At 44.1% G+C, this 144,179-nt stretch overlaps 3 protein-coding genes across 5 annotated transcripts in view; 2 read left to right on the top strand and 1 right to left on the bottom strand.

The window, feature by feature from the left end:
• LOC138769051 (sarcoplasmic reticulum histidine-rich calcium-binding protein-like) overlaps nucleotides 1-16,603 on the top strand; it is a 22,716-nt gene extending 6,113 nt beyond the window's left edge. Inside the window, exons 2-6 of the mRNA XM_069947220.1 lie at nucleotides 7,833-7,945; nucleotides 9,919-9,987; nucleotides 10,243-10,297; nucleotides 13,629-13,665; nucleotides 15,973-16,603. Of these exons, the coding sequence (XP_069803321.1) occupies nucleotides 7,833-7,945; nucleotides 9,919-9,987; nucleotides 10,243-10,297; nucleotides 13,629-13,665; nucleotides 15,973-15,997 (299 nt within the window). The 3' untranslated portion in view covers nucleotides 15,998-16,603. The remainder of the gene's footprint in view (nucleotides 1-7,832; nucleotides 7,946-9,918; nucleotides 9,988-10,242; nucleotides 10,298-13,628; nucleotides 13,666-15,972) is intronic.
• Nucleotides 16,604-46,244: 29,641 nt separating this feature from the next.
• Nucleotides 46,245-52,742, top strand: LOC138769259 (G1/S-specific cyclin-D1-like). The gene is made up of 5 exons (XM_069947605.1): nucleotides 46,245-46,490; nucleotides 49,398-49,613; nucleotides 50,270-50,429; nucleotides 50,518-50,666; nucleotides 52,154-52,742. The coding sequence occupies exons 1-5, from the start codon at nucleotides 46,293-46,295 to the stop codon at nucleotides 52,301-52,303; spliced, it is 873 nt and encodes a 290-aa protein (XP_069803706.1). The 5' UTR covers nucleotides 46,245-46,292; the 3' UTR covers nucleotides 52,304-52,742.
• An 11,329-nt stretch (nucleotides 52,743-64,071) lies between these two features.
• On the bottom strand, nucleotides 64,072-121,586 carry PPFIA3 (PTPRF interacting protein alpha 3). Of its 3 annotated transcripts, none has more exons than XM_069948837.1 (27): nucleotides 121,489-121,586; nucleotides 112,423-112,587; nucleotides 109,557-109,631; nucleotides 109,389-109,469; nucleotides 107,675-107,896; nucleotides 107,437-107,583; nucleotides 105,878-106,012; nucleotides 104,030-104,113; nucleotides 103,548-103,679; nucleotides 101,704-101,766; nucleotides 98,715-98,794; nucleotides 93,984-94,131; nucleotides 90,402-90,622; nucleotides 90,075-90,297; nucleotides 88,856-89,013; nucleotides 86,104-86,261; nucleotides 84,689-84,782; nucleotides 82,080-82,161; nucleotides 81,678-81,878; nucleotides 81,267-81,329; nucleotides 79,192-79,367; nucleotides 78,068-78,165; nucleotides 77,272-77,447; nucleotides 75,073-75,141; nucleotides 72,188-72,359; nucleotides 70,589-70,662; nucleotides 64,072-68,549 (listed from the first exon to the last, which is right to left on the bottom strand). In XM_069948837.1, exons 2-26 carry the CDS (start codon nucleotides 112,531-112,533, stop codon nucleotides 70,604-70,606), a joined length of 3,228 nt encoding a protein of 1,075 aa, XP_069804938.1. In that variant the 5' UTR covers nucleotides 112,534-112,587; nucleotides 121,489-121,586; the 3' UTR covers nucleotides 64,072-68,549; nucleotides 70,589-70,603. The 3 variants fall into 3 exon arrangements, with proteins under 3 accessions (XP_069804938.1, XP_069804939.1, XP_069804940.1); XM_069948838.1 differs by having other exon boundaries at nucleotides 90,402-90,601; XM_069948839.1 differs by lacking the exon at nucleotides 101,704-101,766.
• Between the last annotated feature and the right edge of the window lie 22,593 nt (nucleotides 121,587-144,179).

Genomic DNA, 144,179 nt, shown 5'->3' with positions numbered 1-144,179 from the left:
CAAGGGTGATTGCTCCATCTTAAAAAAAAAAAAAAAAAAAAGTATTTCCATCATATCAGCATATAGGGGACCACTCATAATTCCCCAATAGATGCCCCAGATACCAAGTGCCATTTATTCTACTGATGTTTCCTTGTGTGGCAGGGGGTATTTGGATCCCCTTGGGTACCAAGGTCCAGATAGGACTGCTATGTGCACACCCTATAGCTACACCTTTGGTTACTAATGGATTGTAGGGAGAAATTAGCTTGAGTCTCAAGAGGAATGTGGTCGATGAGGGGGTCATCCACCATTCTTGTACAAGGCACTGCATGACAGGACTAATTTAAAGGGTCACTGTCGCTTCACAAACCTTTTAACATGTCATAGAGACATGTCAAAAGTTTTGATCGGTCTGGGTCTGAGTGTTCAGAGAGATAGAGGCGGGAGAAGATGCTCTGCAGCCCGTCTTTCCCCGTCTCTTTGTCACGTGATCAGTCGGACTTAGAATAGAGCTCTATGGAGCCCGACTGATCACGTGACACAGAGCCGGGAGAGAACGCACTGCAGCGTGTTTTCTCCCGCCTCTATCTCCCGATCGGTACAGGTACAGGTGGGACTAAGCTGTAATACCACACACAACCTGTGGACAGATGTGGTGCTGTTTCTAAAAGAAAGCTGGCATGAATTCCTTTACAACCCAAGTCCAGACCAGAGCTTCCTTTTACTAACAAGGTTCACCTGAGACTCAAACAATGATGGCAGTGCGCTACCTAATATGCAAAAGTTACATTTGCATGCAAACAAAGCACAATAGTCACTTCAGAAATAGGATATGACAATGGGCTTGTTTATGCCAAAGTGCAAGTGAAAATGCTCAGGACACAATACTGTGGCCCCTATACACTGCTGCGCTATCACATCTCACCACCCAGTCTCTCAATGGTGCGAGATTTCATTGAACAATACACGGATGTAAGTAACACGGGTTCAGGGTGTGTCAGGTCTGGTTTTAATGGTTTACTATAGGGGTCACATTTTTTTGTCATTTCCATTTGTCTGGGGCCACTGTAGCTATTTGTCAACTTTCCTAATAATTTCACACGTAAGTAGTTAATTTCTGCCACAAAATGTTTTTCTGTATCGCTAAAGTGAAGTACAGTGGTGCCTTGGATTACGAGCATAATTCATTCCGGGACCGTGCTTGTAATCCAAATCCACTCTTAAACCGAAGCAAATTTTCCCATAAGAAATCACTGATATGCAGACAATTGGTTCCACGCCCCAAAAATTATATTTTTTTTTATTCTGAATGTAAAACAAATGAAACAAACATTTAGAAACAGCCGAACATATGATATTATAAGTTATTGTACAGTATAGCAATCAGCATGTGGAGTATAATGTATAGTCAGTGCATAAACCTGAAGAGACAGCAGAAGTTTGTAGATACAGGATGGAGCTGCAGATCCCCATAATGCAGTAGTGTAGTACAACAGGCTAGAATAGAGAAGCAGGGCTGCTGTCAGAGCTCTGTGTGGTCACATGACAGCAATGGGGAAGGGGTGTGTGTTCAGCATGGACCAATCAGGAAGTGAGAATCACACAGCTTTGCAGGAGGACAGTGACAGAAACTTCTCTATACAGCAGTGTGTATAGCTGAGTGTAAGTGCAGGAAGATTATAGCAGGAATGGAGGGTATGGGAAAGACAAGGATCAACAGAGACTACAGGGAGCATGATGGGCACCATATAGCGGCACTCTCTATCCAGGGAGAGAGGGGTTACAGCTATGTGGTTACCTCCACAGTCCTGTCCCCTGATGCAAGCCTCAGCCTGAAGTGGATCTGCTATGATTTGGAAGGGAGACTTCCTGGGTCAGTACAGTCAGGGCCGCCGATAGGGCAGTACAAGTGGTACTGCCGTATGGGGCCCGGACCCTAAGAGACATGGGGGGGGGATCCGCCGGCCGCCGCCCCCCGTCCGCTACGCTAGGGGGGCCAGCACGGCCCCCCTTGCCACTTGTTTTTGAGCATCCAGAGAAGCTGCGGGCGCGCAGCTTCTTCGGATGCACTGAGCGCTTCGATGTTTCGCCCGCACAGTGAGCAGGTGGAACATTAAAGCGATCAGAATACAGGAGCAGGACCTGGCAGCGTCCTCCTCCTTTATTCCCTCGGAGAGGTCACGTCCCGGCCTCCCATAGGCTGCTGGTATGAAGTGCCGGCAGCCTATGGGAGGCCGGGACGTGACCTCTCCGGCAGGCGTGATCATGTGACGTCATCACGCCTGCCGGAAGTCCCGTCCCTGCGGCTCGCAAGATGGAGCCCGAAGAGGAGGAAGAGCTGCTGCCTGCAGCCACAGCGCGGATTAGGTGAGTAGGATGTTTGTTTTTTTAGGGGCACCTCTGGGGGCATTATTAGTGTATGGGGGCACCTCTGGGGGCATTATTAGCTCATGGGGGCACCTCTGGGGGCATTATTAGCTCATGGGGGGCACCTCTAGGGGCATTATTAGTGTATGGGGGCACCTCTGGGGGCATTATTAGTGTATGGGGGCACCTCTGGGGGCATTATTAGTGTATGGGGGCACCTCTGGGGGCATTATTAGTGTATGGGGGCACCTCTGGGGGCATTATTAGTGTATGGGGGTACCTCTGGGGGCATTATTAGTGTATGGGGGCACCTCTGGGGGCATTATTAGCTCATGGGGGCACCTCTGGGGGCATTATTAGTGTATGGGGGCACCTCTGGGGGCATTATTAGCTCATGGGGGGCACCTCTGGGGGCATTATTAGTGTATGGGGGCACCTCTGGGGGCATTATTAGTATATAGGGGCACCTCTGGGGGCATTATTAGTGTATGGGGGTACCTCTGGGGGCATTATTAGTGTATGGGGCACCTCTGGGGGCATTATTAGTGTATGGGGCACCTCTGGGGGCATTATTAACTCATGGGGGCATCTCTGGGGGCATTATTAGTGTATGGGGGTACCTCTGGGGGCATTATTAGTTCATGGGGGCCACCTCTAGGGGCATTATTAGCTCATGGGGGCACAGCAGGGAATCCTACATACAGGGGGCACAGCAGGGGATCCTACATACAGGGGGCAACCCACATTCCTACTCGCTTTACTGCACATAACACCAAACAGCGCAGTTACTTTGGGAGCCGACAGGATGTCTGCCCCTTTACGAAAGCTTAGCTGCCCACCCGCCCCTGCTGATCTTTTACATCACCTTCATCCCCACCCCCTGCGACAAGCTAACCACCTGCCCGACTTAAACTAAAATGACAGCAGCGGGAAAGACAGAATCTGAATCATAATATTCATTCCACCTCATGACAGACGTGGCCCTGGTAACACCAGAGCGTTGACATTACCCCATATGAGCTGCCCATGGCAATGAGAGATCCTCCAGGCTCCTGCCATATGATAATAAGGGGAGTCATGTGTTAAGTGGTGACATCCAGGCCTTCTAGACAATTCTAGCATATCGACAAGTATGTCTGCTAGATATGGGTTTTCACCTTTGGGACCTGCACCTTTCTGAAGATCAAGGGTCCCTTCTGTCCTTCTTGCAGCCTAAAATAACCAGGCCTACTGTGTCATGCAGTCTGCGTAACTCATATAGACTTTTATGGGAGTTACGGAAAACCGCCCAGCCATGCTGTATACATAGCTGCACTTTTTTCTTTTTTTACCAGACTCCCAATAAAATAAGAGAAAGTAATATAAACTGCATAAAAAATTCTATACAAGATACCCGACCAGAGGTTTTGTTATCAGGGTCAGGAAGCCAAATGCCTATCAAATATTTAGGGCATAAATGTTGAGATGGGATACCCCTTTAAGCTGCAATGTTATGTTATTACAGACATATGGGAAGACTTAAGATTTTTAAATAGAAGTAAATTATAAATCTATAAAACTTTCTGAAAGCAGTTGATTTGAAAGAAAAAAAAATCGCTGATGTTCCCCTTTAACTACTTGTAATTGATAAAAACTTTTGGTACATCACAGAGACATATCAAAACTGATCCCAAGAACGAGCCAAGGGAAGCAGGGGCGTAGCTAGGATTCACAGGGCCACATAGCCAACATTTTTAAGGGGCCCCTCTCCCCTACGCACAACACAAAGCACGGTATATATCTGCTTTACTGTTGGTGCACTGATAACCCCTGACCTCTGCACAGAGCTCTCTACACATTTTCATTTCCTACTTGATTGCCAGCTGGAAAACAGAGGTCAGAGATTATCAGTGCAGTGAAGCAGAGATCTCTGTCTTAGGCTTGTTAATCCTTTTCTTGTGTTGCAGCATGTAAGTAAACATTGGGTCACTTACACACTGCAGTGCATAAGGGGTTAGGCAGAAGGACACACGCGCTTACCTTCTCCCCCAGGCCCCCCTCCTGCACGGGCCCCATAGCAACTGCCTACTCTGCGTCTATGGTAGCTACGCCACTGAAGGGAAGTTCGCGTTAAGCGCATTTAGTACCAACTCTGTATAACGTGACCTGAACAGACTTCCAATGCAAGTCTATGCGGTCAACCAGGTAGGTCTTGTAAACATGGAGTTGGGAGCAGAGTGTTCTGCAGCAAACACCCTTCCTTGCTTGTTGTGCTGATCATTGGAGGGCATTGTGATAGGGATTGTATGGGGCAAAGAAATACTGAGAAATTCTACTACTAAACTTTCTTAAAGTTCTACTAGATAAAAGAGTCGCCGACTTGTCCCTTTCTTGTGGCAGCCGTCCTGATGGTGAGGTGATTGACGGAGGTCTGGCATCTGGGATCCCCAGAGATCAGAGCGTTCGCTGCCCAACAACACAGCAGGGAAAACATAGCTTTACATGGTCTCTGCCAAAGTCATCATGTGACAAACGTGCCAAACACCCTCAGACCAAGTGGTTAAAGGGCCTTATAGACGGCCTTATAGACATAAATGTCCTGAATATATAACACTTTTAGGAGGGCCATAGACTAAGAGTAATTTTCAGATATAGGGGATCTTTATCAATATGTCTCATAGTAAGAATCAAATTGTTGCCCATAGCAACCAATCCCAGCTCAGCTTTCATTTTGTAAAGCAATATGAGACATGAAAGCTGAGCTGAGATTGGTTGCTATGGGCAACAGAGAGAATCATACTATAGAGGCCCCCCATAATAACTTATGGCTGAATGATCATCCGGCTATCAGTTATCTCTCCCACCCTCCGGCTGTCCTCCCCCACACACAAGAACATTTGGCAAGGCCATTCCTGCGTTCCTGTATTTTCTATGGGGAGGGGTAAGCCGCAATAAGAAGGTTCCACTGCGGCTTATCTTTCTCTGAACAAAGCCCCTATCTACCAACATCATGTGTCGGTGGTTGTTCTAGAAGGCCTCTCACACCTTAAACCGGTGGCCGAATCGATCGTGAGTGGTGGGCTCGGCCGACATAAGTCTAAAGGCCCTATTCCACGGAACGATTATCGGTTGATAAACGTCCCATGGAATAGGAGGCAACGATCAGCCGGCATGTCGGCTGATCGTTGAAGTCGTTTGTCTTTCAACATGTTGCCGTCTGCTGCCATTGCTCTGTGGAATAGGAGGGCGGCAGCAGACCGCCGCTATATCCTATGGACTACCCGGACGATCAGCGATCCCCCGGGCAGCCCCCCCCACAGCTCCACCGGCCCTCCTCAGACTCACCCGCTCGCTGCTGCCGTGTGTAATAGCGGCGGCAGTGAGCGGGGAACGAGGAGCAAACGAGCACTAATAGCGCTTGTTTGCTCCTCACTGTCGGCCCGTGTAATTGGGCCTTCATTTTAAATTTCCCCCACACACCTTACATCCTTCCAGGACACTGTTAACATGGGAAGCAAATGCTACCAAGTTGGTTCAAAGCTCCCCCTCAGAGAGCGCATCTGTCCCTGCTCTCTGTGTGCATGACTATGACAGACCCATAGACTTTAATTGGCAGTCCACGTGGCATACAATACACTCCTTTCCGCTCCTTCTACAGAATCCTGACCAATCCAATTGACTGAAGTCAAGCAAGCAAAAGGGAACAGCGGGCGGGTCAAACAAAGGCCGATATTCATACAGAGTGTTAACATGGCCTTAGGATATGTTCACACACAATATCTCTGTCAGTCTTTTGGTCAGTGTTTCCATTATCTTTCCCTTATAATTCTGGTTCTGGTTCCTTTAAGATGAAGGTGGCACTGTGCACAGCTTCGGGGGTGTCATTACCCGGCTATAGTTTGATCTGATGTTCGTCATATCGCTCATCTGAATAAAGCCTCTCAGAGTTGCTATATTTAGGGACACGATGCAATGTGCCATTGAGCTATTATGACAGGTTTCCAAGCTGGCTGCTATTAGAGACTGGAATATTTACGGGAATATTCCGCATACATTGTGTTTCGGAACAATTGGCCTGCTCCCCCCTTTTTGACCACTGTAAACATAGCTTCTGCAGGACGGCTCCAGGCAATGCATAGCATATATAAAAATGTGACCCCCCCCCCCCCCCCCCCCCCCCCCTTTAAAGTGTAGATTGACACTAGAACATTCCTAACCACACAGCGCAGGAGGTCCTGGTGCCCATATCTCATTTTCATGACTCATTACATTTCTGCTATGTTATATAACACTGAGGCGTCCCTGTGCGGGTCACCTATAACATGGACAAGGCCAGCATGGAACAGGGAATAGCATAAAACATGGGCTGCCTCTATGGCATGTATACCCTTGGCTCCGCTGCAATACAATACTGTGACTCTTGGCAATAGTCAAGATAGGAAAGATGCAGTGGCGTATGATAAAGTAAAGTATAGTGCTGTGTCGTTGGAATTTGGCATTTACGGGGCTAAAGAGTTAAAGTTGTAAATAATTTTGTATATTTTTTGCAAAACAATACAAGCAAGTGTAGTATCTGCCTGGTTTTGTTATATTAAAAGGGGTACTCGGGAGAAAATAAATTGTTTTTAAATCAACTGGTCTCAGAAAGTTACACAGATTTATCAGTACTTATCAGCTGATGTATGTTCTGCAGGAAGTGCAGTCTGACACAGTGCTCTCCGCTGACACCTTTGTCCATGGCACCGTCCAGAGCAGGAGAAGTTTTCTATAGGGATTTGCTGCAGATCTGGACAGTTCTTGACATGAACAGAGGTAGCAGCACTGTGTTAGATTAGAAAGAATACACCACTTCCTGCAGGACATACAGCAGCTGATAAGTACTGGAAGACTTGAGATTTTTAAATAGTAAATAAATTACAAATCTATATAACTTTCTGACACCAGTTGATATAAAAACAATTTTTCTTTCTCTGGAGTACACCTTTAAATAACAAACGCCCTGCAGCGCCACCACAGGGAAAATAAAGCACTGCACGATGCCTATTGACAACCCTATTAGGGTCTTGTTTCAAGTTGTTTAAAACTCGCTCCCTTTCCTAGTTCTATCATGATCTGGAATAACTAGGTGCCCACCAATAAGTCCACAGAGGTAGTGAGAGATCCAGCTTTTCTAATACCCTGAATGGCTCATCTGCCTAGAGTGCAGTATTGTAGCAGTAGATGTATCACTGTTGACACAGAGTACAGCTTAGCTGGACGGCCCCCTACAGCTTCTGTAATGATGGCCAGAACAAGAAGAGGTATATGGTAACTCAGGAAACCCTGAATAAGTTTTATTAAAGGGTTTGTATAGTTTAGAACGGAAAAATGCAGGTTGTAAGCAGCACTCCTAGTGAGAAGATTTGGTCCCTTTAAGAAGTTTACTCTGTTACTGTAGAATCCATGTTTAGGAGCCAGGTATCTTTGCCATACAGTTGCCAATAAATTTACTTTTGCCTTTAAAGATGACGACGATGATGATGATGATGACGACGACGACGACGATGATGACGACAATGATGATGATGATGAAGAGTACAAAGCAGGATCACTGTGCCGCTATTGTGCTTTCTGCAAGGTAACTTATGTTTGTGCACTCTTATATTGAGAGCGTCCTGCTCCTTTATGGTCTACGAAGAAACAACTATGATATAGATATAGCAGAGGGCTCTTAAAGGGGCACTCAGCGCAAAATAAAAATCTTTTACATCAACTGGTATCAAAAAGTTATATAGATTTGTAATTCACTTCTATATACTTATCAGCTGCTGAATGTCCTGCAGGAGTATTCTTTCCAGTCTGACATGGTGCTTTCTGCTGCCACCTCTGTCCATGTCAGGAATTGTCCAGAACAGGAGAGGTTTTCTATGGGGATTTGCTACTGCTCTGGATAGTTCTTGACATAGACAGAGGTGGCAGCAGAGAGCACTGTGTCAGGCTGGAAAGAATACACCACTTCCTGCAGGACATAAAGCAGCTGATAAGTACTGTAAGGTTTAAGATTTTTAAATAGAAGTAAATCTATACAACTTTCTCACACCAGGTGATTTGAAAGGAAAAAAACAAAACAACATTTTGCTGGAGTACCCCTTTAATATTACTAGTATTATGTGTATGTGAGTCTATGACCTACAATCTGAGCCTACTGCTGCCAAACAGGAAGTGATGTCAGAGAAGTGGGTTGTCTGTTTAACACCTTTTGCCACACCGCCCAGTAATATGCAGCAGTAGTTGATGGTGGTTTCACCTATAGCACACAGAAAATCTTGGAAAGTTACATTTAACCCCTAGACGACCCAGGACATACCTGTACACGCTCTGCTGGTTAAGTCTGCCACAGGCAGGCTTAATCAGCAGAGAGCCTATCACACTGATCAATGCTTTACCTATGGCATAGCAATGATCAGTGTGTATGATCCAACAATTGTATGTACAAGTCCCCCAAGGGTACTTAAAATGTGTAAAAAAAAAAAGTAAAAATGTATAAACACCCCAAAGCCCCTCCCCCAATAAGTTTCATACACCCCCCTTTCCCATTATATAAATAAAACATATAAAAATAAATAAACATATAATATACTGTAGCGTGCGTAATTGTTTGATCTATTAATATCTAACAATCGTCAACGCATACGGCGAACGGCGTAAACGAAAAGAGGGAAAAAAGTGCCAGGATTACCGATTTTTTTGTTACATTATATATAAAAAATTTTTATAAAAAGTGATCAAAATGTCCGATCTTCCCAAAATGGTATTAATAAAAACTAGAGATCATGGCAGAAAAAATGACCCCCCATACAGCTGTGTAGGTGAAAAAAAAAACGTTATAAGCGTCACAATAGGCCCATTTTATTAATAATTAATTGAAAAAAAAAGGATTTCATTAAAAAAAAAAAAATATATATATATATAACATTAAAGAATCTGTGTAAACCTGCATATGGTTGTGTTCGGACTGACCTATAGAGTAATAGTATCATGTCGCTTTTACCATATAGTGCATTTCGTAGACACAGGAACCCCCCAAACGTTACCATATTGCATTCTTTTTTTTACGATTTCACCAATTTATATCTTCATAAATAATATTTTTGGGGTTCCATCATACATGTTATGGCAGAATGAAAGACGCCATTACACAGTACAACTATTCCTGTAAAAAACAAGCCCCCACATGGCCCTGTAGATAGAAAACGGAAAGTCCTAGAGCTCTTAGAAGGAGAGGAGGAAAAAACAAAAACACAAAAATGAAAATTTACGCGGCCCACTGGGTCATTTTGGGCCTGGTCCTCAAAGGGTTAAAGAACCAGTGTGAAAATATGAACAGCCCTAGTCTGTGAACATGGCGTGATTTCAAGCACATGCCAATTTAGGGGTAATTGTTGTCCCTGCAAAAAATGTACTATTTGTAAAATTTTCATATTATAAAGGGGATTTCCTTAATATATAGGGGTGATAATGATAAAATAATGTTTGCTTTGCATAATTTGTCTCCCTTACTGCCTATGCCGTGTCAATGTAATGAAATATTTTTCTCCCCTTTACCACCAGCACTGCGGAGATTGTGATAAATGTCCCTGTGAAGAAAAGGATAAGAGCGAGCACTGTAAAAACTGCGAGGTGAGTCCGCTCACTTATCTGGAAGTACATTGATGTAAGCAGTTACTAAGCTATGCATACAGGCCACACTTATATACTGGTTACATGTTATAAAAAACACTTTGCATATATGTGTGGGAACTGCTGTGGAATAGTTGGGACACTACAGAGCATGCAAAGCCTATTGCACCATCTAGTGGTAAATGTTAGTATGGCAGGCTGATTTTGATTATGTGTTGCGTACTGAAGATTTAATTTTTTTTTTTACTTGTGCAGTATTGCCAGTTTTGCTACGTGTGCCCAGTTATATGTGAGACAGCCTGCAAGCCGGGTAAGTAACCCACAGGCCAAGACGTGATAATGGATATAGAACATCTATTTTTCTACTCCAGCTGTTCAGTCTCTATCCTTTCTTGCAAGAGCATAGCTAGGATTCATGGGGTCCCATAGCAAGAAACTGTACAGGGCCCCATGTATCCTGTATGGCCACTGCAATGCATGTACTTACATGACCCGGCGGCCAGCGCAGTCCTGTGTTCCGTTTTCCTAGACCCCAGGTGCCCAATTGATGTCACTAGCGTGCCGGGTAGCTGGGAGAACAGAGGGTCAAGAGGGGCTTCAGCTGCCAGGTCATGTGAGTATGTGCATCGCGGGGGGGTGGACTGTTGTGGCTGGAGGTGCAATGCTGCCTCCGGCCTCAAGAGGGCGGGGGTCCATGGCAGTGGGTGCTGTGAGCCGTAGCCACCATGGAGCCAGACCACATTTCGCCGGGGGGGGCCTGCTGCACGGGCTCCATAGCAGTCGCATGGTCTGCTTACTATGGCACTGCTTTCTTCATATTAACTGTCTAAGGCTGGGATCACATTGCAATTTTGCAGTCCATTTAAAAGGACAACTCCCTCAATTTAGTAGATGAGGCAGGCTTCAATTTCTTTAAAAAACATAACGTCACGGCTCCCTATCTATACCTGCAGGGTCCAGCAGGGGGAGCAGTATATGTAGACATTACATGTAAAAAATGACAGGGCCATTCCTGTACTTCCTGCACAAAATTCAGCTCCCCCCCCCAGCTTGCCCCCCAACTCCCGCCCTGACAGAAGTCCGTAGTGCAACCGTCCCCCATAGCCCCCCAAACACCCTCCTCCCCAGCCACCTGATCCCATCAGAAGTCCTGTGCAGTGTAATGTACAGCCCCTCAATCTCCCCTCCCAGCTCGCCCCCCGCCCTAATAGGAGTCTGTAGTGCTATCCCCCCAAACACTCCCGGCTGCCCGAACACATAAGAAATAACAGCCCCTGTCCCATGCAGCGGACTGAACACTCCTCAGTCGCGGTCCCTGCTGCCCCTCTCCCACTGCAGTTCACCCAGCTAAACTTTGTGCAGAAAGCACAGGAATTGTCCTATTATTTTTTACATGCAATGTCTACATATACTGCACCCCCTGCTGGACACTTCAGATATATAGACTCGGGTCGTGAAGTCGTATTTTTTTACAGAAATTGAAGCCAGCCTAATAAATTGAGGGAAATAGGACTATATATGCATTTCCCATAATTAATGTACCTTAGGAATTTGTCTAACTTTGCTTGTGAAATAACATATTAAAAAATAGATTTTGGCCAGCGTTCTCCTTTAAAGGATCCATTCTTAAATGTATGCTTAGTAAAAATAGGTCCATTTCAATCGACTTTCTTTTATAAAGGAAATCAATGAAAAAATGGATCCAAATAGAAGCAAACAATTGCATTTGCTTTTTTCTATAAAACAGATATGTTAAGCGGACTGCAAAAAAACTGTGTGAACCCAGCCTTAGGGCCCTATTCCACAGAACGATAATCGGCCCTATCCGGACGATTATCGTTCTGTGTAATAAACACAATGATCAGCCGATGACAGCGATCATCAGCTGATCGTTGATATAGGTAATTGTTGGGCACTGACCACGCATCGCTACATGTAATAGCGGTTGATCAGACTTGTGCATGCTCGCATTGCACCCATCTCTGATTGTCCCAAACCACGTTTTATCCAGGAGTTTTAAGACGTCAGATCACCCCTTTAACCCAGGATCATCTCAGCCCTTTCATTTGCCTTAGTGTGAACATCTCATCTAGGTGCTACAGTGCAGATCTCTCGCATAAAATGGAAATAACGTTTTATCCTTAGCCTTTGGTAGCTCAGTGAATGGCTAATATCAATATTCTTGACATGAAAATGAATACTCTGGAGACGTGGCTTATGAATTGGCAGAAATTACCACTTTTCTGCTTAACAGACGTCCTTTTAATTAGGCCTGTGTAATGACGGGAGTCACATCCCGGGGAAAGAGGAAAGCGAAATCCATTAAAGCAATTGTCTCCTTCACCTCCCGTCATCAGCAAAATCCCACTGTCACTTTATAAATGTGCTTTCATCTCACAGGCTGGCCATGGGCTGATGTGTGTGAGCAGTGTGCCTGTAGATGGCGCTAACAGCTGTGTAATAAAATGATAACTGTGGTACATATACTGGTATAAGCAAGTGATATTTACACAGGGAATATATATATATATATATATATATATAATACATTATTATTATATTCTAATAAATTTATTTATTATTGATTTTTGTTTATATATCATAATATTCTCAATTTTTAGAAAGACATTTCCATCTATTAAGAACATAATTGCATTTGGCTTAGTGTATATTATTATTATTATTATTATTATTATTATTATTATTATTTAGTGTATATTAATTAAAGAGATTTTTCAGAAATGTGATATCATATCGATGGCCAACAAAACCAACATTATCTCCACCTTGGTGTTCAAAACCTGACAGCCGAGCCGATCTACTGCCTTGAGCTGCAGCTCTTCATACACACAGTGAAAGAATCCATCCTCTATTACACAGGGAGATGTGTAGCTGACAGCCGATGTTTTTTTGACAACCCAATAAGTCGACAGATTAGTGTTTGCTCATTCGTCGTTTAATCACTGGTGTTATTATATCAGGCGATATTGTCCTGTTTCGCTGATAGTCGTTCTCTCTAATATCGACTCATCTCCCATTGATGTGAATGGGCGCTAAGCTGCAGTAAGACCTTCACTTTAGGATGCTGAATGCTGTCTGTACATTGATAAAATGGTAGGTCTATGAGGCATTCTGTCTCCAACGTTTGCAAAACTACAACTCCTAGGGTAGTCAGGGCAGCCCTGGGAGTTGTAGTTGGGGAACAATGCCTGTAGGGGACAATACACCATGGTATAGCATCCAGCATCAAAGGGGTTATCCAGTGCTACAAAAACATGGCCACTTTCTTTTAGAGACAACATGACTCTTGTCTCCAGTTCAGGTGCGGTTTCCAATTAAGCTCCATTCACTTCAATGGAACTGAGCAGCAACACCCCGCCCAAGCTGGAGACAAGAGTAGTGTTATCTCTGGAAGAAAGTGGCCATGTTTTTGTAGCGCTGGATAACCCCTTTAAGTATGACAATATCAAAATGCAGTCATTGGTGGTTCAGAACAGACCCACAAAATTGTATGAAGTGTATGGAGAGATCTATATTATGGTCATGTGTATGATACTTGTTATATCTTAAATATACCTGTTATATCTATTTACCTGTTATATTGCGTCATATGTAACACGTATGAATGTTTTGCTTTCCAGGGAGCTACATAGATGAACTCTCAGGAGCTCTGTATCAGTAAGTGACTCTTTTATTCATATTCATTTACAAATACAAATCAAATGGTTCTATGAATTTACATCTTATTAAGAATATCTAACAAGAATATATTAAGTCCTGGTTATGCAGGTATTGCATATGTAATGGGCAAAGCTCTCCATGTTATACCTAGTATAGGACCTGAGTGGGCAGAGCATATGGGGATGAGACAGATGCTGTACACGTCTATATAGAAAGCAGCATAGAGGCTGACCCCTAGTGGTGGCATGAGGCAGCTGACATTTTAGTGTTTATGTGAAGAAAGGAACCATGTTCTGTACTAACAATCTCCAAGCTCCTGAGACTTGTAATTCCACACCATGGCAAGATTCTGGAAGTTTCCAATGACACAGTCTTTAGGTTGTAGCAGATACTGATTATAAGAAGTGATAGGTAGTTAGCAGTCTATGAGTGGGGGTGTTAGCCATACACTCCTCTATAGCCTTGATAAGGGAGACACAGTCCTGGTAAAAATAGCTAAGGGTGACTCATGGATGACGAAAAGCAACGTCTAATGGCAGGATGGCGATCTAGAGAAGACATGAAGCTCTGGTCCTGGCCAGGAGTCTCATTGTTGCCAACACTTGAAATTTTTTTCCAGGGACACTTTAGCGTTAAAAGGGGGTATGGCTTATTGTGGGTGTGGTCTCGGTGGGGTGTGGTTTATAATGCGTGTGGGTTAAAAATTCTCCAGTTGCAATTTACAGTCAGAACACAAAAGGAGCATTACACACCCCAGTATAAGGTCCCCAGTATATTACACAGCCCAGTATTAGGTCCCCAGTACATTACACACCCCAGTATTAGGTCCCCAGTATATTACACATCATACTACTTCACCCTTCATCCTCCTGCCCTTCCATCATCATACTACTTCCACCTTCATCCTCCCGCCCTTCCATCATCATAGTACTACCCCTCTCATCCTCCTGCTCTTCCATCATCATAGTAATATCCCCTCTCATCCTCCTGCCCTTCCATCATCATAGTACTACCCCTCTCATCTTCCTGCCCTTCCATCATCATAGTACTACCCCTCTCATCTTCCTGCCACTCCATCATCATACTACTTCCCCCTTCATCCTCCTGCCCTTCCATCATCATAGTACTACCCCTCTCATATTCCTGCCCTTCCATCACCATAGTACTACCCCTCATCCTCCTGCCCTTCCATCATCATAGTATTACCCCTCATCCTCCTGCTCTTCCATCATCACCACCTACCTACCACCTTCAGCATCCTCTTGTCCCTTCATCTGTATTTGAAACAAAAAAAAAGCTATACTTAACTCACGAGTATGGTTCCTCTAGTTCCCCAGGGACTCCTCTCCCTGCTCTGCATGAGTGACATCACTCACGCAGGAAGGGAGAGGGGCTTCCCGTGGCGGACATACCCAGTACATGGTTTTGCCGAGGCTGTCTCCTCAGAATTGGGACAGTCCCGGCAAAAAAGTGTGCTTGGGGTACCAGACAAGCAAAGGGGATCATGTGACAGCTTTTCCCCTCTGCCTTGAAGCACTCTTTCTCAGAGGTAGAAAGCATAGATCACTCCTCGAAAAAGGAGGAGGTGGGTTAATTCTTATTTTCTTAACTGCTGTGATAGTTTAGCCTTTTAAAAGAGTCCATGAAATCTGTATGCACTACCAGGCAGGATGACACAGAAGGCTTTGGGCCTAGCTGTCTGGAGATCTGAGCTAGACACATGAGCAGTCCAAAGACAAGCACCTAACTTACTTACTCTAACTAACGGTGGGTTTACACAGAGAGATTTATCTGACAGATTTTTGAAGCCAAAGCCAGGAACAGACTATGAACAGGGAACAGGTCATAAAGGAAAGATTGAGATATCTCCTCTTTCCAAATCCATTCCCGGCTTTGGCTTCCAAAATCTGTCAGATAAATCTCTTTGTGTAAACACACCATAGCTGAAAAGCCTGTGAGGCTGGACCTACCGCAAATTCTAGCACATTCTGCCATTAGAGTACATGAGGCCTGACCTCACAAGCAATATACAGTTTCAACACTAGGTGGCAGCAGAGTACAAATACATAGCACATTGTATTGACCTGAGAAAAGGTTTAGGAAGCATTAGCCATAAACAACTCAGTACAAAGATATTTAATGACATAGTGGCATTACTGCAACCATTTAACCCTTTAATGGAGGCAGCACTGGGACACCACACAGCCGCTGTAGAGCCACAGGCAGGGGAACACTGCTCTATACTAAGAAATCATGTACAGTATTGCCTCCTATGGTCTTACTATTGTGTCTTTAATCCTACAGGTCTGTCGCTAACATATTTGAATAGAATGAAACTTTTTCAGCTTCCAAGCACCATGGAATAGAAAGCTGAAGTCTGGACTTTTCTTCATTGGGTAACATTTCTATAACACAAGGACATTTGAAGCCACGGTTAAAAGATGATGTGGTGGTAGTCACTGGCATTCGGGATTGTCATGTCCAGGGGTCTTTGTGGGACTCTTCTGAATGCCAGGAAGATGGCCAGTGAGCCACCCACCAGCATCGGATTCCATTGCCCCAGTAATGATTTCTACCTCCGGAACACCATCCTGAGACATAGCCTTCAACATGGCTCCTTCTGGGGGAGTCAGAGAAGATGCCTGTCCAAGAAGGACTCTTTTCTAAGAAGGTCACCATAATGCAGACTAGTGGTGTTGACGTCTTCAGGTCTCATTCAAGGAAATAATAGGTTTTATTACCTGAGATGGGTCAAAATAATGGTAATTCACCTCAAAATTCAAGACTTCATAATGTAGTTGCCTGCCGTGGGTCAAACATTATCCCTCCTTTTCCTAATGGAAGAATGACAGATAAAGGAACATGTATTTATTTATTTTATGTGAAGTGTTACAAGTCTCAAATCCAACAATAAATGTATTTCTGGTCTCTTAAACATTTCTCAGTATTTCTTTACATCTTAGCAAAAAAAACTGTTTTCTCCAATTGAAATTAAAGTTGAACTTAAAAAAACCCTTGTGCTTTATTGGCATGGTATGGATTTTGATGCTGTCTGGAGAGCAGGAGAGGTTTTCTATGGGGATTTACTACTGCTCTGGACAGTTCCTGACATGGACAGAAGTGGCAGTAGAGAGCACTGTGTCAGACCGGAGAGAATACACCACTTCCTGCAGGACATGCAGCAGCTGAAAATACTGAAACACTTGAGATTTTTTAATAGAAGTAAATTAGAAATCCCTAGCACTTGTTGGGACCAGTTGATACATTACCTTGAATTGATTGTCGGTTTGCTCAGAGCTTCCTGCTTATTCGGTGTTACATGATTATTTCTTTCTTTAGGGATAGGAGCAAAGGCCTTGTTTTCTTCACTGGTTTAAAGGACAACTCCGGCCAAAACGTATTTTTTAGTATGTTATTTCTTATGGAAAGTTAGACAACTGCTTGACACTCCATAGGAATTACAACTGATTCGTGATGTCACGTTTTTTTACAGAATCTAAAGCCTGCCTGATAGGAATTTGTCTAACATATTAAAAAATACTTCTAGAAACTTCTCCTTTAATGTATGCCCTTCACAGTGTTGTGCTCCGTTACCGGTGGTGGTTGCAATTTGTATGATTTTCCATACAGATTCCTCAGCCTTATGGAGCTCTGTTTATTTATTGCCCTACCAAATATATAGTGCTGTGCCTGGTAAATGAAAGGGGTGCCATGCTCATTGACCTCATGTCAGCTAATCAATGCAGGTATAGGGAGTCAGACCGTTATCGACCTTATATTAATTGCCTTTCTCAAGATCACCCCTTTGCAGGTTAGGTCATACCTAGCTGATTGGTGGGGTCACAACTGCCAAGACCCCACTAATCACAAGACTGAAGGTCCCTTTTACCCTTAATCGATGGAGCGGCAGAGCACTGTACTCAGCTATGCCTGGAAGTCCCATAGAGATTGAATGGGGAAGTGGCTGGGCATGCATGCTGCAGCTCCATTTACCTGCAGAAGAAGGGACCCCCACTCTTGTAATTAGTAGAAGACCCAGCACTCAGACCCCACCGACCATTTAGTTATCAATAGAGATTAGAAAACTTCAAGTTAGGGTACTATTATACAGGAAGATAATCGGACGAATTGGCCCTATCCGGCCGATTATCGTTTCATGTAATAAAGACAACAATCAGCCGATGATCGTTGTCATCGGCTGATCGTTAATATAGGTTCTGACCTATAATTGTCGGGCGCCGACCGCGCACCGCTACGTGTAATAGCGGTGCGCGACCGGCGCTGACTGGCCAGTGATTGGCTGAGCAGCCTGTCAGCTGAGACAGGCCTCTCTGAAGCTGGAGCGCGCGGGACCCAGGGAGAAGCACAGAGCAAGAGGAGCCCTGCAGCCTGGACAGGTAATGTATAGAGTTTAAACAAGGGCTGCAAGGACATCGGTAATAATATCCCTGCAGCCCTTGTTAAACGATTATCAGGCCGTGTAATAGGCCCAGTTAACGAGCGCCGATCTAGCAGATCGGCGCTCATTTGCAGTTAATATCAGACCTTCATTGGCCCGTCTAATAGTAACCTTAGTCCAAACCTGATCTCTCAGCATTTGATTACCGGTGGCATTTCATTACTGCTGCCTTGAAAACAAGCCTAAAGCTTATGGCTGTATCTATATGTTCCTGGAGGCCCTAGGGCTGCATCCAACTTCTTCAGACACCGGTAATCAAATATAACTTTCTGAAACCAGTTAATTTGAAAGAAAAATATTTTCGCTGGATAACCCCTTTAAAGGGGAACTCAAACTTTTTAAATCAACTAGTACCAGAGTGTTTTATAGAGTTGTAATTTACAAATCCATATAACTTTCTGATACCAGTTGATTTGAATAAAATAATTTTTCACCAAATTTCCCCTTTTAAAAACGTATAATCTTGAGATAATCATTTTTAAAGGGATTATCCAGGTTTACAAACCCCACAGCTACTTTCTAGCAGCGCCACCCTTGTCCCCAGGTTGTGTGTGGTATTGCAATTTAGCTCCATTCACTTTATTGGAACTGAGCTGCGATATCACACCCAAACTGATAAAAGTATAGGAGCTATTTCTGGGAGAAAGCAACCCTTTAAGGATATACCATCAATATGAGAGTCTATGAAATTCCCTTTAAATGACCAAATAAAATACTACACAGCATATTCTCAGTTTTTATAATTGTTTAGTCAGCCTGACTATCCTTTATTATATAGTTCTTCTATATTATACTTTTTACATATCTTGTACATATATGTATTATCTAGCACTTTGGATACCGAGAATCAACAAGTGTATGTTTTTGCTGCGCAGTCCTCATCTCCTCCTCATTGTCCTAGTTAGAATAATAGGGCCAGTCGTCCCTTCTATTAGTTTGCTTCCCATTTCTTCGGTCATTATTTCAGGCCATTGAACTTGGCACGCAGGCCGGTGTGGAACAGCAGAGCCGGGTATAATGAGGCGGCCGGTCTCATGTGCTGCTCTGAACAGACTTTTGTTTCCAATTCTTCCAGGTCCTGGCTGTGTGTGGAGGGGTCCGTCAGGCCGTCCCCCCGTACAATGAGGCAGCATGAGGGGCAGCAGTTTATGCAGCAGCTGGAGTGTGAAGGCTATTGAGGGCTGGAGGGTGGAAGCGTGTGTCTGAGGAGCAGGCGTGTGCGCTGGACAGGGGTGCAATAAGCATGAAATTCCAGGCCACTGTTTAACATTCTATACAACAGCACGGCCATTAGATCAGCCACTTCTAGAAGTTTACTCAGCGAGAAAGCAAAGCGCGTGCAAGGACAACAAGCAAACTCTTGTGAGGCACGAGCCGCTGTTTGTTTAGTTTTTCTACGGTTAGGGCACATGAACACTGGCATTCATTACTCTGTTCTCAACTACGCTCTAGAAGTGCCACTTCTGCTTAGGGCTCAAGCATACAAGCAGGAGCCATATAGGTGGCCTATAGCAAAGGTATCAAATACATATTGGAGGCGGGATCCCGCCTTTGCCACTGACTGGCTGAGCGGACTTGAAACGTCCCTGCAGAGACCAGGAAGCGGCCCAGCAGTGCCAGGCATGTTTCAACTGATCACAATGTTCTGACCTGCTTAAAGGGAATCTGTCAGCTCCCGGGCCCTACCTTAGGTGCTAACAGTGTGCTGTAGCTGGCAGTCCCCTAGTGAGCATGGTGCCTTTTGGTAATTTTCCATGCAGTGGATTATGCACAATCTCAGGTCCCCTACTGTAATGAAGAGTCAAAGAGGAGTTGTTTGTGCCGCACTCTGGCACACCTCACTACTCCTTCATGAGTAATCAATGCCGCCCGGCCTCCTGCTTGCTCAGCTGTCAGCCAGTGTCTCTGATTGCAGATCAGTCCTCTGTAGGCAGTTTATTTCTGAAAGAAACACTCAGATATAGTTGAATCTCTGTGCCCGAAATGTGAAGGAGCTGTGGTCTAGGGGTAAAGCACCTGTCTAGAGACCTGCCAGCAGTTCATTCTATGATTCAAATCCCCTGATGAACATGAATTAGAGGTCTTTATTTACTTATTTATTTTTCTCATTATTGTATCATTTTAAGGCTATGTTCACACACAGTTACATAGTTAGTAAGAACCAAAAAAGACACTTGTCCATTAAAGGGGTTATCCACCTAAGAGCGAAAAAATGAAAAACTAGTTGTCGTTACTCACAAAGCCCCCCTGAGTATTTTGAGCCATCGCCTGTCTTTCTAGCTGCTGCCATTCCTGAGTTACAAGTTTTTCTAAAAGCCGAGCTATAACCAAGATAGGAAACTACATTTCCCATCATGCATCTCCCTGATTGGTCCATTTGGATACTCGCCCCCTTAGCTTTCTTTCCTGCCCACTGCTGTCATTACTGTTGCACAGTAGCAAAGGACAGTTTTTTCACTGATTTTGCATCACATCACCCCAATAGGTATTCCATACTAGCTTATGATGTAACAAGTGCATAGTGTAGCTCTGTGCTGCATAATGGGCGTCTGTTTACCGGGGGGTGGGGGTGTAGTGTAGGTTTAGATCTCTGCATGCTTAGTGTGAATTAAAACATTCTAATTCAATCCAGACTCTAAGAACATCCATAACACTTACAATATGTAGAGCTGTGATAAAAGACAGGTACATATGCTGGCATTCACTGACAGCAAGCAGAGATAGAACTATGACTTGCCATATTACAGAAACCTAGTCTCAGGGACACATGTAAGTCTATGGAAGCAGCACAGGTGCATGGAGATGATGCAGATTATGTTTCCTGGGGGTAGGGTTTCCAAGTCAATAGACAGCTAAGCCGGTCCCCAGAGAAGAGATCACATGTCCTGTGACTACAAAGGGAGGGGGGAAGAGGGAGCTGAGCGTTGTCTGAGTGGACCAAGAGTAGAGGATTTTAGACAACAAGGGTCAATAAGAATGAGAAAAAAACAGGGAAAGGGTGCAAGATAGGTTATGTATGTATAATAGATAAACAACGTCAAAAATAGAGAAAAGGCGGCCGCTTTTGAAATTTAAAATAACATCCGTTTTTCCACGATTTAACTGACTGCAATGACAATGCATTGAACTCAATGGAAAGACGGACGTCCAATGCGCACAATGTATTGAATAACGGATGTTATTACCGTTGAAGTCAAAATAATATTTTTGCAAACAGCGTTGTTTTTACTATTAAATTCAATGAACTTTTCAACTAAGCCACAGCCAAAGGACAATTAGTAACCCAAACTAGAATAATGTACAAACACCAGTCATTGCACTAAGGGGAGGCCGGGCTGCTAAATGACGTCCATTATTTTAAACCCAAAATGACGGACATAATTTTAAATGGAGCTGAAAGAACATTGTGTGAACATAGCCATAGGGTGGTATTCTTGCAGAAGAATGAATTTATTTTCCAATTGCACAAGATAAAATCCAGCAAAACATCTAAGTGCAGTGACCCCACCTGGTGATCAAGAGCGCGCATGCGCTTGAAACGCGTCCTGTGGGGTCACTGCACTTAGGTGTTTTGCTGGATTTTATCTTGTGCAATTGGAAAATAAATTCATTCTTCTGCAAGTGCTGGACTACCCATCGTTTCTTCTTCAGTACAGCATCACGCATCAGCCAGATGTGAGTCCGGGGCACCAGAGAGTGACATAGATCGGTGAGCTGACATTACCTTCTTATATGCGCTTCTTCAGACCTGAAGAAGCGTGCATATGTGCGAACCAGCTGTTACCTTGCTTCTCATTAGGTGCTTCGCATTCAGCTGATAAGCCCAGTATGTCCTGTGTATTTTAAATACTGCACGAATAAAGAAGATCACATCCAGGAGTGAGTACTGTGGACATACATTACATTACTTAGACCTTATTCTCACTTCTAGAAGCTACGGACAGGTAAGCCCTATACTGGACTCTTTCCCCGCTCAGCATGATCCTGAGTTATATCCTTTATTACACTCCAGAGCTGCACTCACCGTTTTGCAGGCTGCAAAAAAAAAAAAATCTCCTGAATTACCTTGCTGAACTGATGTCTCTATAGATCTTGGTCTGGTTGGTTGAATTTTATAAAGTGTTGTCTACCTACCTGGCATTGTACCCTAATAAGATGTGTGTGTGGGGGGGGGGCTATTGTCACTGTTTTATTCCTGGAAAGACCCTTTAAAGGGAACCAATCAGACTGAATATGTCCATAATGTTAAGGAAACATGCTGGTACACCCGTGGATTGCGTTCCACGTCGGTGGCGCAGCGACGTCTTTACCACGCCACGCATGCACAGTACGGCAGGAGAAAAAGCTGATGTTCTGCGCTCGCGTGGCGTGCTAAATTCGTCGCAGCGCCGCCGACGTGAACGCAGTCCCCCGGGTGACGTCGGCAGAGCCAGCTCCTTCAATCACGCCCCTCTTGCCGTGATTACAGCATTCACAGCCGCCCAGGACCAGGACTACAGCCGCCCACACCATGGCTACATACGCCCACCGTGACTACTTACACCTTATTACCATACAGCGCGGGACTTCAAAAATGTAAGATTGCGGCATAACCAAGGAAGGCACGGAGGGTACAGGGGGATGTTTGGGAAGCGTGCTGAGTGATGTACCAGCACGTTTCCTTAACATTAGGGGCATATTCGGTCTTGTATTGGTTACATCAATACATTAAATGTATAGTATTGTGGTATCTCTGCCATTTCTTGCCATGTCCAACCCTGAGTAAGATTGCACAATGCAATGAAAAATGTGTCAGTGGGAATGCAGTGATGGTCTATGTTATCAGCTTTTAATAAGTCTTTAAAGCAAATGGACCATCAGGTACATGGGTTTAGGTTTTTTACATTAACAGATCAGGGCAAGCACAGGGGTCTATTCCCGAGCAACGGCACAAAGCACTGGAGGTGAGCCTGCCCTCCCCCAGTGTGACGAAGCCTCCTCCCCTCTGTGATACCGTTCCATTGATTCTAATGGAGTTGCGTCACAGAGGAGAGGGGGTTTCATGACACTGGGGGCCGGCAGGCTCACCTCCAGTGCTTTGTGCCGGTGCTCGGGACTAGCCTATGTGCAGGAAATGAGCAGCAGTTTAAAAAAAAAAAAAAAAAAAGACCGCACCACCGGCATCCCCACTCTGGTGCCGATCCATAAACATAAAAAACCTGCTGGTCCATTCGCTTTATTTGGCGTGAGACACCAGAGAGGTGTCAGAGAAGATCATCCCCACCGGTACTGCAGTACTGGCCGAATGATCTTCACTGCTGCTGAATTCGGATGCGTGTGCATCCATGCGCGCCCGCATCCGAATTTGCGGCTGCGCACAATGAAGCACGCAGCTGGAGCCGCACGCTCCACTGTGTGCACTGACAGGGTTTTCTGCGGCCGCTATTCAGTGTATAGCGGCCGCAGAAAACTGACATGTTAGGGATGCCGGATGGAGTGTACACTTAGGGGGAGATTTATCAAACATGGTGTAAAGTGAAACTGGCTCAGTTGCCCCTAGCAACCAATCAGATTCCACCTTTCATTTTCCAAAGAGTATGTGAGGAATGAAAGGTGGAATCTGATTGGTTGCTAGGGGCAACTGAGCCACTTCTTCCTTACACCATGTTTGATAAATCTCCCCTATGTGTATACACTCCGGCCGGGATTCTATAGAAGGCAGAACTATGTAAGTACCGTAGTAATCATGGCTGTGATTATTATTACAAAACTTACGTAGTATGAACATAGCCTAACTAAAAACCCCTCAGTAAACTGTACTCAAAGTTTTAAAAAAGTTGCAAAACTGTTCACGCCCTTCCTCCATGTAGTGGAAACTTTGACAATTTGATCTCTTTTTTTCCTTCATCCTTCGACACGTTTTTTATTGTTATACTTATTAGGCGGAACACAATGGATCTAAGCTCGACCAACAGACTTACAAGTCAAGAATTATCCATAAAGCCAAATCCTACATAAAGACCTGAGGGTTTAGCCAAACAACTCAAGTTCCTCAAGTCCCTTACCCTTGTCTCGGGAAGATGTTTGTCTAAATAGGCTGAATTAAAGTCTTTAGTGCATTTCTCCAGTGACCAGAAAAGCCGTGTGTCTTTCAGTGAAAGAATGAAACATTAACCAGCCCCCCCTCTGACCCGCTCCCCTCACACCCACCCTCAGACACAGGGCGCTCGCACATCACACGCCCCACTGGCTGTGAACAGCAAACCCTGTTGTAAAGAGGGTTGTAATGAGGACTGAACAATATTGCCACCTGCTGTTTCTGGAGTAGACCCATAATGTGCCACACCAGCAAGGGTGAATAGGTCAGTACCAAAATCCAGCTGCCTACCATCCGCAGGGAAATAACAATTAGTTCACAAGTAAAAGTTCACATGCCGCCTGCTTTACAAAACAAGGAAACACTTTCGGGATGGCATGGGAAACCTGGAGGTGTCTTGATGGGTGGGATAGATGTGGATATAACACTCCAATAGTTTTTGTGTTTGTTTGAAATTCAAAGGTTTCGGGCAGAGATGGATTTGGTCGGGGTCATTGTGTTGTCTTTTGAAACTTCAGAAAGACTATTGAGCTTTTACTTAAAGGGGTTTTCCAGGATTAAATAAAAATGGCTGCTGTCTTCCAAAAATAGCAGAACACCTCCCTACAGGTTGTCTGTGCGATTACAATTCAAGGGATATGCTCTGTTGTACTAGACAAAAGCCCTTTAAGGAATCCCTTTAAGAAACGCTGTAAGGCTATGTTCACACAACGTAAAGAGACCGGCCGTTCCATGACCCGAACGGGTCACGGAACGGCCAGTCTCTGCCCAGATCATCCCGACCGGTACTTAGGTTCCGTCCGGATGATCTTTCCGGCCGCAGTGTTCTGATGCGGGGCGCATCAGCGCGAGCCCGCATCAGAACTCCCCATAGGACACAATGAAGCAAGCAGCCGGAGCCGCTCACTTCATAGTGTGCACTGACAGGTCTTTCTGCCGCCACAATTCACTGAATTGTGGCCGCAGAAAACTGACCTGTCATTTATTTGCGGGTCCACATGAAATCCCGGCCGGAGCGTATACAATGTGTATACGCTCCAGCCGAGATCCCATTGCAGATAAGGCAATGTTCCAACAACGGCCGTACTTTTACGTAGTGTGAACATAGCCTAAGAGCGGACCACTATAATATTACACAAAACTTCAATAAGGCAACTAAAATAGGTAAAAAAAGGAGGGAGCTGAAAAAAAAGGATTTTCTTTTTGCTTTTTGTAGGATAATAAAAGAAGTATATCATGTCAAGAATCAAGCACATAGTAAACTGTAATACTGTTATGTGACACTTATTTAAAGGGAACTTTTTGCATTGTCCATGCTGGATGTTATAGAGTAGAAAGTTCCAGGATAACTTGTCTAATATTCATGGAAATCACTGCTTATTTTGGGCTAAGAAGTCAAGTGGATGGTCTGCCTCAGTAATTGACAGCTATCTGTATAAGTGTGTATAGAGAGAGCTGTCAATCACTGAGTAGCACCGCCCACTTGACTACTCGGCACAGAATGAGCAGAAACTTAGCGGGGAAAAAAAAGCTCTGGCTAGCGTCTTCAGAAGTCCCTCACTTCCGGGTTTCAGTGAAGCAAATGGGAGAGAAAAAGCTGCAGATACCCATGCACACTGGCAGCCTTTTCATTGGCTGGTGCAAATCACATGGCTTCCAGCAGGCTCAGCCAATCAGGGTTTAGTGATGCACTCTAGCCAATGAAAAGGCTGCGGAAGTGTACCAACAGACTTTTCCTCTGCCATTCACTTTACTAGAAGACGCAGAGGAGGAAGAAGACCAGGCCCTCCCCCAGCTCTGACTACATCGACACAATATGGCGCCCGGGAGAAGAGGACGTGGTCGACGGTTATGGTCCTGTAGCTGGTAGGGAGGTTCAGAAAGAAATCATGGGGTCAAAAGGGGGCCGATTGCTGCGCCCACCTAATTTAGCCATCTAGCCAGGTGGTCTAGTGGAGGGATCCCCCGTAAAGTATACATACCAAATCACTGACGACCCCGTTCTCTTCTCCCGGGCACCATCTTGGGTCGATGTTGTCACAGCAGGGGGCGGTCCTGGTCTTCTTCCTCTTCGCTGTATTCCACAGCATTGAATGGGAGAGGAAAAGGCTGCTGGTGCACATGCGCACCAGCAGCCTATTCGTTGGCTGGAGCACATCACATGGCTTCCAGCTTGCTCAGCCGTGATTGACTGAGCTTGCTGGAAGCCATGTGATGCGCTCCAGCCAACGAAAAGGCTGCCGGTGCGCATGCGCACCGGCAGCCTTTTCTCTCCCATTCACTGCACCCGGAAGTGAGGAAATTCAAACGGTGATCGTGGGATCCCATCAGTGGGATGGTAAGTATATTTTCTGTGTATGTCTATGTTTTTGTTGTTTTTTTGGGGTGGGGTGGGGCGCCGCAGTACTCCTTTAAGGGTAGTTTGACAAGTACCGGATTCCCTGTAGATTTCACACTGCGAGTATGTAACGCCGGCCCCTTTAACTCCCCACCGCCCCAGCATACGATATCTGCTCCACACCGCGGCTGCATGTGACGCTCCTGTCAGTCCCGCTCAGCCAATCAATGACTGTGTCGGGTAAAAGCTGGAAGGGGGGAGCGGGGAGCTGGGGAGGGGCTATACTCGTTGTTGTTTTAACATGTTGAAAGACATCTTGCATGTCGGCTGATCGATGTCTTCTATTACAATAAGTGATTACCGGCCATGACGGTCGGTATTGGTCGAATACGGCTGATATTCAATTTGTGTAGTAGGGCCTTAAGACAGACAGTAAGTGTCAGTCAGTCAGTGTTTATCTGACACTGACTGACACTGACTGAAAGACTTTGACTGACAATGACTGACAGAGACGCTGACTGACTGACACTGACACACACAGACACTAACAGACACAACACTTCTCAGTCTTCTCCCTTTTCCTCTCTGTTTAACTGCTCTCCACATTGTAAGGTTGAGGACCTTCCGGTCATGTGACTAGGTCCTTCACCCTTTTCTCTCTCTGTGCAGGTTCTGCTCCATCTCCTTTTAGGGTGCGTTCACATTTGCAGGATCTGCAGCAGATTTGATGCTGTGTTCAGTTATTTAAGTGAAATCTGCTGCAGAAAATCAGCTGCAGATCCTGTAGGTGTGAACGCACCATTAATGTTCAGCCCCTCATCCTGCATTACATTGAGCAGCCTGAACATTAGAACACCAGGCCCCCTCTAGAGGCGCTGTGGGCCCCTGCACTTGCCCAGGTAAGCCCTGTGCTGATGCCGGCCCTGCTGCTTTACATTATATCACAGTGTTATATATCTTCAGTGTTGTCCCATAAAAATATATAATAAAATATATACAAATATGTGAGGTTTGTACTGACTTTTTGGATATCTCCATTCTGCTTTACTGATTTCACTTTGGGGAGTCAGGGCAGTGGTGGCCCGGACCACATTGAGAACTAGTGTGGATGTTGTGCTCCGAGGATAACACACCCAGGTAACTCGTAAATCTCATAGAACTATGTTGACAGAAAAATGTTAAAGTTATTTCTGTAGTATCAAAACAATGAAAAAGAAAAGTATCAACATGAATAAATACCAACGTGTGTGATCCTTTTAGAGTTCTATCGACATTAATGTAACACTACGACATAGTAATATATACTGTTATAATATGAAGTAATCATATATATTATGGTATATGTTATGTTATAGGTGTGTTATAACAGATATAACAATCATAAAGGCACAAGTACATATACACATAAGTGTGAAAGACACAAACGTGTTATTTCCTGAGCCTGATGAAGAAGGGCACAGCCTGAAACATTGCTCCGCTGTACAAGCACAATGGTTTATGCCCAAGACAACAATCAATAAGTCATCCCACAGCACAGTGTAATGTTCCGCAGCAGATCCGCAGCAGATTTCATTTAAATAACTGAAGACAGCATCAAATCTGCACCATCAAATCTGCTGCAGATCTGCTGCGGATCCTGTAGGTGTGAACGCACCCTGATGCAGATATGATGCTGTTTTCTGACAAAGATTTTGATAAGCACTGGCGTAGTTACCATGGAGGCAAATCACACAGCTCCTATGGGGCCTGTCACCCCCAGCTGCCCCTCAGCCCAAGTCACCCCTCACCCTCCCCAGTCACACCCAGCTGCCTCTCTGCCCCAGTCACCCCCATCTGCTCCTCGGCCCAATGACCCCCACCAGCCCCAGTCACCCACAGCTGTCCTCCTGCCCCAGCCACCCCCACAGCTGCCCCAGTTCTAATTTCAGGGTGGGTGCTCTTACAGGATTCATGGGGCCCCATGCATTTTTTTGCTATGGGGCCCCATGAATCCTAGCTACACCCCTGTTGACAAGGATTTCCTTGTCAAATCTCCATGAAAAGTGACCTCTTAATTTACTCTGTGTGTGTTGTTACGAATAAAACATTTAAAATCACGGGATATATAATATCTTTTCAAATTACTTCTATAATTTTTTTTCCTGTTTTCTATATAAAATACAATGCTATTCAGCCACTAGGTGTCTCACTTCATGAAAAACTGAAGTCGAGGCTTCATCACTAAAGCCATTCGGTCCTTAGTGAGGCCTGGTTCACACTACATTTTTGTAATCCGTTTTTATCATCCAAAGGATGAAAAACGGATGCATTTGTGTGCATCGGTTTTGATCCGTTTTTCTATTGACTTCCATTATAAAAATAAAAACGCATCAGTTTTTTATAACTTACACAAAAATAAGGTCAGCTACATTTTTGTGTACGTTAAAAATGCAGTTTAATCTGTTTCTTTTATAATGGAAGTCAATGGAAAAACGGATCAAAAAGGATGCACACAAATGCAAACGGACAGCCTAACAGCAAAAAAAAAAAGCCAAATGCAGGAAGTGATGTCAGTTGGCCCAGTAAAGATGAATGCTGATTGGCCAGCAGCCGTGCACTGCTACAGATGAGTAAATTAACCGATAAAAAGACCACCCACTGGCTCAGAGTAAAACCCAAAAGCATGAGCAGTGCAATGGGACTCTAAACAAACATTAAAGGGTATCTATCATTTAAACAAACTTCTGATGTGTTGTGGTGTGCCACCGGATGATGTTGTGCTGATGGTTGTGATACAGCTCAGCCAGTGGTGGTACTGTGGTGACGCCAGTGCTGGTTCAGCGCACAGGTGTGGTGATATACCTGCTTTTAGGTTAGGGCTGGCTATATCCCCTTGAAATGGTTGTCTTTGATGGGTCCCTTGAGCTCCTGTCGCGGTGGTCCAGAGTGGGGAGATGACCCACCCGGACTGTTGGTACCGCCACCCACAGAAAGAGGAAAGTGACACAAGGTGTATAGCGGGTGTGTATAGGTGCTGGTGCAAATGATGACTGAGTCACAGTAAAATAAATAAAGTAGCTTTACTAACAGTCTCTTGTAATACAGAATACTCTGGCAGTAAAGAACTTCTTTTGGTACAGACTGAGTTTTACTCGATCTGTGCTGGGAGATACTTCAAGTGCTGGTATAAAATAGAGGTAGGTATAACAGTACTGGTATAGCTGAGTGTTAATTAGTGAAGAGAAGAGAAGTTTGTTGTGAGGGTCCCAACCCAGGGTAGTAGTGTGCTCTGCCAGAACTTTGGAAAGAAGAATACTTAAGAGATACTTTAGAGATACTTGTGCCTTGTTTTGACTACACTGTCACTGACCACCTTCTGCCCTGCAGTTTCGGGGTACCCGTGCTATCAGGGCGAAAAAAGCCCCAGCCTTGGTTACCTGGGAGTAGCTAAGTGTCCGAAGTTATCCGGTGTCACCTACGCTGCAAGATGGAGTACGTAGACCTTTGTTACTGTACCTTTGCTCTATCCGGGTCAGTTCCTCTGTACTAGGATACCGCCCTGCACTGTTTAGAGAGGTTCACATTGTGGGCTGGGTTGTTCCCTGACTTATCCTCCTTTTGGGGTCTAACATGGTATAGATAGTTATACAATCAGAAGTGAAAGCGTCTGGTTGCTCCATACACGTGTGTCTTTACTCCACTAACACTAGATCCCACTGTCACAGCTGGACTGTCCCGGACAGGGGTCCTGGCCCTGGCTAACTATTTCCTACAAGGGTGTGTAAGAGCCCCTGTGAGTGGTAGAAAAGAGAGTGTGCAAAGAATGAAGCATAGGGATAGGTGGAAGGGAAAGAAGTATCTCCATTGGACCACAAGATCACACAAAAAAAACCCAGTAACTCTGTGGTCGCTACAGCTGTGCAATATATACAGGCTCACATACAAAATACTGACATCTGGTAGTGAAACCAACAAATATCTTTATCACCACATAACCTTTGAGTGAAGGGCTTTTGTGACAGGTGCTATATAAGGAACACCTGTGATGGGACACCACATACTCCCACACTTTAAAAAAGCCATCCATGGTGTAACACCTGGAGAAAAAGATTTGCACAAGAAGTTAAGGCACAGCAAAGGTTATATTAGGGCAAATATAAAATAGACATAAAAGTGCACAGATAACTTTCTTTTGTGTTTTTTTTCTGCAACAGGCAATGGTGGAAGCATCATTATGCAATAGTAGGTAAACAACTGGAGACTCTGGATGCATCTGTCCGTATGCACCCTTAATGGTGCTATGATGCATCAGTCCTTCTTGCACATCAGCAACACAAGTGGGTGTGAGGCTTGTTCTTCACAAGAAAGGGGAAGTAAGGGAAGGGAACACGCCTAGGCCAGGCACAAGGACTTGAACAGGGGATGTTGCCAACTGGGGACACAGCACACAAACTAGGCAGCCAACATGGCTCAACTGGAACTCAGCAGAGCGTCCTTAGTTTGAGTGTCAGGGGCACTCTTTCTTGCAGGCTGGAGGTGCAGCCAGCGATTTCTTTCTGGGTTGTGCCCGGAAAAAGTCGCCTGGGTCCACTCCTCTTACAGCAGAGGCAGGTTTCGCACACAGTTGAAGCAGTGGTGGTCACTGGAGTTGAAGTGGAGATCACAGCAACATTATAAGTGACCTGGGGTTGTACCTGGGAGACTGTACGAACCTCTGTAAGAGCAGCAGATCCACCCGAGGTAGCTGTTGCCACGTGACAATCTTCTCTGGTGGTGGTGTAGCTCTGGGACCTGCAGGAGTGAACTCAAATACCTTCTCTTCCACGGCTTTCCGCCGGTGATACTCTTCCCAGCTTTCAATCCAGTCTTCTGATGCAGTTGGCTTAAAAGGTTCCTGTATGTAATTACGAGGCCTTGTCACGGCTGCAGCCCATCTTTCTCGATCCTTGATATAAGGGGTATACACATGTGCCTTTACTCCACTAACACTAGATCACACTGTCACAGCTGGACTGTCCCGGACAGGGGTCCTGGCTGAGCCAGGTCCTGGCTGACTTCAGCAGTGATGCCAGTTCTGTGTGAGTCCTCCTCCCCAGAGAATCAGAGGAAAAACTGACTCTACACTTTCTCCCACCAAGAGACTACTTCCTACAAGGTTGTGTAAGAGCCCCTGAAGCCCCTTTTGCGACAGGTGCCATATAAGGAACACCTGTGGTGGGACACCACAGTGTCATAGCGACATGTAAGAGGTTTGTATCGGTCGGTGTCCGGGTGCTAAGACCCCCACCAATCATTAGAACAAAGAGGCAGATGCACGCAACAGTGCACACTATGCCTGTTCATCTCCGTCTCACTGCTAAAGTTGCAGTCGATAGAATTATAATAGAGCCCTATAGAACCGGAAGTTCCATAGGGCTCCATTATAATTCCATCCACTGCTACTTTAGCAGTGAGACAGAGATTAAGAGGCAGAGCATGCGCTGCTGCACACATCCGCCTCTTCGTTCTACCGATCGGCTGGGGTCTCAGCACCCAGACCCCGACCGACACAAACCTCTGATGTGTCACTATGACACGTCAGAAGATTGTTTGAATTAGAGGTGCCCTTTAAAGAAGAAAAAAAAGACAGCATACATAATGCAACTAATAACTATATATTTGCTGGTATTTTTTGTTTTTTATGTCATGAAAAGTTAACTTTTTTTTATTTTATATATATAATTTTTATTACCACTGTGACATGTGACAGGTACACTTTAAAGTGCAACATTTCAGAAAACTTTTGACATGTGATAAGAGACATGGTCAAAGCTTTGATCTGTGAGGGTCTTAGCAGCCAGAAAGTCACCAATGAAAACATTGGACAAATCAAACTTTTTCTGATATAATAGTACTATTTTAAGGCGGAGAGCTGATTCCTATTTATGGGGTTCTAAAAGACTTTTATTTAAGAGCTGTCATGTTTTCTTCTTTTCTTATTTCTTTTCTGCTTTTCTTATTACCCTGGAAAGTTGTTCAGGTTGGAAAACTATTTTCTATAAGTGTAAAAACAGACCTTCCCAAAATACATGAAATATCTTATTAGTCCTCGGTATCATTTACAGAAGTGAGTACCTGTTACCATTGGGACCAGTCACATTATAAGAGGCTGAGTGGGTGTAATGGCCAATGAGCAATATGGTTGTAAGTACCATCTGGGGAGCAATGACTATAAACAGCCCATTATTAGCGCTGAATGTAATGGTCTTTCTTCCTCCATTAGTGATTCTCGTGACTTCAAGTGGTAGAAAAGAGAAGAAGAACAAAACAGTGAAAACTTGACAATGAAAAATGATAATTGTCAGGAGATGAACAATGATACCACCTGCTGCATTTGTTTCTTGCCCTCGTCTGCCTCGGGGATCCTTGCCCATCACAACTTTCGATGGCGCACCATACACAACAGATGCCCGCACGCCAGAAAAATTACACAAAGGGTTACTGACTGGTTTGTTTTTGTTTTCCATCTTACAAAGTCTGTAGTATGGGGGACACGAAGAGTGAGGTGGCCCCCCTTCCCCAATCCACATATACATGTTGCTCTTTTATTCATTTGCATTCAGGCAAGGATGAAAACTTGGGCCCCTAGTAACAGCGCTCCATGGGTCTCCTTACTTCAAGTTCACTAGCCTGAAATAATGAGTGAATGGAAGGGGGCCGAACGAAGCCCGGGCGAAGCTGAGCTCCTCAGTATTCATGGCTGGTGGACTTCTCCACCCTCCCTCTCTGGCCTTAACCCATCTCCAGTCTTCTATAGTCAAACACAATGACAGTTTAAGTAAAGGGCCCTTTGACTAAAGTGCGCTCATGAATACCAGTAACCAATAAGACTGGGCCAAACAATGAGGGCACTGAGCTGTGTCCAACTGTGATGGGTTGACTAGGTCATACGTCTCTGGAGTTTGTGGTACTCCCAGGCATATGTTCATAGAGGAATGTGAGGCAGTGAACCGTATGTTCCACAGGTTGTGAGGGTTTAACTGCTTTATAATGGGGGCTGACTTCTGTCCTTATGGGGCTCTAACTTGTTTAAGACTTTTTGCTTTTGTTTGTGAGGGATATTTATTTGCTGGGTATTAGGATCCAAGTCATGGCAATGATTTGGGATTAAAAATGGTGATCGTTTGGTGATCATTCTCCTCTATGGAGCTACTAATCCATGTAGGCTTCCCTCAGACACATATAATAGTTTTTTGGGGGGCTGGAAAAATGCAAGTTTTTCCTGCTTTTTGGCATTTTTACTGATGATTTCCCATTTTATTAGTGTATTAGTATAGGCATTTTTATTTCTGGTGTTTGATCTTTTGTGTTTTTATTTTTCATTGTGTCATGTGATTCCATGAAGAAATAAGGCTGGGGGGAACAACAAATATTAACAAATATTCAAAAATTTGTGTATAAAAAGAACCTCAGAATATTCACAAAAATTTTTGCAAAAAAAAATGTACCTGCTATTGACCGGACAGAGGCCTGCACCTGTTTTTGCAATTTTATAAAAACTTGTGCAAATGATAAATTGGGGTGCAGATTGTGGATTATGCAAATATTGGGCAGATTAAAAATGTTTGCATCTAAAAAATATTTGCTTGTTGAATACTGGTTCATAGATAAAACTTAGTCTTATATTCACCAAAAAATAGGCCTTGATAAATGTCCCCCATGGTGTTCTTTTCTGGTAGTTGTTTCCTCTCTATAGAAGTTGATGGGAGGAGAAACGCCACTATTTCTTGCAAAAAATGCCAAACACAGAGCCTGCTACGATTCTACAAAACTGCCAAAGAGCAGAGAAATGACAAAATACCCTGAAAGATGCCAACCCAAAAAAATGCCACTGTGATGTCACCACATAACCTTCACGCTGTATATAGTGTGATCCACTTCCTGGAAATGGGCAGTCGGCTGTCTGTGTAGAGGAGAGAGTAATTGCAGAAGGGATTTAGCGAAAGGAAGGGAGAAGGGAGAGAAAGAGAGATATAGGGAGAGAGAGGATAGGAGAGTCCATTGTGGGTAGGTGTCTGTGGGTGCTGTGGGTGATGTTATCTCAGTCTGTGGATGATGTGGGAGAAGTGAAGCTAGCGTCCACTGAATCCAGTCTGTGGGTGCTGAGGGTGAAGTTAACCCACTGATATCCCAGTGTGTGGGAGAAGTGAAGCCAGTGCCAGTGAACCCAGTCTGATCCACCAACATCTACTGCCGTCCAAGGCAAAAATTTAATAGTTGACTGGCTGATTGACATTTTTAATAATTTTACATCTTATAATTTTTGGCACTGTCACAGGAACAGCAATGGTTTGGCTGTTTTATTGTGATTCATTAGCATTACATTCGCAAATATTCTCACAAATATCTGCAAATATTGCTAAACTAATTTTTGACTGTTTCACTCATCTTCACTCCTAAGTGACAAACAATCCCCCAAACAGCTGACCAAAGTCTAATATGTGTGGGGACCTTAAGCAGAAAAAAAGAGATAACAGATGCAGAAGATAAAAAATGATTAGTTGTAAAATGCCCTCTTTTTTAAGCAGAATAATTGGGGTAGAGCCTCTGGGTGGCAGGCAGCAAGACTGGCATCACTGTGTTGGTTTACAGCCAAGACACATCAGAACTAATAACCACAGCTGATGTCGGCCATCAGTAACTATTCATTCAGGATTGCTTGACTGGAGAAACTTCTAATTTTACAACTTTGGTATTGTGAGAGCGGCAGGGATTTGCAGATGTAGGAGTTGGGGGGGGGGGGGGGGATATAGTGTCAGGTATACTTTCTCTGTATACTTTTTTGTGTTTTTGTGTGTTTGCAACTTCAACCATAGCAACGTGCTCCTGCCTAGTGTGAATGGTGTTCCAGATGGGGGAGTTGCTGCCTCTACTTGCTCGTGTACTTTACCTATCCCACCCAGGTGGTGTAATTACTTGTGCCGGTATAAGACAGATCTTGCATGCCCAGAGCATAGGTGTATTTCATGTCATGGAGAGGCCATAGTACAGTATAGGACTGTGCCGAGCATGAGGCCACCATAACGTGGTGGGGTAGTTTACGCCATTTTCAAATGGTAACCAAGAGCCTCATTATTTTTGTGGAAGTTTTTTCTAGCAGTTGAGGGGCTGCTTTTAACTATTTTCATGTCTGTAGTGGGTCTGTATCTTGCCATTGCGGTGAGCTGTTGCATTTTTTTTGTGTTTTTGTGTGTTTGCAACTTTAGCCATAGCAACGTTCTCCTGCCTAGTGTGAATGGTGTTCTAGGAGAGTTGACCAAATTTGTCTTTTTTTTTTCCTATACTTTCCCTGTGCCAGACCTATTGACTGACATTAATGGCCTATAAAGATCAATATCAGATCAGTGTGCGTCCAACTTCCCAAACCCCCATCTATAAGCTGCCTAATGTGGCCACCGCATCAGATACAGCACTATTCATTTTGTAGCTGCAAGGACTGGTACTGCCGCTCAGTGCAATTCAAACAAAGGGGACTGGGTTATGTGTAATACCAGACATGGCCACACTAAAATGTATGGAGCTGTGCTTGGTAATGAAGAGTCAGCTCTTTTCAACAGGGCAAAACCTAACACTGGACAGGGGAAGGCTGTACCACTAAAACCTGAGGACTGTGGATCCATTTTTTATGTTTCTAGGATGTCATCTTAAGTATAATAAAATCTTTGGTAAACTTCAACCATCGGCTGCACTATCCTGCGTCCCTTGAGGAGAGCTGATCCGATAAAGAACCCTTCAGAGAGAAGTCACCTGTCAGAGGAGACTCTAGGATTTAGACTTGGAAATGGATGACCGCACATGGGGGAGATTTCATAAAGAGGGTAGTAGTAGAATTTCAGTGAAAACACAAGAAATATAAGTGGGTGGTCATGATCATTTGTGATACCGCTTGCGGCTGTTTGGAAAGTGTTAGACATTTGGTTGGGTTCAAAATATTTTACACCGAGAGGACTAAAGCGCACAAGAAAAGAGCGCCAAGTGTTGTTCTTAGATAGAATAGATGAGGTCAGGTCAATAGACAAAGAGTGGAAAATAACTCAGTAATGAATTGGCCCCGAGCAGCGACAGAGAAAACACTTTGGCAGACATTCTCCTATTTAAGCAATGACAAGATTGTGTTTATGTCCTCGCTGTGCACGAGAAGGAGTCAACAACACTTAAGACCAAAGATTTATCGTGTATTCCAAGAAAAATTCTAAAGACACTGATAATAAATTTCATCTAGTCCTTCCTGGTATTGCACAGAACATATAAGGTATATGGTGAGAGGACATCATCCACGGCTTTTTAGTCATTCACTCCAATAGTCTTTTTCGGTAGACTGGGGTCAGGCCAAAGTTTCTATCATATGCCAATAAGGGTTAATGAACAGTTTTTGCCGCTACAAAGTACCTGCCATATATACCACCAACAGTGCCAGCAACAAACGTCTTCCACAGTGTCTGCCACAGAAGCCACCATAGCGCCAGATGGCCCCTTTAGTGCCAGCCACATATCTGACACTGGAGTGTAATTAAGGGATAGTGATTTCTGACAGCTTTAAAGGGAATCTGCCACTAGGTTTATGCTGCCTTAAATGAGGGCAACATAAACTAGAGACAGAAATACTGAAGAGAACCATTTACCCCGCCCTCCAGCTCCTGAATGACAGCTTACTACCTATACACAGCATGGAAAGATAACTGCCAATCATCAGCTGGTGGGTGGAGTTTGCTGGTGCTCATGAACATCCAGGACTGGTGAGCACACACACATTGGAGAGGACCATTTATTGTCCATGATATTCAGCTGGATCAGCTGCACAGAGGAATGCAAGTGATACATCATTAGGCTATGTTCACACTACGTAAAAGTATGGCCGTTGTTACCGATGGCAACAATAGACATACTTTTGCCGCGGTGGAACAATGCCTTACTTTCAATGGGATCCTGGCCGGAGCGTATACACATCGTACACGCTCCGGACAGGATCCCATACCGGGCCGCAAATAACTGACATGTTAGTTTTCTGCGGCCGGAATTCAGTGAATTCTGGTTGCAGAAAGACCTGTCAGTTCACACAGTGAAACGAGCGGCTCCGGCCACTTGCTTCACTGTGCGCTATGGGAAGCTCTGATGCGGGCGCGCGGTGATGTGCCCGCATCAGAGCTCTGCGGCTGGGAAGATTATCCGGCTGGGTCACTGAACGGCCGGTCTCTTACGTAGTGTGAACATAGCCTTATGCTCAGCTTCGCTGTCACTAGTTTATGCTACCCTTAGCCAGGGCTGCCTAAGCCTACCGACAGAGTCTTTTTAAAGCTAACTGTGTGCTGGGCTGTATATATAGAGGTATAACCAACAGGAAGAGAGAGATTATGATCCCACTGTATTGAGCTGAAGACACAAAAACTATGAACTTTTCTCTCTATCTGCCTCCTACCCTCCCCCCCCCCCCCCCCCCCCCCCCCCCCCGAGACAGCTGATGTAAACAAGGCAGGCTTTATCTGCAACATTGTATCTGCTTTGTAATGCTGGGAGGGTTATTCTAAGGTCAAGTTGCCGATGAGCTCACTCATTTATCCTCACTCATTTATCCTCCCAGCATTACAAAGAAGCAACAATATTGCAGATAAAGCCAGACAGGGACTTGTTTACATCAGCTGTCTCAGAAGGAAGGTGGAGGAGGGGGAGAGGGAGTGAAAAGCTCACAAACAGATTTTTGTATCTTCAGCAGAAAGCAGCAACTCAGAACTGGAGGAAGGAAACTGAATAGATAATAACAAGAATAGAAGGAATGCTTTGTCTCCCCATGGGCAGCAACATATCAAAGTAATGTTTCAGTGGAATACCCCTTTAACTCCTCCCCAAACAAATGCCACTAGTCTGTACCAAAAAAAAAAAAAAACACTCACCTGTCCTCCGGTCAAGTGATGGCCAGGTCCTCTTCATCCTCCTGCAGTCTCTGTCGGGGCGTGCAGCTCTTCTCCTACAGGTGGTACATGATGAAATTATGGGGTGCTCAATCAAGCTCGATGCTCAACCGAATACCTCATGGTGCTCTAGTAAAGGTGGCCGTATACCTTCAACAACTGACAGCTGATGGGTTGCCTGTCCATTATATCTCAGTAAAATAGTGCATTTTTTGTTCTGATTTTGTATATTTCGTCCCTGGAAGGAATGTGTAAATGGAATATACAAAAATTAGCACAAAAGAATGCTGTACGTGGACCAGGCACCCTCCACTCTGTCCAGTAGGGGATACCTGGTTAAATGATTGACCCTCCATTGATTTTAATGGGGTCCAGTTAAGCAATTGAGTATTTTTGTGTCCACTGAACACTAATGAACGGACACCCGTGCTGAATGTTCATGCGTATTCAGTGGACGGGAGAGAGAACTGTTGGCCACATGATAAGTCAGCTAAGAGTAATGGAAGGTGTATAGGTATCTTTAGCCTTCCGTATAGGGCCTGGCGGACCACAGAAGAGATACAGTAGTAGCTGATGGATGGGGTGTCTACATGTCTCATCACTTGTCCAGATGCCTGAGAGCAGTCATGGGAATCCTTTTTATTAAGCGTTCTCAGGGAACATAATACACCACAGAGGCTCCCGTACCTCCTCACCACCTCCACATCCAGCACTAAGCCAGTGCACCCCCTGCACCACATAGGGGGACACCAGCATTATTGTAGGTGGAGGGGCTGATAGAGATTTGACATCAGGGCCTTAGAGAAGTGAATCCACCATTACTCTAACCCTTGTCTTATGCAATAAATCTGCCTTAGACATCGCCTTATGTTATCCCTCTGTTATCTATCTGTTTTACTATTCATTTCCAAATGGGCAATTAGGCAGCAATTCTGAAGTCCGCCCTCCATTGTTTACACCCTGCAATAACACATCCATTGAATAGAGCCAAAGGACCAACACAAAAACCCCACTGTGAACCCTGTGGAGACAATGTATCCGAGAGGGGCAAGGGCAGGACACTAGAACAAAGCAGAGAGAAAGCCCTATGTGGTGTCCCTTCTTCTAGCTGTCACCGGCAGCACGTCACACCGACCCTCACCACGTTCTCCCATCATTTTTGTAATTCTTTCTTCATAAAAAAAACAAAAACCCTCTGCTACAGGGAAGGAAGAAAAGAACTCCCGTGTATTCTTGGTTCCATTGGACCAGCTGACACCAGAATAGTCTGCATTCCCCGGACTCTAACAGATCTCCATGTGAAATGTACAGGAATTTCCTATATAACAGATGTCATATGTGTGAGGGACATTGCTTCCCCTGAGGGATTAAAGTGCACATCTAGAGGTTTTGTATCAGTGTCAGAAGGGCAGATCTATCAGGTTAGCTAAGTCTAATTAGTATTGGATAGATAGATAGATAGATAGATAGATAGATGGATAGATAGATAGATAGATCATAGATAGATAGATAGATAGATAGATAGGAGATAGATAGATAGATAGATACGAGATAGATAGATAGATAGATAGATAGATAGATAGATAGATAGATAGATAGGAGATAGATAGATAGATAGATAGATAGGAGATAGATAGATAGATAGATAGATAGATAGATAGATAGATAGATAGATAGGAGATAGATGGATAGATAGGAGATAGATAGATAGATAGATAGATAGATAGATAGATAGATAGGAGATAGATAGATAGATAGATAGATAGATAGGAGATAGATAGATAGATAGATAGATAAGAGATAGATAGATAGATAGATAGATAGATAGATAGATAGGAGATAGATAGATAGATAGATAGATAGATAAGAGATAGATAGATAGATAGATAGATAGATAGATAGATAATAGATAGATAGAAGATAGATAGATAGATAGATAGATAGGAGATAGATAGATAGATAGATAGATAGGAGATAGATAGAAACAGGAGAAAGCCGCACATCCAAAATTGCATGAGGCGGGTGCTGCACGGAGTCAGTCCCCTGGCTTGGGGATCCCCAAAAGTATGTCCAGATATTCCTCAGCACGCCAGCATAGGTGGTGAAAAGGTGATTTATTCTATAAAGTACAACATATACAAAAGATGCGACGTTTCGACCTCCTCACGAGGTCATTATCAAGCATAGTGGGAGTGTCCAAGTGATGTCATTTTATAGCCAACAGCTTAGCATAATCAATGACGTCATAAATACATTTGCATATATAAACAAAATAAAGTATGGTACAAAACAGGATAAAGTGCGGATAAAAGATGGCTAAACCAAATTCATATAAGTCTCCAAAGAGCTAAGATAAGTGTACATATATGTGATCTTTGTGCTGTGAAAAAGTGCACTGTGCATAAACTTGATAATACAAAATCATATAGTCCATGAAGGGTTAAGAGGAGGTCTGGGGCACTCACCGCAGCTGGTGTAGCATGTGCAGAAGTATCACGAGGAGCATAGCTAATGGAGTACGGCGTCTCAACTCAGCGTGGTGCAGAGAGAACTGCGCATGCGCTGGCAAAGAGCAACATCAGGTCCTCATCAGTCCAGTTTGGAGCTCGAGTCCGTATACCAACGTGGGACCCCGGCTCTCCTTTCGCTCCGATGCCCGGCTCTTTCTTACTATGGACTACCATGGCCACCTCAGTTACCATAGTGATGATAAACAATCTCTCAGTTACGCATTCCTTCACCGAGGGGCGGCCCTACGCCAGCGCATGCGCAGTTCCACCTGCATCACGCTCAACTGGGACGCCGACGGTAAACAACTTCTCACTACGTATCATCACACTGGGGGGCGGCCCTTTGCCAGCGCATGCGCAGTTCTTTCTGCACCACGCTGAGTTGAGCTATGCTCCTCGTGATACTTCTGCACATGCTACACCAGCTGCGGTGAGTGCACCAGACCTCCTCTTAACCCTTCATGGACTATATGATTTTGTATTATCAAGTTTATGCACAGTGCACTTTTTCACAGCACAAAGATCACATATATGTACACTTATCTTAGCTCTTTGGAGACTTATATGAATTTGGTTTAGCCATCTTTTATCCGCACTTTATCCTGTTTTGTACCATACTTTATTTTGTTTATATATGCAAATGTATTTATGACGTCTTTGATTATGCTAAGCTGTTGGCTATAAAATGACATCACTTGGACACTCCCACTATGCTTGATAATGACCTCGTGAGGAGGTCGAAACGTCGCATCTTTTGTATCTTTTGTACTTTATAGAATAAATCGCCTTTTCACCACCTATGCTGGCGTGCTGAGGAATATCTGGACATAGATAGATAGATAGATAGATAGATAGATAGATAGATAGACAGACAATGGATGGATGGATAGATAGATAGATAGATAGATAGATAGATAGATGGGAGATAGGAGATAGATAATAGATAGATAGATAGATAGATAGATAGATAGATAGATAGATAGATAGATAGATAGATTAGGAGATAGATAATAGATAGATAATAGATAGATAGATAGATAGACAATGGATGGATGGATAGATAGATAGATAGATAGATAGATAGATAGATAGATAGATAGATAGAAGATAGATAATAGATAGATAGATAGATAGATAGATAGATAGATAGATAGACAATGGATGGATGGATAGATAGATAGATAGATAGAATATAGATAATAGATAGAAGATAGATAATAGATAGATAATAGATAGATAATAGATAGATAGATAGGTAGATAGGTAGATAGATAGGAGATAGATAGATAGATAGATAGATAGATAGATAGATAATGGATAGATAGATAGATAGATAGATAGATAGATAGATAGATAGATAGGAGATAGATAGATAGATAGATAGACAATGGATGGATGATAGATAGATAGATAGATAGATAGATAGATAGATAGATAGATAGATAGATAGATGGGAGATAGGAGATAGATAATAGATAGATAGATAGATAGATAGATAGATAGATAGATAGATAGATAGATAGATAGAAGATAGATAATAGATAGAAGATAGATAATAGATAGATAGATAGATAGATAGATAGAAGATAGATAATAGATAGAAGATAGATAATAGATAGATAGATAGATAGAATATAGATAATAGATAGAAGATAGATAATAGATAGATAATAGATAGATAGGTAGATAGATAGGAGATAGATAGATAGATAGATAGATAGATAGATAGATAGATAGATAGATGGGAGATAGGAGATAGATAATAGATAGATAGATAGATAGATAGATAGATAGATAGATAGATAGATAGATAGAAGATAGATAATAGATAGAAGATAGATAATAGATAGATAGAAGATAGATAGATAGATAGATAGATAGGAGATAGATAGATAGATAGATAGATAGATAGATAGATAGACGATGGATGGATGGATAGATAGATAGATAGATAGATAGATAGATAGAATATAGATAATAGATAGAAGATAGATAATAGATAGATAATAGATAGATAGATAGATAGATAGATAGATAGGAGATAGATAGATAGATAGATAGATAGATAGATAGATAGATAGATAGAATATAGATAATAGATAGAAGATAGATAATAGATAGATAATAGATAGATAGATAGGTAGATAGATAGATAGATAATGGAGGGATGGATGAATAGATAGACAATGGATGGAAAGATACATAGATACATAGATAACCAATCTATTTTCTATCTATCTATCTATCTATCTATCTATCTATCTATCTATATGTAAGTTATTTCAGCAGCACTAACAGTGGTGTAAACGGGTGCCTCTTGTAGCCTTAACCACGGACTTCCTTCTATATTCAAAGTAGATTCAATGGCACTCCGAGATGAATTGCAAAATTCAGTGTTTATTCCAGTGTCCAAAAAGTTGTAACAGCACAGCAATATTTGCCTATTGCCTATTGCTGTGCTGTTACAACTTTTTGGACACTGGAATAAACACTGAATTTTGCAATTCATTTCGGAGTGCCATTGAATCTACTTTGAATATCTATCTATCTATCTATCTATCTATCTCCTATCTATCTATCTATCTATCTATCTATCTATCTATCTATCTCCTATCTATCTATATCCTATCTATCTATCTATCTATCTATCTATCTATCTATCTATCTATCTAATGTATTTTAATACATTATGGTAATAAAATACTAAACATGTCACTTATGATACTCCAGGGAATAGACGTCTCTCTGCCTATAAATAAGTGTCACTTGTTAGGAGCGGTCTAGACAAGATGTCAGTAAGCTGCTGAGAAGCCCTTTCTGTCTCTTACTGGCAGGGATGTCACATGCAGGAATTTGGCGTTTCTGTGTAAACCAATCATCTGTCAGGGATGGGTTCTCTATCCCCTTGTCTAGTATTGGTGTAGAGGCTGATGGATTTGGTTGCTGGGGATGTGCACCAGGCTGGATTTTGGGAGGCAGGGGCTGATCACTACTGCTGGGCCTGTGTTCCCTGGAAGCCTTGCATGTCAGACAGAAAACATGAGCCTTATACAGAACATTTGCTGCTGTTCGTGCTTGAGCCCACTTTCCAAATTAGTTTTCCTCTTGTCCTTAATAAACTGAGAACGAGAACCTTACCATCAGATCATTGGGGTGTAGTTCTATCCATGTCCCCAGGACCAAGAACCTGCTAGAGATGAAACCAGCAATAAATCTGCTCTATTCTGATGGGTGATTCACCTCCCCATTCTCAAAATCCCATGGGGCCTCTGAAGTCAGACCCTCCACAATGCGACAATTTTCCCCTATCCTGAGATAAATGTGTTGGGGCTGGAATATCCCATTAAAAAATTTTTGTACAGATGATAGGCTTGTTCTGCTGTGTGATTTGTCTGCCAAGTATGAACTGACACAGGCATCAGATTTAGTTGCATCTGCTGCAACTAAAAGTCAGTTCCTTTCGTCTCAAGGTGATTGTGTTGGAAACAAGCAGAAGCCCCGTTCCGATCAATAGTGTTTTTATAAATATCAGCGTTTGGAGGGAATGATATATCTTTTGAAAATTCGTTCGAATGCGATCATTTTAAGATTGCTTAAGCCTATCTCACACATAGGCTGTTTTTTTCTGCATTTTTCTAGGAAAATTCCATGAAATCACCCAAATTAAAGCCTTATTCACACGTCCCGTAATTCACAGATCCGTATTTCCGTATCCGAGTTAGTGCACATTGATGTCTATTGGGCTATTCACACTATTAGTAGATGAAACGGAAGAAAATCAATCCTGAAAAAAAAAGGACATGTCCTAGTGCGGACCCAGATTTTTTTACGGATCCTCTCATTGAAATCAATCGTTTACGGATTGCAACATGTACGGATGACTCATAGGTCACAAGGTTCTGTTTCTAAGCAACCACAGGCTGACAAGCGATCATGTGACTTATTTTAGGGGTTGGGCTAACTGGAGCTATTTTTTTTTAACCTACTCAACTTTATTAACTTGTATAAAGCAGTCAGTAGTGAAAAGGGATTTACGGAAATACGGATGCAATACGGATGTACTACGGATGTCCAATCCGTAATTTTTAGCGGGTTGTTTCAGGAGTGTGAATAAGGCCTAAGGCTGGGTTCACACTACGTTTTTGCAATCCCTTTTTTCATCCGTTTTTGCAAAAAAAAAGGCTGAAAAACGAACGCATTAGCGTGCATCCGTTTTGATCCGTATTTCCCTTGACTTCCATTATTATAAAAAAAAACAAACCTGAAGCAAATGGATCCATTTATTTTTAACGGACACAAAAACGTAGTCAACCTCATTTTTGTGTTCATTAAAAAAAGCAGATCCACCTTGATCTGTTTTTTTTTTTTTTTTTTTAATAATGTAAGTCAATGGAAAAATAAACACAAATAAATCCATTTTTTCTCATGAAGAAAAAAAAAACGGATGAAAAAAACGGATAGGAAAAATGTAGCGTGAACCCTAAGGGTAGATATTCCAAAAGTGGGAAAGTAAAATGATACATAGGAAAATAAAAGGATACCTATATATATATATATATATATATATATATATATATATATATATATATATATATATACCTTACTGATTTGGCGCCACTTTCCTGCCATGAATCCTTCTTTGCAGTAATGAGAAAGCATCTGTGTGATGTCACACCAGTCGATTGTGACAACCACTTACTAACACATGATGTCAAATCATGGCCATGTCCTTTCACCATCATATATACTATAAACAAGTAGGACCAGAATCAGCAGACAATAAGTATGGCACTCACAGATGGTTCTCAGGGATTGGGGGGTCCCCATGACTGCACCCCTCTGATCACAGTACTATAACTACAGCTTGGAAACATTCTCAGGCTCTCCCTCTCTCCCTCTCTCTCTTTCCCACTGCTGAACGTTTTTTTGTATCTTTCAATTTTTAAAACGTTTACTATAAACATAAAACCGTTAAAACATAAACATAAAACCGTTAAAACATAAACAAAGAACCATTAGAATATAACATGACCGTTATAAAATAAACATCAGTACAAATGAAAAAAATTACTTTAAAAAAAAAGCAACGGCCCAGGACAGGAACAGCTCCAGCACATATGTGCCTGTGTCCCCCCTGACAAACTTTCCCTCAATGATTGGCAGCAACGTGGGCGGGGCTACGGCAAGTGGGCGGGGCCTTCCGAACACTGCAAGTATATCAGGCTGCGGTTTAAAGGGACAAGCAGAAAAAGTTTAAAGGGGCACGACCTATTTTTTTTATTTATAAGCAGCATCAGCTGTGGCCAGAGAGGTGAGGATGGAGGGCAGTCTGATGTGCTGGGAGACAGAGAAGGAGCTGAGGGCTCAGGATGATCCTGTGCTGCTGCAGAGCAGGGTGCTGGAGAGGCTGCTGACCTCTCAGGACAGATACCTGGCCTCCCCCACTTACTTCCAGTGTGTACAGAAGGAGATCTACCCCTACATGAGGAAGATGCTGACCAGCTGGGTGCTAGAGGTAAGTCACCCCAGGGTTAAATTAACTCTCTTTGCCATAACTAACACAAATGGGTTAATTCTATGTTTTTCCATTATTTTTTAGTTTTGCAGTATATACTATATATTAGTGCAGTCACATAGAGCTTGGGATCTAGTCTGCTGTATACTGCGTATGAGCAGTGATTTGGGTTCATTTAGCCCAGTAATTGCCAACCTGTGGATGCAGAACTACAACTCCCAGCAGTCAGCTGTCAGGACATGCTGGGAGTTGTAGTTTTGCAACACGTAAAGGGCTACAGGTTGTCACACACACCATCGTTATTCTATAGGATTCTACTGTATTATGCTGCGTTTACATGCGATCGTTTAACGATTTAGAAGCAACGATTTGGGTTTTATAGCGATCAGCGTTTAGAAGAATAAATCGTTAGAAAAATCGTTTGAAAATTCGTAAGATTGCGATCGTTTTTAAGATCACTTAAGCCCATATTTTACATAGGGTTAATTGGTGAATCGGTTAATCGATCTGCGAATTTTCGACGGACGACGATTTAAGAACACGTTGAAAGATCAAAATGAACGATTTTTCGCTCGTCGTTTGCTGTGTTTACATGGAACGATTATCGCTGAAATGTGATCGTTTATGCAAAAATTCGAACGCTAATCATTCCATGTAAACGCAGCATAAATCTGAACAATTTTATAATGCTTATCAATGATTGTTCCAGCTATGGGACTGGAAACAATGGGGGAGATTTATCAAACTGGAGTAAAGTAGAATTGTCTTAGTTGCCCCTAGCAACCAATCAGATTCCACTTTTGATTCCTCACAGATTCTTTGAAAAATGAAAGGTGGAATCTGATTGGTTGCTAGGGGACAATTCTGCTTTTCACCAGTTTGATAGATCTCCTCCAATGTGTCTATGCCACTTGTGTATACCTCTTATTGTATGGTATGGGTTATATGCAAAAAAAATAAAAAATAAAATATATACATATTAGAAGCTAGCAGTATAGGTTCACAGTGTTTTTGTGTACATTTAACATGTATGCCTTGAAGGCATAGAACGCATACATATGGATACTATATAATGGATTGCAACGTATACGGTTTTACTGTAAACAACAAAAAAAAAACAAAGTATTACAGTGGAAACTGTATAAAACATACATGAAAAATGCAGCTTAGGGCTCAGTTCACACTAGTGTCCTCAGATTCTGTTTATAAAGGAGTCACGGCTACTCTGCTAGGGACGATTTCCATTCGTACTATAATAATACTGACCATCCTCATGGACTCTCTTAGGGTAGGTTGGGTTATCAGTATTTGGGAACAGCATTGCAGATGGTGCGTAATAAATGCCGAGTAAAACACTGGAGTCGCACATACTATTCTTATCTGTATTTGCACACGAAACCAGAAAAGGGTCCAAAAGATAAAGGTGCAGATCTTTCAGTTTTACCTAAAAATACTGAACAACTATTATGTGTGAACCCGGCCTAATCAGTTTTTTTTTTGTTCAGTGCATATTCAACAAGCTGACAGTATAAGGTTGGGTTCACACACTGTATTTTTGCTCAGTATTTTGGTCCTCGTATTGCAACCAAAACCAGGAGTGGATTAATGGCAAATAATTGGCATTATTTTAAAATATCGGCCATTGTTATGAAATAACGACCATTATTTGTCATAAAATGGCGGCCATCCACTACACTTCAACAGTGTGTGAACAGAGCCTTTCTGCGTTTTCATTCCACTTCTTGTTTTGGTTGCAATATGAGAACCAAAATACTGAGCGAAAATCCTGTGTGTGAACCCAGCCTAAGGCTATGTTCACACTACGTAAAAGTACGGCCGTTGTTGCCATCGGCAACTTTGTACGCTGTGGAACACTGCCTATTCTTCTATGGGATCCCGACCGGAGCGTATACACATAGTATACGCTCCGGCCGGAATCCCATGCGGCACCGCAAAGAACTGACATGTCAGTTTTCTGCGGCCGCAATTCACTGAATAGCAGCTGCAGAAAGACCTGTCAGTTTACACAATGAATGCTTCAGTGTGTGCTATGAAGGTTCTGATGCGGGTGCCCGCATCAGAACACTGCGGCCGGAAAGATCATCCAGCCGGTACTGCACGGAATGGCTGGTCTCTTATGTAGTGTGAACATGGCCTAAGGCTGGAAACACACACAGCAGTTTTTTTGGTAAAAAAAAAAAAAACTGCCAAAACGAAAAATGGATCCAACAGGAAAGAGAAGTAAAAGTCCTCCCTTTTATATTTTCATCCAGTTTGAATCCACTTTTGGTTTTGGCACTAAAATGTGGCGGTTTTGCAAAAAATTTCTGCATGTTTCAAGCCTCATGTTGGCAGATGAGCTTTCACAAAACAGTATTCACACACTGCCTGTTGTATAGTGGGTTTTACAGCTCCTGGGGAATGAGAGATCATATATATACTATATATAATATAGGCCTTGTAAATAGCAGAAATGTCCACCAATCACAGCGCAGCTTTTATTTCTTTATGTTCCCACTAGAAAAGGGCTGTATGTGTGGTATAGGTTTGCATATGCTGATATATAGGAAGGTGTACCCATGCTGGGCCCATTGCTGATATATAGGAAGGTGTACCCGTGCTGGGCCCATTGAGTATTAGGCTAGGGCTGAACAGTTTTCCTTGTTGAGCGATAGCCAAGTCACATTTTTTTATGATATATTGGGCAATAGTCCCCACCAACCCTGATAAGTGATTTATTTATTTTTTTTCTGTTATCAAATATGGCAGCGATTACACCAGCTGGGCCCGATTGGTTTGGGGCAGATACTTTATATAACTACACACCACCAATGACTTGTACATTGACCACACATATAGAACATGTGGTAAAATATCATAGATTACCCCCAAACATCTTTTTCTTAGGTATGTGAAGACCAGCAATGCGGAGAAGAGGTGTTCCCCTTGGCCGTCAACTGCTTGGACAGGTTTTTGTCTGTGGTGCCTGTAGAGAAGAGACGTCTCCAGCTCGTGGGCGCCACCTGTCTTCTCCTTGCCTCCAAACTTAAAGAGTCCAAACCAATAACCATTGAGAACCTCTGCATGTATTCTGACTTCTCCTTCACCGACAGTGAAATGCGGGTGAGTACCGCCAGGTGTATATATAAGTGCCGTCACATCACCAGTATATACTAGGATTAGAGGGCAGCTGTGTCGGCAGTGTAAGGTGCTGCCATGTAGATAGAACATCCCTTCTCTCTTTAAGTTGTCCTGTCTTGGTGCAGATATATAGACAGTATCTAGTAAATGCGTGCTATGTGGAGGTTCTCCTAAAAATTTTTTTACTAAAGTAATGCATATACCAAGTATGTAGAAAAGAGAATGAGGGCACTCACCACTTAAACGTGCACTGTCTTTATTTCATCTGTAGTGAAAATACGATTCAGCAGGTGAAATTCATGTTGGGCACTGACGCCAAACACTCAGTGATTGCAGTCACAGTTGTATTGCACACTTCATCAGACGGCTGTCTGATGAAGCGTGCATGCGCGAAATACAGCTGTGACTGCAACGAGTGTTTGGCGTCAGTGCCCGACATGAATTTCACCTGCTAAATCGTATTTTCACTACAGATGAAATAAAAACAGTGCACGTTTAAGTGGTGTGTGTGTATATAATCTTGTATGTTACATTTTTGGTTCCACTTTTATTTTGGCTGAAAGCCACCTATTACTATAATACCCCATGTGACCCCATCCTGAGATGTCAGGGTATTGACTGTCGCCCCTCTTGTGTAGGCAATGGAGATGCTGGTCTTGAACAAGCTGAAATGGGACATAGAAGCGGTGACGCCCAGAGACTTTCTCCCGCACTTCTTACAATTGCTCGGTCTTTCGGTGGACAAGATGCAGCAGGTCCGGAAGCATGCTGAAACCTTCATTGCTCTCTGCACTACAGGTAATAGGCCAGTCTGTTGGTAATGGCTGCCGTCAGGCTTTTATTACTTGTACTGTATCTAACATTCTGTTCTTTTTTTACCCCGTAGACTGTACTTTTATTGCACTACCAGCTTCCATGGTGGCCGCTGCTAGTGTGGCTGCTGCAGTCACAGGTCTGCGACCTGAGAACCTGGGCCTGGCCTGCTCCAGTATGGCGGCCACAAACTACCTCGCCAAAGCCATCCGCTGTGATCCGGTAAGTGTCATCCCCAATTCAATTACACTCTCTTTTTTTATATTGTATGTACTGTCTCATTATCTGTAATTCCCTGATATACACTCACCGGCCACTTTATTAGGTACACCTGTCCAACTGCACGTTACCACTTAATTTCTAATCAGCCAATCACATGGCGGCAACTCAGTGCATTTAGGCATGTAGACATGGTCAAGACAATCTCCTGCAGTTCAAACCGAGCATCAGTATGGGGAAGAAAGGTGATTTGAGTGCCTTTGAATGTGGCATGGTTGTTGGTGCAAGAAGGGCTGGTCTGAGTATTTCAGAAACTGCTGATCTACTGGGATTTTCACGCACAACCATCTCTAGGGTTTACAGAGAATGGTCCGAAAAAGAAAAAACATCCAGTGAGCGGCAGTTCTGTGGGCGGAAATGCCTTGTTGATGCCAGAGGTCAGAGGAGAATGGGCAGACTGGTTCGAGCTGATAGAAAGGCAACAGTGACTCAAATAGCCAACCGTTACAACCAAGGTAGGCAGAAGAGCATCTCTGAACGCACAGTACGTCCAACTTTGAGGCAGATGGGCTACAGCAGCAGGAGACCACCCCGGGTGCCACTCCTTTCAGCTAAGAACAGGAAAGTGAGGCTACAATTTGCACAAGCTCATCGAAATTGGACAGTAGAAGATTGGAAAAACGTTGCCTGGTCTGATGAGTCTCGATTTCTGCTTGAACATGACAATGAGTTCACTGCACTCCAATGGCCTCCACAGTCACCAGATCTCAATCCAATAGAGCATCTTTGGGATGTGGTGGAACGGGAGATTCGTATCATGGTTGTGCAGCCGACAAATCTGCGGCAACTGTGTGATGCCATCATGTCAATATGGACCAAAATCTCTGAGGAAGCTTCCAGCACCTTGTTGAATCTATGCCACAAAGAATTGAGGCAGTTCTGAAGGCAAAAGGGGGTCCAACCCGTTACTAGCATGGTGTACCTAATAAAGTGGCCGGTGAGTGTAGGTTGTTGGTTTAAAAAAATTTTTTTTAGTAGAAACAGCGCCTTTTTTGTCCGTAGGCTGTGCCTGGTATTGCAGCTATGCCCCATTTTTAGGTGAATGCCACAATTCTACACGTAGCCCATGGATAAGAGTAGTTAAGCTTCTGTAAAAACTGCATAACCCCTTTTAATTTCCCAAAATCTCCAATTCGTATAGTTACAGAAAGTATTTTAGGGTATGTGCACAAGTGGCAGATTTGTTGCAGAAACTTTGTTGGTGTTTGGAGAAATCCAGGCACATGCTGGGGAAACAACCCCATTCATGTATAGAAGGGATCTGGTTTTGTAAATTCACCCTAGACTAGAGAGCATCTCTATATAAGATGGCAGAGCGCCACCTAGTGGCTTCCTGATATGATGAAATCAACAATACCTGCTGCCGTTCCTCAGACATCCTGCCATATCCTTGGTCTGTACACATACTAATCTGATTTCTGTATTTTTAGAACATCCTGAGAATGTGTCAAGAACAAATTGAAGTCTCTTTGGAATCGAACCTCCGACAAGCTGGAAGTGACAGAACCACAGACTCCAAGGCCATAGAGGAGATTGAACGGGCCAGCACCCCCACTGATGTTCTGGACTTTGACCTGTAACCAGTAGCCACACTTAGCTATGGTGATTTATTAGAGACTCATACTTTGTATGAACAGGGTCGGGCTCCTCAATGTTCTATGAGCCTAAGGGCCCTTATGATTGCTGTGCAAAAATGTTAAAAACTACCCAGAATGGACGAAGGGGCCCAATGCTTATGTGTAAGTCATAGGTTGTAATAGTGATTCTATTTCAGATACAGGGAGACAAGTTGTCCAGTAGGTATGCGCAGATTCCGAAAAATGGAGCTTGATACTATAACAGTTCATTGGTGTTGGTCAGGCTTCCAATGGAAACTCCGGGCTTGTATCATCATCAAAAGCTTACATTGTTATAATATAGGTCATTGACAGTGCAACTCATCCCCATGCAATGAATGGCGCTGAGCTGCAGTACGTCATGGCTGGCGGTGATGTGATTTATCATCCAGCTTTCCCAGATCCCTGAATGACAGATTATAACACAGGGATAGGGAACCTTTGGCCTCTCCAGCTGGTGCAAAACTACAATTCCCATCATGCCTGGACAGCTAAAGCTTTGGCTCTCCAGGCATGATGGGAATTGTAGTTTTGCAACAGCTGGAGGGCCAAAGGTTTCTCATCCCTGCTCTAGCAGGATATGCTCCAGGGGTGATGCAGATGACTGTATGAAGCTAGTACTCTTCGAGTAAGGAACATAGCACTTTTCTATGTACGTTCTATATTTGAAATATAAAAGGTGCTTCTATACGCCAAACGTGACTTCCCCAGACCTCGGAACATGTCATGATTGGGAAGAATAGAATACTTGTTTTTTTTGTTTCTTTTTTACATCAGATTTTGGTTGTTAAGTTATACTATTTAATATTTATTTCTTGTTATTCATATGATTTGTATTTTTTATTTAAGGGTCATTAATTGTATTTTGCTTTATTTATTAATTATTTTGAATTATTTATTTAGTTGTTTTTTTTTTTTTTTTTTTGCAAAAGCTGCACTACACAGAATTATTGTATTTGCTATTAATGGACAGCTTTGTATGGGGAGCAATGTATTGGGTTGTATTCCAACGCGGCAGATTTGTTCCCAAAAAGTTCTGCCATGAAAAATCTTATAGAAACTAACCTAATTTGCTGCAGGTGAAGCATTGATGTGCCTGTCTTAGGGCGGGTTCACACTACGAGATCCGCACTGATAAGTTCCGGCGGTTGTACCCGCTCGCGGCGCCGCGCATCTCTGCCCATCCCGTAGACTCAATTCTATGCACAGGCGGATTACACCATCTGCCGAAAGAATTGACATGTGAGTTCGGCAGAAGGCGGAATCTGCCCGGTCATAGAATGGTGTCTATGGTACAGGCAGATGTGAGCGCCGCTGTGAGCAGGTACGACCGACAGAATCTGCCAGAACTTATCCGTGCGGATCCCGTAGTGTGAACCCACCCTCATGGTGCGTTTACACAAACAGATTCATCTGACAGATTATTGAAGCCAAAGCCAGGAATGGATGTGAAAAGAGGAGAAATCTTGTCTTTTTTTTTATGACCTGTTCCCTGTTTATAGTCTGTTCCTGGTTTTGGCTTCAATCTGTCAGATAAATCTGTCTGTGTAAACGCACCGTTATTGTTGTAGGTGTATAGTATGCAATGCAAAATGAAAGGGGTTGTAGATTGATTAAAGTTTAAAGAAACCCTCTTGTGTCTAGATCAGGGGTGTCAAACTTGCGGCCCTCTGGCTGTTGCAAAACTAAAATTCCCATCATACCTGGACAGCAAAAACTTTAGTTTTGGCTGTCCATGCATGATAGGAATTGTAGTTTTGCAATAGCTGGAGGGATGAAAGTTTAACACCCCTGATTTCCCCCCCCCCCCCCTTCTCAGAATGTCCACTTCATGTGTCCAGCCACGAGTGCACTGATTCTTATAGGCAAAGTACAAGAGAATCCAGGCAGTGGGACTGAGCATGTGCGACCACTGGCACTGGACACATTAGTGGGAAATTATAAAAATGTATCAAGTGAACACCAGGTGGCAGCAAACAGATATAACTGTAATATCTAGAGACAGGAGCATTTTGTTATTTATTGATTTGTGTGTTGTCATGTAATATATATTGATGGGACAACACCTTTTAAATGTCAATGAAATCTATAATATAAAGTGAGTAGCGCTGTGTCCCCCATCCAGTGACTCTCTAGCTGTTACAAAACTACAAATCCCATAATGCCCTCATACAGAAAATGACTGTTCTACAACAGCTAGAGGGCCACAGGTTGTCAAATGCTGATGTAGTGCATAAAATAGAGGTCCGAAGTGTATAGATAAGGACAGATCTTGTTCCTTCATATGCACATGAAATCCTGATGACCTGTAGAGTATGCTTTTCAGTGTTTCATTATTATTTAATTTTTTTTATTTATTTATTTTTACTATTAGTTGCATTCTCAGCCTATATTTTGGTCTGTTTGGTTTTCAGTTATGTGAAATATTCTACTCCCAGCTTAATAAAAGGGGGAATATTTTTGCACTTTATAGGAGAAGGTATTTTCAGTATGGCATGAAAAAAACGTACAATGTTGGTTGCAAATGAAAGATTTTTTTTTTTCCCCCATTGTTTGTTTTTTATTAATAAAGAGTTAAATGTTGAAAAATGAAATATTGTTCTGTTTAATTGAGTTAGATGGAACGCTTCAACATTGCAAACCTTACAATATAGCTGTTAAAGAAATATATAAAAAAAATCCTGGCTAGTTTTGTTAGATTAAAACTTCCGTGTGGTAACAAGGTTATTCTAGGCTCTTGTAGCTAATACTGGGCACCTGACAGACCCCTCATGGTGCACATCTATTTTTAACGTTCTCCATTTCTGAGGGTGGAGCTGCTTGCCAGTAGTTCACACACAGGCACTTCCTCCCTTACTTACCTAGTCAATGAGAGCACAACACTGGCTCCTTACTGCTGTGCCATGACATGGTGCTGGTGAAATTGTACTGAACAAGCTGTCTCTGTGCTGTGGGAAGATTTTCGCAGTACATTTCTATAGATGGTATGTGGAAGGAGAAGGGGTTACTGACACACTTGGTTCGCAATGTGACCAGTAATACAAGAAACAGCTGCAATAATGAAGGCGTTACACTAGCTGCTGAGAAGCTAAAAGGAGGGGAAGAGTACAGTGCAGCACCGTGCTCATACAGCAGGGGGCACCCCTGTACTTACACAAAGGACAGCTGACCAGACTGTTAGGCCAGGGCTACACAGTCACCTTGATTTAAACTACCATAGGCTGTATTAATATTTCCAGGACTCCCTTGGGCTGCATCCAACAGTCAGCCCCTGGTATTAAAATGCCACGCAAGCGGACCCGAGCATGCTCATCTCTGCTCTTTAATATGGAGATACAGCTACAGTCTAACTTCCACGTGAATTGCTATGCAACATAATAAACATGCCGCAGAAGCATATAGCATTCCTTACCTGTCTGCCCCAGTTCTGAGACTAACAGAAATACATTTGTTTTGAGGTCTCAGTTCTGTATTTTGTGGTTATACTTCCTAGTTGAGCAGTTGCTCAGTACTAAAACTCCCAGACTGCATTGCTATCCATCACAGTCCTTCCACCCTGCCTACTCCCCTCCCACACCACTCCTGCCAGGTTGGATCATCTGCATTTACTCCATTTACTCTTTCTGTAGCACGGCTCAGCACAAGGCAGCCTACTGTAATCACTCCTCACTCTCCCTTATGTCCCAATAAAGATATATATACAGTATGTAAATATCACACGGAGATGGTGATGTAAGCTATAGCGGCTGGGCAGAGATGGTGACATCACTCACGAGGGGTGGGGACCGAGTTCAGAGACAAGATTTGGCCAAGCCTTCTGTGATGATGAATTCTTTGTTGAAATTGGGAGGAGACAGGGAGCTCTTGACAATACACCTATTGTAGTCCTTTTTTTTTCTACTTCCTTTCCGAGGTGAATTACTTAAAAGCACACTGAAGTCAATACTGTTAGTAAAAAAAAACAAAAAACACTATATTAGAGTTATGTCTTAGGGTGATACTTTTATTTAAATACGATTTTCTGATCCCGGAGTACCCCTTTAAAATCTATCTTGCAGCACTACAAAAAGTTGCCTTATATGGAGGGAGTCAGAGATGGAAGGAAATCCTTGATTTACCTTTATGTATAATCATCTTTAGCATGCAGACTGGTTCAGATTGTAGGTACACAGCTCTCTTAGGGCCCTATTAGACAGCATGATAATAAGAAGCAAGCGAACGCCGACTTGTCAGGTCAGCGCTTGCTTGCTCCTTGTTCCGTGTTCGCTGCCTGTGATATTATACACAAAGACATTGAGTAGGGAGGAGTGGGAGGGGTGCCCTAGCCAATCTTTAGATCGTCCGCGTGGCCCATAGAAGATAGCGGCATCTGCTGCGGCTGCTCCTTTTACGTGAAGCGACGGCCGGCAAACCATCGCCATCGTTGTCATTTTAATAGAATGTTTTAAGACAATATCAGCTGACATCATGCATAACGGCTGATTGTTTTCTTCTAACATGACCTATTACACCAAATGATTATCGTCTGGAATGGCTGGTAATTGGCCAAGGAGATCCGATAATTGTTTGGTGTAATAGCCCCCTTACCCTCTGGCACACAGTAAACCCTGCCCCCACTGAATATGTTCCTGGGTCCCTGTCACTGATCGAGATGATTGAACAGTGGAAAATCGTGGGTTCGATCGAACTCTAACATTCCGCATTAGATTGCTGATGCCTTCCCAGTCTGTGGGGAAGGAGGTGCGTGCCCGGGGAACCCCTGGAATTCCAGGATTCAGACTATTACCTAGGCTCACAACATGCAGAGAAAGGAATGGCTGCACATCCCATCTATGGCTGATACTAATGCCGCTAGATCAATGCAAAGTAGACATACGGCACTACCGGTCGGAGGGAACAACCGCACTGTGTGGACACGTATTTGGACCCAATTCAGCTGGTGGTGCTCAATCGACCCAACAATCTTCACATAGTATAGTCCAAAGAGACCAGAATGTCAAGGCACTCACCACAGCTTCTTAATCAAGTTCACTTACTTTATTCACATATAGCACAGATACATAGATGCAGACAGGTGAACGGGCGACAGCCTGTTTCATGTGCTTAGCTCGCACGCTTCCTCTCGGCCCTACTAATGCCGCTAGGCCTATTTTAAAAATCAACACCAGGGTGTCTGTATATAATTTGATCAAACCATAATAGCCCCGTGTACCACGTGCAGGTCCCCTGGTTCACACGGGTCCCTACGCTAACTCTATACCGTGTTGGTCAGTGACCGCCAACCCCGCAAAGAGTGCACATGCAGGGAAGGGAGGCCATGGAATGGCCCTGCAACCCCAATGTCACAGGACCAAACCCAAAATGCCCCACCAGAACCCGGCCAGCACCACCGGCGGGGAAGGCTGCCCCCAAACAACACAAGTATGAATATGGTATTACACTCACCACCACTGCTGCTCACACAGAATGGGGAAGACATAAGGTACATGTGAGCACAGGCATATCCTGCTAATTTTGCTCATGTGGGTCTTATAAAGGAGTGCGAGCTGTTCAGAAAAGGGAGAACTGTAAAACACGACATGGCGAGAAAGGAATGGCTGCACATCCCATATATGGCTGATACTAATGCCGCTAGGCCTATTTTAAAAATCAACATCAGGGTCTATTACCTAGGCTGAATCCTGGAATTTCAGGCGGTCCTCGGGCACGCACCTCCTTCCCCACGGACCAGGAAGGCATCAGCAATCTAATGCGGAAGGTTTGGGAATGTTCGAGTTTGATCGAACCTAAGATTTTCTTTTGTTCGATCATCTCTAGTCACTGAAAACGAAATATTCCTGACAACAGGCAGTGGGCTTGCATTGATAAGATGCAGACTTGTATAGCAAGAATGAATGAAACAAAATGGCCAAGAGTCAAAAGGCTATAAAGCAATATATTCAGACTGCTTGGCTGGCTCCTCCAGACCATGTACTAAGCTCCTCCAGACCGTGTAGCTAATTGTCGAATTACCGTTCATCACCTTGAAAATGAAAAAAAAAAAAGTGGAGTACTGTATATAACTAGCTGCTTCTTTTCACTAGTTCAAAAAATAAATTCTTTATTATAAGGAAAGTAAACGTTTCATCACCCAGAATCCACTGAGAATGCTTTATTGCAACTGAAATTTAGAAGAATTACCAGATAAAAAAATAAACGAGAATAAAAATAAACAAGACCATGATAAATTTGTCACAACATTTTTTTTTTTTTTCCGTTAAACATTTTTTTTTTCCAGCACGTCATTCATACAGAGTTTAATATTTTCTCGTTGCAAGACATTGGTAGAATGAAAACTACAAAAAAAAAATAAATTATAAAATCATAAAAAAAAATTAAATTAACCTTCTTCCACCAACAAAGTAAAAAAAAAAATCAAATAAAAACATCTTTGTCACAATCTTGCCCTGCAACAACTGTTCTTTTTTTTTTCCTTTTTTTTTAAGAAATATATTAACCATGCACAAAAAAAAGAAAAAAAGTAAAAGAAAAACATTCCAAGATCATTTACACATATCAACACGACGTAAGATATACAAATAAATACAGCATTTATTATACAACTGGCGGCGGCACCCCCGAGCCCTGCGGTAAGGGGCAACATTCCACAAGAATAACTTGACTGCAATTATACAGAATCCCCACATCTCCCCCCACCCCATTTTATTTTCCAGGTCTATGAAAAGAATGAATGAACGGAGGCTCCTATAATTACGGAGACTTTTTCCCCCCTATTGTTTATTTTTTTATTTTTTACAATAAAAAGAGTTAAGGGGCAGGTGCCAAAATCTGTGGGAGGAATGTGAGAAGCCAGCACCTATACAACAGCATTGCAGTGCATCACTGTACCAAACCTTTATTGCGTGAATTGTGATGGCAGCAAGCATAGAAGGAGGTATCTGATATAGTGATGACAAGGGGGGGTTATTACGCTTCTGTACATTATCAAACGCCATTATGACTTTGAAGCTGTCAGGCTTGAGCTATGGCAAACCACTTTTTTTCCCCCCATAGTAAACATAAACCTTTATATTTATGCAGTAGAGGACTCACTAAAGGGACAATGACACATAAGACATACAAATGGTTAAATATTATTCAACAGCGTGTAATGACAATGAAGTGACTGCGGATTAATACAACTTTTACGCTCACCTGACGCTAATTATTATTTTATTTTTTTTACTCCTATACTGTGCAGAGTAATAGATAACCATTTTACAAAGTTTAGACAGACAGTTGTATAAGACTAGCAGGAACAAAAAAAAAAGTCTGTTTCTTTTTGTAGAAACAGCTCCAGTTTTGTCTAGTGGCTGTGTGAGGTATTGCAGCTTCAAGTGCATGGAAGTGGGCTGCAGTGCTAGATGGAGACTTTGTACAAGATTTGAACTGTGTTTTGGGGAATAAAAAGACTTTTTCTAATCTCGTACAGGTTCTTTACCTTATCTGTTGTCTATTGGCGGTAAAAAACGTCAGTTTGTGGAAGTTACATGTAAAGGAGTGAAAGCTTCACTTAACCAGTGCAGCAGGTCAAGATATGGGAAGCTGTTTGTTCAGATGCTTGCACAGCAGAGCGGTCTATGGTATGGTAAGATTGTGGTCACTAGTGATTTTCCTTCCACAAGGGTCCTTTTTTTTTAGAAATGAGCAAATGTACAGTAATAACAAAGCGAAGCGCTGGGTTAGCTCGGCAGTCGACTTATTAGCCTGCTGCCTTCTTAGTGCCACTCTTTCCTGGGTGCCTGAAAAGCTGGATCCAGTCCAGGAGTGGATCCAGCTTTTCCTGGCACCCAGAGTGGAATGGCATGGAGAAACACTGAGTTAAAAAGAAGCCAGCTATTAAGCCGACTGCCGAGCTAACACAGTAATTTGCTTCGTTGTTACTGTAAATTCGCTCATAGTCATTATACATGGGCTGATTTGGGTGTGGGTTTTACAGCTCATTCCCACTAAGGTAGGTGGAACAGAACTGTAATACCACACACAGCCTGAGGGCATTGTTGGTGCTGTTGATGGGTTTAAATTTTTTTTTTAAATCCTGGATAACCCCTTTAAGCTCTGCCTTGAAACCTCCTGCAAAACCCCTACAAAACACCAGGACCACCCCCGATATATATATATAAACCCCACCCCTTTGACACCTGGTTAACTAGACTTGGCAGAAAACATTGGTACAATTGACAAGGATGTGGCCATCTGAAAACAGCCTTACAATGTCTCGATAAATAAAATTAGTTAAAATTGATCTTTACCATGCACCACTGTGTACCCTCCAGATCACAATAAAAGTGAAGTCCTCAACGAACAGCTCCCCATATCTCAGCTTCTTAGACCCATGTCAATGTAACACTGCAAGTACATTTTCCTCCTACAACAGTTCAACCGCAAAATGAGCTCAACAAGAAATATCAGAGGTGACAGTAATGGCCGATACCGATGGTAGGCCGCTATGTTACCTGCATGGAGCAGAAATGAGTAGGCCACATATAAACTAATGCTTCATCTGCTTTAATGACATAAAATTGCACATTTTAGATCTTAAAATAAAACTACAGGAAGGATTCTCATCGTCCATTCACACGGAAGAAACGTCCAGGACCATGGTAATCCCCAGGTAGATTTCATTTCTATGTAACCTTACACATTCAAAAAAAAATGTACATTTTAAGACAGCCATTATGATGGAATCGGAATATAAGCATCTATAGATATGTGTAATTGTCCTTTTAACACTGCCGTATCTACGCATGGACACAATTTATACACAAGATAAAGGTACACACAAACATCTGACCAATGTAAGGCATTTCAATACTCGCTTATGAAGATACAATCATTTCGAGAGAATATACAATTTTTATTTTCTTTTTGAGTTTTCCGTGCCACCCGTCCTAAAACCTTTGGCAGTTTTGCTAAATGACTTCTGTCGAGCTTATATATTTAGATTTGGCCCCTTCTGTGCAAAGCCCTTATAATTATTTTTTTTTTATATTTATCTTGCTGTCTGCAGATAATGGAGGCAGCCATTTTGTGGCCCAGGCTAAAGTCAAAGGGGCTATCCAAGAATAGGGTGGAAAAATTGTCCAATTTTGGACATTCCCTTTTAATGAGAATACAGAGGGGGTGGGGATTTATGAAGATGTCGACAAGAAAAAGCTATTGCTATGGGCAACAACTGTCTTGTTGCCCATAGGAACCAATCACAGCAGAGCTTTTATGTTCTGCTTTTTAAAAATGAAAGCTGCGTCGCAATTGGTTACTATGGGCAACAAAGGCGGTTTCATAAATTTGCCCCAGTCTTAAACACACTAGATTAACAAAGTTTCATGAGCATGACAACATAAGAAGCAATCTCATGATCCGGCAACCAACAAAATGGCCGCCTCCAGGGGAATAGTGTACTGTACAGAAGAGTATAGGATTTATGAGTCATCCACCATGGGATATCATTAGCTTATAAGTTAAAAACTGAAAGATAGCCATATACTTATATATATATATATATATATATATATCCTGAAAAAAAAAAACACATGAGAATTATAGGGATAAAGGAACAAAATTTAAAAAGCAACATAAATAGAGAAGATGTCTTCTACCCAGATGTCTGTACCTGGGACCTTGTCACTGGACACCTGAAGGCCTGTTCCTAGGGCGGCAGTATAAAGGGGCAGTACTTAAATGGGCTGCTGCCGCCACCATGCTGTGGGCTGGAGAACATAAAATTACATTAGCCTAGGACAGCACAAGCTACAAATATAGCTCCACCAGTAGTAACTGGAGCTGTCCACCAGAAACAGCACCAGCCTTGCTCACCAGATGCTAAAAAAAGTTTTCTTTTTTTTCTGCGTCTAATTTTCTTGGAATCTATTATGGGGGCAGCCATATTGCCTGAGCGTCTGCACAGAATATAGAGATATGCTTTACAGCAACTACATAAACATAGAAACCAAAAGACTGAAAAAGACCTTACTGACTTCTAAGGGAGAGTTTTCTACGTATGCTCTGTGACCTCTCCAGAGGGGGAGCTTGTGAATGGTCTGATCCTGCCTCATCTATACACTGGTGTCACCTTTCATTGAGTACAATGAAAATAATTTCTCAGTATAATATACGTTGGTGCGGGGCCAGTGACGCTTGTAACTTAACAACCATAGCAGCAAGACCAATAGCATTGTGTTGGTTATGTAGAGCCCCTTAATGTTACTAGAAAACAAATCATGGGGGAAGAAGACGATTCGGCCTATAAAGTATTTGTAGGACCAGTGCTGAGTGAACATTGGGATGTAGCCCTACACTATGATGCCGCAGTGCGGTGGGCTCAGAGGGTTTCATCATCTATACAATTACTTATTTCTGCCATCCTGAACCTTGTGTCTGTGTATTGCTGCTCACAATCAGATGCAGCAGAGCTGAATGTCCCGTTTGCTTCCTTGGGGCTGCACTGTTTGCTGCTTGTGCTAAACTAGTATGATAACGCAGAAGGTTTACCAACAATCCTATGGAGAAATCTCAGCTCTGCTACATCGGACAAACCTGTATGTGAATTAAAAGTGGACTAGCAGCTGTGGCGCTCCCATACTGTACTCAATAGCATAGGCAATACACATGGATTGTCTGGGATTGGAAGATAATAGCAGCAATTTCATATTATAGCACTATTGTATGTAATGTACAAAAAATTTACTAAATAAAAACCCCAAAAAGCCTGCGTTATACATACAAGGACTGAAATGCCTTTAGTAGCATCAGCATGGGTAAAGTAGAAAAAAAACTGTGCATAATATAGAGTGCCTAACCATGGGAGTATACATCAGGAAGATTTCCAGACTAATATCTCTTATGTATGCAAGTGCCTAGGTGTACCTCACCCCTGGCCCCTATGGATACTTTCAGCACATACGCCAAACGGCTTCACATGTAGGACTGTGACGCAATGTATACAGAGACTAACAACCACATGGGACCTGGGAAAGACCTACAGATGTGTCCACTCTCATCTTATCTTTAAACTGATTCCCCGTCACTTACAATATTTTCTCGCTAAATGTAAGCACTGTGTTGGGCGCCATTCACATGATCAGTGATTACAGTCCGTGCACAGAACATGTGCCATGAATGTTGGAACTCCTGGCATCATGATTCAGTTTAAACCTTCACGCTACTGTACTGACACAGCGTGTTAGTACAGTAATGCAAAGATTTAAAGCGTAACTGTCATTTCAATGTCTTTTTCAGAAATCAAGTATCAATAGTACAAGCAGTTTTAAGAAACTCTGTAATAGGTTTCATTAAGCAAAAGAGCTTCCTTCTGTACTGGAAAAGCTGTTTTCCTACCTCCCCCCTGACTTCAGAAGAAGCCAGATTTCTGTGTCCATTATGCTCTATGGAGGGGGGAGGGGCTGAGGGGGATGAGGGAGCACAGAGAGGAGAAAAGTCATCCCTTTATAAAACATCATCCAGCAATCTTCTCTCGCCAAGCTCCCAGATAAGCACTGACCTTTCTGACCCCTCCATAGGATATAATGGACCCAGCAAACCCATCTTCACCCATGCTCCTCTGTAATGAAGACGGCTTTGCCTGATAATGTGCAGATAAGAAATCAGGGGGCAGGTAGGAAAGCAGCTTTTTGGGTACAGAAAGAGGCTTTTTTGCCTAATAAAACCTATTACAGAGTTTTTTAAAATCGCTTGTACTATTGATTTCTGCAAAAAAAATTTAAACGACAGCTACAACTGATTCTGCTCAGGCTGGGTTCACACTGGGTTTTTGCAATCTGTTTTTTTTCATACGTTTTTGCAAAAAACGGATGGAAAAACAGATGTAATTTTTTCTATTGACTTCAATCATAAAAAGGTTCAAAACACATCCCTTTTTTTAACGTACAGGAAAACGTAGTTGACCACGTTAGAGTTTTAATCCGGGTTTTTTTTTATAATGGAAGTCAATGGAAAAACTGATCAAAACGGATGCACGCAAATGCATTCATTTTCCATCTGGTTTTTGCAAAAACGGATATAAAAAGTGTGAACCCGGCCTTACCTTGGCGGGTAAAACCCTGCACAGCATAGTGTAATGATGAGGCTAGGAAAACGCTGTTTCCTAAGATGGTTGGAAAAATTCACAGTAAATCTATTATTTAAGCTGCATTTTATATGCGGGGGGTGGGGAACAATGGGTAACACATGTCTCTATGTAGCTATATGGTGGCATAAGTCAGAGCCTTATTTAGGACAATACTCTAACGTACAATTCTGAGAATGGCTCAAATGTAATGTGAACAGGGCCTAACAGAGCTATTAAAGAGTTTCTATCGATGGGATCTCACTGATCATTAGATAGAAGTAGAAGCACGCAACTGAGCGCTTCACTCTCCAGCACATTGACTTTCAGTATTGCTGCAGGGAATGGTCTACATAGGTATACAATGGAGCCTGACTCCTGCAAAGAGATGGGAGGTGAAGCATTCAGCTGTGCACTTTGCCCTGCTGTATCAATCCTTTGGGGGTCTGAACGCTCAAATAGAGACACTTTAATGTCACTGGCTATGAAGCTAACAAGATCAATAAGATGTAGTTGGCATTAAGAAAGCTTAGTTGTGCTGTGTTGGAGATTCATATGAATTACAATTCTAAAAGCTTTGATTGGGGAGGGGGGGGTGTCTACGCTGCAATTTATATGTGACCATTGTAGGAAGTACACCTAGCGGTGCTCAAATGATGAATTATGCAAACCAGTTTAATACCCAAACCTTTCCATTATACAAGGATGAACAACCAATACAACCAGTGCAACAGAAGAGCTAAAATAAATTCACATGTAAAACAATAGGCATAAAAAAGTGAGCAGAAATAAAAAATAGATCATGTACAACATATAATAAAATAATTATTTATACAACATTCGAGAAAAAAATAAATACACTATGGCTTTTAGACTTTTTTTTTGTTCTATAGTTAAAAAAAAAATAAAATAGAAAAGAAAAAGCTTTAACTAATCAATGGATGATTTTTGCACTACCCCGTCCAATGCCCTAGAGGGATAAAATGTATTTATAGGGATTTTCACAAAATTTGTAAAAATGTGAGTTTTGTTTTTTTTTGTTTAGGGTTCCATCAGCTTGGGGACATCCCACTGAAAATGAAAATATGAGGCCGTATTCCCTGTTTTTAATAAAGGGGTGGCTTATAAAACCTCCTGTATTAAAATCAATGGAAGGTGTGCAAACCTTTGAGTTTGCGACATGCAAATTCTTGGAAAACCCCTTTTATATTCGTCGCTCATACAAATCTGTAACCTCCAACTAATAAGTTTTTATACTTTTAAAAAAAAAAAAAAATCTCTATATATCTACATTACATAGAAGGGCCTCCTCTGGTATTCTCTGAAGAGTATCCAGCTCCTCCTCCCAAATTTTTTTAAAAATTCTTATTCTTCTTCGCCCAAGGCCAGAAGAAAAGTTTCCAGCATTCGTATGATCATTCGTCAGAGAAGTGTCATGGGTAGATTCACAAAATCTGTCTAAAAGAGGGACTCTTTGCAGAGCACAGCAAACAATCACACGCAGCTTTTTATTTTTTTAAGATGTACTGTGGAAGAAAAAAGTTTTTAAATCAACTGGTGTCAGAAAGCTATATAGTTTTGTAATTTTTTTTCTATTTAAAAGTCTCAAGTCTTCCAGTACTTATCAGCTGCTGTATGTCCTACAGGAAGTAGTGTATTCTTTCCAGTCTGACACAGTGCTCTCTGCTGCCACCTCTGTCTGTGTCAGGAACTGTCCAAAGCAGTAGAGAATCCCTATAGAAAACCTCACGGACAGAGGTGGCAGCAGAGAGCACTGTGTTAGACTGGAAAGAATACACAGCTGAACCGTGATTAGTTGCTTTATTTTTTAAAAAACAGTGGGATTCCGAGAGAATCGACATTTCCACAACCATGTAAACCACTTTCTGGTAGTTGAAAATTCTACTTTAACATGAATTCTTTATTGCCTTGTACCAGATGCTCGGACTCCAATGCTACACCTTCACTTTAGAATTGGGACCATTCATGTCGTCTTCTGACATCTCTATGATATGGATTGTATATTTTCATGATGTATTGTGATGAATGGCCTCCATACAATCAACTAGCACAGATCAATAGTTCCAATCTGATGGCCAATGTAGGGTTGTAACTTTTTCACTACTAGGGAGAAAGTTAAAAAAAAAAAAAAAAAAAAAAAAAAAAAAAAAACACAGGAAAGGCCCCAATATCATATCTCCTTGACAAGCAGCTGCCTTTCTGGAACATTTAATGGGTCAGCAAGGCACTTCCCAATACAATATATTCCTCTCTAAAGACTCTAAAAGCTTTTGTATAGCATCCTCCAGGCATTGCTATGATACCTCTTAGTGAAGCGGCTTTCTCTCGCTACCGCCATTATACACGGCGACCCTTGACGCCTCTCTACAGTATCTCCCATCTGCCTGGAGGAAATTAGTTCTAAGACTATAATCTCATCTCCCATGGTTTCAGGTCATAATTATTAATATACATGTATTGTTAATTTGCCCATCGTAGGGAAGTGACAAGGTTCCACCTCATTTGCCATGGTAATTTCCTCTCTATTTGGCACAGTCATGACACATAAATAAAAAATACATGTGTTTAGGCAGTAACCATCGACTATTATAGGACATCGGCAAGGTTGTGTCCTCCCTCGGGATTCGGATTTGTTGCGTGCGGAGACAGTAGAAGAATGTGACATACCTGGTATGAGATAAATACACTGTAATGTAACTTTTGCAGATGTCCTCCTAAGAACTGGTTAATGACTTAAGGCAATTGTCCACTTCGAGAGTGACCCAACAGAGCAGTCCGAGCTATTTGACTTGATATGTGTTACACGATAAAAGGGGAAAGGGTTAGCAGCAGCCTGTGGGTCTCCAGCTCTTGTAAAACCCCTGGCGACAAGAGCTGGAGAGCCAGAGTTTTTGTAGTGTGCTCTATGGTGATACAGCCGTTTTACGGGACCCGTTTGGGAATGGCACAGAGAATAATGAGGGCATCAGTTTCACAAAAAAAAACAAACCTGTAATGTTGCGGATATATCGAGCACTTACAGACCCACAAGATAGCATACAAGACGAAAAAACACTCAATGTAACTGGCTCTTTTTTCACCTGTAAACAAGAATCTGTAGACCCTACAAAAAAAAAAAAAAGTTGCAATACTAGTAAGATTACCAACTTCTAGATGTTTTGTGGGAGTCCCAGCTTGGATCTTGAGTTTGTTCTGAGTACCAAAAGATAACCTGCCGAGCTCTCCAGAACACGTGACGGCTGTGTGCGCATTGGTCTACCTTGTGCAGTGCTATGTTGACTGGCAGTGAAAAGTAAAATAACAAATAAATAATAATAAATAAAAAAAAAATATATTTAGGACAGTACGATTGAAAATGTTGCCATGCTCTACTGGCAATGTCGTGGCCATAAGAAGTAATGAATGGAAAGAGCCTGGTGGTGGGATCAGTTATAGGTCCTCCCTGCAGCATTGTCCATCCAGGGACATTGTCCAGACAGGGTATTATTAAGTCTCCAATCATCATGGACTCTTTGATATCCAACACACTGGGTAAAACATGGCTTTGTTCTGAGACTTCAGTCAAATTTGAGCATTTTCGAGTGGGAATGGACTGCAATCTGCATAGCTCAAGATGAACCCAACAGAAAACAAAACACAAAGTCTAAAGTCACATATCAACTATTCACCAAGTCCCCTTTTTTGGTCCCACCCAAGGTTCTATAGAGTGTTTCTTCTCGACCAAAACCTCCTCAACGTTGAAAGGGTCTGCTGCGACCCACCAGCACTCAATGGACTGGAAAAGAATTAAAATAATGAAGATGAGTTTCCAGAGCATGCTCCCTCCATTCGGCCTGTGAGATGGATTATTTCCTGCATCCATGGACAGAACATGAGGTTGCATATTGCCTTCTAATGTTCTGCAGGGCTTCTCTGGGTTGAGTTCATTTCTGTATTCCCCTATGTGACACAGCAAGCGGCGTCCAGGTGTGCAGAAAGTGCCTTGGTCGGAGGGGTACAGTTATTAGATTGGCCAAGCCCCTTTGGCGAAGTGATTGAATGTCAAAAAAAGTGCTCTCAGTGAACTTATTGCCCTAATAATGTTACCTGTGGATGGAAATACAGAGGCAGGAAATGTGATCAACAGTCCACCAAACACTGTGCTCTTTCTCACTTATAATGATAAGGCAACAAACATATATGGGGAGATTTATCGAACGTGGTGTAAAGTGAAACTGGCTCAGTTGCCCCTAGCAACCAATCAGATTCCACCTTTCATTTTCCAAAGAGTCTGTGAGGAATGAAAGGTGGAATCTGATTGGTTGCTAGGGGCAACTGGGCCAGTTTCACTTTACACCGTGTTTGAGAAATCTCCCCCATAGTGTGCACTACAGTATATACTAGACATATACTATTGGTGCAATACCCCAACATATTATTGTACATATACAAAACCTGCAACTTAAAGAGTCTATCATAAAAACTTTGTTTGTCCAAATTCCCTTCAAATGCATAAGTACATCATCAATAAGTCCCGTCTAGTGGACCCATCACTATCATGTATTACAAAAAGCCAGTATGTAATACAACACATGAGACGGACCTTCCAATGGCAACAGTTGTAAAACTTTAAGGACTGCAGTGGTGGCAAATGCAGCCGGGCCTCATAGTCCAGGAAAAAAAAAGAATATAGACAGTGCTCCATGGTGCATAATCATAAAGCACAGTATAATCACTCCTGATTGATAGACCCCCTCACCAGATTGTGTTGTGCAAGCGTGAGGCACAACCCTCCAACCGCATGTGAGGGAACTAACCCCAGAATTGATTCCTGTGGATCCATGCTGGGGTTAGTGACAAATAGGAACCTCCACTCCACAGTATACACAGGTGGAGCTGGCACAGGTCAGCCGCAAGACAAGGTACAATGATTAATAAGGTATGATAAATAATAATAATAACATTTATTTTAAAACTTTGCACAGTGCGTTTCAAGTATGGAGTGGCCCCTTCCTCAGGTGCATAACAATAGATGAATACACAAACATAATATATATATATATATATATATATATATATATATACACACACACACATACATATAAAACAGAAATGACATCATGTATGTACATTTATGTTTGTGTATTCATCTATTGCTATGCACCCGAGGAAGAGGCTGGTCTGTCCTTGAAACGCGTTGTACAAAGTTGTTAAGTAAATGTTTATTTAATATTCATCATACTTTGTGGACGACATGCGCCTGCTCCACCTGTGTATACTGTGAAGTGGAGGTTCCTTTTACAGTCCAGCAGGGCCACATAAGGCACAGAGGTAGAGGGGTCTTCTGCCACTTTCAGACAGTTGAGGGAATAGGTGAGAGGTTCCCCTTAGTCCCAGGATTAAATTGTGTTGTGTCTTTAGGATGTCAATAGTTTAATTGGGGCCACAGTGGCACAGATTATTGGGGTTGGGCCATGGCTTATGGGGACAGTGTTACACTTAATAAAGGGGCAGTGGTCCAATTTTTTAAGACAATGGGACACTATAGGGGGCAGTGACGCAGCTTATTTGGGGCCGCAGTGGCATAGTGTGTGGCAGTATTATGTTCCGTGGCACAGCATATAGCATTATTATACTCAGAAGAGTACATGGCAGTATTCTTTTTATGGAGCAACATGTGTGTCTCATTATAGTGTATTGAGCACACCATATGGCAGTACCTGAGCCAAAGCAAGGAGAAGTCTTTATGTCAGTCTAGGCCAAAAGTAAAAGGAACTACTCTGATCACAGAAGACATCACCAGAGTCCCTGGATAAAATGCTTATTCTGCAGCTGGCTGTGTCTGATGAGAGACGTTGCCCTGGTAGAATGGGGGCCAAGATGAACATTGTACCAGGACACATAGCCTTTGAATGGCAATAACTATGACCAGGGTAGAGATCTTTAAGACATTAAGTCACTGCTTATGTAGATAACAATAGGGAATCACTGTGTATGCAATTTTCTAATAAAGCTTTGGTTTGTACATGAAAGCTGGTAAATTCTTAGGCGTACTTGCACTCTGCACAAGCTCTTCTGCATCACAGATCTAAGTTAAGATGTTTTTACACCTCCTGGAACACCATCCTCCCTCGGTCCCCACTCACCGCATTAGGACGGCATTAACAGGAATAGGTTCTGACTGAGACGTTGTCTGCTCGCTGGCTGCTGGAGGGACTTCCTGAAAATGCAGATGGAAATTATTTTAAGGTATCGCATGACGTTCACCAAAACATCTCTATAAGGCGTGCAGACTGGAGGTTTAGTCTCTGACTATAACAATGGAGTGATGACCGGGTTACCTCAAGTCTAGGGCTGAAAATCTGAGATCATTTTTAAACTTGTGATGCACTGGAATGTACTTTTGCAGAAGACATAGAGACACATAGAGATTTGTAATTTACTTCTATTATAAAATCTCAAGCCTTCCAGTACTTATCAGCTGCTGTATGTCCTGCAGGAAGTGGTGTATTCTTTCCAGTCTGACATAGTGCTCCTCTGTGTCAGGAACTGTCCAGAGCAGTATTAAGCGACTCTGTACCCACAATCTGACCCCCCAAACCACTTGTACCTTCAGGCTACATTCACACTGCGTTTGAGTCCGGCTGCATTTCGTACGCCGGCGTACATGTGGGGCTGAAACTACGGGCGTGGGAAAAATCGACATGTGTCTGAATGTGTACGCACCGCGAACATACGCCCGTAGTACAGTTATGCTTCCCTAGCTTGTTTTGAAGCAATCTGAAGCAGTGCTCTCTGCTGCCACCTCTGTCCATGTCAAGAACTGTCTAGAGCAGGAGAGGTTTTCTATGGGGATTTGCTACTGCTCTGGACAGTTCCTGACATGGACAGAGGTGGCAGCAGAGAGCACTGTGTCAGACTGGAAAGAATATGTGGTGTGCAGGACATACAGCAGCTGATAAGTACTCGAAGACTGAAATTTTTAAGTAGAAATTAATTACTAATCTATATAACTTTCTGAAACCAGTGGATTTGAAAGTAATAATTATTTGCCATAGTACCCCTTTAAGCTGGCAGCCATTTTTCCTAACCTTCCCCCCATAAACATGTATGCTAGGTTGTGGAGGAGGAAGTAAAACCTTATTTGTGATTATACATTTCTACCAAGAAGAGGACCAGGGCTTACTCCACTACATGCCTTAAAGGGGTTGTCAATGGTTAGAAAAACATGGCTGCTTATTAAAAACTAGCCACATCTGTCTAAAGGTTGTGTGTGGAATTGCAGCTTTGGCCTATTCAATAAAATGGAGCTAAATTGCAACTCATGGACAGAAGGCAGCCAAGTTTTCTAGTCCTGGACAAGCCCTTTAAAACTGTATGAGCAGAAACCCTCTTTAATGTGTATAGGACATGCATAGCTCCCCTGATGTGTTCATTTAAACTGTAATACAAATGTAATAGAGATGAGCAAACCGGGTTCGGGTTCGAGTCAATCCGAACCCGAATGTTCGGTATTTGATTAGCTGGGGCTGCTGAACTTGGATAAAGCTCTAAGGTTGTCTGGAAAACATGGATACAGCCAATGACTATATCCATGTTTTCCACATAGCCTTAGGGCTTTATCCAACTTCAGCAGCCACCGCTAATCAAATGCCGAAAGTTCGGGTTCGGATGAACTCCAGCATGCTCCAGGTTCGCTCATCTCTAAAATGTAAGTATAAGACATTCAGTGACTATGGCTATACCTTCAGACTGCATCTTCCGTAGCTGCACAGCGGGTGAGGTAATGGAGGAGACGGCAGCAGTTCGGAAATTTGCCGGTAACATTTCGGCTGAATCTGGACTAACGCCTCGGAGATCCTTCTCACGGAACATCTTTCTCCAGGAGGGAGACCGGCTGAATGTCTTGGCACTATCCTGAAATAAAAGGGGGAACCACAAGAAAATTTACTATGGTAATTGGGAACTTTCTGTAATGTATAGAATTAACCATCTAACTGTAAAGTGGTGCCTTATATCCTGCAATCTAACACAGCTGTATAGTTTGTGTGGCCATTTAAGTGTATTGCTATTCGGTGCAAATTTTAAAGCTAGTAAGATCATGGAAATTGGGTATGTTTAAAGGGGTTATCCAGCGCTACAAAAACATGGCCACTTTTCCCCTACTGTTGTCTCCTGTTTGGGTGGGGTTTTAAAACTCAGTTCCATTGAAGTAAATGGAGCTTAATTGCAAACCGCACCAGAACTGGAGAAAACAGTAGGGGGAAAAGTTTCCATGTTTTTGTAGCACTGGATACCCCTTTAAGTCCAGTCCTTCTTTTCCCAACATCTGCCTTCAGATGATAGTTGATCCTGCTGAAACCATCAAGGTCAGCTACTATGCAGGGGCGTTACTGCACCAGTCAGTAGTATACATCTTTATGCTGAAAGGTGTGCAGAATTTTCCCCCAACCTGGTGAGTCATTGGAGGAATACTTGGACTCTAAATAAGAACAATCCCAATCAAACCCTTCCTATGGAGTGACTATTTACAGGCTCCGAATAAAGACTATGTTAGAGAATTGCAAAGGACGAATCCAGAACGTTTCCCCCCAGGATCACTTCAACAAATGGGCAAAGTGTCAAGAAGTTTCTTCTGTATGCAAGAGGTTAATCCTTGCAGTTCTTCTGCGACATTCAGGGCAAAGTCTACAGGGCATACTCTCCATTCTGTTCGCTCAAGTCACACGCAATGGGTCACTGTTCAAAGTGTGCTCAGCCAGCTGTGAAAGTGACTCAAAGTGTGTCCCCTGCGGGCAGCACAGGGCTTGGCACATAACTGCAGACAACCATTCCGCCTCATCCTCCTTCTGTTGCATTGTGTTTGCAGTATCTATTTTCCGGCATACTCTGTATTTCCTTAGATTTAAGTGATAGCATTATACTGCAGACCTCTGCTGTGTAAATTGTCTTTTAGCTGTCATTCCCTCTTTCTGTACTCCCCTCCCATCTTACCCCTCCCATAGACTTGTAGCTAGCTCAGGGATCAAAGTTGTAACCAGTAAACAAAAGTAATTGACAAGCTGATTTTGAGATTGGGTGACAGTTTAGGGGAGAGGGAATATGCTTGATAACAGGAGAAGGAAGAATTTTTTTCTGATAAGATATATTACAAAGGTTCTTATATTCACCTGTACTAATGATCACTACTTAGTGCCAAAGATCACAGGGGAGTCAATCCCAGGCTGAACCTTAAAAGTAAACTTGTCAGGTGATTTATGTTCAGAAACAGCACCACTCTTGTCCTCAGTTTGTGTGGAGTATTGCAGCTCAGTTCCATTGGTTGGAACACCACACACACACAACCTGAGAACAGGGGTGGCGCTGTTTTGGTAAGAAAGCAGATACTCCTGGAAAGCCCCAAAGTGTCTCTTTAGGGGAAAAATTAGGAATCCCAAGAACTGGAAAATGGTCTGAATTATTGCAATCACCTAAAGGTACCCAGTAAATTCTGCCCTTATAGGTAACCACTGCTGCCTCATGAGAGTGGTGGCAATGCTGTGACTTTTTCTGTGGTTGTGTATTTGAAAACAGGCCCAATTTTGGTTGAACTATCCAGCAAATCTGGTTGCAAACCAATAGAGTTTAAAGGGAATTCATTTTTGGTGATGTCATTTTCCATCTTACTATCTGTATTATAAAATAATCCTGAAATCTTGCAGTTTTCATTCTCACCATTGGGCTAAAATTAAACTGGGACTTCCTGTTGTGTGTTTGGTGATCAGAGGAGGCTGCTGTAAAGTGATCTGAACAGCACTGCAGCGTCATGTGACACAAGTTTATAGACAGCACCAGTGTAAGTCTAGAGCAGTTCCCTGTAGATTGACCCTTTCAAAAGGTCACAGAGCATGCTCAGTAATCTTTCACATTCAACTTAAGGGGACAGAGTCTGTCTCTTGTTGTCTATATCCATGATGCTTGCTGTAAAGCATGTCACTAAATGCTGTTAAAAACAGCCCAGGCAAGAAAGCAGTCCCTATTAAACCCCAACTAAGTGCAGCCATTTTAAGGAATGGCAAGGTCACTTTTTTTCATTGACAACTTTAACACCGCTTCTCTATTCATTCTCTGTAGCACCTGCTGGAGGTAGGCAGCCATGTTTTTCTAATCCTGGATAGCCCCTGATGAACCCTGCACATTGCAAGGTTTTACTCATATTAACTATTTTTACACACTTATTTACATGCAAATGGTGTTTTTTTTTACAATATGCAACCTGTTTCGTATTGGAACAATTTTAGCCCAGGTCAATGTATGGGTTATAATAACATGTTATATTTTTGGATAGTTTACATGTCAATATCTGTTCTGTTTTTTTTTTTACATTTGTGTTACCAAAACAGCAAAAAGAAAAAGCTCATTATTTAACAAAAAATAAATAAATAAATAAATGTAGTTAAAATGTGGTTAAAAAACACAAAACAAAAATGTATACAAAACCCAAACATATTTAAAAAAAAATGTAAAAATTTGTTTGGCACATATTTGATCTGTGAATGATGCCTGGGCCACCTTTGCAACCAGCACTATGTGGTGCAGTATTCTCGCCATGGTGTTTATACGTGGAGTGAGTGTATTTGTAGTAGCTGACCTCATCGAGTCGCCGCTCCGTCCCCATGGTAATGAGATTGCTGTATTCCTTCTCCAGCACTTGCCGAGCCTAACAACAAAAGACAACGCGTCAGTGGTGCCACCCAGAGGAAGGAGACAGGGTTAATAACGCCTGAATAAAGACAGCGCTGTCAAAGCTGACACAATAGAGGAGACAGAAGTTCTGCTTGGAGATGTACGCGCCATAAATAATAAACACAGCCGAGTTGTGAAGAGTGTGGGCACCGTCCCAAAGGACCCCTGGAAATAGTACACATTGTGCTCCCCTCCCTGGGACACACAGACTCATCTTGTAGCTGCATTACACATTACAGGTATTAAAAATCCAATACCATTATATTATCCGGAACTAAACATCATTTACCCCTGAAATAAAAACTCACAATATACCCCACCCCTGAAGCCCTAATATACCCCACCCCTAAGACCACAATATACCCCACCCCTGAAGCCACAATCTACCCCACCCCTGAAGCCACAATCTACCCCACCCCTGAAGCCAAAATATACCCCACCCCTGAAGCCACAGTCTACCCCACCCCTGAAGCCACAATCTACCCCACCCCTGAAGCCACAATCTACCCCACCCCTGAAGCCACAATCTACCCCACCCCTGAAGCCACAATCTACCCCACCCCTGAGCTCACAATATACCCCACCCCTGAACTCACAATATACCCCACCCCTGAAGCCACAATTTATACACAAACCCTGAACTCACAATATACCCCACCCCTGAAGCCACAATATATATGAACATTAAAGCCACAATATACCCCACCCCTGAAGCCACAATATACCCCACTCCTGAAACTACCAAATACCCCACCCCTGAAGCCACAATATACCCCACCCCTGAAGCCAAAATATACCCCACCCCTGAAGCCAAAATATACCCCACCCCTGAAGTCACAATATATACACAAACCTGGACTCACAATATACCCCACCCCTAAAGCCACAATATATATGAACATTAAAGGCACAATATATCTCACCCCTGAAGCCACAATATATCTCACCCCTAAAGCCACAATCTACCCCACCCCTGAAGCCACAATCTACCCCACCCCTGAAGCCAAAATATACCTCATCCCTGAACTCACAATATACCCCACCCCTGAACTCACAATCTACCCCACCCCTGAACTCACAATCTACCCCACCCCTGAACTCACAATCTACCCCACCCCTGAAGCCAAAATTTACCTCATCCCTGAACTCACAATATACCCCACCCCTGAGTTCACAATATACCCCACCCCTGAAGCCACAATATATACACGAACCCTTAACTCACAATATACCTCACCCCTGAACTCACAATATACCCCACCCCTGAACTCACAATCTACCCCACCCCTGAACTCACAATCTACCCCACCCCTGAAGCCAAAATTTACCTCATCCCTGAACTCACAATATACCCCACCCCTGAGTTCACAATATACCCCACCCCTGAAGCCACAATATATACACGAACCCTTAACTCACAATATACCTCACCCCTGAACTCACAATATACCCCACCCCTGAACTCACAATATACCCCACCCCTGAACTCACAATCTACCCCACCCCTGAACTCACAATCTACCCCACCCCTGAAGCCAAAATATACCTCATCCCTGAACTCACAATATACCCCACCCCTGAGCTCACAATCTACCCAACCCCTGAACTCACAATCTACCCCACCCCTGAACTCACAATCTACCCCACCCCTGAAGCCAAAATATACCTCATCCCTGAACTCAAAATATACCCCACCCCTGAGCTCACAATATACCCCACCCCTGAAGCCACAATATATACACGAACCCTAAACTCACAATATACCCCACCCCTGAAGCCACAATATATATGAACATTAAAGCCACAATACATCTCACCCCTGAAGCCACAATATACCCCACTCCTGAAACTACCATATACCCCACCCCATAACTCACAATATACCCCACCCCTGAAGCCACAATATACCCCACCCCTGAAGCCACAATATACCCCACCCCTGAAGCCACAATATACCATACCCCTGAAGCCTTGGGGACAAAGCAAAGAAAAATTTCCCTTTATATAAAGCAGTCATATACCACGTATGGAGAAAATGTAAGAGCACTTTAATATATATATTTTTTTTACTTTGCACAATATAGAAGACTGATGAGAGACAGACCTGCGTGTTCTGTGTGGGGATCTGTAGCAGCAATGCCAAGTCGTTACAGTCGAATGTGTCATCTAGTGCAATGAGGGCTCCGTGGACTCCACTCTCATGCAGGTTATTGGCATACTCCTTCAGCCCCAAGGACTGCACCCAGCACATTACCCGTTCATTGGACCAGACCATGACATCTGTAAAAAGAACAATTTACATGCAGCTAATGCAAGTCTACCATTAACAGATACTATGAATTAAACCCGTAATAGTTACAAACCCCATAGAAGTAAAAGTACTAAAACATGACATGTGCAGATACCAGGGGTGCAGGTATATGGGGGGGCATCAACTTCACTCACGGGGGAAGGGGAGTGACAACGACTGAAGCCGCAACTGGCTCATAAAGTCTGAGAAAGCCTAATTGTCCCTGTGCCACATAATACGATATCAGTGCTACAGATGGCATATGGTCGATGTGAGCTTGTTACAAGTGTGGCATTGGGAATCAGAAGCTTCAAGACACATCTAGTTGCTTTGAAATTTGGTGACTTCACGTTTAATATTGCTCAATATGAATACCTGGCCAGTTTAAAAGAGAAAGTATATGCATAAAGGGGTACTTCCATTTGCACAGGAAATGTCAGTCCTGACACTGCCATTAACTTTAATAGAAGTTTCAGGGCATAGAAAGAAACTCACATTTCCCTATTGTTCCCATGCATTTCCCTGTACTCATAGGCAGCAGAGTTTCTTACATTGACACTGCATGTTTTTAACACAGAAATCACTGTGGTTATAGGCCATGTGGACATACCCTTAAGTTGGTTTTGGCTCTCCTCTCGTCTTCTCTCCAGCTCCTTTCGGTCATAGTTGAGTCTCTTCAGGCACATGATACCATAATGAAGGCTAACCCTAAATAGACAAAGAGAAAAAAAAAACAAGGTTATTTAGTTCAGTAAGGAAGTTTTGTATTACCTAGAAAATCAAGAGGTAAACATACAAGGGGCATGTGCCCATCTGGACATCAGAGAGGTTTCACTGCACAAACCTCCGCACCATTAGGGCTGAATTAAACAATCAGCTAGATCGGCGCTCATTTACTGAGCCTATTACATGGCTCGGTAATCGCGCAGCTGAACAGACATTGTTGGCGATGCTTTAAAAGTGTAAAATAATAAAGTGTATACGCTATCTCTCCACTCTCCCCGGTGTCTTCCTGGCTTCTCCCTGCAGCTACCGATGGAACTTCAGAGCCGGTCTCTGAAGTGACAGGCCTCTCAGCCAATCACTGGCCACAGTGGTCCCATCCCAGCCAGTAATTGGCTGAGAAACTTGTCACTTCAGAGACCTTCTCGGAATTTCCACCGGTAGCTGCGGGGGTCGGCGAGAAGCCAGGATGACACCAGGGAGCCTGGAGGGGTGATGTATATACTTTATTATTTTCTTTACACAGTCATCAGCCACTGGACAGACATGCCTGTTACATGTAGTGATGCACAGTCGGCGCCCGTGATTTTTAGTCAGGACCAATAAACATGATCGGCCGATGATCGCTTTCATCGACTGATCGTTGTCTTTATTACACAAAGCGATAATCTGCCGAATTGGCCTGATTTGGCAGATTTTCGCTCCTCGTAATAGGGCCCTTAGCCAGAGTGGTGAGACATTGCATTTGGTGTCAGTGCCTGGGGGACCTTTAATGGCAGACACATTAATGGGGGAGATTTATCAAGCAAGGTGTTAAGTGAAACTGGCTCAGTTGCCCCTAGCAACCAATCAGATTCCACCTTTCATTTTCCAAAGAGTCTGTGAGGAATGAAAGGTGGAATCTGATTGGTTTCTAGGGGCAACTGAGCCAGTTTCACTTTACACCATGTTTGATAAATCTCCTCCATTGATTGTTATCCAGGTAAGGTGTTAAGGAAATATGGTGCCCACCTGTGGAAACTATCTACCATCTTGAGTTGTCCTCGAAGCTCCTTTTTGTTCAGGTGGTCTAACATTCTAGCATCGACTAGGGACTCCATGAAGTAGCTACGATACTGGGGCAAACCAAGGCTAGGTAGCCAGTCATTGCCGACCCACTCATGATTCATGTCTCCATACGCCAGGATCTGTGAACATAAGAGCAGTATGAGATGTGTTATTCTGCTGTGCTCACATGAGGCCTGAGGCTGAACAAGCTTCAAGATTCCACCCAGACTACTGCTGATCATTTGCTGACTACTACTGTGACCACCTTATCGTCTGCATTTCATTCTAACAGATGACTGTGCAACATGGACAACCCCTTTAAAAAGTCAATGTCACAGTCAATGTCAAGTTGGATTTTGGACTCTGCTCAGTGTCTAGCTGCTCAAGATACTCAAGATCACCAGATCAGATCATTTTTATATATGACAAATCCTTTTGGTTAGTTGGTATTTAATATGCCCTAAGCAGGGCCACAAAAGATGGGGTTATGGCATGTAGGCAGATCTGCTCAATGAAGCAGAACACGTGTACTATGAGCCAAACTGAGCATGCATAAGTATGGGGGGGATTGTGAGAGTTATCTATTGGATGACGTGTATACTGACCCAATCCCCTATACAGATGCATGCTCAAGGAGCGATAATTGGCCGAATCGGCCCAATTCGGCCGATTATCACTCCGTGCAATAGAGACAACGATCATCTGATGATCGTGTCATTGGCTGATCGTTTATTTAGGTTCAAACCTAAAATCATCGGGCACCGACCGCACATCGCTGTGTGGAATAGCAATGCCCGGCGGGCGACCGACGATTTCTGAAGCACCATGCTTTACCTCAGCATGTTGCAGGTCTTCTCCTGCACTCCTTCTTCCTCCTGGTCCCGCGCGCAGCAGCAGCTTCGGTGCGGCCTGTATTAGCAGACAGACCACTCAGCCAATCATTGGCCATGACCGGCGCGGCCAGTGATTGGATGAGCGGTCTGTCAGCTCAGACAAGCCACACCGAAGCTGCTGCTGCATGCAGAAGTGGGAGAAAGAAGGAGCGCAGGAGAAGACCTGCAACATGTTTAGGTAAAGTATTGTGTTTAAACAAGGGCTGCAAGGACATCGGTAACGATATCCCTGCAGCCCTCGCTAAACGATTATCGGGCCGTGTAATAGACCCAGTAAACGAGCGCCGATCTAGCACATCGGCGCTTGTTTACATCATTGATCGTGCCCTCATCGGCCCGTGGAATAGGACCCTAGAGTGCATGTGCTCTACATAAAAAAAGGAGAGAAAGCTGCTCCCAGGCACCTTCTGTGGCTTATCTTCCCGAGAACAAAAAGATCAGGATCTTGAAATCCAACATGCCTAGCCTTCTCTTTCCCATAATCTGTGTTCAGGGGGAAAGCTGGAAAGCCACCATACACACAAGATGGTGAGGTGCTGACAGATATCTATGTATACATTGGGGTAACTGGGAACAGCTATGCAGACGGAAGCAAACCTGATCATGCAGATGGGGAATCCAAATAATGTTCTGATTATAAATCTGCATTTCTATATTTCTATCTATGAAACACATTTCTATACATCTACCTACCTGTTCCCAACTGATCTCCTTAGTCTCCTGGTAAAGGTTAGTGTGTTAAAGAGATAAAGGAGAAATAAAGAAGTAACAAGAGCGATAGGTTAGATGCGAAGAAGACAAATAGGAAACAAACAAGAATTGACAACTGTATGTAGTAACGCATCCGGTCATAGGCACATGCGGAGTAAATAGGGAGATTAGATAATTAAAGCTTCCTATTGCTGACTGCATGCAGAGATCTCCAGAACAATCAGCTGGATTAGGAATAGCACAGCTACTTTCTTGCAAAAACAGCACCACCCCTGTCCTCAGGTTGTGTGTAGTATTACAATTCAGATCCAGGTCAGAATTGAGCTGCATAGGCCCTGTTTCTGAAAGAAAGTGGCCATGTTTTCTAAGCCTTGATACCCTTTAAGTGACAACATGTTTTTAAATCTACACCAGCGTTTACAGCATATTACTCACGGGTTTCGTAGTAGCGGTTAAAGTTTCCATTTCTTCGTGGGTCATCCACACATTTCCTGTTGACTAGATAAAATAAGAGTAGGGGGTGGGAGGGTTAATGGACTAATCTAAGAGACATAGTAATGTAGTCAATGTATGTCAACTAGAGATGAGCGAACCGGGTTCGGGTCGATCCGAACCCGAACGTTCAGTATTTGATTAGCTGGGGCTGCTGAACTTGGATAAAGCTCTAAGGTTGTCTGGAAAACATGGATACAGCCAAGGACTATATCCATGATTTCCACATAGCCTTAGGGCTTTATCCAACTTCAGCAGCCACCACTAATCAAATGCCGAAAGTTCGGGTTCGGATCGACTCGAGCATGCTCCAGGTTCGCTCATCTCTAATGTCCACTGCAAGAGAGCTCTCACCGTGCGTGACGTGGCTGGTGCTGAAGGACTCGTGAGAGACACCATCTCCTGGATGGCTAACCGTAGCTTTAGACGATGCAGAGGGTTGCTGATACCAATCTCACGCTGGATTTCTGTATCAGACAGGTTGGCCATGATGGCACCGCTCTTCACATTGGCGCGGCATGCCGCCACATACCAGGCTGGCATTCCAACCCACAGCTGTGAAATAAGAAAAAAATGGGTTTTAGGTCAATAGTGGTTTCCTAACACGAGAGCGATCTGATGCCAACGTGATCTGTACGGATTGACTAACAATCCCCAGTCATGTTTCAGGGTTCTTAAAAGGGCCAGGCATTGACTTGCAGGGATGCTACCTCTAAGTGGCATGACTTTAATAGTATGATATACATAGTACTATACCTCCAGCCAGGAAACAACAGTGGGCCCATCCCAAGCAGCAAATGGGAGTCCTTGTCTACAGGCTTCTTCTAGAAGCTCATGCCTGGAAGAGAACAAAACATGTTTAACAAAATCTACAAAACATCTACAGTTTAGGTTCTTCTTTTTTTCCTTACCAATGTATTGATATATAGTAATAAGAGTAGGTGCAGTAGCATCCCGGTCCCAGAGCCTGATGGGCCCCAAAGACAGCTCTGGAGATACTGTACTGAGGGGCAGGAGGTTTAAGCCGTTACCTGGATCTAGGGGTCACCATAGGTCAACAATACTAAGAGGTAGAGGGAAGGTATACATCTATATATATACGACCACTGCATTGGAATCTGTGTACGCTATACAAATAAAAGCATTATTATTATTATTATTATTAGTGAATATGGATATGCAATATGCATAATGCTCACTATGTGCAGATAGGTAGCACATACTTCATTTACCTCCTATAATTACCCCCTATATTCCTCCAAGACATAAAGCTATAGCCATTGTCCATGTGGACAGCCTGTGTAATGGCAGGAGCACATCACAATAAAATATATAATGTTATTGTGCCACAGAGACTATACTATAATAACATTAGTTCTGTACTACTTCTCTATATGCTACAAGTTAAAGAGGTACTTTAGCATTTTTTTCTTTCAAACCAACTTGTGTCAGAAAGTTATATAGATTTGTAAATTACTTCTGTTCAAAAACTGAAGTCTTCCTGTACTTATTAGCTGCTGTATGTCCTGCAGGAAGTGGTGTTTTCTTTTCAGTCTGACACAGTGCTCCCTGCTGCCACATTTGTCTGTGACTGGAACTGTCCAGAACAAGAGAGGTTTTCTATAGGGATTTAGTACTGCTCTGGACAGTTCCTGACATGGACAGAGGTGGCAGCAGGGAGCACTGTGTCAGACTGGAAAGAATAAACAACTTCCTGCAGGACATTCAGCAGCTGATAAGTACTGAAAGAGTAGAGATTTTTAAATAGAAGTAAATTACAAATCTATATAACTTTCTTAAACCAGTTGATTTGAAAGAGAGCATTTTTTGCTGGAGTTCCCCTTTAAGAATAAGAATCTCTAGATAACATATAGTTTAAGGTGAGAGCTGTGATAGCCGTCATATAAATCATTCTTCCTGCAGGACATACAGCAGCTGATGACTTTGGTTTTTTTTTAATAGAAGTAAATTACAAATCTATGTATATTTCTGGCACCAGTTATTATGAGAGAGAAATCAATTAGTCAGAGTACCCCTTTAACTTAGTTCTAGTTATATATTTATATTCAGTATTAAGTGAGCCAACAGCCTATGTCCTGGCAGAAGCATGCCCACTGTGCTGCAGAGCACTACCACACTAACAATATTAGTAGATGCTCACACATCCCGTTGACTATTACTAGTCTGGTGTTTTGTGGACTTAATGAGTTGCCTTTAACACCTAACCCACGGGACCCCCATCTGCGGGAGGGGTCTGTTCAGCTACCCACAGGCTCCTGACATTTCCATGGCTGTGCTACAGCTGGTGATGATCCACTTCAGCACATTTCACACACATTTGTGACTGCAGGTATAAACAAGATGATATTTCGGTGACTCACTGACGCAATTTACACCTGTTTCAAACGCATGAATTTTTTGGTCAAATGTGTTGGTGCCATAAATAGAACATAGACCTAGTTAACTAAGGGGGGGGGGGAGACTGCACTAGGAGACAGATGCCACACTGATGTGACAACTAAAGGGGTTACATTATAACGTATATAATACACCTGATATACTCCGTATCCTGAAGGGTGAAGTGTGTGCCTAGTGTGTTCTCTCCCATCTCTAAACCGCATGTCTGAGATGTTCACACCATGTAAGCCTATAGGACCATCTGGGTCCTATAGACAGAGATCAGTTAAGTCTTCCAGTATTTATCAGCTGCTTTATGTCCTGCAGGATGTGGTGTATTCTTTCCAGTTTGATACAGTGCTCTCTGCTGCCACTTCTGTTTGTAAGAGGAACTGTCCAGAGCAGTAGCAAATCCCCATAGAAAACCTGGACAGTTCCTGACATGGACAGAGGTGGCAGCAGAGAGAACTGTGTGAGACTGGAAAGAATACACCACTTCCTGCAGGACATACAGCAGTTAATAGGTAAGGGAAGACTGTAGATTTTTAAACTGAAGTAAATTACAAATGTGTATAACTTTCTGACGCCAGTTGATTTGAAAGAAAAAAATCTCCAGAGTATATCCAGTGGGTTATATCATTGGAGACAACCCTCAGTGAGAATGCTCCCCCAGCTGATCACTCCCAGTAAACAGTGAATATTGCCAGGGCACGCCTTAGCTAGTCAGGCCTTTCCCCTGTTGTATTACAAGACAGTCATTCAAATTAATGGCTGCCCTTGTAAGACAACAATGGCTTGGGACTTGAAGGAATGGAGCTGCTCACACATTGTGTCTCTCTGTTGTGGCTCATGTATAGGGGTCTTAGATGTTAATATGCCCCAAATAGGCCATACAGAAAGGGTTTGTCTTCATTGGACATCATTGCATACATGAATGTATTGTCATAGGAAGAGCAGAGATGACTTACTTCTTCTTGTTTCTGCGGTCTTTGTCCACAGGTCCGGCCAGCTTGGACAAGCCCATAGGATCGGCAGGTGAGGTCTCCTCAGAGGGGGTTCCAGCTGCAATGTGAAGTAGTGCAGAGATTTTACATTGGCTATGTAAGGGTCCATGCTACTACTACTTACACCTTCTGGTTGACTTACATTACACCAGAAGACTCCTTGTCCCATAAAATACCTAAAATACATAATAAATCTATCGCGCTGTGTGTATCTAGTTTTGGCACTTAGTAAATCCTCCCCAGAATGTGGCCCAGTTTATCCATCCATCCAAATCACTGAGTAATTTTGTCATCTATAGCGACATTGAATTAGACATGCAAAATACAGTATAACTCAATGCCACTATATTACAGTCGTTTCCTATAAACTGGAAAGTTTCCTTATTATATTAAGCTTTCCATTATTAAGCTTTATATTAAGATTTCCATATAAATTGGGAATTTACCGAACCAGATGGGTTCTGAGAAACACTGCAGCGCCACCTAGCTTCCCTTACAAGCATAGCATAGCATAAACAACCCTGGGACCAGCAGGGTGAAGGGGGTCTCGCTTCATAGTTAGGATACTTTTACTTTACTCTGTCCATTATAAGAAAAAGTATTAATATAAGGGAAGAACATGAATATCATAAGGCAGCTAAGCCCATTGACCCCCTATACTCTACAACTGCCCCCGACATTGTTTATACCATATGATGTACAGCTGCATTCGGATGACACATAAAGACATCTATACAAAAGGAAATTATATGAATCACTGAGTGTGTTTGGCTTAATGCTGTACACTTATGTTCAGGCATGTTAGGATTAATACCCAGCAGTCAGCATATAGTCTGGATAAAGTGTTGTAGTGATAAATAAGGGGCTACGATTATATATAGCTTCCCCCTATGACTGCCTATGTGTACTGAACATAACACTTCTACGCCGGTGTTCATGTCATACTGTGCCGTCTGCAGCCGCTGTGGGGAGAGGGCAACACACAGAGTGGGCAAAGCGGCAGGTGGGACTTGTTAGAGGCTAAAACATGTGACACTCCAGCTGAGCTGAACCCGGACGTGTGACTGGGGGGGGGGGGGCGCGTTACTGACAGCAGCATTTATACTGAAAGTGCAGACAACGTGCACTGCTACTCTATGGCATCTAAATCACTATAATCCACAGATGGGGAGCAGGTCTCACAGCTGTTATCTGGTATATTTTTGGTGGCTAAGAGCAGACCAGGGGTCATGTGGCCATAGACATTAAACAAAAGTTGGTTGTAACGTATGATTGTGACCATTTTTAGCAGACGCACATAGTCTCCTGTACTATGCCGATGTTCATGTTTATCGAAAGAGGTGAAGGTCGTAGTGCAATCACTAAACCGAGGTTCTTACCGAGAGATGAGGATTCCCGTCCCATCTGTCCCATACGTCCCTTCTCCTTTTTGCCAAAGAGACGCCCAATTGAGGACTTGATGCTCTTCTTTTTAGCAGCTTTATGCAGGGAGTCCTGGCTGGTACTGTTGGTGCCTCCGAGGCCATCGGCACCCAAGCTGTAAGAAGAAGAGAATGGTTGATGATGGACTGTATAATGGACACTTAACTCCTGTCAATTGACAGGTCCCCATAGGTTTAGGGCCATGCCTTATTTCAGTCTATGGAGCCCTGGTGTGGGCATTTGGTGCAACGTATCGTGTTGCATCCAGCATTCACCCTGGGGGGCTCTGGACATATGTAAACACAGACTAAGGGTCCTTTTACACACAAAGATCTCTTTGTCGCAGGCAGCAAATGAGCAGCAATCAGCGCGTCCAGCGCTAATTTGCGGTGCCTCAACACCACATGAGAAATCTAGCAGCCAGGCTGCACGAACGATCTATGTATCATTCGAGCAGCTATGGAAACTGAAAGCACAGATATACATATATCCATGCTGGTAGTTTCCATATCACAGAGCAGTACAAACTTATGGCTGCTGCTGTGATCCGCCATCCTGTGCTCCGGCTCTCCCTTCCAGCCGCTATGTCGTCAGGCCCCACCTTCTCCAGAATTATTGACAGCAGGAGCAGGTAGGGCCTGAAGATACAGCAGCTGGGTGGGAGAGGCAGAGTACATGATGCCGGATCACAGCAGCAGCAATAAGTATGTACTGCTCTGTGATATGGAAACTACCAGCATGGATACATGTATACTGTGCGGTCAGTCTGCCTTTATCGTTATCAGCCTCACATCCTTTGTTTACATTTTAAAGCCTGCTCTAAATACACGATCAGCCGAGGATCGTGAATTTTTCCCATACTCAGTTGATCGCTGCATCATCGGCCGAAGCAACGTTTCCTGCAACGCTCCAGGACGATGATCGGCCCATGCAAAAGGCCCTTTAGAGAACAGTTTGCACCTGTTCTCTCCATGAATCTTCATACTCCTGTCCAATGTATCAGACACCCCCAACCATAACTATGGGATGAGTGCCCCCACAAGGATACACAGAGGCTATATACAGATGATGGAGCTTAATCAATATAAGCAATGGTGACAATCCTAAGGGAAAGCCTACACTAATAGCACTCTTCCTGTGAGATGAATGGATTTCATACAGCTAACAGTGAGTTACAACATTGCTACATGAAGAGGAAAAGCGGATGCTACATATAATTCTTAATCTGGGTCTGGTGGAAGAAAGTTAAGAACTTTAATTTCAAAGGATATTTTCTGAAGGAAAACACAGACTGTGCTCTAAAAGCTGATCCGTGACCGAGTAACCATGATAGTGACTTTAACAAATCGTACAAGCGGCTTTACTTCTGCTTGAGAAGTCTCCATTATACATACAAGGAGGATGAATATGAGGAGAGAGGGTCGTACAGTGGCTCCAGGCTTAACCCCCACCCCCACCACCCGCATAGTAAGCCATTTTATCTGTCCGCTGAACCATGAGTGCACCTTTTAGCCAACAACAAAAGGAGGGTAAAATGGCCAAGTACTGAGACTGTCTATATCAGAAATCATGGTCACGGTTCTATATTATTATAAATTATGCAGGAATGTTGAGTGGAAAACAATATGGTGGTGCTCATTGTTCTTTGCTGTTTACATTATGTGCATTCACATCTAAGGGAGTTAGGGCCCTATTCCACGGGACGATTATCGTTCAGATTATCGTTAAATCGTTCGAATCTGAACGATAATCGTTCGGTTGAAATGCAGTTAACGATTAACGACCGAACGAGAAATCGTTGATCGTTTAATAAGACCTGGACCTATTTTTATCGTTGCTCGTTCGCAAATAGTTCGCATTGAATAAGACATCGTTCGGTCGTTCTCAATAGATACGAACGCAATAGCGAATAAATAGCGAAGAGAAACGATCGCAATTACGATCATAAGTAACGATTATCGTTCCATGGAAATGAGTGAACGTTTTCAGGTCTTTCGCAATAGCGGTCGTTTGAGATCGTTAATCGTTAACGATTATCCAAACGATAATCGTCCCGTGGAATAGGGCCCTTACAGTACCTGGTGAACACAGTGAGCTAGGATGTTTCCATAATTTTGGCCATCTTCTACCATCTTGGCCATCCTGTCAGTTTCAAGTTGCCAGGGCATGCTGGGAGATGTAGTTTTGCCACAGCTGGAGTACTACAAATTGGAAACTACTGATTGTACTGGATTTTACCAGTACAGCTTGGCCTATTTCAATGTATTAAGTCCATCTTGTCAAACAGGCCAAAACTGCCCCAAGTAATAGGGGCAGTGATCAGCCATAAAACAGGGCTTATATAACATAATTCATTAGCTGCACATCGTCCTGTGTAATAGAGAATGTGTGGCCGATGAATGATGGAAGAAAAAATAATCCAGCCATCATTCATGCAGCCTACCCTACACAATAACCGAGTCTTGTAATGGGGTCTTAAAACAGGTGCTGATCTATGAGATCAGTGATTATTAGTATCGGGCCAAGACCTAGATGCATCTGTGGCATGTATTCGTGTGTACCCCAGCTTGTGGCCCTCCAGCTGTTGCAAAACTACATATCCCATCATGCCTGGACACCTAATGGCTGATAGAGCATGATGGCCTAGCAATAGTTGGACAGTCACAAGTTGAGGAACCCTGCCATGCACAATACCCCACCATGCCGTACCTTGCTCTTGATTCCCTTCCATCTTCCAAGGAACTGGCTTGTAGCGCAAGTGCTTGGGTCATTCTTTCCAGTCGTACAGCGCGGGGGGTCAAGGGAGGGGTGGTCTCACATTGCATTAAGGACTTATCATCTCTGCTGTCTTCTTTAGGGACATGATTCTAAGGTTAAAGCGTTAAAATGTGAAAAGTTATTAAAAGTTTGTTTCAAAGTATATAACAATCATCAAATCTCTGAGGACAACACTGACGCCAGTAAAGCTATCCAGACTACTTTTATATAGAACAGCAGCTGCAGTTCCAAATGTGAACACTAGGGGGAGACATATATCATCCGGCTGAAAAGCCATTTTATGGTGCAGATGGGCCCTTTTGTGAGTAAATATATTTGCAAACACTGTTTTTGCAAAAATTTTATCCGCATTGGGTCCGGGGGGTAGTGTAAAAGGGGGGGGGGGGGGGGCGCCTCAGGCAAAAAATGCCAGACCTAATAAATGTCCCCCTAGGTGTCCATAAACACACTGCACACGGTCTATACACCAATGGGACTCACTATGTGCACTGTACTCCTTTGCTGTGGGGAAAAGATGATATAACTATGAACCTAGAAATCTCCACTTTTATATATTTTCTGGGGTGACTGGAGATGAGCAAACTTCAAGTGTGTTCAGAATCATCCAAACCCAAACTCTGCATTAGATTACTGGTGACTGAAGAAGTTAGATGCAGCCCTAGGGAGTCCTGAGAAACATGGGTACAGTCTATGGCCTAAGGTTGTCCCCTTGTTTTCCAGGCAGGCTGCGTTCAACTGCTTCAGACACCAGTAATCAAATGCAGAGAGGTTAGGTTCGGATGAACCCAAACATACTCAAAGTTCACTCATCTGTAGTGGTCATATATTTAGAGTGAATCACTCTGCCCATCAGGTTTAATATATTTTAGGTAACTTTTGACTAAGGGTCATTGCACAGAGCAAGGTCATATGTATGGATCATGTAAATCAGCACATACAGGTCTTCAACTGTCCTCAAGGTTGTGACTATAAGGAGTGCAGAGGGTGCCCAGAACCCATAGGGGGAGACCAGTACTATAAAAATATACATTCTCTATACTGTGGTACGAAGTGTTATAGGGTTCAAAATGGTCAGATATACATCATAACCAATCTACAGGCAATAGACGGGTATGGCATATGGGACAGTCAATGACAATACAGCACTTACAAATTTCTCTCCCTCCCTGGCAGGGCTGTGAGGGGTGATGCGTGGGGTGGAGTGCCCACTACTGGGTGGTGAAGGACTGGCCAGTGTAGAAGTCGTGACTGATGTTGGGATGGAACTGGCTGAGCGATAACGTCCAAGAGATCCATCGAGTGTACCACTGGTGACCCGGCTCTCTATCTCCTCAGCTCGCAGCTCGGTGGTCTCCTTCTCCTCCTGTATTAACCTGCACAAAGTCAGCCGTGTCAGCAGGAAAGTACAGAGGACATACAGAGTCAGCAGGAAAGTACAGAGGACTGAGAGGACACATTGCAGCAGGGCAGTGCTTACTTGATCTCTTTGTTGATCGCTTCTAGCTGCTCCTGTAACATGATAGCCAGTGTCTGCACATCCGTCTGGCCGCTAGGAGACAGCAGGTCCGCTGAGCTGAAAATGGTTTCTCTGTCGTCTTCATCGGAGCCGTCCAAGTCACCTTCAAATGCCTGTGCCACGTTGGCCAGCACGTTGGCTTGCTGTGCCCGCTCCCAGTCCTGCTCATCCAGCGTTCGTATCTGCAACGGAAAGGGTTAACAGTTTAGCGATTCCGTCATGAGAAACTGCTCGGTCTTGGCGGGGGCTCGGGTTCTGACAATGGGATGGCATTTTTACTGGGAAAAATAATTGCTTGGAAAGGCGAATGACAGGAGCAGCAAATCAAACATCTATATAATAAGAGCAAAGGAAGAGGAAGCCATTTGTTATCCTGCGGGGCTGGCTATACAGTAGCTCCAATCTCTAAGGCGTATTTAGCTAGAAAGTGCCTTTAAGGGGAATTATGTCAATGGTGAAGACATATACAGAAGCCCCCACTATTTTACTTGAGTGGACAGATTGATTCCTCACACCCTGAGCACTCCCTTTCAACTACAGTCAGTATCATGTATGGCTGTGAGCATGCTGGACTGCAATGACTTTGTTATGGCTGGATTGTATCAGAAGAGGGTACTGTGGTCCCCACAAGCTAGAACTAATCCCAATGCTTCACCTCTACAGTAATTTCCAGTTGTTCCCAGGCATTGATTAGCTGCTATGATAATGTCTCCCATTTACTGTAAACACATCTAGAATAGGGAATCCCGCTAAATTCTATCTCATCAGGACACTCTCTGAGGCTACAGCAGCATGGAGGACATTATAGAGCAGTATTCAGCAGTGTAAGCTGTGAATCTGGCACTAGGATGTTTAGCAAATTCTTTGCCTCACTCTGCAGCTACACCCTCTTCTCCTCTCTGCTATCGATAGACTTCTATGATGATTTGGTGAGGTAATCTGCCTTAGGATGAATTTTGCAAAAAAAAAAAAAAAAAAACTGTGGAGCCTCATTTAAGAGTCTCAAAACACAGGACTAGTCAGATATCCCTCCGGGAAAGACCCAGCCAAGGGATGGCTCCTGTAAGGAAACTACCAAAACCACCGTATTAAGTGGCCCTATAAGTCAATGTAATGACAAGGGAAAACCCAAGGCCAGGTATCCACATACAGCTGTTTCGGGGTGTTGCCCCTCATCAATGTGGAGCAGGATTTTGGCTAGGTGGAAGCAATGCCTAGTAGAGCCATAAGAGAAACAGATCACTGATCTCATGGATGAATTTTAGCAGCGTAAATAAGAAACTTAACTTAAATAGATATATGTAAAAAGAAGCAATTTTTAAAACAACATTTCTTATTTTTGTCTGTGCCATTATGCAAAGCTATATAAAAAAAAAGTCACCTTTTAAAATGATAAAACTCTAGCAGCTCCCAGTCACCACTAGGTGGCGCTCTGTATGTATTTATAAAGGGCTCACATTGAACTCATTAGGAGCTATATAAAACTGTAGGCTCTGCAAATGCATAGAAATGTGTGAGACATTTGCACCCTTTGCCTTAACCAGGTGTAATATTCTATACCTGCAGTTCTGAGCACATACTATATACTGTATACGGCCTAATCTACTTAATTGTTTCTAAAAGATTTTTATTATTTCCTGTGGGAAAGTAAAGAAACCCCAGTGCCTGAATGCAGCTGTTTCCTCTGGAAGATCCGGGCCAGTGGTGAGACAGGATACGTCTGTCAGCCATACACCTTATTGGGAACAGTACTGAAGGGTGAAATCCTGGCCAAGCTTACACTCTGACAGACATCTTCCTGTCCTGCTGCTGTCCTTGCTTCCCCCAGATTCATTTTCTCTCTCTGCAGCCCACACAAACAGTAGATGATACTTGCACCGAACATACGGTGACATCAAAGTCCCTGCTAGACCTACAATAATCTACAGTGCGAGCTGAGAGCCTGGTATAAGAGATAGCGTGTAATTCCCTACTGCAATGCCATGCCCGGCTATGGGAATATATGTATATTAAGCACACAACTCTATATATACATGCAGCACAAGGAACACAAGGATACTTACATAAGAGCGAGTCCAGGGAAATAGCATAAAAACAAGGAAAGAGAATGATTTATATGACGGCTATCACAGCTCTCACCTTAAAACAACTATATGTTATCTATATCTTTTTATTCTTAAAGGGGTTATCCAGCAAAACATTTTTCAGAAAGTTATATAGATTTGTCATTTACTTCTATTTAAAAATCTCAAGTCTTCCAGTACTTATCAGTTGCTGTATGTCCCGCAGGAAGTTGTTTATTCTAGTCTGACACAGTGCTCTCTGCTGCCACCTCTGTCCGTGACAGGAACTGTCCAGAGCAAAAGCAAATCCCCATAGAAAATGTCTCCTGCTTTGGACAGTTCCTGACACAAACAGAGATGGCAGCAGAGAGCACTTTGTCGGACTGGAAAGAATACACCACTTCCTGCAGGACTTACAGCAGCTGACAAGTATGGGAAGACTTTAGATTTTTAAACAGAAGTAAATTACAAATTTGTATAACTTACTGACACCAGTTGATTAAAGATTTTTGTTCGCTGAACAACCCCTTTAATGGAAGACTAAATCAGGAAAAATTCTTTGTGGGATTTCTTGTATGCAACAAACTACATTATTGTAATAAAGACCAACAGTATTGTGTGTAGTCCCATTTTTGGGTTAGTATTTTACATCACTGTATCCTTAAAGTGTCACTGTCGTTACAACTTTCAAAATCTAAAACAACAGTAGTTTGCAATTTACATTTATTATTTATTTTTTAGTCATCATGGAAAACACGGCACTTCCTGTTTTCTGACTGTTTTTTTTTTTTTCTCAAAAAACAGGAAACAGTCAGAAAACAGGAAGTTCTGTGTATCCCAGGCCATCTGAGCGCTCACAGAGAGAGGGCAGTCATGTGATTGATGGACACATTGAGACGGGACTCATTGAGCCGGGACTCTCTGTACTGGCCAGAATCCCTGTGTTTAGTCAGTTTTTTTCAACCAGCACAAGTCAGAAAATCTGCCTTCCAGAGACTGGACCTGGATTTCTGGTAAGTTCAGCTTTGTTTTACAGCATGATAACAACAAAAAACAATAATGAATGTAAATTGCAAACTTGATTTATTTCACATCTGTTGACTTAGATTTTGAAAGTTATAACGACAGTGACACCTAAAGCATTACTTAACAAGTCCCACAGACATGTGAAAAGGTTTTAATTGGAAGGGGTCTCAGGGTCGAGACCCTTGCCGATCTCTAGATATGGCTGAGACAAGTGCTTGACCGTGCAATTCACTCCCTGGCTTGCCACTCGATCTAACCCATTGCAGGAGACAGGCTCCATTGTAGGCCTATGGATCCTATCTCCTGCTACAAGTTAGACTAAGTAGTGAGCTGGGGGGTGAATATCACAGCCTTGCTTTTCTTCCTGATATATCTACAGATCGGTGGGGCGTCTGAACACCCAGACCCTGACCAATCATGACTCTATAATATGTGAAAACCCTATGCACAGTACCTTGGTGGGATCATCTTTCAATGCCGCCCAACGACCCTTTTTGGGCCGTCGGATGACGGCTGTGCTGCTGTAGTGATCCATGTGGCTGCCCATGGGGAGGGTTGGTGCCTGGGAGTAGCGCAGCTCTAGGGCACTGCCAGGGAGAGACCTACAAATCAAAGGTAATAAAAAAACTTAGCATGCCAGTACTTCCATGATGAAAGATAGCAGTACCTGAGACATATACGGTGCATGCAAAATGTGATGCACATGCGCCAATCAGTCCATAGCCGTAAAGTCTACACAGTGAGCAAAATGACAGACAAGAAGTACGCCACCCTGGGCCTCTATATCTGGGCCCTGTTCCTGCAGTCTCACACCATCGTATTGCCAATTGACAAATTATAAAGCTACATGGCCAGAATAGGAATGATTGTATACCAAATGAGAATTGGACTTCTGCAAGTGTGAAGCTGCCGGAACTTAATGGCAGACAGTGATGACAGTAAGATGCAGAGCATTCTGGGAATGTGTGCTTTCTAATCAAGTAATGTTTGGTCCTTGATAAAGTTTGTGGTGTTCTCCGCTCGGTGACGGGAGGCCTTGAACATGTGTTACACATAGAAGACATGGACACCAAAAACAAACAGGCCACAGACGCCGACATCTCCGCTCTACATAGACGCCCCGGTACTGGCCACAGAATCCGGCAAGCAAACTTGTTTATTAAGAAGGCAAACATTGGTCAGGTATACAACTTACAAAAAGAGAAGATACTTGTAGAGTGCGGTGGTATAAGGGAAAAGATAGAGTGCAGCAATGAATAGAAGGGGATTTAAAAGACACGATAAAGCAAAGCTAGTTGTCAGACACTCCGATCAGAAAGACTTAAAGGGGTTATCCAGCGCTACAAAAACATGGCCACTTTTCCCCCTCTCTTGTCTCCAGATTGGGTGGGGTTTCAAACTTAGTTCAATTGAAGCAAATGGAGCTTAATTGCAGACCTTTCCTGACCTGGAGACAAGAGAGGGGGAAAAGTGGCCATGTTTTTGTAGAGCTGGATAACCCCTTTAAGGGTATGTCCATCTTTGCAATTTTTTTATGTATCAAAAAGAAAAAAGAAGCAACTTGTAGCAAAATAACGTAGACTAAAGAAAATCCTGTCATTTTGTGTGTGCATTTCCAATCTGGTCTCCGTGGTGACAGACTACAAACAAGCCCTTTGTGTAGTCTGATCCTGCAATTGTCTGATATTCCCTTCTATCTGCCTACCATTCATAGTTAAAGTGATACTGTTTGGATTGTTAACCGTTAATGATTATACGAACGATAATCTTCCCGTGGAATAGGGCCCTTACTCTTACATTGATGGACAGTGTCACCTAGACGGGGCGTCACGCCAGTTGGGCCCTATCTTCCTGTCCACTGATGAAATGAAGAGTAAGGGGAGTGACAGTATCACTATAAAGGGATACTGCAATCTGCATATTTACAGAATTTCACAGGATATGCCATAAATGTCCACTAGATGCAGGATCTGCACATATGGCTATGTTCACACTCTGTACTTTGAAGCTCAAAAATATTGTTTTTCAAATTTGAGGAATTTTGGAGTGTTTTCAGGCATTTTTTACGTATAATATTTTGGAGTTTTTTTTGAGGGGTGCTTGTCGTCCACTTTATGCAAGTCTGGCCTTTAAGCGTTTTAATGCATTTAAATGCAAAACAAAAAAAACGCCCCAAAGATGTATAACAAAAGGCATGAAAGAACTTACTTTTTTTTCTGACCTCAAATGGTACCATGCACTTATTTGTATGGCTGGCATATTAAAGGGGGTTGTCCAGTAAAAATATTTTTCTTTTAAATCAACTGGTATCAGAAAGTTATATAGATTTGTAATTTACTTCTATTAAAAAATCTCCAGTCTTCCCATACTTGTTAGCTACTGTATGTCCTGCAGGAAATGTTGGTTTACTTTGTTTAATGTCTGACACAGTGCTCTCTGCTGACATCTTTGGCTGAGACAGGAGCTGTCCAGAGCAGGAGAGGTTTTCTATGGGGATTCATAGAAAATCGAGACAGAGTTCCTGTCTCGGCCAGAGATGTCAGCAGAGAGCACTGTCAGACTGAAAATAAACCAACATTTCCTGCAGGACATACAGGGGCTAATAAGTATGGGAAGACTTGAGATTTTTTAATAGAAGTAAATTACAAATCTATATAACTTTCTGATATCAGTTGATTTGAAAGAAAAAGATTTTCGCTGTACAACCCCTTTAAGCTGGCAGGTGCTTTTCCATTGAATTCAATGGAGAAAAAACAATGAACATAAAATGTACATTTTTGGAGACATAAAACATTTTATACCTAAATATAGACGGCAAAAACTGTGTGTGAACATGTTGCTTGCAATGCAACACAACTTCTATTAACATCAATGGAATTCCAGTAAACTGCAAAACGGCCAGCTTCCTGCCCTCTCCAAAGTCCCCCCCCGCCCCCAAATAGCTTAAAGGGACCTTTGGATTTGGGTTCTAGAGGTGGGACCTGCATCTATCAGATGTTTGCAGCATATCATATATCAAGGCCTGATGGGAATACCCCTTCAAGCAAGAAAAGCAGTCAGCATAGTGCACCAGGTTTGTTTGTAGCCAGTAAAATACACATTATTCTGCATAGAAGCTGTAGACACAAAACAACAGGATTTTTTTAAATATTAATTTGCAAATTTGCTTCATCTTTTTACCCTAGATGCATTACAGCAATAAACATTGTATTATGAAGGTCTGTCATTTTCAATTGTGTTGTGTTTCAATTCCACATAGTTCCCATGATCTCTGCGTGCTGTCAGTGTACGGAAACATTCATGTTTATTTGCACACTCCGTACTAAACTGTACCTAACCACTAGGACAGCAGAGATGTGTGCGGTGCACCAGGCTGAGTACAATTGTAACAAACCCTCAGCCATGGGTATAACCAGAAATGGTCAATACACTGACAGCAAGCAGAGATCTTGAACATTGTGAAGAACTGAAACACAAGGTACATTAGAAAAGTGCAGAACCTTTCACTTATGAATAAGTCTTATGAATAAATCCCTATAATGACTTTGACATCTGGGTGTTATCGGTAAAAGCAGATTAACTCCGGCCCGGAGCATTATGGGTAATGAATGTTAGTAGAAAATGCTTGGAAATCTATGTCAAGCGTTTATATTTCCACATTCTTGTAAGCATCACAGATATCAGAGTAGGAGTCACCTTTTCCTTCAGTTATATACAACCCTGCCATTGAAGAGGACATAGAGAGGAGAATGCATGCCAGTATTCACTATAAAGGATCAATTCTGGAGAATCATTATTTGCACAGTGTTGTTCCTCAGTTACTCCTCCTGGAAACTACTGGATGTTATTGCCTATGACCATAGTGCTAGTCCCTGCACAGTCTCACACTATTAGCACTCAGTGAACAGTGTGTATAGGGACCAACCTTTTCAACCAATTTAATGATACATTTCGGAAAGGAATAACAGAGGACTGTCACAATGCAGAGTAAAAAATGTCCAGATTAGATGTTTTATGCAGTTTGCATGTACTTACTAAAATGAGCATGTCAGGTTCCCATAAAATATGGATTCATACAATGCTGTTTTTATTTCATGTTTAAGTATAGAAAATTTTCTTGATGTGGACAAAATGGTTTACTTTTCATATTGTGCTACCTTTATATAATACTTAATAAACATCTTATTCTTATCTTTCCCCATTCCCCCGACGCCACAGGAGGACACCGAGGGAGCATGGGAAGGTAAGATTAAGATGTGTATTATGTTCTATATTTGGGAAGCACAATATCAAAAGCTTTTAAGTGACAGAGTACCCCTTTAAAAATTTGGGTCAATTATATATTAAGAAACAAAAAAAAAACTAAAAAAATACATATTCCTTAAAAAGTTCCTGTCACTTAAAAAAAAACCTGTCACACAGCTATCGTAAAAAAAGAGATTCCCACAGCATCCAAAGTGCAAATGGTGTGTTTTATTCACACATCAGAGTACAAAAATGCAACGTTTCGGCCTCCTGGCCTTTGTCAAGCATGGCAAGAAGGCCGAAACGTTGCATTTTTGTACCCTGATGTGTGAATTAAACACAGCATTTGCACTTTGGATGCTGTGGGAATCTCTTTTTTTACAGTTGCTAGCGCTCATACCTAGGATTGTTAGCCCTCTTGCGTGCATCCCAATTTTCTACATTGTGGTCGTAATCGGAGTATCTCCAAGGTGCTGTTGGATTTTTTTTTTCAGGTATGTCACACACCTATGTCAAAAGTTTTGAACAGTCAGGGTCTGTATGACCCCCACCAATCATTAGATAGGGGAGCAGGGAGAAATGTGGGACTGATCCCTTCTCTCCATGGGGACCATATAACATAGTCTACAAAATGGTTGCCTGCTGTCCGTTGAATCACTTAGCCAGCCGGACAGCTATGCACACGTCCTGTAACTCCAGACAATGTGCTACGGGACAGAGTTTGGAGCTCCTGGCATCATCATTCATTACAATTTCGGGAGCCCCGGAACTGTTTAAATCTCCACGCTACTGTACTGACACAGCATAATGAATGATGATGCCGGGAGTTCCGAATTCAGGTCTGTAGCACATCGTCTGTGCATGGACTGTAATTACGGAACATGTAAATGCCCCCTTAGAACTGAACTTCTAGAACCATCCTAGTGGCAAAATGATTCACCTGGAGTATGTGGATGAGGGTCGCCCCCGCAGCTGGTCTATCTCTAACTGCATGCGTTCAATCTCGGCCACTAGCTGCTCCTGCAATAGAAAAACATAAGAACATTTAGAAAATTGTCACATGACCAACACGGTCAATCTAGGAACTTACCTGCCATCTTATTCCACCTGGTATGGGCAATACCTTAATTCTCTATTAACCATTTAACTTCCCATGACATCAGACAAGACAATGTTTTATGCCACAATGGGTATATCTAAAGGTAATACACTCCCGAGCAATAGTAGCACTGCTGAGAACTAATAACTAATCAGCCCACTGAGGGATCAGGTTACAGACATCTATACTAGTTTACAGGATAGAGAAGAACTAGATGGTCAGTGGGACCCCAGCAATCATGAAAATGTGATTCACTCTCTATAGGACTTTTGGACTGTTCGGCACTGTTCAGAAGTCCTATAGAGAGTGAATAGACCAGGGCCTGAGCATGCGCATTGCCACTCTATGTACTCAGGGGACATTGGACCTCTGTTCTCATGATCGGTGGGAACAAAAGCCGGGACTTGACTGATAAGCCCTGAGACAGGGATCACTTTTTGTCTTGGCAGAAACCCTTTACATCACCAGGGCCAGACTGAAAATAAAATTCAGCACAGGCAATTGAGAACACAGAGGACCAATTGTTGTCTGGTTTATGTTACACATATTTGATTTTTTTTTTTTTGGTATTTTTACACTATTTTTAAAGGGGTGTTTCTGGCAAAATATACCGAAGTGCTATGTACAGGATAGGTCACCAGTCACTGACCAGTTCCTTTTCATTTAAATGGGAGCTGAGGAGCTGCGGTTACAGAGATAAGAGTGACTCGAGCATGCTCAATAGTAATTGTGTGAGCACCCTACCAATCAAGAGACTAATGAACTATCCTGAGAACAGCTCATCAGTCTTTTTTTTGCCAGGAAAACATACTGAGCATGCAACCCCCCCATAGGCTTATAAATAGTAAATAACCCCCACAATATACCATATACCTACAGCATGCTGCATTGTAAGAAAACATCATGGACCCAACAAATCTATTATAAAATGGGATAACATATCACTGGGAAATATATAAGCCTTTATGAAGGGCCAAATACAGGGACCTCCTTACCCTGATGTTACTAGGCTGCTGCTGATTGTTTTTTATCTGGATGGTTATGGAAAAGAGGGGGGGCTGTACTCACTTAAAAAATAAATAAATAAAGCAAGTAGGGCCCTCCTCTTTTTCAGGTAGAAACTAAACAGCCTAGTAATACAAAGTAATAAAAAAAAAATTCTGAAAAACCGTCACGGCAACAAGCCACCCTCTACACACACACAAGCCACTCCCACAATAAGCCACACCCCTCATTGTTGAAGCCGAAGTATCCCTGTAAATAAATTCATGTGGTATGATGTGTAGTGCAGAGATACCTGTGTTGTACTCTCATGCTTTGTATGGTATTTCAAATAATTTATTGTATTGTATGTTAAAAACAACTGGTTGGTAATAAAGCTATTTCAGTAAAAAAAAAAAAACATTTAATTTTCCAATGACAGAATGTTATCATTGAACTGGCTGGTAAGGGCTGGCGACCAACTGCCACTATCACTGGAGCTGTAAACAAGTCTTGTGGCGGCTTGTGGTGTCTGGGAGTGTCCACGTTAGGCGACTGGGGCGAGCCTGGGCTGGGAAGGGCAAAGGACCCTTGAGCAGGCCTGTGCTGGAAAGGGGGCTGTGAGGGTCCGTGTTAGGGGGCTGGGGTGGCCCTAGGCCAAGAAAGCCACTAGGAAGAGCTCAGGCTCATAGTTTTAAGGCGTTCTAGGTAGGTTTTATAGAAGGAAAGGTAAATTTAGGGTTGGCTTGGGTAATCGCGCTAGGGTGGAGGGGCTCCCTCATGGTGCCTTCACCTTGACGTAGTGAGGGAACTTGTGTGCCTTGGTGATCCAATGAGCTAAGCTGGCGGGAGTACTACTCCTGGTGGGGTCATCCACGCCAGAAAGGTCAATCGAGAGAGGCCAGACTAAGCAAGGCACCCGGAAAAAAGGGCTGGTATTTAAGACATTTTGAAATATTGACAATACAATGGACATATACTATCAACAATACATCTATCACTCTCACTACACATATCAGTCAGCAGGACACATCACACACATTGTTATTCTCACCTGTTTTGTTATTGTTGACTGATCTGGCTTGCAGGACCCCCGGAGCTAAGATTCCTTTCCACCACTAAGCTTTGCCTGCCTTCCTGCTAAGCCTCACCTCTTAGTTAAGCCCCCCCTTTGCATTTAGCATTGGGTTTTGAACTAAATTGCTCTTCTGACTGTCACCCCTACCTGGAGAAGTACTGATAAGGAGTCTCCTTTTCCTCCAAGTTTAGGAACCATGAGAAGGTTGGGCCTGCTGGGAACTTGTAGATGAAGGATATGGGGCTGGCTGGATACAGGACTCCAATCCAATCTAACAGCTTGCTCCTCTCCTGCATGGTGCAGTCTGAACTCTACAGCTTTCTATATCCAATGTCTTACTATGTTGTGAAGTGCAGGGATAGTGCTATGCTGGGGAAAAGCCAGCCATCAAGCTGTTCATGGACTGGCCCACTTAGCACACTGGCCCATCTGGCATTTGCCCAAACTGCCTGATTGGCAGTCCAGCCCTGGACATCACATGTTACTACACTACAATTTCCATTGTATTTGGTGTCTGTTCATATTGGTTATACTGTTCACTGTCACCATCCATGCTTAAAGGCAAGCTGAATATAGATACGGGAACTGGGGGATAGATTTATAATAACTGGAGGAATAAGGATAAGAATTAACATACAGATTTCAAATGGTAAAGAGGATTATACTTGATGCCTATGATAGTCCTGCAATGAGCTACATGATCATGGTGACAATACAGATATATTTTATTAGGGTATTGTAAACCGTTGTCAATGAACATCTGGTACAAACCTTATTGAGAAGAAGCTCGTCCTGCAGTTTTTTCATATTAGCTATCTCTTCTGAGAGAGTGTTCTGAGAAAGAGGAGGCAAGCAGAAGGAGAAGACAGTATATAGTGAGTATCTAGTAAGAGACGTACAGTGAGGAGAGACTGGAGAGCTGGTTACCGAGATGGAAGGAGAGAGGTTAGTTGTAAAACAGCAAACAAATTGGAATGTTACCGTCACTTTAAAAAAAACTTCTAATATGGTAGATATAGCTTGGAAAATTACATGGCTGTCCAATGATCGGCAGAGATTGAACACCCCAAACCATCAAACGTTTTACATGTCAAAAGATTTTTAAAGTGACAGCAAAGCTTTAATACTGTTATCAAGTATCATAAATAGCTCCTACACTCCTCACCACTTCCTGTTAGTGCCCCCTCAGCAATTACTGGTCATAGCAGTGACCGGCCTCAGGCAGTGATTGGATGAGTAGTAGTTGGGAGGAGGCCAGGAATAATTTAAGCAGCAGGGACCAGGCACTGTTAGACAGGAGAGTGTAGTGAGTACTGCTTTACTTTTTATTGTTTAACCTTTTGTTTTCAGCCTTTTCTTTATAAAAAATAAATAAATAAATAAAAAGGGCCAGAATACCAGTCTGCAGACTTTTTACTTTTGCTCTGGAGGACCCATCCTCTTCTGAAATACACAGACAACCCATTGACGTTAATGGGATCTGTGCAATATTTCATTTTACCTGTGGTGTCATGCAGGGACACTTCCCTAAAAAAATCACAGATGATCACTTGGGGACTGTCATGATCGCTTATTGTCGAGACACAACTCTAACAAGTGGGGGTTATCCAAAGTGGAGGACCCCTTTATGAACACATAGGGGAGGAAAGCTTTAGCAGCCTTCAAAATTAAAATATTCTGAAGAGGAGACCTTTTATAAGTTAGTTACAATTCTGTTCCCTTATCACATTGACTTACAGAGTTTAACACCATTTCAAGCATCCGTGCAATTCACCTGTTTCTTCTTAATGTATGAATGCTGGATAATAAATACTATTTTTTCTGCATCAGAAAAAGTTGCACATTTTTAAGCAATATGGGTAATTTGTGCAAAAATTTGTGAATTTTTCCCGACATGCTCCCGTACATCTGACGAGTGGGCATGGGGGGCGCGGCAGGGTGCAGCCTCCACCTGTGCCCGACCATGATTTACACCTGTAAACACAATGCACAAATGAGGTAAATGAACCTCAGATTTGCCAAATTTATGGTGTACCACATAGTGCTGGGGGTTTAGTTAAATTAATAAGCAAGGTATACTTACCTGTCCCTGCGCCGCTACCATGTCCTGCTGATGGCTGACGGCTGCCATTTTCTGCTGGAATCCGGGTATGTCACATACCCGAATCTTCCAGCTGCAACACCACAGCCCAGCTAAGCAATTGCCCACTCAGCCAGACATGTGCCGCTGGAGCAGGTGGCCGCCCACTGTCAGCTGGACCTGGGAGTGGCGAAACAGGGCATGAGGATAGGTAAGTTTACTTTGTTTATTATGTTCCTGGACTCCCCTGCCTTTCTTTTTTTTTTTTTCCTTTTTTTCTTTATCGTTCACTTAAAAGAGTCATCGTGGGATAAAGACGACTATAACGTTCTGACACTTTTTAGACAAATCATCTGTCATACTCCAGAGCTCTGGATGCTTGAATACAAAATCACAAGGTGCGAATTTACAAGCTGCCTCACTGCATCTGGTGGCTGGCAACCTTTCTGAAGGCTTGTGTCTGTCACAGGCTACGACCAAGAAAACAGAACGTGATGAAAGGAGCGATCGGTCAACGTATGGCCTGCAAGCATACCTTCTCCTCCAGGGCTCCCATCCTCTCCTTAAGATGCAGTTGCAGTCTTTCATTGGATTCAGACAGGAGTTTATCGACAGTCTCCGACAGACGTTTGTTGTGTTCATCGTTCATTTTCTCCCTTTGACGGGCCTGTGGGAGACAGCAGACGTTCAGCATGCACAAGTAGGAGTGTGACCTCCAATGGAAAGCCTGACCGCAAACCATGGCCCTCAGATGTTTTCCAACAATGCACTTAGTTTTGCAGATACCAACAGGTTCCAAATTATGGAGGCATAGCATGATCATTGTATAGATGTAATATTTGATATAATATTGGATTATATAAGGATAAGCACTTAAAAAAAAACTATAATTTTGCAATTGAATGAAGATAAAAGAAATCGTATGGGGTGAGTAGACTGTAAAATATATACATCCAGGTGCAGGTGTTATATGGACATGGGGGAAAAAGTCAATTACAGTTGACCACCACTACCTACCCTTTGTAATTCCTGGTTCTTCTCCTCCAGCTGGGCTTCAAGTTGACGGAGCCTTTCTTCAAAATTCCCATGTCTCTCCTCTGCCTGGTTACACAGAAGTATAAAGAAAAATATATGAAAATGATCACAGATTAGGTACCATTGTATAGTCACTGCTCCACCGCTAACAGTGGTACGTCTTGTTAGAGTGCAATATATGTAATATATGTAACAACTGTAACTAGAGTTGGGGAGAGAACACTTTATATAACACACAACAATATATTTTTTATATTTATAAACACAAATGTGTGTGTGTGTATATATATATATATATATATACACTGTACTTATACTGTAATATACTTTACTTATGTGAGAAGTTTACAGTTCTTCTTTCCTTCTATACTGAATTGGGATCCTATTCTAGCCCCTGCAGGATACATCATAACCGCTGATCTTTTTCTACATTATAACAGATCCACCACAGAGAATGCATAATTTAGACCTTTTAGGAGGCGCCAATGGATATCCAATCTCCAGAAACCAAAGAGTACATCTGCTAAAGTGCTGGCACCATCTGCTTATCTTTTTATGGTTTTTGCATCTGGATACAAATCATAGTTCATGCACTAGTAGAGGACCTAGACCAACTCTCTTTAGTTCTTTTCTTCACTCTGCAAGCGACACTACTGGATTCCACACCTTAAAGTGACTCTGTACCCACAATCAGCCCCCCACAAACCGCTTGTACCTTCGGATAGCTGCTTTTAATCCAAGATCTGTCCTGGGTCCGTTCGGCAGGTGATGCAGTTATTGTCCTAAAAAACAACTTTTCAACTTGCAGCCCTGTGTCAAATTGGCGTGGCCTAGAGTGTCTATGCCCTAGGCTTGCACCACCCTCCGTCCCTCCTCCCCGCCCTCTTCACCATTAGGAATGTCCCCGGGCAGCTTTTCTCCTATTTATCAACTGTGTGAACACTGCACAAGTGCTGCATCATTAAGGCACCTGTGCAGTGTTCAGACAGGTGATGAATAGCAGAAATGCTGCCCAGGAGCGTTCCTAATGGTGAAGACGGCGGGGAGGAGGGACGGAGAGGCAGTGCAAGCCTAGGGCATAGATACTTTAGGCCACGCCAGTTTGACACAAGGATGCAAGTTTAAAAGTTTTTTTAAGACGATAACTGCATCACCTGCCAAATGGACCCCAGGAAAGATCTTGGATTAAAAGCAGTTAGCCAAAGGTGGGGGGGACAGACTGTCGGTACAAAGGTTTCTGTAAAGGGGTTTTTCCATGTTCATATCTCATGGCTTATTGCTAGGTTATTCCATATTTATGATCATGGGTGTCTGAATTCTTCGGACACCACTGCGTGTGAGCATAGGGTGCGTCTGTGAATATATATTATATATATTTTTTTATTTTGATTTCCCCCCCCCCCTTTAGGCTTTCCTGCAGTTACCCCCTAGGCTAGGTACTTGAGGGATAAAAGGTTGCTCTTCCACACAGGGTTATATATGGGCTATGTGTAGAGGTAATGTAATCCCTACAAAGAGAGCTGCTATTTTACTACAACAATGAATATTAATGCATATGGATCCTGTGCGGCACAGACATGTGCTGGTAAGGGTGGGACGTTGCAGGGACCATGAATCTTAGGCTATGTCGGTGGCGGCCATTAACCTGGGTTAAGCATTTATCATGATATCTGTATGTATGTGTCATTCAATGTCTAGATTTCATATCTTATTCTGAAAGGGAATCCAGGCATCTACCACAATGTAGAGGGCTGAATAAGGCGGCTGTGTGGCTCCTTACCGCTCACCCCCACTGTGTGCTCTGATTAGGCAGCATGTAAGTATAGATACCTTGCTGAGAGCCGCCACTCGCTGCGCCAGCTGAGCCTCAATCTCCGGTAAAGTCTCCGCCTTCTGAAGGGTCTGCTGTAATTTCTGCTTGGCATCTTCCAGCCACTCCTGTAGCTGCCGGTTCTTCTCTTCACTCTGTAGACGGAGTCACAAGTCAGCAAAGCTAAAGGTGAATGGTCAATAACTCGCAAGGCGAGAATGCGCGACTGTCAGCCCCATAAATCTACACTGCTTGGAAGAGACCCCATGCAATCATTTGTAATCTACCGTGCCTGTAATTTCCCTTTCAGTGAGCAAGCAGATCAATAGCGCAGTGAAGAGTCATGATGGAAAGGTCAGAATCTCCGGCCGGTGACCTGGAACCTTGCATATAATCTAAGGTGACCATCCAAAGCAGTCATTATAAAGTCCACTGACCGTCTACATCAGTGGGGACAACCTATAGCCTATAAAACTACCTCCCCCACTGCTCGTCTGGCAACTAAGGAACAAGCATAATAACCAATGACAAAAGGTCTCCATACACCTTCAATAACTGGCGGCCAAACGATCATCTGGCCATTAGTTTTATCCCCTGCCCACTGCCTGCCCTCCCCATACACAGGAACGTTTGGCATGGCTGTTCTCTATGGGAAAGGGTAAACCCCTGGCTGTGGCTTCTCTCCCCGGCCCAGTGCTGTATCCGAACACACGCACCACAGACTGTAAATGGAGCAGGACTCCTGCAAAGAGTCAGAGAAGGCGCCAAGCCAAGGAGTAAAGAGCACCGCCACATGGTTCTTGGTTAACTGGAGACCTCAAACAATCTTACATATCTGTAAGGACATATCACGACACCAAAAACAAGTAGTCTAGGGGCTACCTAAGGATCGACACAGAGTTTCTCTCCTTGGAGGACCTGGTTTGTCTATGCAAGACTTGGACGGCTAATTGATGTCCATGTAATACTTAAATTCCCATCTCTGCTACTACAGTTATACTTGTAGGACTCATTAAGTTAAATATTTTTGCTAAGACATTCATTTAGCAAACTTGCCTCCTTCTCCTGATATGCCTGCTTTTCTCATGCCCTTGTTTACTGCTCATTGTCTAGGTTACCGACTACCACTCTGCTCTAAAAGCAGTGGTCTGACTGGTGTGTATATATAGCTATAGCATGCATATTTACATCACTATATCTCTATACATCTACATTATAGCTATATAAGCACCAGCCAGATCACTGCTTTTAGAGTAGAGCGGTGGTCGGTCACCTAGACAATGAGTTGTAAACAAGGGAAGGAAAAAAGCAGGTATATCAGGAGAAGGAGGCAAGTTTGCTAATTAAAATCTATTAACTTGATGAGTCCTACAAGTATAACTATATAAGCTGAGATGGGAATACCCCTTTAATTTTCCCAACAATGGCACTGTAGGGGAAGTGAACACTTTTCCCCAGATTACTGCTGGTCTGCTATCCCAATGGCCTGCGATCATCTTATTTTAGGGGGAACCAATGGAAATTACAATAATAAGGGACTTTCAGCAATCTGGGTAATGCAACTTGGGCCATACATTACCTGTCTGTAGAGAGAGTCTTTACTGGCGAGCTCATTCTCTAACTTGTCATTGACATCATGGAGTGAGGTGGCTTCTCTCTGTGCACTCAAGTAGCGTTTCTCTAAGGTGGTAATCCGTTCTTCCATATCTTCCCTTTGTGCCAGAGCCTGATGACGGCAGTGAAAGGATTGAAGAATACAGTGTATGGATACACGTAACATGCTGGTGCAGGACTTAGTCTGGACGTCATCGCCTTACCTCCTTCAGATCACGCTGCAGTTTGGCGCTGACCTCCTCGGATTTTATGAGATCTTTTTGTGCAGTGTTCAACTCTTCCTCCAGTTCGGCCATTTGGCGGCACATCATGGTCAAGCGTTCCTTCAGCTGACACAGCTCTAACCTTTGTTTCTCCAACATCTCTTCCAGCTCGGTTTCCCGGCCTATTCTGAGCTCATGGTGAGTGGAGCCATTCAGGATGGTCTGAAATTATAATAGCACAATGTTCCAATGTAATACATCCGTAGGGTATAAATATGGTTTGGGATCATCCATTCACGCAACTAAACAAAGAAGGCAGGTGTGTTGGCCAGGGGAGCTCAGCTTTAGACAACCGGTAGGGTTCCTCTTAGATCTATTCAACTAAATATGTGAATACTTTATATCAGAGCATAAAAACTAGAAGGACAATGTCTTAGAGGACGTTTATGGGAATAAGCAGATCACTATGATGCTGAAACGCTTGATCATAAACTCGTACCTCTATAACAAGGGCGTCAAACTTGCGGCCCTCCAGCTGTTGCAAAACTATCATTTCCATAATGTCTGGACAGCCAAAGCTTTAGCTCTGGCTGTCCAGGCATGATGGGAATTGTAGTTTTGCAACAGCTGGATGGCAGCGAGTTTGATACCTGTGCTCTAGAAGTTGCTAGCGACTCTATAATTCATGGTCATGCTGGTTCATCATAGAAAGCTACACTCTTTCCAGTGGTGAGTGTCCCAAACTAGAGATCTCACCCTGTTATGACGAAATACACTAATAGAGCTTATGGAAAGAGGTTGTCCAGATGGTGCAACTTAAAGTGTTACTGTCACAACACTGACACTTCAAAACTTTTGATCAGTCAGGCTCTTGGTGCAGAGATACACACATATCTCTAGATATAGCAGGGACAATCATACGGCTTTACTCATCTGCTCGACACTCAATCCGATCTATTGCAGGAGATGGGGTGCATAGACTTAGGGTTCTTTTACACTGTCAAATCTTCAGCTAACAGTGGCCGTAAACGAGTGCTGATCAGCAAGATCGGCACTTGCTTGCAGTGCCTTAAGAAGGCACGATGAATCCAGCGGCCAGGCGTCACAAATGATCACTGCATCGTTCGTGTGGCCAATTAAGTGTATTGCTATGGGCAGCACATCCCCTGTTCTTACAGGGAGAAGTGCAGCCGATAGCAGTTTATTTTGCTGCAGTACAAAAAATGTGATCAGCCGAGGATAGGGCGGTTTCCCATTCACCATATTGGTTAACCCTAACCATATTGAAAATAACCAAACCAATTGAAGAAGCAAAGATATGAAATGCTGTTTGATGAGTTCTAATATGGATTTTCTTTGTCCCACCAAAGCCAGCAACTACATTTCCTTTACCATTATTAGACTGTCGCCTGTGGGATAGGTACTAGGGTAATAACCCTGTGCTCTTCCTAAGGCTCCGCGCACGTATGTTCAGAGCCCTTCAGGATGATAATGATAGAAGAGGCTGGATCTGTTGCACCCAGTGACTCACATTGTGGAATGGGGCACAGCTCCAGACATATGGACCATGCAGCATAGCTGCCTTGCAGAGCGGTTACTCTCCATGCAGAGTTGCCAGAAGGCAACTATGCCGAATTACTGGACATATGTGCAGAAAATTACCATTTCCTACTAAAAAAAAAAAAAAAAAAAAAAATTACTATGAAATCCTTACAGAACTCTGCGAGTCTCCATCTTTACTGCCATCATCGATTCCTGACCTCCTCCTTGCAAGCTGTTCTCGTAGCGAAAGAGACTGAAAGAAGAGGATGAGAGGCAGACATTACAGCTTTCTCCTACACACTACACCGAGATTCTGGGATGACTAACTCAAGATGCTTACCTCCTGACTGGACATTTCCAGCTCTTCCTCCAGCACCGCCACCCTTTCGAGGGCCACACGGAGGCGCTCTCGAACCTGTCGTATTTAAGAAAACAAAATACAAACATAAACTTAATGAAATGAAATGGAGGGTGATGCATTGAAGTTATAGTGACTAGTCAGCGCTCAAGAAAAGTATTGGATGAAATGTGATTGGTTTGTATGCTGCTCCGCATGGCCCCGTTCACACTGAGCAAACACGGTGGAATTCTGCAGTGGAGCTCTCTGCCGCAGAACCCCGCCGCGCTCAGTGTCCAGCTGTGAGTGAATGAGAGGGTGCGCGCGTCCGCTTCCTCTCCTCTCCGATCAAAGAAGAGACATGTCACTTCTTTGAGCGGAAAGTGTCGACAGCGGACATGCGTGCGTCCTCTCATTCACTCACAGCAGGACACTGAGCGTGGCGGGGTTTCGCCGTAAAATTCCACCGTGTTTGCTCAGTGTGAACGGGGCCTATTGCAGGTCTGGATTAAACAAACAGGAAAAATTACCCAGAGGCCTCCACCACCCAGTTCCCTCCAAGTACTTCCAGGCCTTCTATGCAGTATGACATGGGTCACCCCATTGATTAGAAGACACGTGTGCTGAGTGGAAGATCCCAACCAAATGTATTGGCCAGGAGCCCCCACCAACATTCATTCATAATGAATCAAAATGTAATACAAAAGAAGAATAGTAAGGTTAATATGTTCTATTATGTAAATGCGTATAGTATTACACAGATATCGGATATTTCATGGAGGTTTTGCATAAACACAAAGGGGTTCTTTACTTCAGGAAATCTCTATTAGTTAAAGGGGCCTCTCAGCAATAGGTGTTCAGGTTTCCTGCAGCGCCACCACAGGAGAAGTGAAGGATTACACAGTGTCTATTCAAATCAATGTACTGTCCATGTAATCCAGGACAGGACAGGTCCTCCAGGGTGAGAGACGCTCTCTGTGACGTTCTCCTGTCTATATGGCAATAAGAAAGGGCAGCAAGGGACATTCACTCCATGCTCTTCTAACCCTAATCTGGCTACAAGCAGGAACAATTCATTTGATATCAATTTATAAGAAAATTGTCTTTTAGGCACTTGTCTCATATTCAATGTAGAGCACCAGCAAACCCTTTTTTTTCCAATTTAAGATGAACTGATTTGTCTATAAGAAAAACGAATGGAACAGCCATCTTTGTAACGCTATGTGCTGATAAATAAAGGCGACTTAACAGCTTCTTACTTGATGAAAGTCCTCGTATTGGTACACACAGATGAGCATATTGTGCCCAAAGCCAATATTAATGAAACCCAGCACTATACCTGAGGCTCTGAGCCAACAGTCATGACAATGAGGCCTTATACTTTACTAGAGGAAACCTGTGCCATCTAACAGGCGTCTGAGACATGTCGCCAGTCACATATGAATTGATAGGCTATTCCATGTAAAGGTGTAAGATACTAATTGAGCTCCTTAGTCCCTATGCCTTTGGGTACTGGAGTAAACAACAAAGGGCGCTGCTGTGTACTCATCCCACTCCGTGCATAAACTAATCCATTCTATGCCAACCGAAACGCAACAGTAGTCTTGTGAAAGTAAAAAATAACAGGCAGGCGGGGGGTGCAGCCGGGCTCCTGCAGCTCCTCCAGTTGCAACATCACATAACCGGCTGATGGACCGCCCGCTCAACCAATCAGTGACTGCGGTGGGACAACGCCCCATCACTGACTGGCGGGGCAGGTAATCCATCAGCTAGGCCATGACTTTCCAGCTGGACAAGCCAGGTACGTGACATACCCGTATACCACTTGAAAATGACAGCCAGCAGACAGCTAGAGAGACCCAGGAGTGGCGCTACAGGGGCTGTTTATTATATTCCCTGCCTTCCTGTTATTTTTAGGTTCACATGACTTCTCTTTCAGTGGTATACTGTCTCCTGGCTACATTTCTGCCATGATTTGCAAAAAATCGCTGCGTTTTTACAGCAATTTTGTGCAAATTAGGACATCATGATATTATCTGTCCTGTACTATGAACACCACGCTAGTGCTTCCATAGTTACAATGGGTTGGGGGGGGGGGCTGGCTTGGTGAACAGCCCGGGGCATATGGTAAAGTTAATCCGCCCCTGCTTGGGACGCAGTGTTGGGGGTATTGAAGAAGTTTAGGAGAATATGGGGAAAACAGAGTTTTAGGGTGCGTTCACACGTACAGGATCTGCAGCAGATTTGATGGCGCAGATTTGAAGTTGCAGATTCAAAGCAAATCTTCAGCTTCAAATCAGCGCCATCAAATCTGCTGCAGAAACTGTACGTGTGAACGCACCCTTAAGCTGCACCATGGCCTCGCCTTTATCAATAGCTATAAAAAATGAAAACCAGTCCAAGTGGTGATACCTCACTGATAAATATGTTTGTGGACCATTACTGACTTCCAAAATAGAAAACCATTGCATTCTCTTGGATTTGGGTGTCAAACTGTAATCTGTCAGTTGAACAATCTTGAAAGAGTTTTCTTCACCTTGATGATCCCCCACTGGGGTAAATGAATGATATAAAGAAAGGTTGCGTGCTCAGACCCTCTTACTATAAACAAGAACATGCATGTTCCCACTACATCTATCCGGAACCTTCTATGAGTGGCCACATTGAGTTTTCCTAAAAGATAACAACTGATCATCAGGGGTGGGGTTTCACCTTAAGAGGGGGTTGTCCACATGGGCTCTATAGGACCCTTTTATTTTGCATATGAGATCTGAGGGCAGATTTATGATGTAATAATGATAGTAGAATCTCTGATGATGCTATAGTTCTACCATGGATGACAGTCCTCGGATGCCATGTGCTTGGTTACCTTTTCATCGAGAGCCTTGTGATGCTCAAATAGGGACTTCAGAGCCTTCAGCACTTCTACTTCACTGGAGACACCGGCGGGTGACTGCGCTTGTCTCTTCACCACAGTCATCCTCAGCGAGCGCTCGTGCCGGGACACCAAGCATTCCAAGTGCTCCAACAGCAGCTGAAGAGATGGAGAAATAGAGAGTGAGAGGAAGCAGAACCTGAAAAATACACATAATAATGGCAGCCGGGCCCGTGCCGCAGTATCCTACTAATATCTAGTAATCATTCCATGCCAGAAGCCTGGCTCTGCAATAACACATTCTACCCAGTGAACAGCCTGTTCTGTACTCGAAGAAAATATAATCTCAGTAGACCAAACACTTTTTTATTAACCTCCTGCATGTCTGATATCAAAGACTTACAACTTCACAATGCACCGAGGGATTATAGCTAATGGCTTCCTGTGGACTGCGCCACCAGAGACCGCTAACAAAGAAGACCATATTAACATGAAGCTACTTTAGCAACCCCCGCAGGTGCTGCTGCCACCCGGGTCACCCGCGCTTTCTAATGTGAAACTGTTTGATTTCTAAGCCGACTATTTTATACAATTTGTGATTTCCAACCCAGCTTTTTTTCACTTTAGGCCAGGGCTCCATGGCAATTTTAATGGGGGTAAATATTGGACATGAACTCATAGTAGTGAGATACACCATACGATATGTTCTGAGGGGTCACGTGATATCAATATGTGATATGAAAATTAGCTCTCCTGCTATCAAGTCAATATCTGATCCATTAAAGGGGTACTCTGGAGAAAAAAAAAAGTTTTCAAATTAACTTGCGTCAAAAAGTTATACGGAATTAAGTCTATTTAAAAATATCAAATCTTGAGGTACTTATCAGCTGCTGTATGACCTGCAGGAAGTGGTCTATTCTTTCCAGTCTGTCACACTGCTCTCTGCTGCCACCTCTGTCCATGTCAGGAACTGTCCAGAGCAGGAGAGGTTTTCTATGGAGATTTGCAACTCTTCAGGACAGTTCATGTCATGGACAGAGGTGGCAGCAGAGAGCAACATGTCAATCTTGGGGGAAAAAATCCACTTCCTGCAGGACATACAGTAGCTGATAAGTACTGGAAGTACCCCTTTAAAGAGTAGATTGTAATGCTGCGTTTACACTGAGCCATTTGCACGATAACAATTGAATTTGAATGATAATCGTACGTGTAAACGCAGCGGACGATCAAACGACAAGCGAGAAATCGTTCATTTTGATTTTACAACATGTTCTTAAATCGTTGTTCGCAAAAAATCGCAGATTGTTCCGTGTAAACAGTCGTTCACCGATTTAACCTATGTGCGAGATAGGCTTAAGCGATGTATCGTTCCGTCTAAACGCTGATCGTTATTTAAAAAAAATCGTTACTTCAAAATCGTTAATCGTACAAATTATTGTTCCATGTAAACGCAGCAAAAGTCTATAGATTGACAATGGGCGTGAACTTAAGAGAATGGAATGGCGTTGACTGCCCCAGCTGCAACAAACTCCATGAGATTATACATTGGTGTGTAATCCAGGCCTTAAAAGCATCCTGTTAATATAATAGTAATAACCAGTAAAACGTGTGCAGTGAAGTGGTTTCGGCCATTTTCGTAAGTGAGAACGTGCCCCAACTCTTTAGTCAAATTAAGAAAAATCAGCTGCTACCAATACAGATACAATGAGGCCATCACTCAGCTTTCCCACCTATGTCATTGAATTCTTGTCAGGTTTAATATTCAAATACAGTGAGCAAGAGTCTCTGTGGGAAATGTGATGGCGGCCATCTTTTTGGCCACTCAGTTATGTTTGACACAGAGCGGAATAGCCTCCTACCATTTATTATAGGTCTTCCTATGTAGGGCCAGATTTATTATACTTCCTATAAACAAAATCTATTGTCCGCTGTTATCAGCCATGTTATACAGGTAAGAAGCTGACTGTAGTATTTGTCATTGCAATTATCAATATACCCCCATGATGCCCCCTATCTCACACATCCGGTTCTATACATAGGTGTGACGGATATTACGTCTCACCACTTTTTATAGGCTTTGGTGACTCTTATTTCCCATCACGCAGGCGATGCTTATCTCCCATCCACCTGACTATAGATCCCACTATATCCAGCGTTTACCAGAGCCCCACCACCACGCCAGCCCGCTATCTGCATCTACGGCGCCGGGTGTAATCTCCCTGTCTTGTTCTTTGATAAGTCATCGCTGAGGTAATTTCACAGTGAAAACACACAAAGCTCCTTCAAGCCGTCTTATTTTGCCTGTGGCACGCTGTCATCCGCATTTACTGTGACAGGCACTTCCTACGTGTCCTCGGCTTTGATGCGGCACCATTCCATGGAATGAAGACGCACCGTGAAGTGTGTTTATTTATAGCGACTTTCCAACCTAACAGAAAAGAGGGCAGCCTATATCATATGGGTGGTTAACTCTTTACACCGCTGTCAGAGGCGAGTGCCAATCACAGCCGCGCTGAACACCGGGGACTGTGACATCTTTCATTGCCCCCAAAAATAGCACCTTCCCGGCTGGAGTTTATAGCCGCCTATTTCTCTCCTTAATTGATAGGAGAGTTAGCAGGCAGGCGGCGAAAAAACGGGACGTTGCTGGTACCGGTGGTTACTGAGGCCAAAGGCACGCTTCTTCCAGTCGTGTCAGGTTGTTCGGCTTCTTGCACAGCATGGGAGCTGACAGAATTAATGGCGTGTCCCTGCTGGTGTGATTGTTTAGCCAGAAGCGGCGGCTTTGCATAATTCTATGACTACCAGTAAATGTGTCGTTACTTTGCAAAGGGATCTGAAAGGTAGGAAGTGTAACCTGCTGGGGTTAGCCGCTGTTCACAAGAGGAACTGTCCTACAAATCTTACAGTCTATGCAACAGAAAAAACACAATGATGGTTCCCACTGTAGCTGATGAAAATGCTAGGGTTCCAAGGATGATGTGCCCGCCCACCGGTCATGGTATAACCGAGCAGTTGATCTGAATTTTTGCAACTTTTACCCCTCCTCACTTTGTGGCTGATATCCTATGCACATGTAACTTCAGGCTGCACTAGGCCTCTTATAGGGCCACCACACATATTTCAAAAAGGGTTAATTCAGTGAAAGAAAAAAACAACCATACTCACCTGCTCCTCCACTGCTACCGATCTCCTCTGTTCTCAGCTTCTTCCTGTGACATTTGCCGCTCAGCCAATGACTGACTAAGAAGGGTCAATGTTGCAGGCAGTGACTGGCTGAGCAGCAGCAGATAATCCAGGTGAGTATGGATGCTTTTTAATTTTTAAAGCACCATGAGGCAAATTATACATATAAAGAAAAAAAAATACGAACGTCAAAATAACCCTTTAAGCCTAAGGCGTGCATTTCACAATACCAGAGGGTGGCTTGGACTCTTTGTACTTGCCTGAACAACAGGTTCAATTTGTTCCTGAATTCCATTAAGGTGTTTCTATTATGTTTCTTGGGTTCAACTTAGCTTCTGTAATGTGAGTAAGTCAGATCAACCTTGTACATGCATAATTTAGAATGTTTGGATAAAGATCCTATATTAACTTAGCTGGCCATTGTTTTTCAAAAAACTGTCCTCAATGTAATTCCGTGACAGAAATCACTTCATTTACCAAAAATGATTCCTTACGGCAGAGTAAAAAGGTCTGAAGTCTTGGCCACTAGGTGTCTCACTTCTCTGCAGTTCTGCCGTTTACTGCCTTTTGCTAGGCTCAATCCATCTCTAATAACAGAGACACCAATATGGAACACAGGAACTAAGGGCGGGGCTTAGTTAGTGCCATGTGCAGGAGAGAAAGAGAGAGCCTGGGCCGTGTACCTGCAATCTACTGGCCCGTCTGCCTCCTCCAAAATATCTACACTGTCTCCGAAAAGTTAATCATGGCTTACCTACTAGCACCAGCCGTTCATTACTTGACATAAACCCCTCCCCCTACTGGCTGTGCTGTTGCTGTTATTTTGCTTTCTGATCACATAGCCCTTTACGAAGCTAGTGCATCAGTAACCCCTTCTCCTCCCACATGCCATCTACCATAGTGTACTGTGTACAGTATATCATTCTCCAGCAGAGTGCCTGTTTACTCCAGTACACGTTCATCTATGTCACTGGGTAGCAAAGAGGAGTAAGTGCTGCGATTGGCCAGGTAACTAAGAGAAAGAAAGTAACCGAGTACAGTTAGCAAAGAGCCCAGGTCTGGTCCCACCACCTGAAATGAAGAGACTGAATAATAGCTCTTAGAAGGCTCAATAACAACAATAAGAACCCAAAAATCACTTTATCACCACTCAGAAGGGTTAATAAAACAAAAACATGCAGGGGACAAGTGGTGTAGCTATATGAGTCGTAGCTGTAACCGAGCCCAAAAATCAGAGGCCCTCTTCAGAATGTTAATGTTGCTTACACCTGATTCACTAAAATATGGGGGACTATTCCACAGCACCAACAGCAGCCGAGGTGTCACATAGGTTAGAGGTCAGAGTAAGTAAAAAAAACACTCCTTTGGACTTCACCTTAAAAAAATCCATACACTCTGACTACACTCTAAAGCTGCCATAATAATGGTTTTATCTCTATGCTCAGTAGATGAGATATAAAACAAGTTTGCAATTCACACGCATTATTTATTTTTTAGTTATCATGGAAAACACGTCACTTCCTGTTTTCTGATCGTTTTGTTTTTTTTTTTAATCAAAAAACAGGAAACAGCCATAAAACAGGAAGTCCTGTGTATCCCAGGCCATCTGAGCGCTCACAGAGAGAAGGCAGTCATGTGACCGAAAATACACTACAGCACTACGGAGGCATAGGGATGGGCGAGTTTACTTTGCTTATTATTTTCCCGCACCCCTCTGGCTTCCTGATTTTTTTTTATCAGGTGGGACTTCTCCTTTAAGTCCCATCTCGTCTATGAGACTAGGTATGGAAGCTTTCCTAAAAAAAGCAAATATCTAGACCATCAAAGGAATAATTTAGGAATTTTAGATTTTTGTTCTAATAATTTTTCCATGTTCGGCTGACATTGCCGATTTAGTATAGTACCACAGGAGAGGACCCCTGGCTGCCTTGGTGGCTGTGGAGGTCTCCATGCACCATGCCCCCTGTGCAGTGCATATCTAGAGCAGAAGACGTCTTGGTATGGCTCCTGCTGAATGACAAGATGATGATTTGAGAGGAACATGGAAAGGTGTTGCAGCTATTTGGCATTCCTCATCTATCGTCCTGGGATCAGGCTCTTCAGACAAAACATAAAAAACATATCAGCTCATCTTCAGCTTTTCAACTAAAGCCTCAAGGGCGAATATGCCCCAAACAACTCATCCGAGGAAAAGAAAAGAATCTCAATATAAGGGCTCCTTATATAATCCCTGGTGTTATTCTATGAACACCCACTCAAGTGCTCAAATAAGGGTGTTAACCACTCCGCCGGCATACCTGACAATTATATAGGCATGCTTGTGTTTATGGGCCGGGTGGACACAATAATGTAAGATCCGGGAGCCAGGAAGATATTAGTCCACCGGCGATATTAAAGCCTACCTTGCAACACCTTGTAAAGATCTAAGACAAGGGCACCGTCCACCCGGAGGGGAATGCCAGCACTAAATCACCACTGACACAATTATCTGAGTGGAAAGGGCTGCAGCGTTTGCCTATTGATTAAACGTTAAAAAATTTCGCTGTATTCCTCAAATTTAAAGCTCAACCCGAAGTCCAATGTTAGGAGGAACCATAGAAATAGACTATTCTAAAATGCTAACATACACGCCTATGTAAATGTCTTTTACCACATGAGATATGTGAATAAGAGCTGAAATGGCTGATAACATGGAACGTCTCACGGCATAACACTCCAGACGTCACTCCAAACATCACACAGAAAACGGACACAAAAATGTATTGTGACATGGGGAGAAGGGAGCTACTGCACATCCCACCTATGGCTGATACTAATGCCGCTCCGCTAATTTTAAAAACTAACGCCAGGATGTTGGTATATAATTTGATCAAACCATATTGCCCCTTGTACCACGTGCAGGTCTCCTGGTTCACACGGGTCCCTAAGCTAACTCCACACTGTATCGGTCAGCGACTGCCAACCCCGCAAAGCGTGCACATGCAGGGAAGGGAGGCCATGGAATGGCCCTGCAACCCCCATGTCACAAAATGCCCCACCAATACCCAGCCGGCACTACCGGCGGAGAAGGCTGCCCCCAAACAACACAAGTATGAATGTGGTATTACACTCACCACAACTGCTGCAGACAGAATGGGAAAAACATGCAGGTACTGACATGTGAGCACAGGTATATCCTGCTAATTTGGATCACATGGTGGTGAGTGTAATACCATATTCATACTTGTGTTGTTTGGGGGCAGCCTTCTCCGCCGGTGGTTTTGGTGGGGCATTTTGGGTCTGGTCCTGTGACATTGGGGTTGCAGGGCCATTCCATGGCCTCCCTTCCCTGCATGTGCACGATTTGCTGGGTTGGCAGTCGCTGACCGACACAGTGTGGAGTTAGTGTAGGGACCCATGTGAACCAGGAGACCTGCCCGTGGTACACAGGGCAGTATGGTTTGATAAAATTATATACCGACATCCTGGCGTTGGTTTTTAAAATTAGCAGAGTGGCATTAGTATCAGCTATAGGTGGGATGTGCAGCAGCTCCCTTCTCTCCATGTCGCATTTTATGTTTTTCTCCCTTTTCTGAGCAGCTGGCACTCCCCTTCATAAGACCCATGTGACCCAAATTAGCAGGATACACCTGTGCTCACACGTCAGTACCTCCATGTTTTTCCCATTCTGTTTACAGCAGCAGTGGTGGTGAGTGCAATACCATATTCATACTTGTGTTGTCTGGGGGCAGCCTTCTCCACCGGTGGTGCCGGCTGGGTTTTGTGGGGGCATTTTTGGTTTGGTCCTGTGACATGGGGGTTGCAGGGCCATTCCATGGCCTCCCTTTCCTGCATGTGCACGCTTTGCGGGGTTAGCTGGCCGACACAGTGTGGAGTTAGAGTAGGGACCAGTGTGAACCAGGAGACCTGCCCGTGGTACACGGGGCAGTATGGTTTGATCAAATTCTATACCGACATCCTGGCGTTGGTTTTTAAAATTAGCCGAGTGGCATTAGTATCAGCCATAGGTGGGATGTGCAGCAGCTCCTTTCTCTCCATGTCGCACAAAAATGTGTTGTCCTTCCATTACAAATGGACCATCATATGCTTAAAGGGGTACTCTTTTTTCAAATTCACTGGTGTTATTAAGTTATACTGATTTGTAATTTACTTCTATTTAAAAATCTTACGTCCTCCAGTACTTAACAGCTGCTGTATGTCCTGCAGGAAGAGGTGTATTCTTTCCAGTCTGTCCATGTCAGGAACTGTCCAGAGCAGTAGCAAATCCCCACAGAAAACCTCTCCTGCTCTGGACAGTTCCTGTCACGGACAGAGGTGGCAGCAGAGAGCACTGTGTCAGATTGGAAAGAATACACCATTTCCTGTAGCACATACAGCCGCTGATAAGTACTGGAAGACTTGAGATTTTTAAATACAAATAAATTAGCCAAATTAAAAGGTACCCATACATGTAATAGTTCAGCTGACAACTAGCTCTTGCGATCCCTCCGCACAGATGAATGTTTGGCTTGGCAGAGTGTTCATGTGTTCTCTATGAAGAGAGGCAGGGAAGCTGCTGCCAGACATCTATGGTGGTGGCTTATCATCCATGGCAACAAAGGATTAGATGTTATGAAACCTTCCTTTCTTGATCCCACATTAGAGAGTTAATTGATCCTATCTGTTTAGAATACATAGTTGCTTTCTTCCAAAAAGTGTACCCCCCTGTCCTCAGAATGTGTGTGGTATTAAGATTTGGCTCCATTCACTTCAATGGAACCCAGCTGTAACACCACACACAAACTGAAGACAGGAGAGGTGCTGTTTTAAGGAAGAAGGCAGCCATATTTTCTAATTTTGGATAACCCTTTTAATCATTAAAGGTGAAGTCCGGCGGGCAACAAAAATTGTTTAGGCAGGGGATGGGGGGGAACATAATAAAGAACGCTCCCCGTGCCTGTGCCCCGAGTCGGCATTCTTCAGCGCTCAGCTCTTCTACGCCATGACCCGGTTGATGGATGCCCCGCCCAGCCAGTCAGTGACTGGGGCGGGACACCACTGCAGTCACTGATTGTCTGATGGGGTATCCATCAGCCAGGTCAGGTATTTTCCTCCTGAGACGTGACATCATCAGAACTCGGGGGAAAATACCTTCTGGCGCAGGTCCCGAACCTTCTGGCACGGGAAGAACCAAGTAATTTTTGCTTACTATGTGTCGTGTCCCCCGCCGGCTGTCAAATACAAAAGAAAGGGGTCCTTGCTACTGGACACTCCTTTAATGTGACATATAGTTCCAAAATACACCTGCGCATATAGCTAGGGTCAAAATCATGATCACAATCATCTTCATTGACTACCTACAACTCACATAGGAAGCAAGAAGGACAACAAGGATATCACGCTATTATAATGTCTGCCCTCTCTCCTGACCCCCATATAGTTCCACAGTCAGCTCGGCAGGACATGAATGGGGAGATGAGGAATGGCTGCTGTCAGACCACCCTGGCGGCAGCTTATCTACCCAGGGTACAAAATTTGGTTTTCCATATGTCGATTCTTTCTCCTGACATTTGCAGTTAGGGGAGAATCGTGAAGCCCCCACAAAATGGATGACTGACTTCGCCAATATCACCGGGTTCAGCTGACATGATCTACTGGGTATGACCAACAATATAGGGTTACATCAAACATCCATTTACGTATCTATACAGAAGTCATATACACATACCATACATTTTCATATCTTTATGTAAGAGTATGGTATATACCTGCTCTCGCACCTGATGAGTGCCAAAAGAGGAAGAGGGGTAAGGGCCAACCCCTACACGGGCAGCCTAGCCTTCCAATACCCCCCCTGTATTCCTCAAACCCTCCCACTGTCATCCCCGGACTCACCCGAGTGTTGTTCCTCTCCGCCTTCAGCTCAGCAATCTCTTCTTCTCTCTCCAGAAGTTGTTCACGACACAAGTTCAACTCCTTAGTGAGGGCTGCAAATTCCTACAAAGAAAAAAGGTCAAATTAAAGTAAGAATATAAATCAGAAAAAAACGGTACCATCTTAAAAAAATGTAATAAAATAGAAAACCTGCTTACAAAGGTGTAGATTTCAGGGACACCCATCTGATTCGTCCAGTGATCCCTACCGTTTACTTAGGAGATGATTTTGTATGTTATCCCGAATTACTGTAACAACGTGGTGTCCCCACATGCAGCGGACAAAGTTTAAAGTGTCTTATGGAGAACTCTTGAAGGAGGGGGGAGAAAAAAGTGAATTTTCTGCCAATTGCACGAAGGTGAGGAAGAGATGTGAGAGCGGCAGTGGGATCACACTGCCTGCTTTGTGTAGCCCTGGTCTCAGAACGCTCCCAGGGGAACGAGTCCTACACAGACCCCCTTCAGCACACTGCCTGCTTTGTGTAACCGGGCACCTCACTAGACCTTTTCTATGGCTTTTTTGGGCTATTTATTTTCTATCACCTTTTATGTAGACAATTAACCAATGCTCTGCACTATTGTGTATTATTAACCCTTCACTTGTCATCCACCATAGAAAATAATATAAATGTTGCTTGCTATATACCCTATGAAGTTCCCAAGAGTATTTATAGGATGTGGAAACCTCTGGGTCTACTTGGTGAGTCCAAAGTACATAGAAAACCGTGCACAGACGATGTAACAATAATCATCCAAACCCTTATAGAACATATTCTATCAATACCATGATATACAGTATGTGGTAATAAAGGAGCACTTTAAAAGAGGTTCTGCAGCAGCCGAGGACTGGACTAGCAGGCTGATTTTTCGGAGAAAGAAGAGCTTGTGTCAAGGAAGGGTCAGAAGGGGAGTAGCAGTGATTCCCATGAGGCTCTCACTTCTTCTGCAACATCTGGTGTATTGATCACATAGCACACTGCTGCAAATGAAGAAGAGGAGCTTCACGTCAATCACTACTGAACACCGCGATGCTCCATTGTCAGCGGAAAAAAAAACAGGTGGGCCTTTGATGAGGACCAGAAGCAGACTGGAAGGAAAATAAGAGGAAGAAGAGGAAAGCATATAGTATGGAAGAAGAAGAAGAAGAAAAAGAAGACCTGTCCCTATAAAGAAGGAACAACATAACAGAAGTAGCCTGGAAGGAGGATGAAGAACAAAGGCCAAATAATGGAAAAGGGAGAGCCAGTGCCAAATGACTGGACGAGTGAAAACCAGGAAGAAAAGGAGAAAAAAAGGAAGTAAAAGAGGAGCTAGAGCCAGCAAGGAAAGAAAAAGAGCCAAAAAGATAAGAAGGAGGCGCCAGAAGGAGGAGTAGGAAAAGAGGAACTGGAGCCAGAAAGGAAAGAGTCAGATAAGGAGATGCCAACACTAGGAAGGAAAGAAAAAGCCAAAAAGATAAGAAGGAGGCGCCAAAATCAGGAGAGAGAAGAGGAGCAGCCAGATTCAAGAAGAAATAAAAGAAGAACTAGAGCCAAAAAGGAGGAAATAAAAAGGAAGTGCCAGCACCAAACAGATGAAAAGGAGGAGCCAAGACCAAGAAGGAGATAAGGAGAAGCCAGAGTCAGGAAGGAGGAGGGAAAAAAGGAACTGGCGTTAGATAGATAAAAGGAAAGAAAGAGCAAGAGCCAAAAAGATAAGAAGCAGGAACCAAAAGCAGAAAGGAAAAGAGAAGGAGCCTGAGCTAGGTAGAGGGAGTAAAAAAAGGTAAAGGTAAGAAGGAGTAAGAAAAGAGGAACTGGAGCCAGAAAGGAAAGAGAAAGCGTCAGATAAGGAGATGCCAACACCAGGAAGGAGAAGAGGAGAACCCACGGTCAGAAAGGAAGAAAAAAAAAAAAAAGGAACTGGCGTTAGATAGAAAGAAAGGAAGAGCAAGAGCCAAATAGATAAGATGCAGGAACTAAAACCAGAAAGGAAAAAAGAGGAGGAGCCTGATCCAGGAAGAAGGAGGAAGAAAAGAAGAACTAGAGCCACAAAGGAGAAGAGCCATCACCACATAAATAAGAAGAGGGAGACGAAGAGGGAGTGGGGCATGGATGGAGAGGCCCAGAGGCAGACAGGGAGACTGCAGAGGTTTATAGAAAATATTAGATTTCAACCAAGTGCATTATCCACAGATCACAACCTTTGTAATCTTATCGATGGAGTGATCCGACCGGTGCTTTAGTGTTATCATATCACATATTGCTGTGTGATACTGTGTACAATGCAATGTGTTTCATTGTAAATACTCCTCCTTAGCCACTTTAGAAAATCCAAAATTTCAATCACAGATCTTCGGGATATGCAAAAAATTTCAATCATAAGATCTGTAAATGATCTGGCAAGTAAACCACAATATCTAGGACTTTGGTGTCCAAACATTTAGACTTCATATGGTGTGACCATACAAATAATAGCAGTATCAAGAAGGCCCCACATGTATATACACGCCCTTTATTTTTTCAAGACCAATAAATCACCAAATCAAAGCACGTCAGGGCGGCCTCACTCACAGCATTTAATAGCATCAGTTTCAAGAACTGCAAGCTTAATCCCTCTTGACATTTCACATTCTGAATTTGCATAAAAGGTTAAGTAATTTTACAGCTACATTGCTTTACTGTTTTTACACTCGTTTTGAATGATTTTTTTTTATTTTTTTTCTATATTTAGATTTATTTCTGCTGGTTGCCAATGGAAACAGACAACAAATTATCAGAAACTGCTGTCGGGCATGTGACTTCATTCATACTGGGTAACTTATCTGAGCTTCCACTACTGCTGTCTGGTAAAAGGAAACCAGCAGAATTTTATTTTTTAGAGGAAATTATCATGTAAACGAAATGGGGAAAGAGCAAGGGACTTAGTATATAGCAGTATAACAGCGCCACGTAAGATCCCAGTTGTATGGAGCTATAATACAGAACCCATCGAAGTGCATGGGGTCAAATGTCTCGTTATGATTTCCAATTTTGTATGTACATTGTGTTCACTTGGCCATGTATATCGCACATCTACAGCTACAGCATCTATGCCTCCTCCCTCCCCCACCCCTCCACACACTGCAGGATTGATGTAAAGGGTTTGGCTTTCAGCTATGTACCTTGCATATCAATTATGCAGAGCAGTGAGGGAGGAAGCATGCATACTGCAGCTCAGTAAGGCCTCTAAGGCCGGGTTCACATATGGGTATCACCTGGCATATTTGCCTTCCAGTGTGCAGGCACACTGGCTCTTCTTTCTGAATCGCTTCATTTCATCAATGGACAGTGTCACCTAGGAGGGGCTTCACAGTAGTTGGGCCCCCTCTGGAGTGACAGTAACAGTTTAAAAGAATAAAGCATCTAGTTTTTTTTTACTAACTATAACACTGAGACATTCTTTTTTTCCTTTTCAGTTTTTTTATTTTTTTTATTTAGAGATACGCTTTACAGCAAGCCTCATGGGCATAGACAACAGCACATATGCCATTGACATGAATGGGAAACATTACAGTGCATGCTCTGTGACCTTTGAAGAGGTCATTCCACAGGGAGGGAGAGGCTGAGCTACGAGTTTTATCTAGTGCCTTTCTATCTACTGGTGTCACCTTTTTACTGTAATTCTGTACAGATCACTTTCCATCAGCCTCCTCCCTATCATCACTGACAAACAGGATGTTTCAGCTAAGTTGTGGAGTAAAAGTAAGGCAGCTCACTGAACCTCCGCTGGGAAGCCTGGATGGTGCACGGGACAGCTGTATGGCACACAGCAAATGCAAAGAAGAAGAAAGAAGATTGTCCGGCTCCAGATATCCAGTCCCATAAAAGCAAACTTTTATTTGAAGATGAAACAGATACTCCTAGTCCAAAGGATCGACATGTTTCGGGCTACATGCCCTTAACTTGATACCAGCTAAGTTGTAGGCTTAGTGGCCAGACTGAAAACTACAAGACTTCCGTAGTACTATTTAACATAGACAGAAAAATCACCATTCTTAAGAAATATGTTTACCATAAAAACCCAATTTACACAATAGGTAACCTTCTGATGACACTGTCCCTTTAAGCCCATTGTTCTCCTGGCATGCTGAGCATTGTAGTCATACGCCACGCAGATCTCTTGTATAAGGCTGTACTCAGAACATTTTTATTTAGGAAAGCTTGGCTGTAGCAGAACATTTCTCACTATGCCTGGATGTTTCCCAGGCTGAACCCCTGCTAGGTATCCTCGGCTATTTGATGGGCAATCCCTGTTTTGTTACAGACATCAGCGGTAATGACTCACAGCTCAGCTGCTGGATATACAAGAGATCACAGTATCTCTATATTCCATCCATGATGCTGGATATACAAGAGATCAAAGTATCTGTATCCATGATGTTAGATATACCAGGGATCACAGTATCTCTATATTCCATCCATGATGCTGGATATACCAGGGATCACAGTATGTCTATATTCCATCCATGATGTTAGATATACCAGGGATCACAGTATCTGTATACTCCATCCATGATGCTGGATATACCAGGGATCACAGTATGTCTATATTCCATCCATGATGTTAGATATACCAGGGATCACAGTATCTGTATACTCCATCCATGATGCTGGATATACCAGGGATCACAGTATCTGTATACTCCATCCATGATGCTGGATATACAAGAGATCAAAGTATCTGTATCCATGATGCTGGATATACAAGAGATCAAAGTATCTGTATCCATGATGCTGGATATACCAGGGATCACAGTAGGTCTATACTCTATCCATGATGCTGGATATACAAGAGATCACAGTTATCTGTATACTCCATCCATGATGCTGGATATACAAGATATCACAGTATCTGTATTCTCCATCCATGATGCTGGATATACCAGGGATCACAGTATCTGTATACTCCATCCATGATGCTGGATATACCAGGGATCACAGTATCTGTATACTCCATCCATGATGCTGGATATACCAGGGATCACAGTATCTGTATTCTCCATCCATGATGCTGGATATACCAGGGATCACAGTATCTGTATACTCCATCCATGATGCTGGATATACCAGGGATCACAGTATCTGTATACTCCATCCATGATGCTGGATATACCAGGGATCACAGTATCTGTATACTCCATCCATGATGCTGGATTTACCAGGGATCACAGTATCTGTATACTCCATCCATGATGCTGGATACACCAGGGATCACAGTATCTGTATACTCCATCCATGATGCTGGATATACCAGGGATCACAGTATCTGTATACTCCATCCATGATGCTGGATATACCAGGGATCACAGTATCTGTATACTCCATCCATGATGCTGGATATACCAGGGATCACAGTATCTGTATACTGTATTCATGATCCCGGATATCTTTTAAACATAGAGTGTTACATAATACCCAATAGAATACCGCTGATGCTGCGGCACAGCTTACTGGTGACAGCAAATGGTTTATCTGCCAAAAATATTAATCTTAGGCACTGTTCACATCCCTGTTGTTACTTCCATTTGTAATAAAAGCAATAAAGCTGTGACGGATCTGTCGCATGACAATATCGGCACCTGACGGTCCCCACTGACTTATAATAGGGTCCATCAGGTTCCACCAAGGTGTCTGTGAATTTGACAGGAAAAATGGCCCTGCATGCACGAGTTTTCCCATCAAGAATAACATAATGGATGACAGGCTCCTAACTATAACAATTACAATTACCCTCCACCATACCGTTCACTGCTCCCAACTGCGAGGACCTATAGCACCGCTCATATCTTACATATAGCACCGTTCATACATATAACTACATATCATTAAAGTGCTGGCCTACTACAGTCAGAGGATCAGAACGATGATGTATTGGGATAATTGTTCCCAACCCTAGGTCTGCAATACATATACATACATATATATATATATATTATATATATATATATATATTTATTTATTTATTCCTTAGTTTTGTCAGGTAGGCTGGGTTCACACTGCGTTTTTGCAATCCATTTTTTTTCATCCGTTTTTTGCAAAAAAACGGATGAAAAAAAACGGATGCATTTATGTGCATCCATTTTGATCCGTTTTTCCATTGACTTCCATTGTAAAAAAAAAAAAACGGATCCGTTTTTTTTTTACGGACACAAAAACGTTGCTGACACTACTTTTGTGTCCGTTAAAAATTATTATTTTTTTTTACAATGAAAGTCAATGGAAAAAACGGATCAAAACGGATGCACACAAATGCATCCGTTTTTCATCCGTTTTTTGCAAACAAATTGCAAAAACGCAGTGTGAACCCAGCCTTATAGGGCTTGTCAATTGATAAGGGATCCACAAAGATCCCTCGAAATAAGGGTGAATCTGGCCATAAATATTAGAATAATGTCAGACGAAGCTTATGATGGCCAACCATGTACCATGTATAGAGGCCTCCAACTATTCCCCGATGGTTCAGGGAGTGAAGGATCAGCATGGTGGATTTCAGCATCCGATAAGCAATGTCAGAGGAGTCTGCTATCACTTTATCCTCTCTCCATTTAGAACAAGTAACATGGCCGAGCTACGTATCAGGTCAGGAGTACAACGTGAGGAGAGGATCTCAACGTGAGCATGCTCAAGTGTGATCGTTCGGCATTTGAATATTGATTGGATGGAGCTCTAGGTAGTCCTGGAAAACATGGATACAGTTATAGGCTCAGGACTCCATAGGGCGAGTCGTACTCCCTTCTAGTCAGGAGAAATAGTTGTCAGCTGACACCTATCTGGGGTTAGTGGTCAACGTTTGTCCTTTGCTTTCCAACATGTACTATGCTGAGTTGGGGAATCTCATCGCTTGCTACAAAACCCAACACCTGTAAACCCACTAGTAACTAGAACCATTGGCGCAATCCCATTCCTGCAGCTTGGCAGTGCTTTTCTACTCCCCTTTCACTCAGGGGTCTATGTATGCACCCATTGTGTCACATTTACCAAAGAGATAAAAAAAATGTGGGTATGTTGTGTGGATACACAATGCTATACCTGTTTGCAACTGCATGGAATAGCAAAGGCTGTAGTCTACAGAGGAAAGGAAAGGTTTTTACAAGAGATGAGCGCAATTCGAGAATGCTCAAGTCTTATTGGTCGACATTTGAAGACCGGTGGCTGAAGAAGTTGGAGGCAGCCCTAGAAAGTCCGAGGAACCATGGATACTGCCTATGGCTCCCAAGGGCTGCATCCAACGATGATCAAATGTCAAACAATCAGACTTGAACATGGTCGAATTGCGCTCATATCTAGTTCCTACTATGAAAGGGCTCATTAACACTATGGAATAGGCGACGAAATTCATGTTGTGTGAATTCGTGTCAATTCTTTGAGCAGAGAGGCGAGGACAGCAGAGGCGCGTGACCCCTTCCATTCAAACAGATAGAAGGCAGGATTCGTCGCCGAGTCCATGCGGGGGGGTTCTGCACTGAATTTCGGCGCCAATTCCATACTGTGAAGGGGCCCTTATGCGGCCTTAGTCACCTCCCCTTCCAGGACAGAGGGCTACGGTAGGTAAAGAAGGTCTGCCCCTACTTCTCAGGTCAAAAAAGCCATTAAATTCACCGCAAAATTGAACAGATGCGTAGGCCGAGATGGGCGGGAGAGAAGCCATGCAGAATAGAAGTGGCAGGCTGTTATCAAAACTGCCCGCATATATTTGCAAGCAGTGAATGACGCAAGGACCAGTCTCTGTGAAAGAAATTTAAATACTGTACTGCTATTAAAAGCTGTGAAAGAACTCGGCTTTCTTCAAGCTCTGCCGTTCATTCACCATTTAAATAGCTGTTGCAGGATAAGGCAATTCAATCTCCTTGGCCGGAACGCCAAACTGTAAGCGGAGTCATTACCATTCCGAGCACACAGGCTGCTAACCTAATCTTCCCACGTACTGATGTACTCCATATTCAGGTCTGGAGAGGACACAATAGAGACTGTGCCTACAGGACTATTTTTAGTCTGCCTACCTGGGCTCCGGTTCGGAAACTCAGATTCCGACTGGTGGAAACGCGTTGGATAGATAGATTATAAGTCTATTATGGTGCAAATGTAATAATCAGGTCTATCCCTGCAGGATGCTGATACTAAATATCGCCACTTATGGCCACAGTATAAGTGGTAGCAGTGGCGTACAATGGTAGTCATTTACAATAATCCTTAGCAAGACATAGTAAAGCTCCAACTCGCCTCCTATCGAATGCCTAACAGCAAGGTCACCTATCGACAGGACCCCTGGGACCCTACTTATCACAAGAATGGGGTTCTCTTGTAACGAATATACACAACTATCTTCAGCAGTCCTGTAAAGAGGGACTAGAGTAGCAGTATAAAAGTTCAAGCGCCACTCCTGTCACATAATGGAGAAAGGAAGCCATTCCCTCTGAACAGTCATACACTCACCAATCTGCTACTTATAACTTATCCTGTGGATAGGAGACAACTTCTAACACGGTGAAGAAAAATAGATTTAAAAAACTATATAATATTGTAATACAGCACCCTAATAACACCTGTGCCTAAGTAACAGTGTGTCCACGTAACAACGCTCAGGTCACGGCGGGTCACATCAGAGACACAAAGTTACCCACTAAGGTGAATTATGCTGTGGAGGAAGCAATGAGTTAATTCTGCACTCTCTATAATTTATCCTGATATTTGTACATCCACCACTCTAATGGAGAGGTTCTAGAAAACACTGGTTTAGAAGAATTTATGTCAATCGTATCCAAGTTCTATTTGGTATCCACTGTGGATTCATCTTTTCCACTTGGAAAAAGTTGGTTCCACTATTTTTTTAAAAATTTTTTCCTAATAGCTAAAAATGCAAAAGGACAAAAGAAAAGTCCAATGTATGCAAAAAAAAGTATAGATGTATGCAGTTAAAGGGGTTGTCCGGCGATAAAAAATTATTCACAGAATAACACACATTACAAAGTTATACAACTTTGTAATGTATGTTATGTCTGTGAATGGCCCCCTTCCCCGTGTTTCCCCCCACCCACGCTAGACCCGGAAGTGTGGTGCATTATACTCACCGCATCTCGTGTCGTCCACGGTCTCCGATCGTCAGCAGTGACGTCTTCTTCGGGAGGCCGGCGGATCTTCCCGAGTGCCGGCCACCCTCTGCAGCGTCATCCGAAGCTCAGCCGCGATTGGCTGAGCATAACTGTGCTCAGCCAATCGCGGCTGAGCGGCTGATGACGCGGCCACGTCATCAGCTGCTCAGCCACGATTGGCTGAGCACAGTTATGCTCAGCCAATCGCGGCTGAGCTTCGGATGACGCTGCAGAGGGCGGCCAGCGCTCGGGAAGATCCGCTGGCCGCCCAAAGAAGACGTCACTGCTGAGGATCGGAGACCGTGGTCGGCACGTGACAGGTATGTATAGCACACCACACTTCCGGGTACACGGGTGGGGGTGGTGGGACACGGGGAAGGGGGCCATTCACAGACATAACATACATTACAAAGTTGTATAACTTTGTAATGTGTGTTATTCTGTGAATATTTTTTTATCGCCGGACAACCCCTTTAACGTTTAAAGTGCCCCTTAATGGTGGCTGAATGCAGAGTGACTTTTATTTTTGAGCCCTTTTTCAGTGCAGGAATTTGTAGATTGAGGGTTCAAACCCACTTGAAGCGAGTCTCCTTGCTGCGTTTTGCAGGGAGACTCGCTGCAGATCCCGGCCCTATACTTTCATTAGCAGAGAAACTCGCAGCAGGGATGTACATCCCTGCTGCGATTTTGTCTGCAGCCCTCCCCATTAACCCCCTAGCCGCCGGACATTATACATTACCGGGTCCCCGTTCCTGCTTGCTTCGGGGCCAATCAGTGCGGCAGGGCAGTGCTCTGATTGGCCGGGCAGAACGTGCCGGGAGCCGCCGAAGAAAGCAGGAGCGGGGACCTGGTAATGTATATCCTGCCCGCCCCCCTGCAGCCCCGATCGCCCCCGGCCGCATGATCGCCCCCGCACCCCCCGGCCGCACGGGCTGCAGGGGGCGATCGTGCGGCTGGGGGCTGCGGGGGGCGATCATGCGGCCGGGGGGCGATCGTGCGGCTGGGGGGTGCAGGGGGCGATCATGCGGCCGGGGGGTGCGGGGGTGTGATCGTGCGGCCGGGGGGTGGCGGGGGGCGATCTTGCGGCCGGGGGGTGCTGGGGGCGACCATGCGGCCGGGGGCGATCGGGGCTGCAGGGGGGCGGGCAGGATATACATTACCAGGTCCCCGTTCCTGCTTGCTTCGGCAGCTCCCGACACGTTCTGCCCGGCCAATCAGTGCGCTGCCCTGCCGCAGCGCACTGATTGGCCGGGCGGGCCGTGAAGACACCGGGAGCCCCGAAGCAAGCAGAAACGGGGACCCGGTAATGTATAATCTCCGGTGGCTAGGGGGTTAATGGGGAGGGCTGCAGACAAAATCGCAGCAGGGATGTACATCCCTGCTGCGAGTTTCTCTGCTAATGAAAGTATAGGGCTGGGATCTGCAGCATCCGGCAAGTGGGTTTGTACCCTGAGGGTGCGTTCACACCTACAGGATCTGCAGCAGAGTTGATGCTGTGTTCAGTTATTTAAATGAAATCTGCTGCAGAAAATCAGCTGCAGATCCTGTAGGTGTGAACGCACCATTAAAGCAGAAAAATAAAGGCTGAGTTAAAGGGGTAGTGCGGCGCCCCATAAAGTTATACAACTTTGCAATGTGTGTTATGTATGTGAATGGCCCCCTTCCACGTGTTTCCCCCCACCCACGCTAGACCCGGAAGTGTTGGTGCATTATACTTACCGCATTCGTGTCGACCCCCAGCCGCCATCTTGTGACAATGACGTTGTCTTCGGGAGGCCGGCCGAACCGCTCCATCCGTTCCTCATGCCGCTCACATACATAACACACATTACAAAGTTGTATAACTTTGTAATGTGTGTTATTTTGTGAATAAATGTTTAGCGCTGCACTACCCCTTTAACACTGCATTTTTGCCGCAAAAAAAAGGTTGAAAAACTAATGAAAAAACAGATGCAATTGTGTGCATCCATTTTGATACGTTTTTCCACTGACTTCCATTATTAAAAAAAAAAAAAAAAAACTGATTAAAACACATCCGTTTTCTTATCACGCACAAAAACATGGTTGACCACATTTTTAGTGTCAGCTTTAAAAAAAACAAAAACCCAGATGCGTTTTGATCCGTTTTTCTTTTTTTATAAAGGATGTCAGTGGAAAAACGGACCAAAAGAGATGCACACAATTGCATCTGTTTTTTCAGCCGTTTTCTATCCATTTTTTTTTTTGCATAAAGCAGATGAAAAAAACGGGTTACAAAAACGCAGTGTGAACCAAGCCTTAGGCGACATGAAGATTTATTTATTCATTTGTTTAAATAAATTAAATTTAGATGATAAAAGAAAATGTGCAAGTTTACTTTTGGGGTAGATACTAACCACTGCGTACCAGGAACACCCCACTGATCTGCTGTATGGGAGGCACTCTGTCATAATTTTACAGGGGTTATTCAGGCTTAGAAAAACATGGCCACTTTCTTCCAGAGGGAGCCCGTCTCCTGTCCTCAGTTTGGGTGTGCATTTTGAAGCTTGATTCTATTAAAGTGAATGGAGCTGCATTGTAATATCACACACAACCTGAGGACAGGGGTGGCGCTGTTTTTACAAGAAAGTAGCTGTGCTTTTCCTAGTCCTAGACACCTCCCTTATACCGAGTCATGCACTTGCCCACTTTTCCTGTGATCTCAGGACCCCCTCAGATATAGCATCCTTGCCCCTACCTGCTGTGTATCGTTTGACATGACCATTTTATTGGGACCAATAAAGTCTCTTCACAAGAGATGGTAAAGCATCTGATTTCTATGAACATGCCTGATGTGGATCGATAGATAAAATGCCCTCTCAGCGGGCAGGCGCTCTGCCGCACGCTCTCATCTCTCTATCCGGCAGCTTACATAGCACACTTGTCATATAAATATGTAATGAGACTAAAAGACCTCTGTTGTCATGAAACTTTGGTTGATATCTCTATATAGAGACAGATTACAAACCAATCCATATCCTATATATACAGATACACAAACCATGCACTGATCAACAGACATAGCCTGGACTGTAGACATCCCAATCTATAGCTATATCTATATTCAGCATGAATCCACTTGGTGTGCCCTGCTTGTTCAGTGTCTGCGGTCTACTCATGTCACCAGTATTCTCAGGAATAATTTTTATGCCGTACACAGTACTTTTATGTAATACAGTAACTCATCCAGAATGATATATAACTCAACGCATTACACAATAGAAACTGAGCGGTTAGGGGCATTTTAACAACAAATCTGACACTGTTTTCCACAGCCACCAGCAGAATAGTGAGTGCAGCTCTGGAATATATTACAGGATGTAACTGAGGATCAGTACAGGATAAGTAATGTAATGTATGTGCACAATGACCCCACCAGCAGAATAGTGAGTGCAGCTCTGGAGTATAATACGGGATATAACTCAGGATAAGTAATGTAATGTATGTACACAGTGACCCCACTAGCAGAATAGTGAGTGCAGCTCTGGAGGGTGTGGTTACTGGGTGTGCCTGTGTTTGCTCCGGAGCTCCACACATCCAGACTTCCAGGAGGAGAGAGGCTGATTCACCACCTGCTTCCCCAGGAAGGTGGCAGCTTCCTGGGAGAGCTTTCAGCATGGATCCCCTGACCTCCACCTCCCGGTCAAGGCCGGCGGGGGTTTAGAGGGTAAGCTACCGGCCAGCGCTCCGGCTGGAGGGGTAAGAAGATCGAGTAGGGTTCGCAGCAATGTGGACCCAGCCCTTCCAGCGACGGGTGGAAGCCGCAAGGCTCTTAATGTGTATAAAAAGTCTACAAGCAAGGTGAGCGGAAGACGGGGTTCTGGTGCAGCTGCACGGAGGGGCTCCCAAGAGAGTCAGGTGGTGGAGCAGTGGGGTCTCAGGCAGTAGCGGTCTTGGGCACCACGCATACCACGCAATTGCGTGGGGCCCCCGACATCCAGGGGGGCCCCGCTCTGGTGCCCAAGACCGCTGCGGCTAACTATGTGCGCTCGTAACGAGCGCACATAGTTACAGGCAGCAGCGGCACTGACAGTGCAGGAGCCATTGGCTCCCTCCCTGTCAGTCACTCTTGTGGCCGCAGGAAGTGTTTTCCCTGCGGTCACAAGAGGCTGCTCTGTGTCTCTGGTGCCGGCGCTCGAGGCGTCACTGGAGCGCCGGTGCCATGACAACAGGAGAGCGGCCTCTTGTGACCGCAGGGGAACACTTCCCGCGGCCACAAGAGGGAAGAGACGAGAAGAGGAGAAGAGGAGACGCCGGACCCAGGTGAGTAAAAATATATTTTTTTTTTTTTTTGTGTGTTATATATAGGGGGCCTATATAAAATGGGAGGAGCGCACAGGGGGGCTATAATAAACGGGGGGAGCGCACAGGGGGCTATATAAACGGGGGGAGCGCACAGGGGGCCTATATAAACGGGGGGAGCGCACAGGGGGGCTATATAAATGGGGGGGAGCGCACAGGGGGGCTATATAAATGGGGGGAGCGCACAGGGGGGCTATATAAATGGGGGGAGCGCACAGGGGGGCTATATAAACGGGGGGAGCGCACAGGGGGGCTATAAACGGGGGGAGCGCACAGGGGGGGGCTATATAAACGGGGGGAGCGCACAGGGGGGCTATATAAACGGGGGAGCGCACAGGGGGGCTATATAAACGGGGGAGCGCACAGGGGGGCTATATAAACGGGGGGAGCGCACAGGGGGCTATATAAACGGAGGAGCGCACAAGGGGGGCTATATAAACGGGGGGAGCACAAAGTGGGGGTCTATATAAACGGGGGAGCGCACAGGGGGGCTATATAAACAGGAGAGCACACAGGGGGGCTCTATATAAGTGGGGGAGTGCACGGGGCTATATAAACGGGGGGAGCGCACAGGGGGGCTATATAAACGGGAGCACACAGGGGGCTATATACAAGTGGGGGAGCTCACAGGGGGCTATATACAAGTGGGGGAGCTCACAGGGGGCTATATACAAGTGGGGGAGCTCACAGGGGGCTATATAAACGGGGGGAGCGCACAGGGGGCTATATACTATTGGGGAGCTCACAGGGGGCTATATACAAGTGGGGGAGCTCACAGGGGGCTATATACAAGTGGGGGAGCTCACAGAGGGGCTATATAAGGGGGAGCACACAGGGGGGCTATATACAAGTGGGGGAGCACACAGGGGGGTATATAAAACTGGGGGCAGCACACGGGGTATATACAACTGGGGCAGCACACGGGGGGTATATACAACTGGGGGCAGCACACGGGGGGTATATACAACTGGGGGGAGCACACGGGTATATACGACTGGGAGAAGCACACAGGGGGTCTATATAGTATACTGGGGGAGCACACAGGGGGGCTATGTATAACTGGGGGATCACACAGGTCTATATATAACTGCGGGAGCACACAGGGGGGTCTATATACCACTGGGGACAGCACACAAGAGGTATATACTACAGGGGGCAGCACACAAGTGGTATTTACTACTGTCTGCAGCGCACAAGGGGTCTATATAACTGGGGGCAGCACACAGCGGTCTTAATTACATTGGGACTGCACAGAAGTGCCTATATGCCTCACTACTATACTGGGGCACAGAACATACCTAATTATTAAGTGGGGGCACAGGGACACCTTTAATCTGTGGGGGCACAGAGGGGCGTAACTACTATATAGGGGTACAGGGGACCTAACTACTGTATAAAATATTTCTCTGACAGATTCTGGAGGGAAGATTACCAGCCGGGAGAAGACTTCAAGGTGGCTCAGGCTGGATGGAGAGAGAAAGAAAAAAAAGTAAAAGACGCTGATCAGAGAAGACGCCTCCTGTAAGTCACTGGATGTAACTGCACTCTGTTATAGGGTCTGTAGTGATAGGGGTCATGGTGTGGCAGTATTATGTTATGGCATCATTGGTAATATCTTCCTGTTTTGTTCAGAGCAGTTTTGAGGTGATATGTAATCTCTGTATGGTGGTAGGAGGGTTATAAGAGGACTACTGGGGGGGGGGGGGGGCAGCGCATGTCGAGGAGGGGGAGCATGGGGGGGGCCCCAGACATGACTTTGCTTGGGGGCCCCAGAAATGCCAAGACCGCCCCTGGTCTCAGGGGGCCCAGGGAGTCTGCAGCCACCTATGGTTCCAGGATCTCAGCTAAGCTCGCTGAGTATGAGCATCTGGGAAAAAGGCTGAAGGGGTTAAGAGAAGACCTGAGTTTTGCAAAGCACTGAGCCAGCTCAGCCCCAAAGAAACAGAGGCCTGGACTCACAGCAAAGGTGAGGTCTCTGCAGGAGGAGATTAAAGACCTGGAGCTGCAGAGGATGGTTATCCTGGAAAGCAGCGATGTCTTCAGAGAGAAGCTCCTCAATGAAAATAGATTTGCCAGCATGAAATCCCCAAAGAGGGAGGAAGAGGAGGAGGATGGGGGTGATTGTTCTGCGGATGGTGAGAGCAGTAGTGAGGAAGAGGATATGGAAGCCGGAGAGACCACTGTGACAGCGAGTCTGGAGGACTTGGCTACAAAATCTCCCAGTGCACAAGGGGTGGAAGAGTTCCAGCTGAGTCTACCTGCAGGACAAGTAGCCTTACCAACATCTTCAGGAGAAGGCTCTACAGAGGATGATGATGGTGATTATGATGATGATGATGACTCTGGAGGAGCTCTGCTTGCACAGATAAAACAGATGGAATCCCTAGTGCACATGGAAAACTTTAGCTTTGGAGATGACCTGGGGAAGGAGGAGTTAATTAAAAAGAAGAAAAAAAGCAAGAAAAAGAGGAAGAAGTACGCAGCACAGGTGAACCTTGTGTATGTTCCCTTTGTGCAGTCTGGGGGGGCTGGAAAGTCGTCTCAGGGTGCAGATACTGGTAATCTGAATGTCCCCACTTCTGCTACTGTGGAGCGGGGCCAGAAAGCCAGTAAAAGTACAACCAAGATGGCTGAGAGCGCCGGCCTCGCTGGTCAGGGTAGTGAAGTCGGTAACGGTGTAGGAGCGGCCGGGGGGCCGGACAGTTTGGTGGCTGAGGTGACGTGTGCAGGGCGCTCCTCTGCAGGTAAAGGGAGGAGTGTCCCAGTGCCAGCGGCTGGCACATTGCCCGGGCGGTCGGGCATCAAAACCAAGCTTGTGGGCGATCCTTTGAGTGAACCTGGAGCTGTAGGACGCTCCTCTGCAGGCAAAGGGAGGAGTGTCCAGGCTTCAAGAGAAGGCACAAGTGCCAGCGATGAGCACTGGCGGAACTACCGCCGTAGCAGCCGTAGCGGCCGCTACAGGGCCCCGCCGTATCGGGGGCCCGTGGCGCGGGCCCCCGGAGCTCACATAGCCTGTAGCACCCGGCGGCCAAGCAGGCCTCCCGGGTGCTACAGCTGTTTGGGGTCCAGGCAGTGGCCACAAGGGGGGCCCGCGGGGCCCCCCGATCAATCACTCTTGTGACCGCAAGCATTGTTTGCTTGCGGTCACAAGAGTCGGGCTCCGTCTTCCCCCGGCTGCTGCGCGGCTGCCGGGGGTGTCGCGTCTTATCCCCGGCAGCCGCGCATCCCAGAACTCCCTGCGCGCCTTGGGCCCTGACTTCCGGTTCCGGCGCGCAGGGAGCTCTGGGATGCGAGCGCTGCCGGGGATAAGACGCGACACCCCCGGCAGCCGCGCAGCAGCCGGGGACAGACCAGGAGGAGAGAGGATCAACGTGGGAGCGTGTTGTCAGGTGAGTTAAGGTTTGTTTTTTATCAGCCTGCAGGGTGGGGGGAAGGATGGGGGCAATCTATGAGGTTGGGGGGAAAGAGGGGGGCAACTATGAGGTTGGGGGGAAAGAGGGGGGCAATCTATGAGGGTGGGGGGGGGGGGAAGAGGGGGGCAATCTATGAGGGGGGGGGGGGGGGGAAGAGGGGGGGCAATCTATGAGGGTGGGGGGGGGGGAAGAGGGGGCATCTATGAGGGTGGGGGGGGGAAAGAGGGGCATCTATGAGGGTGGGGGGGAAAGAGGGGGGCATCTATGAGGGTGGGGGGGAAAGAGGGGGGCATCTATGAGGGTGGGGAAAGGGGGCCATCTATGAGGGTGGGGGGGAAAGAGGGGGCATCTATGAGGGTGGGGGGAAGGAGGGGGGGCAATCTATGAGGGTGGGGGGGAAAGAGGGGGGCAATCTATGAGGGTGGGGGGGAAAGAGGGGGGGCAATCTATGAGGGTGGGGGGGGGGGAAAGAGGGGGGCAATCTATGAGGGTGGGGGGGGGGGAAAGAGGGGGGCAATCTATGAGGGTGGGGGGGGGAAAGAGGGGGCATCTATGAGGGTTGGGGGGGAAAGAGGGGGGCATCTATGAAGGTGGGGGGGAAAGAGGGGGGCATCTATGAGGGGTGGGGGGGGGGGGGAAAGAGGGGGGCATCTAATGAGGGTGTGGGGGGGGAAGAGGGGGGCATCTATGAGGGTGGGGAAAGGGGGCCATCTATGAGGGTGGGGGGGAAAGAGGGGGGGCATCTATGAGGGTGGGGGGGAAAAAAGGGGGTTATCTATGAGGGGTAGGGGGAAAGAGGGGGCATCTATGAGGGTGGGGAGGAAGAGGGGGGCATCTATGAGGGGTGGGGGGAAGGGGACCATCTATAAGGCAGGGTGGGGGAGAGGGGGACCATCTATGAAGGCAGAGGTGGGGGGAGAGGGGGCCATCTATAGGGGGAGAGGTGGGGGTTGGTGGAGAGGGGGGCCATCTATAAGGATGGGGGAAGAGGAGAGGCCATCCTATATGGAGGGGGAGAGGAGGCCATCTATACAGGGAGGGTGGTAGAGGAGGCCATCTATATGGAGGGGGAGAGGAAGGCCTCTATAAGGAGGGTGGGGGGACGAGGGGGCCATCTATATGGAGGGGGAGAGGAGGCCATCTATAAGGGAGGGTGGGGGGAGAGGGGGCATCTATAAGGAGGGGCAACATGGGGGGAGAGGGGCCATCTATTTGGGGGGGGGGGGGGGGCAAAATTAGGGGAGAGGGGAATACACTAGAGGGGGGCATATATTATTAGGGGGTCACATAGAGTCAGGCTACCACTAAATGAGGGTGTAAAGGGGACAGTACAAATGTGCAGTGTGTATAGAGATGAGGTTGGTGCCAGAGTGAGGAGTTAATATGTCTGTCTGGCAGATTCTGTGGATTCGTGGCTCGGAGAAGTTCTCATATAAGGCCCAGGGCAGATGGAGAAGATGAAAAGGAAAGAACTCCGATCAGAGAAGACGTCCCCTGTTGAGTCACTTAATATAACTGTACTGTAATTTATTATGGTGTACAGAACCTGTGTAGAGCTGAGTGTGTTTATGGCGTAGTGGTCGATTGAGGGGGTTGGGGCCCCAATCAAAAGTTTGCTATGGGGCCCAGCCATTTCTAGTTACGCCCCTGGCGATGAGATTGAGGTGGGTAGCACTCGCGGTGGTCGCAGTGCTGCAGGTCACTCCTCTGCAGGCGAGGGGAGGAGTGACATTAAGTCGCCAGGAGGTGTAGGTAGTCTGATGAGTGTGTCTGCTGTAACGGGGCACTCCTATGTAGGAGCAGGGGTCATCTGTGCCCCCGGAAATGCGGAAACATCTCTGGTGGATCTTACTGCTGGGGAAGGAGCCAGCGATAAAGAGACTGTCAATAAGTCAGGTGCCTGTCTGGTGCCGCAGGTACACACCAATGGACATGACATTAATAAAGCCATGCTTCAGGCGGTGCAGGAAATTGAGGCAGAAGTGCTGGCTGAGGCTGAGGGCCGGACAGGTGGCAATGCTGCATCTCCCCAAGTTAAGGGGAAGACGGTTGCCCAGTCAAATGTGCCCAGGGATGCCACTGCTAATGCCAGATCTGCTATATCTCATGGTAATGTAATAAAGCCAGCCAGACTACAGGTAGGCCAGTCCAGCCCAGCTAGGCAGGGTATACTTAATGCTGATGTTATGTTTCTTGTGGTTGCTGGGGTGAGTGGGGGATGGTCCGGCTGCCCCCCCAGTGGTGACAGCTCCAGTAAGGAGCTATGCCAACGTCGCTGCTGGGGGAACTAGGGGATCCTCATCTTCTTAATCCAGGAGAAGGTAACTTGCAACTACGCCTCCTGGAGGCGTTTGAGGAGAGGAGACAGAACCAACGCTCCAAGTAGAGGGCCGGGAGGTCGACCTGTCCTTCTACGTAGAAAGACATGGGCTTGGGGCATTCCGAGAGCATAATGGGGAAGTGGTCTGGTCCCTTCCGACACCGGGCAGGAGGTTGGCCGTAGAACGTGGCCCGTCTGGTATGGAGAGGCAGAGTGATGCGTGCCCATTCCAGAGCAAAGGTGGTGGAGCTTCTCTTCCAGATGAGTTTCAGGGCGAATGACATCTTTGCCCTGATCCAACCCTACGGTACCTCTGAATTCGACATCAGCTTTGTGAAGCCAGAGGGACTTGAGCTCTTCTGGTCTAATCATGAGCTGGTGAAGGATGAGCCTGTGTGGCAGGATTTCGCTGTAAAGGCGGTATCCCGTCAGAGTTCTGTCAAGAAAGTGACCGTTCTGACGCGCAACGAGTCGCTTTCTTGCTATGACATCATGACCTGGCTAGGCAGGTATGGGGAGGTGACGGACATCCCCAAGAAAAATCTGGATGAGCATGGTATTTGGTCCGGAGCCTGGACGTTTTCCATCCGCCTCCGTCGTTCAGGCAACACTGTCGCACACATTCCATCTGCCTGCCTTCCTCGGACCACGATAGGATCCAAGTCTTTTACCAGGGGCAGCCGAAAGCTGTGTCACAGGTGTGGGGATCCCACCCACTTTAGTGCAAACTGCACTAAGCTGATTTGTGCACTGTGCGGTGCGGTGGAGGGTCATCTGGCTGCCGCTGTGGCGGAGATTCGCTGTCACCTGTGTGGTGACCTTGGTCACCCATTAGCAGGTGTCCCCAGCTATTCTCCAATGCTGCGCGCCCAAGATGGGGAGAGCCTTGTGGTGTGCCTCACCTGGGGAGGGACCAGCAGAGAAAAGGGGCACTGGTGCCAGTGAAGAAGGTAAAAACCAAGACTCCCTCTAAGCTCAGGAGAGAGGAGAAGCGCAGAAGGAGCAAGGACCTGGGAAGTTCCGCTGGTGGCAGGATAGTCAGTGGTCCTGCTCCAGATGCCAGATTAGAGGGAAACAGCTGAGGCTCTAGAGGATATCGAGTTAGATGAAGAGATAAGGAGAACTTCGTAAAGAGGAGTCAAAAGAGATGCCATTTACCTCGAGTTCCCTCCCAATATGAAAGTTTGGATGAGGACGGTGGGAAAGGGCAAATGAAAAACGTAAGTGCGACAGTAGGAGGCAAAGCCAGAAGGGGCCTTGGGAATTTCTTCCTCTCCGGTGTTGCGGGTCAAGTGCCAAAGGAAAGCCTGACTGACCCCCCTCGTCGTTCTGTGCCAATAGATATCAGGCCCTCGGCAAAGCCAATGCTGAGGGACTGATTTTGGAGATGGTTGAGGTCCAGGAGGTGCGAGCCTGTTCCTTCTGAGGCAGTTTCCTTGGGAGGCCAGGTGGGCCTGAGGTCAGGAGATGAGGATCTGTAATATGGATATGTCTGCATCTTTAAAGCGGTTAAAGAGAAGCAAAAGGGATCTCTTCTGATGGGAAGGGAGAAAGAAGGGTAGGAATAAAGAGACAAGGCTGCCAACTCAATCACCCATGATGGCGGCACTCACCCATTGACTCTGGCATCCATTAACTGTGCCAACATTAAGTCTGAGACTGCTAGATTCGCTGCTTTGATTTTTTCTCGGTCGTATTAACGCCGACATTTTTTTTTGCAGGAGACCAGGTTGAAAGGACCAAGCCCTTGCTAGTAAAAGCCAGCAAGAGTGGAGCATGTGCCTTCACACTGGCTTTGCGGCGACCGTATAGTGGGTGGCGGTCCTTTTTACCGCTCCTGTAGAATGCAGACGGGTTATTGAGTTAGAAAGGAAGAGGCGTGCCTGATCTTGGATGTCCTCATGAAGGGGCAAGAGCTCAGGCTCATTAACATCTATGCCCCACAAACTAAGTGGGACCGTAAAAGCCTTTTTATGAGGATTAAGCCTTTCTTTTTACGAGTCGGCGGGTGATCTTGTTTGGAGACTTCAACACTATCACAAGGCTCAGGACAGGAGAGGCGCCAAGACAAGCTGGCTTAGATAGCATGGCCCTGATCAGAATAGTTAGGGAAGCTCGCCCTAGAGGAGCCAACATCCGGACCCCCCTAGGGCACGCGGGTTTCACCTATCATCGAGTAGCTGCAGGTCTAATTAGACAGGTTTTATTTAAAGGAGGAAGCCGTCTCTTCCGAGTGTCCGGGTGAGTTCTCAGATCACTGTTTAATTTTGTTTTTCCCTGAATGTTTCAAGACCCCCCGGATGGGTAGAGGGCTACTGGAGGCTGAATTTGTCCCTCCTGGAAGAAGCAGAGGTAAGACAGTCTTTTGAGATTTTACTTCAGAGTCAGGTACCTCTACTGGGCCTATGTAGTAGTAAGTCAGAGTGGTGGGAGATATTCAAGAAGCGGGTTGCGAGGTTCTTCCGCCAGCTCTCGAGCCTTAGGTCCCGGAATAGGTATCGTGTGATCAGGGCTGAGGAGGAAGCTCGAGCATCTCATCTCGAATGGAGGTAGTAGAGGGAGATCCAGAGTGCAAAGCCTTGCTCATGAGGTTGTCAAGTATGATAGGCACGCATCTTTAGTTTTGAGAGGAATTTCGGGAGAGTGTACGCATCGGCCGACCCTACAGAAACTGTAACAGTCAGTGAGTAGTAAGAATCACTGGACTGGTTGATAGTAACGGGATCTCTGAACCGGTCCAGATCAGGATCCTGGAGGTCGTCAGATCCTTTTAATCACCTCTTGGGGAGGAAGGATCTAGATGGGATGTGATGTCGGGTTCCTCGCTGAAGCCATCCTGAGCCTGGGGTAGACCCCTTCTCTTGATGTTTTGGCAGAAGCGATCAGAGAGAGGAAGTTAGACTGGCCGATTGAAGCGCTTTTCCCTGAAGAAGTCGCCAGGTCCAGATGGCTTAACTCTGAGTGGTATAGACCTTCGGGACCTCTTGGTTCCCTTGTTGACTGAGGTCTTCAATGAGTGTCTTTTAATCGGGCACTCTGCTGAGGCAATGAGGAGGTCCGCCTGATTCTTCTCTCAAAAAGGTAAAGATACGAGCCGTATTGAGAAATTGGAGGCCCATAGCTCTTCTCAATGCGGACAGGAAAATTCCTGGCCAAGTACTGTTTAAATCGTGGTGAAGTTTGCACCCCGGGCTCCTTTCGGAGGCTGAGCACTGCTCTGTTCCAGGCCAAAGCACCTAAGTGCGTGTCCTTATTGTCAGGGAGGCAGGGAGCGGAGTAGTGTGGGTCTTTGCAGGGGTACTTGCTGTCCCTGGATAGGCCAAAGCATTTGACTCGGGGTGAACCACGAGTACTCTGGTCTGTCCTTTAAGATGGCCTACCAGATACTTTTGTCAATTTGGCTTAAGATCTTGTATGCAGGGGCAGAGAGGTTTCCAGCTGGTGAACGGGTGGTCTGGCCGCTCTCTTGAGGTGGGTCTGGTGTTCGCCAG

Source organism: Dendropsophus ebraccatus, chromosome 12, assembly GCF_027789765.1.
Source record: "Dendropsophus ebraccatus isolate aDenEbr1 chromosome 12, aDenEbr1.pat, whole genome shotgun sequence".
In the NCBI taxonomy this organism is placed as follows: domain Eukaryota; kingdom Metazoa; phylum Chordata; class Amphibia; order Anura; family Hylidae; genus Dendropsophus; species Dendropsophus ebraccatus.
Note: the sequence above shows the minus strand (reverse complement) of the source record. Positions and strands in the feature narration are given on the sequence as shown.

Bases quoted from the DNA above. Each gene is read 5' to 3' on its own strand.
- LOC138769259 (XM_069947605.1), top strand. From the start codon at position 46,293: ATGGAGGGCAGTCTGATGTGCTGGGAGACAGAGAAGGAGCTGAGGGCT. The intron at 46,491-49,397 runs GTAAGTCACCCC...TCTTTTTCTTAG, and splicing joins TGACCAGCTGGGTGCTAGAG to GTATGTGAAGACCAGCAATG. The intron at 50,430-50,517 runs GTAATAGGCCAG...TTTACCCCGTAG, and splicing joins CATTGCTCTCTGCACTACAG to ACTGTACTTTTATTGCACTA.
- PPFIA3 (XM_069948837.1), bottom strand. From the start codon at position 112,533: ATGACTGTGGTGAAGAGACAAGCGCAGTCACCCGCCGGTGTCTCCAGT. The intron at 107,897-109,388 runs GTAAGGATTTCA...TTATAATTTCAG, and splicing joins ATGGAGACTCGCAGAGTTCT to ACCATCCTGAATGGCTCCAC. The intron at 79,368-81,266 runs GTGAGTAATATG...TTATGTTCACAG, and splicing joins TAACCGCTACTACGAAACCC to ATCCTGGCGTATGGAGACAT.